Here is a 144,179-nt window from a genome sequence, read left to right on the forward strand (position 1 = left end):
AGGAGTCCAAAGTTATGGACCCTCAAAAGGGTAGCTCCATCTACTAATAGCTCCCATTGAAAACAATGGGGAATGGGGGCACCTCCTTTGGGGGTCCATAACTTTGGACCCCCTGAACCAAACTTTACCAAACTTGGCTGGTATCATCAGGAGAGCCTTCTGAGGGTACCCTGAAATTCTGGTGCCCCTAGCCTAAAAGCTGCACCCCCTGCTGGCTGGCAAAGTAAAAACAAAAAATTTTTAATGACCCGCATATAAGTCGAGGGGAGCTTTTTCAGCATTAAAAATGTGCTGAAAAATTCGACTTATACATGAGTATATACGGTATTTTAAAAAGAATAAACTGACGTTCTCACCATTGTTTTTAGTAGCACATGCTGTAAAGCTGGCATTTGTTGTTTCAGAGTTCCAGTAAAAAGTTAATTCAAGCAGCTCTCTCGAATTTCAATGTAGCCCTGAAGCAAGACCTCATTATTTTACAGAACAAAATATTATTAGTTCAAGTTGTTTTCAGCAAGTGGATGACAAAAGCCATAATTATGCAAACATTTAATAAAATTCAGCTATGTGACAACCCATCAACATAATGACAAGCATCTGGAGTGTGTCCAGCAACTTAATGTGCCAAGCAATGTCCATTGCAATTTGTGCCTTGGACTTGTTAAGAATTACAGGCTGAACTAGCTAACGTGCCAGAAGTTCCATTCAGTTCCACAGATTTGGGAGCTGTGACTGGCCAAAATATTCAGCTGCTAAAAAGTTTTTTGTATGTGTCCTCAAAAGTACTAATACTGCTGGCACGAGATGACTCTCTTTGCTTCATATTCATTCATTTATCTGTTTACTGGAATACCAACAAATGCTAGCTTGGCAGCCTTTGAAAACAAGGAGAGAACCTCAATGTACTCTGCTAAAGTGTGGGAGAGGGAGTATTCTTATCAGCCTTATCGTATGGATTGACACCAGAGCAGTTATGTGGAATCCTTTGCTGGAGAAAGTTTATACAAATTAAAGTGTTAGGCAATGTGAAAGACCTTGACTTGAAACCATAGAGAGCCATCCCCAGTTAGTACTGGCCTTGATTGATAAATAGTCAGATTCTGTATAAAGCAGCCTCATGTATGTTCTGGGGGAGGCAGAGGAAGTGACTCCTGCTCCCAGCAACAAAATATCAGCAAATGATAGGTTTGCCAAGTTGCGTATCAGGGCCGAGGCTAGCATGGAGCACACAAACCAAGGAGGCTGCCTCCATCTCATGTTTTTGTGTTACCTTTGAGATTATCAAGAATGCTGTCCTCTGTAGACCATACATGTACCATTGGGGCATTCTTCGCTGTTCCTTGGCTTTGAAATTTTTTTCTCTTGGAGACTTGAGTTTGTACAAATTTCAAAAGAAGTATAAGCAGTCTTTACTTAAATTTTGTTTTGGTGGCCAAGTACAGGAAGTGTTGGGGTAAAACAAGAGAGCACACAAACACATAAGAACATAAGAACAAGCCAGCTGGATCAGACCCAGGAGGTCCATCTCTTAGGGGTCCAGCTCTCCTGCTTTACTCGCATGAGTGGGCTTCTACCTCAGGTGCTATCATTGGGAGTTTTCACATGCAGGATGTGAAAGCAATGGCCTCCTGCGGCTGTTGCTCCCGTGCACCTGGACTGTTATTATTATTATTATTATTTAAATTTGATAAACCGCCCACCCCCGAAGGGCTCTGGGCGGTGTACAACAAAATCACAACTAAAACAATGTGCACAATAAATAAGTGATAAATAGTTAAAATACATAACTCAAAATAAGCAGCATTCTAAAACCCAGAAAAACAATATTAATAATACTAATGATGGCTCCCAGTCCCAAGGCATTTGCAATCTCAGATCAAAGAGGATCAAGATTGGTAGCCATAAATCGACTTCTCCTCCATAAAGCTGTCCAAGCCCCTTTTAAAGCTATCCAGGTTAGTGGCCATCACCACCTCCTGTGGCAGCATATTCCAAACACCAATCAAGCGTTGCGTGAAGAAATGTTTCCTTTTATTAGTCCTAATTCTTCTCCCCAAAGGCAGCCATACTGTATGAGACCAATAGTCCATGTAGTCCAACATCCTGTTTCACACAATGGCCAACTAGATACCCATGGAAGGCAGCATATGGAAGCCAAGGCCCAGTGCTGGACAAGGGAACATACAGAAGCCAAGGCCCGATGCTTGACACCAGCACTAGTGGTCAAAAGGTGACCATGGAATTTCCATTTAGTTACCATAACTAAAAGCCACTGATGGACTTATCTTACCAGAACTTCTGTAAATAGCCAACTATATTTTAAAAGACAACTATATTAGTGGTGGTAATTCCACAAATTAACCACTCTGAGTGGAAACATATTTGGTTTTATCCATCCTGAATCTACTCCCCATCAGTTTGGTTGGGCGCCTGCAAATTATCTTGTTACCCTGTTTGTCCCTTATTTGGATTAGACTGTGTTATGTGCCATCAAATCTGAGCTGACTTATAGCAGCCCCTCTTGGGGTCTTCCAGGCAAGACACGTCAGAGGTGGTTTGCCATTGCCTTCCTCTACATAATGACTCTGGACTTCCTTGGTGGTCTCCCATCTAAGGTGGAAACATATTTGATAAGGTGATATCCTCACTGGCGATTAATCCTGGGATACGTCACCTGAAATATCCAGGTTCCCTAGAGATCTCCTCACAGCTGAACCGTGGAACACAAATCAGTCCTGTTTCTGGCACTCCCCCCCCCCCCATCACGGGATTTTCCTGGACCTGCTTGTATATGCATCTTTTGGGGGGGGACACTCCAATGGGAGCTAATAGGAGATGGGGGCTACACATTTGAGGGTCCATAACTTTGGCCCCATGAACCAAACTTCACCAAACCTGAGTGGTATCATCAGGAGGGTCTCCTAAAGATACTCTGAAATTTTGGTGCTGCTAGCTTAACAACTGCATCCCTGGCAGGAGGCACACCCCTCCCCCCAAGGGGCAGGCCTAGATGTCTTCTTTGGAAACATGGTGCAGTGAGGATGTTGGAACCTGGATGAAAAGGTGCCGATTCTTTTGAAACTTGGTTGTATCTAGATTAAATATTCAGTGGGAATTCGGCCTAAGCACCAATCAGGGCCAGCCCTGCTTAGCTTCCAAAATCTGATGAGATCAGTAGCTGACTCCATCCAGGTCAGGATGAACTGCATTATATTAACTAAAAAAAACTTTTAAAAAACTATTCCGATTAGTATTGCAGTATTTTCTGATCATCTGACTCAATCTCCTCTGAGAAAGATAACCTAAAATGTTCTGAAGCTCTGAATTTCATTAAGACCCAGCTACCAGGACTTCCAATCTGTAGAAGCTTTCTCATTCTAGTTGTGGAAAAGCTTTGCGTTGAGTAAGTGATGATGTAATTACAATTAGATTGCATCTCCAGTTAGTGGCACTAGGTGTCAGAAAACCATCATGATGCCTTGTGATTCATTACTCTAGGTTTCGCCTTTCAGAGAGGATTAAGACAATATAGTCATATGCAGGAAAGTGCACAGAAGTGATATTTTCTGACAATCATGTAGTAATCTGGGCTATGATGGGAGTCCTCTGACTTTCAGTGCATCTTGAGCAGAGTTACACTGTTCTAACTGTGGAATTCAATGGGCTCAGAAGGGTTTAATTCTGCTTAGCTTGGCCATTTTTCACAGCCAAGTTGAACCAAACATACTTTATTTTGCACGGTAAATAAATTAGTAGAATCAGCAGTGAACCAATAACACGTGCAATTCTATTATTGACTATAACAGTTCTGAAGCTAGAAAATAATTCATTCCACATTTCTGATTAAAAGCTACAGTACTGGTTCTACATTTCTAAAATTGCATGCAAGGACTCAATCCTGCCCTGAAGTACTAGATAATCAAAACATAATTACATAGTTGTAATTAACCAGTAGTGAGAGGGAAGCAGTCTGCAGATACTTCCAAGGAATTTTCTTCTTCCTGATGACTTCATGAAAAACAGGACAGGACTTGGTACCTTGCATAGTTTTCCAAAAGATGGATTTTTTTGTATACAGTTTTATTCACCCCTAGATATTAATTAGTATCTGCCAAAATTCTGTTTTTTAATTGAAAGCTATCATCAAGTTCCAGCAATTTGCTAATTGGTCCTTGGTCATTTTAACTTGGAAAATAATTTCCAGAGACCTGGATACTCTCTATTATAATACCTCTGGTACTGTTAGGGACAGTTCTATAAACACACAAACTAATATTCCTCTAATAAGTACAACAGTGGAGTGGTGGATCTTTTCTAGGATAGTGACCTAAGACCTTCAACCAATGAATTGAGACCTTCAGTTGGGTTGTAGAGCACCAGCTGTGTCATGAGCCCCTACAGAGCTATTTTGGAGGGCATCTTTTGGAAGGACTTTCTGCCAATTCACATGCATAGAAAACACAGATGTCATGCTAAATGGAGTAAGCAGTGGAATGAAGTGGTAATGATTCCTGTATATCTGTGATCTTTGGGACATTCTGTTACACCTTTTGGAACTCATCTTGTGTCTCCCAACACTTCCTTTGAAGTCCCACAACCACCTCAGCAATGTTGGGTGGAGACTCAGTAGATTCCTGGCTCCCCATTTTTCCCACCTGTCAGGTTTATGACTCCAAAAAATGAGCATAAATCAGGACTTCCTGTCATGTACTGGGGTCATTGGACCCCATGTTTAGCGGGTTCTTGGTCTGGAAAGATTGAAGATTGACGGCTCGGGTACATTCCCAGATCACACAGAGTGGTTAGGAAGTTAACAGGCCTGACTTGCACCATGAATGGAATCACAGCCCAGCCTCACTCCCCATGTCAAAATCTATAAACATGCAGCCTAGTTCTCCCCCTGAGAATTCTGAAAGAACCTTCTCAGAGACATGTAATGAAAAGCCAAAGTCAGATATGGAAACTGCTGGCCACTTTCCTCCATCCAGTATTAATCTCAGCTTGTCTTGCTTCTTACTGGCTAATTTTCTATTTCTATCTTTTGTATCACATTTTTCCCACTCTTGGAAAAATGAACAAAGAAATAATAAGCAGGCAGGGTTAGGGGAACCAGAGGCTTCTGCTTTCCTTGTTTTGCTTGTGAGCTCTTCTAGCTTTTTGTGCATGTCTCTGAAGGAAGTTTCCAAAATCCTGTACAGGTAGCAGTACTATAGCTACCATACTTTTCACATGCTTTATAGCCAGGTTCTTGACAGGTACTGTAAAACATTTCCTAAAATCTTCTGCAACTCTCAGGAGCTCCATGGCATATACTTAATTTCTAGAAAGAGAGGTATTGGTCTTTCTGGAAAAACTGTTCTCTGGTAATGAAGCTATTTCTCCCCCAACTCTGCAACTGTGGGAACCTTCTATAGCTACATGGTGAGAGAACTGTTCCAGGGTATTTTCATTGCTTTGTTCTTCATAAAGTCTCAGGTTGGAACCTAACACTGAACAGAAATGCTAGGGCAGGGATTCCCAAGAAGGTGCTCATGGGGACCATGGAACCTGCCAACACATTTTCTGGTGCCTGCCAAATATTTTGAGGAAGTTGGCAAGGCCAAGTAGGGCTTTGGCTCAGCAGGTGTTCTGAATGACTATTGGAGATTTGTTTGGATATGCAGATTTTTTTTACAAAAAGTTTGCTTTGTCAGCAGCTACCACTACAGCACAACAATCTTCACTGTGTGACTTAAGTTGCACCAATCATTTTGTGTATGGTTCTGCCTCCAGCAGGAGCCATTTTATTGCTGTGCCCACCACACCATGTTAGAATTCCAAACGTGCCCACAGGCTCAAAATGGTTGTGGACCCCTGTGCTGGCAAACTCTGGACAAAGAAAGGTCTGCAGGCAGATGACACAGAACAGGTTCCTTGAAACTAGATCATATAAGTAGATTTTTATAATCATGGACAGTTTGAAAACCGCTGAACTAAAGTTTAAAAAAAACAGTAGGAAAAAGGAGTTCCTTTACTAAATGACTCCAGGCCGTTTTTTCTGGCCTTGGATCTCTGGAACTTGAAGCGGAAAGAAGAGTATGGGCTCCACTGGAATACAGTGAAAGAGAGACCCACAGGTAGAAAAAAGAGAAGCCGCCCTTTTCTACTTTTCTTCCATCAGCTGTTTTGCAGTGTTTGTTTTGTTCTCTTCCGAGGAACAAACTAGAGACTGAACTGACATGACCCACATGTCAGAATCAGGTCACTACTCATTTCCTGCAATGCTTGGGGGGGGGGGGGGGGAGGAAAAAAATTGACGTATAGGCCTTTTCTGCACAAGTAGTTTACTACATACCTTGCCAACAAATGCTGGTTTTTTCTTTTAATTCAGCATTTTTTTCTTCTGTTTGATTCTGGACATATTTCCCCTTCATTATTTCTCTGTTGTTTTCTTAAGTACTTTTACTACAATGTTTTTTTCCAGTTCATTTCCATCATGCAATCATGGTGAAATGGTTTTTATTTCTCCATCCTGCCCCAAACCTGGTCATTATTCGTGGTGCATGCTCATCACTCCAAATATCCAGGTTTCCAGCAGAACTCCCAATCACTAAGCGCTTCAGAGCAATAACAATCATCCCATTTCCTTTGGTGCTGCCCCCATGTGTTATTTTAGAACCTGGTAGAAAGTAGACCTTTTCAAAAAACACATGGGCAATCTGGAGCAGTGGGGAAGTTGGAGAGGAGGGGGTGAATCTGGATTCGAACTACCTGTCCTTGTGAGTGACATGGAGCCTCTCATCCAATCAGGACACAGTGGGCTGTGCGCGATGAGTGCGCAGCCCTTTAAAAAAATTTGCTGACCAGAGATCCACGTGGACCTGAGGCAACGTGGGGCTGGTTTTCTGACTAAAGACATACACAGCAACACAAGGCAGCAGTAAACCTTGCATTCACTTAAAGACAAATACACAAGGGCAAGTTTCCCTGTTTCTACTTGTGTAGGGAGACTTATGTTGCATTTCCCCCAGCTTTAAGCCATTAGTGTCTCTATGGTACAGTTGATTGAGCATTGGACTGCTGGGCAAGAGGTTGCTAGTTCAAGCCCAACAAGGGACAAGTTGTTTCCATTTTATTTTAGCCCCCTTAAAATGCTGGAGCAAGTTCCAGTCCCAGCTTCTGCTTCTGCCATATTCATTGATTTCCCAGGCATAAAATATCCACCTCTGGCAATTTCACTGTAACCTTTTTTTTGTAGTTATAGCGGAGGGTGGGGAAGTGTGTTGTGTGTCTACCTTTGGCGTTCCAATTTTAAAGAAACTGAAACATCAATACACAAAGGCACGTGGAAGCGGGGCTTTGTTTTAATCGCTTATTTCCCCGTTCCCACGTAGAGTCATTCTGTGCATGCTCGCAGAGACGTGGATCTGTCAGTTTGAAAGTAAAAAAGAATTCCCGCCCCAGCACAACACAGCAGCCAATCAGGATAGCCCCTGAGGGATCGCGCATTTGATCCGCCGACAGTGGGGACTCCTGCGTAGCTGCTGCGTTTCTGGGAACAAGAAGGCAGAAGCTGCAGTGGGGACCATGAAACCGTGCTCAAAAGGTCCCAAATCTTACCAAACCGGTTTGTATCTAGTTTCATTTTTGAAGTGGGGAATTGACCGTAGTTGCCCAACCTCACTTTCAACCATTTCCTCCTCTCCCTTGTCCTCCATTTTTGAAAGGGATTTTTAAAAAAATCTTTGTCATATTGAATTAGTGATATAACTTTCAGGCAGAGACACACACAAGTATGGTTGATTGGATCATCTTTGACAATTTTCATATAGATGTAATGGAACGTTCAGGCAAAGATACAGAGATTTTTTTGTGTCAAAGGATACATTGCGATGTAATGTTAGAGGAAAGACACAAGCCAGGTCCATTGTGTCAGCTTTGTCAATTTCATCTCAAATGAGTGATGTAACATTAAATGTGCACAGTTAAAAGCTAGTGACATTGACAAAGCTTTTGCAGTAGAAAATTGACAAGGGACTACTACAGTAATTATCATATGTTACTGCGGGTCTAATTGGGCTGGAAATGTGGTTCTTGGTGTGGGGGAATGTTTCTGTTTCTTCACATAACGGCACCTACTTCAACAGCTGTTATTTTTGTGCTTCTATTTTGTACAGACACCTGGTCATTATCCATGCTCCATGTAGTTGCTCAGCCTCATCATCAGCCATTTTGCCCCCCCCCTTCTGTTTTCAAAAGGATTTTTTAAAAAATCTCTTTGACATATCAAACTAGCAATGTAACATTGAGGCAGAGATACCAACTAGTGTTGATTGGCTCAGTTTTGTCAATTTTACATCTAATTACTGATGTAACATTAAGGCAGAGAGAGATTTTGAAGCTTGGGGTGATTGAAAAGAGTACTAGGAGTAATTGCTGCATGAAACCGAGGACTGCTGCAGTAACAATCATGATTTGCAGCAGATCAGAAAATGTGGTTCTTGTAGGGCAGGGGGAGCTACGCAGAATGATTTCTACATTTTCTGTCTCTGTTCCTTCAAGTAATGATGCCTGCTGTAGGAGTTGTTTTGGCTTCCATTTTGGATTGGTGGTTCTCAGTAGTCAAAATGGAAGCTGAGAAATTTTTGAATTGTTGCTTCAAAATGTAGCTGTTCAGTAATGCTAGAGCGCCTTCACAAAAGAGGGGGGGAAAGGAGGGTTATTCTTCTGCATAACAAATGACATCCCACCACCATCAGGAATAATACATTTTCAGTAGTATCATATGGAATAAATACAACTGAAGAGACAAGGAGAAAAATACCCAAAATGCGGGGTGGGGTGGGAGAGTAGGCAGAATAATTTCACTGAAAATGTTTCGGAGACAAAAAAAAGTTTGACTACAGGGAAAATCTGTGGTAAAATGTGCATGTGGAGAAGGCCATAGCATAGGCAGAAAGGGCAGGGATGTTCAGTGCCTTTGTTTCTACCTCCAGTTTCCATTTCCCCACGTGGGTGTGTTCTCCCCATGAGGATGGGGGGAGGAAAATTGGGAAAGACCACTTTTGTGGGAAGGGAGCAAATGGGGGAAGGTTTAGTACACACATTTCACCTGACTAGGCTGGCTTTAAATTTCTGTCAAACCTCACTTTACAGAGAATTGGCAGAGGCACAGTTCTTAGATTTGAGACTGCTGGTGTCATATCCAGTTTACTCATCAGTTACTCCAGGCACGCGCCTTTTCTCAGTGGCTGATTGCTTGCAGATGTTAGAAACTCAAGAGTAAAAGAGATGCTGAAACCTCTGCCAGTACAGCAACTTGTGCTCTGAACTCAACAAGCATTCTTCAGAGTCAAAGGCATCTGGGAACAATTTGCTAGTCGCCCTCTCCCCCTTATTTCTAACTGAAACTTTACGTCTGGAATATTGTACATGTCTGAGTATATTTAGAGCTTGTCTTTTAAGCTGGTTGTCATGGATATTTTTAAATCTGACCAATTATACAGGACTGTTGCAAAGCTACTTAAAGAAACCTTTAAAAAATTAATCAAATATATCTGATCCCAGTGTGTTTAGTGACAAAACATTCTTAATAAAACAATGCTAAGGACAAATATACACTAGGCCAATTATACACTAGTGCTGTGCCCTGTGGCATGGGTACATTTCCTCCGCATCACAGTTTTCATTGCAGACAAGTTCATGCTTACACTGCTGCAGATCCCAGAAACCCTGTTGTTTCTGAGAGCGAGCAACCCCTGATGTTTTTCTTGCTTTGGGGTTTCTGCTTCTTCCAGTCCCACTACACACACACACTCCCTTCAGGCGTTTCTGGGGGATCAATGGCCAGCTTACAAAAAAATAATACTGAGCCATTGAAATAGCGGTGAATAATATTGATATAGTTGGTTCGTGCCCTCACACCTCTTCTTCCCTACCCCCTTTCCCACCCTTCAGGTGCCTACTGCTTTTGGGGGGGTGGGGATGAGGGAGCAAAGGTATGCCTGACTCCAGCATTCTCCCCCATCCACCTACCCTCCTGAGCTCTCCAGCACTGCAGCAGAGGGAGAGAGGAAGCTGTGCCGTGGAAGAATATTAATATAAAATTTATAGGGGTTTTTTTTGAAGGGCATGAGCCTTGTGATTGAAGAAGAAGAGTCTGGATTTATGCCCCACCTTTCTCTCCTGTAAAGAGTCTCAAAGGTGCTTACAAATTCCTTTCTTTTTCTCTCCCCACAACAGACACCTTGTGAGGTAGGTGGGGCTGAGAGTGTTCCAAAGAACTGTGACTAACCCAGTGGTGTAGTGCCAATGGGATGGGGGTGCAACGCCCCAGGCGGCACCATGGTGGGGGCGTTCCGGGGCAGGGTGGGTGGTGCCATGGCAGGGCATGCGCGTATCTTGGGCGCAGTTTTCCCTTGCTCCACTCTTGGACTAACCCAAAGTCACCCAGCAGGAATATAGGAGTAGGGAAACAAATCCAGTTCACCAGATAAGACTCCACTACTCATGTGGAGGAGCAGGGAATCAAACTTCTTCAGATTAGAATCCACCTGCTCTTAACCACTACACCATGCTGGCAACAGGAAGTGAACCAGAAGTGAGGGCAGGCAAGTTGCTCAGGGGCATCTCCTTGTGTGTAAAAAAGGAAACATAAGCAGACCCCACTGCGACCTCACTGTGGAGCAAAGAGCGTCACAGAAAACACGCCATGCATAATGGTCCATTAGTCTCTTCAGCCCTCGCAGCTGGGTGTAGCCTGATGAGATTTGTGCAGATTCATGCAAGGCAATTTTTCATATAGTTCTCTAGTGAACAAGGGTTTTTAAAATAAAGTTTGGACTTCTTAATAGTGATAGCCTATATATGGTAATATTAGGGTATTTTGGAAGGTAGAATTTAGTTCTAGCAGCAGAACTATGTGTTACATTTAGTTCCATGATGGTTTGGAGGGATGTTTTTCCTAGTTTACAGTGCATTCACCTGACATTTACCACAGGGAAGTGGTGTTCCTAACCATTTGCCCTTGTGTTTTTTTCTCCTGACCTGACCCCCCACCCCACCCCACACCCCACAGCTACTTTAACCCCTGGTCAAAGTTACATGCAGAGGTTTTCTTTTTTAAAAAAAATTACATCTTTAAGCCAGCAAGATGACACCCTTCCCTCGTGACCACGCAATTATCTTATTTCGAATAAGTCTGAATCCAAGACCTGACAGGGGCTACCTCTACATCAGACTAGAGAAGTGTCAGAGTTCAGTTAAAGCTGAAATCTTGTATTTTTTACAAGACAGTATGCACTATTAATGCAGTGGGACTGACTTCCAGGTAAATATGAACACTCTAAAAATACAAACCCTACATGCCAGAAGTCTGAAAGGAATTGAGAAAAGATTAAGCTTATTATAATTTGCCCCTGATACTAACCATAACATTGTTATCCACATCAAGAGCCATTTGGGCAAAAATAAACAGGAGTTCTGCAGCACGTCAATGCCTAAAACAATTTTACTCTTTCATAAATTTTAATGAAAAATTTTGCAAAACTGTATTATTCCAGGGGGGTTTTCTGTGCAGGTAATAGGGTAGAACTGCGCAGAACACTTCACAAAGTTACTTGGATAACTGACTGTTGTGAGTTTTCTGGGCTGTGTGGTAGTTTTTGCTCCTAACACTTTGCCCACATTTACGGCTGCTGCCTTCAGAGGCATGTCATGGTAAGAAAATGCATATTACCATAAATAAATGACATAAATAAATAAAACTTATTTGCATGTGGTGACTGTATTTGACAAAGTGGGTGCTAGTCCATGAACGTTTATGCTGCAATGCTCTTAAGTGTTGTAAGACTCCTATTTCTTTGTGCTACAGCACACTGACAGGATTACTACTCTAGTATCAGTGTGGTGCCAGTGTGGTGTAGTGGTTAAGAACCAGTATGGTGAAGTGGTTAAGAGTGGCAGACTCTAGCCCAGAGAACCAGGTTTGATTATCCCCTCCTTCATATGAGTGGCAGTCTCTAATCTGGAGAGCTGGCTTTGATTCCCCACTCCTCCACATGAAGCCTGCTGGGTAACCTTGGGCCAAGCCAGAACCCTCTCAGCCCCATCTACCTCACAAGGGCCCTTTCCGCACACGCAAAATAATGCGTTTTCAAACCACTTTCACAACTGTTTGCAAGTGGATTTTGCCATTCCGCACAGCTTCAAAGAGCACTGAAAGCAGTTTGAAAGTGCATTATTCTGCATGTGCGGAATGAGCAGGTGTCTTTGGTGGGGAGAGGAAGGGACAGTGACTGTAAGTCACTTTGAGGCTGTGTAAAAAGATAGAGAAAAATGGGTGCAAAAACCAACTCTTTCTTCACCCCCACTTCATCATCATTTGAGCAGTGTTTCTTAGAATCTTGCTTTTTAAAAAAAAAGAAAAGAAAAAAAAGGGTAGTGGGAGCTATAGTGTGATGTAGCGGTTAAGAATGTCTACCTAGCACCTAGAAGTCCCTGGTTCGAATCCTCATGGGTGCCAGGGAAGTTCCCTGGGTGACCCGGGGTCAGCCGCACTCTCTCAGCCTAATCTGTCTCCCAGGGTTGTTTTGAGGATCAAAGGTAGGGCAGGAGAACGATGTAAGCTGCTTTGGGTCCTCATGCGGGAGAAAGGTCTGAATCAAGCAAACAAACAAACTCTTGGCGTTTCTGCAAGCTATGCGATCTGAACTAGGTCTAGCCGTTTTTGCTGATGCGGTTGTAGGTAAAATCCGGGAGTCCGACGGAATGGTATAGAGTTGAACAATTGCAAGGACCTGGGTAAAGGGGAACCCTCGAAGGATGGGGGGAAAGTCTGGTCTACATTTGGAAGAATCTCCCCCTACAGGAATATGAGCCCCTTGAATCTCCCCCCTACCCCCACCTCCGATTCCAGGCACAGAGAAGCACCTCCTCCTCCGAGTCCGCCCCCCCCCCCTCCGCCCTCAATACACATTCCCATCAGGGTTGGAGGCGGAACCTTCCGCAGCCTCGTCCCTCGTCCCGCCTCTTCCAAAGTTTCTCGAGTACTTTTGTTTTGGGCCAGTCTCCGGGCCGGAGAGAAGTGTCGTGGCGGCGGCTGAGCACCGCAGGGGTCCCCGGGCTGCCAGGCGGCGGTGTCAGGAGGAGTTACCGCTGCCAGGGGAAAGGGCGACCCTGGCATCGTCCAGTGGCCAGATCGGACTCTTTCCAAACCTGCCCACCATGGGAATGCTTTTCTGGCTGCCGCTGCTGCTGCTGCTGCTGCTGCTAATGCTGCCCGGATCGGTCTCCTCTGCACAAGGTAAACGTGGGCTTTGTCGACCCTTTGGCTTCCGGAGGGCCAGATTGCGAATGCGCCCTTTCTCTTGGGGCAGCAGCAGAGATCGCAGGAGCGCGGTGCCAAAGAGGTGCAGCAGGGATCGTGCGGGCACCGGGGGGCATTACGGATTCCTCCAACGCTTCTGGTCGTTTTAATAGGAGAAGAGCCGGCCCTGGCCTCCTCCACCACAGGCTCCTGGAAAGTGCTGAAGAAGAAGGGGAGGGCTTTGCACGAAGGGGCTCTACAAGAGGGGGAAAGCGTTTGTATCTCTCTCCTCCTTCACTTGAAGCGTGACGATGATCCCAGGGGTTCAGTGACAGTTGTGCGTGGTAGGGCTCAGATCTGATGGAAGAAGGTGGCTTTCCCTGTAAATGAATAGCAGCCAGAGTACCCCTGAGAAAGCCCAGCATCTGTTTCCTAACAATAAGGAAATAACAAGGGACTGGATCAGTGAATGACCGTAACTTTTAGACAGGATTTCAAAATCACATTATTTAGCGTTTTAAACGCTGCTGCTTCAGCCCCTCCTTCCCCCCATTTTAAATACTGAAGTTGCCATATTCACTGCAAACCAGCCATCATTCAGCTTCCCTGGAGAAAGGGGGGGGGGGGTACACCGAGATTCACAAAGCTGCCTGGCGCCTGTTCCTTCCTTTTGGCCTTGGCTGGTGGGCTCAGCTCAGCCTGTTTGCTCAGGCTGGAAGACTGTATCTGCTGGGCAAACCTCAGAGGCACGCAGGCAGCTGGTAGCTTTTGCACACACATTGAGAGCTGTGGCCAAGCAATAACTGTGTAGAGCAAGTACCTCAAATCAGTCTGGGGGGTCATCACACAGTACCCTTCTAGCCAATATGGTGTGTACAGTCGGTTGTATTGCTGGGTTTAGCTGTAGGAAAGAGTTACAAATTCCTGATCAGCTTTTGAGCTCACTGGGTAGCCCGGCTGTTGGAAGCCCTGGTACCTCAGATCATCCTACCTCGCAGGAGTAATTTGGATGGAGGAGTGGCTTAGCAGTAGAGCATCTGCCTGGCATGCAAAAGGTCCCAGACTCAATCCCCAGCATCTCCAGTTAAACAGACCAGGAAACAGGCAACATGGAAGACCTTTACCTCAGACCCTGGAGAGCTGCTGTCAGTCTGAATAGACAGTACCACTGGTTGGATTCAGTATTCAGTACATTTTAAAATGGATATTTACCCTTCACTTTTCTCCCCTATGGGAACCCAAGCGCAGATTGCAATATAATTCTAACCTTCTCCATTTTTATCCTCACAACGACCCTGTGAAGAGGACTGAGAGGAAGTAGCTAGCCCAGGGTCTCACAACCAGTTTCCATGAGAGCGTGGGGATTTGAACACCAGTCTCCAAGATCCTAGCCAAGTGCTGTAACCACTACATTGTACTAAGTGTGAAACATTTTAAGTGTAAAATACAAATGAAATATATGCCTGAAACAAGCCCATATTTAACAATATATGTATGCTACAGGTATACATGCCAGGCATTCAAGACACCAGGCCCTTATTTATGTATAATCGAAAATGCATGTTGGCCATTTATGCATATTTTGAAATTAGTGGCAACTGGAGAGAAAGTAAACAATGGTAAAGGACTAACTATAACCTCATAAGATCTGGAGACAAATGAGAATATATCCTTGTGGCTGCTAACCATGGGTTAGGGAAGCCTGGTCAAGCCTGAATCAGGTACTTCTTCACTTCTTGGATGCTTCCTAGATTTTCAGGGTTGTTTTTTTCCTTTTCTTTTCTGTTAACACTGTGCAAGTGTTAGCCTGATTCAGAGCTCTTGCTAATTTAATCTAATTTGCCTTGAAACTCTAGGCAGAGTCTTGAGAGTTTCAACTCCAGAAGCTCCATAGTAGAGGAATGGCATGGTAGAGGAGCATTGTGGTAATGAAGAGAGACATGTTCACTTACCATCAAACCAGGGTCAAGAAGAGCATTATGACAGATCACATCAGAAAGGGTTGGGCAGCAGTGTTTATGGTAGTCCAGAGTGGCACTAAGAACCAAAAGGATGTGGCTCTATGTGTCATGATTTGGGAGAGATGTTTTGTTCAGAGTACAAAACTCAGGAATTCCCTCCCCAGGGAGATTCCTGTGTCTCCCTCTATTGATGTCTTCCGCCAGCAGGGGAAGAGTTTGGTATTTCCTTTGGCATACCTCCAATCATGGTTGTTGGTCATCCTCCCTGGTTCTGGTGTTGTTTGTTTATGTGGTTATAGTGAATTATTTTTATAATTTTAAATGCTGTTTTTAATTGTACAAGTGCTTTAATGTTTGTATGTTCTGGCCTTGGGGCTCCTGATTAGATAGAAAGGCAGCATAAAAATGTTTTAAATACCGTAAATAAAATAGATTTTCAGGAGAATTTTCAGCCAGTGAGTAGCGTCAATATCAGAGGATGTAGAAACATTCCACACAGTCACCTGTTTGCCACTTCAGTGGAAGAAGCAGAGAGGCAAATGCATGAAGATCCGTTTAGATACAAAAAACACATATTTTATCAAACCATTAAGGAAATGACTTAAAAGTTATACATTGGAAGGTTGTGAAATGTTTATTTTGTAGATAGTTTGAATCCATAGCAGGATTGGATCCTGACTAAAATTTTAATCCGTGGAATAGATCATCCCTTTGCACTGCAGATTGCTGATCAACACAAAATGCAATCCCTGTGGGTCAGGGGACCCTGGGGAATGGTATGAAGGTGGTCTGCAATGGGAGGGAAAAATTGGTGGAAATTGCTGATTTAGTCTGGATCCAACCTGAGATCTGTACAAACATGTAACATTGATCTGAACAGTCTTGCTGAACAGAGTGGGATAAAGGTCTTGCCTTTATAATCCTATAGGATTCCAAGAGGCACGTGTTTGGATATGCCAAGTAATTCTCATGAAACAGTGGGGAAACCTATGGTGTTTAAGAGTTTATTTTTATAAGATAATAATAGGGAGTCAGCATGATGATACTTGAAAACTTTTTTTGTCTGTTGTTGTTCTGTCCTCAGCTTTGAAAGTCTGGGAAATCAGCCTTGGTTAGGAAGCAAACACTGCAGCCCTAAGCCAGACAAGCTTCTTTTATATGTACAGTAGAAAGAAACCTCTGAATGAGAGAAAGGGAGGGGCTGTTAAATGGAGGTCTCTTACCACCCTAGGTAAAGGTCAGAAAGGGTCACCCTGTAATGGTCAATAATAGTTTGGAAGGAGAAAGTCCTTAGGCATATGGGTGTGTATTATCTTGTTACTGACCAAAATTAAAATCACATACATCAAGCTCGATCATCCATTCACATTTTAAACAAATCTTTTTTAGAGTGTGAATCCATGCATGTAGTGAGCACGTCTAAACTCTGTTGCTTCAATAGAAACTTATTGTCAACTGTTTCCCATTGAAATCAGTGGAACATAATAACTTTTAACTTTGGCTCAATCATGCCCTACACCTCCCAGAAAGAGCTAAGATACATGGGGAGGGAGGGGGGGAGATGTGGAAAGCTGCTGAAATCTCTCTTTCTGTCTCTGTCCCACCCCCCATCACTCACTCACTCACACACACACACACACACACACACACACACACACGGACTAGAAACTTTCTCATTTGAAAACGAATGCTCGGGTAACGGGTTACCACATCTTCTAACATACTTTATTGGTATCCCTCCCACATCTTCTAAAGTACTTTACTGGTATCCCTTCAGGCAAGGGTTGGGAGGAAAAGTGTAATTTAGTCCTTTTCTTTAAGGTGTTTTCTCAACTTCTGTCCCCTGGAGCTGCTATTGACTAAAGTGGGGAGAAAATGCACTGGTCAGGTTGCCTGTATGCAAATAGCAAATTGCAGAAGGGGAGGGAAGGAGAGAATGGATTAAACTCCTCATGTCATATCCCAGATCTCAACACACACACCCTACCAGGTAATTCACTCATGGATATCCTTGTGTCTCTTCTAGTTTGGCTCTGAAACATTATAAAATATGAGATAAGTGATACAGACTTAATGAGGATAAGTCATGTTAGATTCAGTGCAGTTACTAAGTTGCGCTAAGACTGCTGGTCAGAGCCAGGGCAACTCTCCCTTTAAGGAGAGTTTAAAAACATACAAACCATTCAGGTCTTTCTCCAGTGCTAAGCAGAACACATCCACCTCTTGGAGGGCAGAGAACAAAAGTAAAGTAGCTACACGCCACTGAATTCTTTTAAAATCTGCTGACAAAGAAATTTTGCCAGCCCGTGCAACAGGTTTTTTTTCCTCTCTCCTTTGCCTTATCTTTTTTTTCAACATTTAGCTTGTTGAAGAACTCTGGTGGACTTGAAAGCTTGCTGGCTGTGTCAACATTTAACTTGGTCTTAACGAAATATCTTTATTTTGCAGTTCTTAGTTTATTGATTGGGAGAAGACCTTTAAGCTAGGATTGCCAGCCTCCAAGAAGAAGCAGCACAACAAAGGGATGGGTGCCAGATGAGATAATATAAACCAGAAAGTGCATCCCACGAAGTAGAGTTACAGCCAAATAAATATAATCAGTTGCATTTAAAGCATAGAAGATCGATATTTAGGATACATAATAAGAAAATACAGAAATACAGATGAAAATTGACAATTAAGTATGTGTGGTATCTCCCACTGTTAATGAAAGCCTTGATGTTAGATAGTTACTTAATCAAGCAGGAAACATAGGTGAGCAAATGAGACACACAGTAGCATCACCAGTCCACAGAAATCTCATCTTGAGCCCAGTTAAAGGATGCTAGACAAGTCAGAATCTAAAGTGGCTGTATAGGCTTGAGTTTATTTTGAAACACTATTTAAGATAATGTGGACTGCATAACAACATTCATAACAAATCCTTGAAAGCTTTGCTTCATTTTCTATTGAATTGGAATTTTCTTGTTTAAATAATGCTTCGGGAAAGGAATTTAACATTGTGTGTCTAACATCCACCATCATTTATTTTTGAACTCACTTTAAACTGAACTCACCACAAGGCTTTCATTAATAGTGGGAGTTACCATGCAGACTTAATTGCCAATTTTCATTTGTATTTCTGCATTTTGTGTATTTTCTTGTTATGCACCCTAAAATTGATCTTCTATGCTCTTTAAATTTTATTTATTTATTTATTTATTCATTGTTTAAACTTTTATACCGCCCCATCCCCAAAGGGCTCTGGGCGGTATACAACATAAAATATAAATATAAATAAATTACTAAAACCTTAAAAACAGCGATAACAATAATAATAGTAATAATAGAGGCATCCGACCAACCCCAATTTAAAAATTCTTCCCCAGGAGAGGGGGGGGGAAGGCGGCGAGTCACATTGGATGAGAGGCCCAGGTGAAAGGGCCAGGTGGGGGGCACCATTTCAGCGGCTGGTCCCTCCAAAGGCCCGGCGGAAACTGATGAAATGAAACTGATGATATTTATTTGGGTATAATTTTACTTTGTGGGGTGTGCTTTCTTGTTTATACAGCCTCCAGGTCGAGCCTAAAGATCACCCAGAAGTACAACTGAACTCCAAACTGCAGAGATCAATTCTCTTGGAGGAAATAGCAGCTTTTGAGAGCAGATTCTGTGGTATTCTACCCAGTTGAGTTCCTTCCCCTCCTCAAACCCCACCCTCCTTAAGCTCCACCCCCAAAATCACTAGGGATTTTCCAACTTGGACCTGGCACCCCTACCTTCAGCTAATAAACATGCTGTGGCATTAAGATTATGTTTAGATTTAATTTGTTTTTACAGTGCAGTCCCAAGCAGAGTTACACCCTTCCTTCTGCATACACTGAAGTCAGTTAACTTCAAAGACTATAACTTTGTGTCTTGGACTGTACCACCAGTGAAGGAGAATTACCAGTGCCAGTTGCACTTTATGTTAGCCAAGGTTTTCTGATTACTTTACAGAAGGGGGCTCCAGAAGGCAGTGTTCTGTCTGCCTGCTCATTCACTGCAAAATAGTCTATGAGTAAATATAAGGATGAGTTCTTGGCAAAGTTGGGTATAGTATCAGACTCTCAACTGAGGCTTTCTAAGTCGAAGGTGGATCCTCTGGTTTACTGAAGTACCATTTATATAGTAGATGATGGTTCTGAAAATCAACTTCCTTGAAGTCAGTATTATAAAAGATATTATCAATGCAACCCTATGCAGAGTTACTTCAGTCTCAGCTTATTGATTTTACTGGGCTTAAACTGGAGTAACTCTGTACAGGATGGTAATATCAATGTTCTATTATATATTCAGAACCTTTTTTCAAATAGAGGGAAGTTTTCTGAGCCAGATATACTGTCCCTGCCCTGTTTCCTGAGCCTGACATACTGTCCCTGCTGTAAGTTAATTTTTCCACTGATGTAATTTTTAAAAATATGTTTCCTCCTCATTGCTTTCCTGTACTAGCTTATGACACCCATGTGCATTATTATGAGCACTGGCTACCCATTTTGGGTTGTATATGAAAAAATGGGGCCTTTGTGTTCCTTCATTAATTTGTAAGCTTTTTGCTGTTCAACCTCAGTCAATTAATTCTTGTGGTTCTGGTGGGTTTTCCGGGCTGTGTGGCCATGGTCTGGTGGGTTTTGTTCCTAATGTTTCACCTGCATCCGTGGATACAGACAAAACGTTAGGAACAAAATCCACCAGACCACGGCCACACAACCCGGAAAACCCACCAGAACCAGTTGAATCCGGCCATGAAAGCCTTCGACACTAAATTAATTCTTGCTTAACGTGCTTTTCTGTTTATTGCAAGGCAACAGAACTATTTACATATGAGGATATACCACACAGTGGCTAAAAAGAATAAGCTACACCAGGCTTTTCCTGTCTCAAACCTCACTATGAGCATACCAGATTTTTGGGAAAGACCTGCCCTCTCACCAGTGGCTCAGCTAGCATTAGTGTGAGGATAACAATACTGAACTGCCTTGTTGGGTTGTTATTAGTATTACAAGATAGGGGATGTGAATCTTTTTGAATGCCTGAAAGTGCTTTAAAATGCTGTGTGCTATTGTTATGACAATAACAGAGAAAAAGAAAACCTGGTTTGGAACATCTTTCCCTGCAACTGTGCAGGAAACAAACGTTCAAAGAAGGCTTTCGCAGCCAGAATCAGCTGGCTGTTGTAGGTTTTCCAGCTGTATGGCCATGATTTGGTAGTTTTTGCTGCTAACATTTTGCCCACGGCTGCCATCTTCAGAAGCACATCATAATAAGATGTGTTTCACGTCACACTGTGCCATAGAGTGAAACACTTCTTACCATGACAAGCCTCTGAAGATGCCAGCTGTAGATGCAGGTGAAATGTTAGGAGCAAAAAAAAAAAAAAATAGCCATACAGCCTAGAAAACTCACAACAACGAAACTTCCAATTTCTTTGGAAAAACTGAGAGCAAATAACATCTCTACCCCAAATATGGCTACCAATGTACAGGTGGGATCTGGAGTTCTCCTAGTATTACGACTGACCTCCAGACTATAATGATCAGTTTCCCTAGAGGAAACTTCAGCTTCAGAGGCTCTATGGCAGTGGTGGCGAACCTATGGCATGTGTGCCAGAGGTGGCCCTCAGAGCCCTCTCTGTGGGAACTCGTGCACGCAGCGGGTGCACGCAGGACTTCCTGGAGGCTGGAGCAGGCTGACTGCTGCTGCTCTAGGGGTTGAACAAACAAAAAGTGTTCCTTTCCAAACACCAGGGAAACGCTCAGACCCAAGTTTTTTTTGCCGATCGCCTGGGCAGCTGAAGCCTAGGGTGGAGGAACCAAGATGCATTTAGGATTTTTTAAAAAACACACCAAGGTCTTAGCTAGAACTGCTTTTATTTTTCTGTTCCTGTTGCATTTTTGTGGGAAGTCAAGATCCTTTACCTGGGAGTAAGCTCAGTTGCTTCTGAGTAAACCCTCCTAGGCTTGTGAGTCACCCGTTTGAAGTGTTGCAAGGTTGCTTCACCAAGCTTACTCTCAAGTAACATGCGCCTCGGAGCCAAACGTTTTTTCTAAACTAAAACCTCAGTATTCAGGTTAAATTGCCGTATTGGCACTTTGCGATAAATAAGTGGGTTTTGGGTTGCAATTTGGGCACTTGGTCTCAAAAAGGTTCGCTATCACTGCTCTATGGCATCACATCCTCTCATTCCCAAACCCTGCCCCTTTTAGGCACCACCGCCAAATCTTCAGGGATTTCCCAAGCCAGAGTTGGCAACCCTCTCCCTCAAGCAGAGAGCCAATCCCGCTCCCATGGCAGCCATTTTGTGACTGACCTTGTCTGCCATTTTGTGACAGCCCTATTACTTTTCAAAATTCAAAAAATACATGCACACCTACGGGTTGCCAACTCTGATTAGGAAACCCCTGAAGATTTGGGAAGATGTTTGAGGAATGCAGAATTTGGTGAGGTCAAGGAACTTAGTGGAGAAGTGATGCCACACAGTCTGATTCCAAAGCTAACTTTTCCTTCAGCGGAACAGATCTTTGTAGTTTGGAGATCAGTCGTAGCTCTGGGAGAACTCCAGGCTCCACCTTGAAGTTGGTTACAGTGATACTGAACAAAGTAGGGATTCTTGCTGTAATGACAAGGTAATGGTTACGGATTAGGAATCTGACTATTGCTGGTGAGGAAATAGATGGTTCAGGCTTCCAGAGTAATATCTGGAATGAAGTGACCTTGCCACTGAGAATGTAAAAATTGACTTTCCCTGTTCTAGAATAATCTTATAAAATACATGGGAATGCTGTGGAGTAAATGGATGGCAGGGTGCAAACCACATACTCTGTTCATCCCAAACTGGCCAATCTTTTTCAATATAAATTAATGAGAGCACAGGTTAAGCGCACATTACAACAGGATTTATGACATTCCTTCATGTGACTGTTTCTGATTTTGTTTCTGTATTCGTCAACTATTATTTAATATGTGCCACAAAGTCTGTTATTATTGGAAGAGTTTGCCTGGACCTGTCTCATTTTTATTACTGTTGCTTCACAGTAAACATGGAGAGGATGTAACCCTCAGTCAGGTCTGTGTACATTAAACTATTCCATATAGACATAAAGTAGGCACAAAATATGGCATCAAATACAACTTCTGAGAACCTCAGTCATAAAAAAAGAAAGTAAGCTTCTATTTGTAGTCGACCCACGCGGTCAGCGTAAGAACGAGACGAGACGCGGAGATAACATCTGGTGGAGATCGCCAGCAGCGGGAGACCGGAGGTCCGTGTTCCTAGCGAATCTCCTGGCCTGCCGGGTTCCTGGCACCTTTATTGTTACTCTATGGTATGCAGGAGGAGGACTGGGGAGTTCCGAGAGCGGGAGGCTCTGGAGATCATCAGGCGATGCATGATCTCATCTGGCTACGTCGCGGAGAAGAGCTGCATCGCCTGGGAGCTTCCGTCCTCACCTGGGGTGATCATTGTCCCCATACCGGGTGTGATTGAGCCAGACAGTTCACCACCTGTGACTCATGGGGGGGGATGAGGAGTGGGTGCGATGCGTAACCGGCAAGGCGTCGCAGGTCCGTTATGCGTGCCAACGTTTCTACTACTGACACTGCCGGTCGGGTGAGTGCACTACTACATCTCCTCCTTTTACATTTTAGAAAAAACGTAAATAAATGCTAAAGGCATGCATTTAAAGGGACGCTTGTCTCCTCCGGTCAGATGGTCAAGCTGACCAAAAGCTGCTTGTGCAACATTAGAACTTGGTTTGGCGGGTAAAGGGGAAATCGCGAGGGGTTTCCTACATCGCTACAGGCAATATTAGACAATTCGCATTGAAATCCAAACCAAGATCCGGATAACAAAGGGCATACAACTAAACCAATGCAGAGCTGTACAATAGCACTCTCAACTATCCTCCACGGCAGCCAGCTCCAGAGGGCTGACCACCAATGGGGCAAAACATCATACCTTCAGATTAGATACAACTTCTTGCAGCTCACGCGACTTTCTCAAGGGATCATCAACTGGGAATTATCAGAAAGATTTCAAAACAACACATATTATGTACATTCTCACAACCTTGCGATGCAACAACAACAAATAATCAATAGCTGACACGATTGTTCAGGGTCATTGACGAAACTCCCAAAGCTGCTCTTTCGGAGGCCAGGGGCATCCAGAGCGGTGGAGGTAGAGTTGATGGACTCTCAAGCAAGGTAACAGGCCAGCCGACCAATAGTCTTTGAAGCATTGCAGGAAGCTGAACCGGGGACTCCCACTAGGAAGCCATGCAGGGAGACTAACTCCGCTTGGAGAGGGCTTAACGCTACGTCGCTCGGCTGGTGAGGGTCGAAGCTGCATGAGCCGTCATGCCGGGCGTCCGGGCTCCCCGGGTGGAGCCTGGGGTAGGACAACGGTGAGAGGCTTAATTGAGGCAGCAAAAGAGTTCCGCAGGGAGTCGAAGCTGGGATGTGGTTAAACGCCCCTTCCCTATAGTCCAGAACCAGCCCCTGGGGGGAGCAGGATGTTTCCAACATCGGGGAATGTCCTCCATGTGAAGTTCCAACTGGTCGAGTGCCGACGCATCGGCCCGGTCAGTTCCCCTTGGAAACTCGCTGGCGCTCGCGATGCGGGCGCAGGTGTTGGACTTCGATGGTTAGCGAATCACCGCCTTGGTGACAAAGGGAAAGAGCGCTCAGCCGGAGGGTTTGGACTACTGGTCCCCAGTCGGCGCGCATAGAGAGGCATCTGATGGATGAAGGCATTCCGCGAAGGGGATTCCAGTTCCAGAACTCGCTTGGTGAAGTTCCTCGGGCGCTTTACAGGCGACGGAGCAGGTAGGAGCGAAGCAGGCTCCCGAATTCTGTGGTACCCGGGCTCCAGGCAGAAAGATGAGACGCTGGCAGCGGTAGCAAACTGCTCCCAGATGTTGGTCTGGTTAAAGCTTCAGGCAGGGCTGGCGATGCGCCATCGGCAGGAGGCAGCGAGAGCAGGCAAAGGATGGTGGTTGCTGAGTTGGTGAGTGATGATGCGCAAAGGCAGAGCGTACAGAGGTTCTGCCGAGGTGTCTAGGGGTGGAGTCTTGCTGGCGCTGGCAGCAGCGCTAGGGTTCGGCTGGTGAAATCGCCTTTGACGCCTCCCCAGGTCATCCGGTCTTTAGCGCTATTAACGGCAGCGTTCCACTGTCGTAGATCGCTACGGATCCTCTAGAGATCGCTCCATCTCTTGGATGGGGTTGGTTTCCTCCTGGCTTCATTCCCATGTGGTGGAGCCCTGTGCGTACGTAATCGAGGAGTCCCACGGGAACCTGTAGGAAGAGGGACTGCAACACACCCCTTCACCAGGCTACTGGCTGGGGGGCAGTCCCGCCAGGCTCAGTTCTAGAGCCGGATGGCGAGAGGTTGGGATCGAAGTTAGTGTTTATATTTAGTAAGGAAGGAAGAAGGTTTGTTTTGCAGCCTGTGAAGGTTGTTTTAATGCAATCCTCTCCTGGGGCCGCCTACCACCTCTTTCTTTAGTTGTTTGACAGGGAGGGCAGGAGGTAGAAGGCGGCCCTGGTGGGAATTGGCTTCAGAGCCGCCATCAGGGTGCTGCGTCAAGGCGCAGGGTCCCAGCCTCCAGAGGAGGAACAAGTGTTCGCCAGGAGTCCTGCGGGAGTTGTGGGTATGCATGCTTAATCCAGCAACACAAAGGGGCTTTGGAAGCCACCTTCGGGGACATGGGTGCATCCAGGGAATGAAGCAATCCAGTACATTAGAGGCGTACCCTTGCACACCACAAAGGAGAAAGGAAGGGGTTTCTTTGCAAAGGGAGTTACGCACTTACCGCGGACCTTGGTGGCCAAATACAGGAAGCTGGATGGTGCTAAATTTTGTGATCAATTATCTGGGGGGGAATTCGTCACCGAGAGACCGCTCCTATAGAGGAAGCCGGCTGAGTCACTCGGCCTAAACGCTTAACGGTACTGATAAAGTTGCTGGCTGAGATGCTCATGCTTACACCCAAACGGTTTGGGCATTAGACGCGATAATAGGCGTAAACCTGCTTACTAAACTGGGGCCTCGTCCCGACAGTGCAAGTGGTGGATTGTGATCGGCCCAGATTTTAATCCAGGAGGAGGCCAGTCAAGCCAGTTAACTGGCCTCCCGCCTTTTACTGGTCGAGAAAAACTAAGAAGGAAAAGGGGAGGGGAGGGGGAAACAGATTTCCTGGGGAAATTAGGGGAGGCAACTTCGAAGGCACGATTGGAATCAACGATCCGCGGGACGGCTTTACCTATCCTAAGACCAGAAGTCGCTCTTAACCTGACTCATGAGGTCTCTTCCCAGAGATTGACATGGATGTCTAGAACGATGGGCGGACTGTGAGCTGCCGCCGAAAGTCCTGGCTGTTGACCGCGGATGAAGCGGATACCCGTCTTCGCTGTTTGTCTCCCCCACCCCCCAGATGTGCGGCAAGCCTCGGGTCGGCAGGCCACTGGTCGGGCCACTCGCCTTGCCTGATGACGGTAACATCAGCTGCCGTGGCCACTCAGGCCCTGAACTTACATCCTATGGCGGTGCTCCAGATATGGACGGAGCTCCCGATAGGGCGCCTCCCACCGCTGCGCACGGTGGCGTAGGGCTGCGCCATGTTGGCTGCTGGGGCTCAGAGGCCTGCCAATGGCAGCGGCAGCGATGGGGCAAGAGAATCAGCTGAGCGCCAGCTGGCTCCGGCAGCTCCTGTGGGATGTTTGTCCAGACCTGGAGGTGGATGGGTCCCTTGGTGCGGAGTCGATCACTTGGACGATGAACAGTCCCTGCTCAGCGGCAGAGGCCTTTGGCAGCACTCCAGCCCAATTGTCCCGGTAGGGATGGGCTCGCCATACTGGTTAGCGACAAGAACCTCGTGGGGAACTTAGTGAGATCGGCTGAGTGCATGTGAGCCGAGATGCCACTTAGAGGGGTGGTTTTGGCAGGGGCCTTGGCATTTGAGTTTGCTCTAGTACTCTCCTCCTTGGTCCTGGGTTGGGAGACGCCAAGGAGTTTCCCGGACGGCAGTCGCTCTCCAGTGGAAGCCCTTCTGGCAACGTGGGCACCGGTTTTGGTGGCCTCTCCTCCTGGGAGGACCTCCCTCCATCGGGTAGGCCCCCCCCTGGCTGCCTACACTCCCTTCGGAAGTCCCGGTCTGCCGCAGTTAAAAGCAGTCATCCTGAGACCGCCTCCCCGCCGGGTGGAGAGTGCTGCGCGCAGGAGGCTAGCTTGGCGGGCTGAGGATCCACGTCCTGGCAAGCTTTAAGCATGTCGCCAGTCTGTGGATTTTGCTCTAGGTTCAAGATTGCCCTGGCGGCACTCCATGGAAGGCTCTCCTATGTATATGCATGAGGAGCTCGCCGCTTTGGGCCTCCCTCGCCATCTACCTGCCTCTTGAGCGCCTCCTGAGCCTGTTCACAAATTCAGCATAAGGGCTCTTGGGGTTTCTGGCCGGATGGGAGGAGAAACTCTGGGCGGTTACTGGGTCGGGCATTAGGGGACTTTGATAAATGCCTTATAGAAGAGCACTCCAAGGCGATAATTGCAGGGTGGCCTCTGTACAGAGGTACTAACCTGGACGCTAGGGTTGGCAAAAGCATCGGGCCGTGAAAAGCTGAGCTATGGCGGTGTAAGGCGCTCACGAGGTGGGCGGCTTTCTGTTGAAGCTTATTGCCGAAGGAACTCACTTTCCCAGACCACAAAATTGGCGAGGGCTCAGGAGCATGCTTAGGAAGGTGGTTTTCTCAGATCATCTGGAACCATTAGGTGGTTCCTTTGCGATGGCTCTTCCAGCATGCCTCTCATCGTGAAGCTGAAGTGACTCCTACGCCCCGCATTGCCTTCGCGGAGCTTCGGTAAGGAATATTATAGCTCAGGGCGGTACTGCGACAACCAGCCAACTATGCCATCCCTCTTCGGTATTCGTGAAGTGGATGGGGCACAATGGCAAGAATATTCCGGCATCTTCCTTCCGCCAGGGTTTCCTTCTTCTGCAGATGCGTGGCTAACACGCTTCATGCAGAGTTTTGAAACCCAGCATGCGACGCATTAGCTGACGGATGTGCAGCGGGCTTCGGAAAAATGAAGGTGAACAAGGGAGCAGGAGGCCGGTTTCTCAAAGGAGTTTGGAATTGGGTGAAGGAGGCGAGGGGGTGAAGGAGGACAGGCGTCCAATTTAGTGGATAGAGAAAGTACCCGGGTTGAAATTGAAGGAGAAAGATCAGCGAGGGCGGCCTACAGCAAGGGGAGAGCCGTAGGGTCTGTGCAGGCTGATGATGGCAAAACATTGTCTCCCCCACGCCAGTAGCAGCTTACATCGGGCGCTACGGAGGCTCCAGCGTAAGAGGCGCCCGATGTTTTCCCAGTCTCCATGATTCAGTGTCCCCCCCCTCTGGGCACCATGGACACTGGGCTTCAATCTCCTCAACCAATTGGCGCAGCTCCCTTCCCTTTACGGGGACTCCTGCCGCATTTCGTTAACGCTTTCAGCTTCGCCAACGTGCTTGTCATAAGCCCTGCTTTTGCAAGCTCCCATACTCACCGTGTCTGGCCGGACGAGAAGAGTCCTAGGACTGGCGATGTCTCTGGATGCGCTTGATCCAGAGGGACAGGGCGACACCAAACGGGGGGGGTCCCTGGATGGCGCCATCCAGCTGGACTTCTCGGTCAAGGCCCTTCCCCAGGCGACGGTGAGCAGGGTGGAGGTTCGAGGATTCGGGTTTTCCGACACCAGCTTGTAGAAGTACGACCGCACGCTGGCAGCGCAGAACGAGACGAGACGCTGGAGATAACATCTGAGAGTGGAAGATCGCCAGCAGCGGGAGACCGGCGGTCCGCGGCTCCTAGCGAACCTCCCGCCTGCCGGGTTCCTGGCACCTTTATTGTTACTCTATCCGGGGCGCAGGAGGGAGGACTGGGGGGAGTCTGGGAGAGCTGGAGGTCGGGAGAGATCATCCAGGTGATGCATGATCTCATCTGCTACGCAAGGAGAAGAGCGCATCAGGCCTGAGCTTCCACCCCCACCTGGGGGCAAGATCATTGTCCACTGGGCGCTCGATGATTGAGCCTGCCAGACAGTTCACGAACACTGTGACTCATGGAGAGGATGAGGGAGTGGGGGAAGCATGCAACCGCAAGGCACTTGCAGGTCCACATGCAAGCTATACGTAGCGTTCTACTACGGCACTGCCGGGTCGGCAGTGCACTACTACATCTATTCTATTTATAGTACATTTTACCCCACTTTCAGTTTTTCATTTTATCCTCACAGCAACTCTATGAAGTAGTTTATGAGGTAGGTTGAATGTGAGTCACTGCCCTGAGATCTTGTACCATGGGCTGGAAGTCCAGGCCTCTCAGATAGTCCAACACCCTACCCACTGCATCAGAATAGCTCTTCTATAATTTGTAGGTATGAAGACAGTGCCTAAATACTGTTTGGCAAACTCTCAAGAGGTAGAGAAGGGTCTGGCCAAAGAGTAGGGCTCCCACAAACTATGCAAGTCAAATGTTTTTAGCTCTTTACTTGGCCCCTGTTTTGCTGACACACACCCCTTTCCTATGGGTGGAGAGATTTGTTTGTACGGAAGGCTGCTCATGAGCTGGTTGCGCGTGGGGCATAAATAGGATTGTGTCTACAGTGTGTCTGATTTATGCAGACTGCAGAATCCAGCCCTTCTTGGCACAGAATTTGGGTTATCTTAGCCCCATAAAATCCCCTTGTGGCTCTGCTGGAAAAAGCCTTGTAAAAATGGTCCATGTGAATTGACCCGGAATGTTCAGATGTTTTCACTGCTTCGTAACAAGGAGATGCTGCTTCAAGCTCTGCCTTGTTCTCCAGCAGCATGTCCCTCTCCTCCTCTTTCTGCTGACGTATTATAGCCACAGTAGGAACCAGAGCCGTTGTGCATGGCTGGCCCCATTCCTAGGTGACAGAGCAAGGCTATGTAAGATGAAGAAGGACTGTTTTCACAGCAGTGAGAGCAGCAACAAAAAGTGGTCTTCAGGGTGCTTAGAATGAAGGAATGAGCATGAGCCATAAGGGAGACATATGTAATATTATTCCGCCTTCCAGGGGAGTAAGTTGCATCAGGCAAACACATGTGTTTCCCCTACAGTTGCAAGCTCAGTCTTAGAAACCCAAGGACTTGGATTCAGCTCCTGGTAAGGTAAAGTGTGCCGCTGAGTTGCAACTCACTCATAGTTTTCAAGGCAAGAGATAAGCAGAGGTGGTTTGCCTCTGTCTTCCTCTGCACAGCAGCACCGACCTTCCTTGGTGGTTTCCCGTTCAAGTACTGACCCTGCATAGCTTTCAAACTCTGACAAGATTGGGCTAGTCCAGGCTATTAGGGTTGTTCCAGAAATGTGCATACTTAGGAAAGTGTGGTCAGTTCAGTTGCCTTTCATAAGATATTCATAGGCTGTGTTGGTGAGGAGTTAATGGGAATGTTTATCACAAATAATCAAATCTGCCACAAATAAGATCTGAGTCCGTTTAGTGGAATCTAAGAAGTAAATCATTGGGTCAATCCAGAAAATGGTAAGCAAAAATAAAAGGAAAAAACCCCAGTTGTTAATTATAAAGTGGTTTACATCAATAAAAGTGGCTATTCTACTAGCAGGAGTCTTAAGCATATGAGAGAGCCAAAGTTATTATCTGAAGATGTGAAATGAAAAATGTATAACAATATGAAAAACAGCATTTGTTGAAACAACATCATTCTTAATCTGCAGGTCCCGTTGAACGGAGACAAGAAAGGAAGAGATCTGATTTCTTATCCACAAAATCAAATCTCCTTTTGAAAGACTCTAAGGATACTCGCCGTGCACCTCGTTCCTTGAACAATATTTCTGTAATCTCTGCATCAATACATCCTGGGGATTCCAGTACTATGAGGACAAATAAGGCCCCCTCTGGTGAAGGTTATACAGCTCACTCTCTTCAGTCAATTAAATTTAATCCTACAGTAGGGACTATTGTAATTGCTGAACATAAGGAAATTAAGTTTAATTGCTCCATCAGTGTTCCTAATTCACTAATCAACCCAGACTCTGCATTTATTTCCTTGTGGAAAAATGGGAAGGAATTGCTTGATGCTGATCGACTAGCCATCCAGTATTATCTATTTGATGACAATGAAATAAGCACAATGATATCTGCTTTCAGGTAAATAATTTATAACGTTTTAAAGTTTACATATTTTTTTAATGTGTGGAAACCTGCATGCTAGAATCTTAAGGTTACAAAAGCTTTAGTACCATTGCATACAGTATAAAGAAACTAACATAAGAAGACACGTCGGGAGACTTACGGCTCCTCTTTTCCCTCTGTAACATGGGAACTTGATCTTACTTCGATCTCCTGAGGTGACATCATGCAGGAGCCACTTAATACCTCACCAAGACACTTCGCTGAAAGAGGTCTGCATTCCTCCCAGCAATTTCAGATGGGTAGTTATGTGTAGCCTGTAGCGGCAGGAGTCCAGTAAAACGTGGAGTTATGACAAGCATATAGCAATGATGCATTTATTGTATTTGAAAAGAAATTGAGAGTCAATCACTGTAATCTCAGCAGTTGCCTCTCCCACCCAAGGAAGCTGTGATCACCATCCAGAGCAGGCAACACTAAGGCAGATGAATTCATCTTAAATTTGGTTCACAATAACAAGATTACATAATTCATTAAAACATTAAAATATAAATATAAATTATCCAATGGCAACTAATTAGGTATCCACGATGGACCCCAGCACAGCCTAAAGATTGTCTACCCCTGTCCCATCAGAAATCAAGATGCTGTATAGTTGGGGAAGGGAGGGGAGTTTAAAGGTCAGGGGGCCAGCAAGATGGAATGGGCTGATTGCTGCCTCAACCAAACGCCTGGCGGAACATTTCTGTTTTGCAGGCCTTCAGAACAGATTAAGATCCCACAGGGCCCTAGTGTCTGTGGGCAAGGAGTTCTACCACGCCAGAGTTGGCCAAATGTCTTTGGGGCCAGGAACCATCAGGAGATTACTACCAGAGGAATGAAGTGTCCTCCGTGGGCAGTATGAAGAGATGCAGTCCCGAAGATACAACAGTCCCAGATGACGCAAGGCCTTAAAAGTTAATGCTACAATCCTTGAATCTGATCCAGAATTTAACCAGTGCAGTTGGCAGAGCACAGGCATAATGTGCACTCTCACTGCCTCATGCTGGACCAATTGTAACTTCCAGAGCAGTCTCAAAGGCAGGCCATTGTAGAGCGAGTTGCAGTAATCCAGCCTAGAGGTGACCCTTGCATGGATCCCTATGGCAAGATCCAAGTGGGACAGATAGGTGGCCAGCTGTCTGGACTGGCAAAGATTATATAATATACTTCTTGTATTTCCTCAGGTTTGGTTGACTGATATGATCCAGGAGTGCTGTGTTTCCCAGGATTATGGGAGCACAATGTGAATTGTGGCTGCAGCATGCAAGACGAGGGAGGGCTTAACATTTTCCTGACCTGAAATGGCTGTGAGGAACTTAAATTATAGCCATCAGTACATTAGGCTTCCACAGCACAGCAAATAGCAATTCTCTTGGACAGTTTCCAATCAGGGAAATGGTTTAGGAGGGAAGGCTTAAGCTCCCTCACATTGCATGGCATGGACCCACTCTGAATTGGGTCCATGTGAGCTTGGTGAATAGGGAACTCCCAGACAAGATGTGTTCCCCAGGCTCAGGGGAGGCCTGGGAAAAATGTATCATGTATTTTCTAGGTCAACAGATTAAAACTAACTAGGAGCACTTCCAAGCCCTTGAGAATTCTGTTCAAAACTAGATTATTCCCAGGTTACTTTTTTAAATGTATTCAGCAGTTCCCATCACTGCCTACATAACATATTTATTTTAGAAGTTTTAAAGTACCACAGCATTTAAAAAAAATATGCACTGGAAATTCTAGCTTCTTGACTAAGTCACCAAGTAAATATTGAAGTCTTTCTAAGCTTTTTTCCTTTCCCTCCTGCAGTATAATCAACGTCCAGCGCTCTGATAATGGATCTTACCGTTGCAAATTGAAAGTCAATAGTGATGAAATAGTATCAGATCCTATCCTGGTCGTGTTGGAAGGTAAGCCTAGATTTGAAAGAATTATGTATCTTCAACAGACAGCTATTAAAATATTGAATTGAGATCTGCTTTTGGCTAAGGAGATTTTGCACACCTTCATGTGTGGAAATGAGCAATGAAGGTAAATAACATCAACCTGGAAGTAAATAACACCAACCTGGAAAATAACATTGTGTTAAGCCTCACTTAAAGGACCAAGACATTGTTGGCAACCCTACAATACAGTAGGAGTGACTTTTCCAGGAGTACTGGAGAGAAACTGAATTAGTCGCAGAACCAGTTTTAGAAAAGGGAAGCAGAGAGCCATTTGCAGTATTTCCCAAGCATGCCATTCCCCGCACCCCCAAATTAAAATCAGAGGGACACCTCTGATACATTAAAAAGACACATAATTATTTCCTCAGTCAGCTCCCCAAACCCTTTTCAACTGCATAGTTGGTCAATTACTCATGGTCCCATAAAACTTGTACTATAAAACTTTCAGCCTTCCAGCCATGCATATGGACTTTTGACTGTTTGTTGTCATGAAGATCAGCTCCTGAGAAGAAATTGGTGTTGCAATGACACACATGTATCAATAGCATTCAGACTTTTTTTTTTTTTGAGAAAATCAGTTGAGAGCCAATGTGGTGTGGTGGTTAAGAATATCGGCCTGCTATCTGGAAGACCCAGGTTCAAATCTTCACTTTTGCCATGGAAGCTTCCTGGGTGATCTTGGGCCAGTCACATTTTCCTAAGCTAACAGGGTTGTTGGAAGGATAAAATGGAAGACAGGAGAATGATTTAAGTCACCTTCAGTCTTCATTGGGAAGAGAGGTAGTTCTGTTCTGCTGACAAAAGTACCTTCTGTTAGTGGAAATTTCAGTCCAAATTGAATCTATTATCACACATATTTGCTAAAGGTGCCTTTTGGGTGAGTATAAAGTGCAGGTACAGGTAACATGCAGATGGCAATTTATTGAGGAAAGGTACTATAAGTGACAGAGGCAGCAGGAGATTGTGACCTACTTGGACTGAAGAAGGAAAACGGGAGTTTGGATTTATATCTCACCTTTCTGTCCTGTGAGGAGTCTCAAAGTGGCTTACAGACTCCCTCCCTTCCTCTCCTCACAACAGACACCTTGTGAGGTGCCTCACCAAAAATCCTGGAACAGAAAAGCAAGCGGGTTCAGCTGCAATACAGAAATCAAATCTGCATTTTCCATTTCTGCCTCTGATGTTCCATTGTTCATAAGTAGATTAGATAGAAAAACAACCCCAAGACCAAGGGAATGAGTAGGGAATATACAGTGATGTGCACTAGAGTGACAATATAAAATACTTTCAGTTTCACTTCTATCACACCTTCCAAAGAAACTGGCCACCACAGGGAAAGTGGGTTCACAGACATCCTGGGTACATAGGGATATGTGTTGCATTAGATCCTAGGTTATTTTCTCCACAAGGAAGTTAGGGTAGGGAGAAAAAGCTGGGCCAAGGTAATCTGCATCCACGCAGGGAGCAGCAACTCCTCCCTATCAATAACAGGGAGTGTCCAGATGACATTGTGCACAATCTGTGTGTGAATTCCCTGTTGTGGGGTTTTCAGGCTGAGTGGTCATGGTTTGGTAGTTTTAGCTCTTAGTGTTTCACTTGCATCTATGACTAGCATCTTCAGAGGCATGTCACAGGAAGTTATTCTTCTCTCTATGGCACAGAGTGGTGTGTTTTGTGTAGCTGGATATCAGTTTTGCCTACCTTTCAGGTGGGAGGGAAATGAGGCAAATTTGCACGTGTCCAAGGGGAGTTCATTTGCAGTTGCATTTTATGTGTCCTGATGGTTCGAATGTGTGTGACATCTCAGAACCAGAGACTGAAGTGAGGTGGTGGGGAAGGGGGAAGGGAAGTAGTCTGTAGCATATGTTGGATTGTTGAATGGTGTTTGAAAAGTCCCCTCATTTTTGGTCTTGGTGTTTTTTAGTACTGGTAGCCAGGCTTTGTTGATTTCCAGATTCTCTTACTTTTCGCTGAAACTGTCTTAGTATTTGTGAATCAGTGGCTTCCCTCCATTGTCTGCCATAGTAGCTGTGAAAATTGTCAAGAGTTTCTGTGTCATCAAATAAGATCCTGTGTCCAGCTTGGGTTAGAGCAGGGGTAGGGAACCTTTAACACTCAAAGAGCCATTTGGACCCGTTTTCCATGGGAAAAGAAAACTTGAGCCGCCAAATAATTTTTGACATTTGTGAAAGATAACGCTGTATATATTGGGTTTTGCCTTTTACTCGCTCATTCTGAAGAAGCGCATGGATCGCGTCCACTGCTGCAGGAGGCAGGATAAGGACCATTGAAACTGGCTTCGCCAACCACCGAGAAAGTCACCGCCCGCTCAGGCGAAGAAGCCGATGGCGCAGCCAGCCGACTTTCGCGAGGGCAGTTGGTCGCCAGCCCGCCTTGCAGAGGCGGCAGGATGAAGACCAGCGGCAGCTCGTGGAGCCGCAATGCAAGGGCAGAAGCATGCGGCTCTCGAGCCGCAGGTTCCCTACCCCTGGGTTAGAGCATGTTCACCTACTGCTGTTCTCTAGGTTGGTTTGGTCTGCAGTGTCTTTCATATTCTTTTATTCTCGTCAAATGCTGCATTTTGGAGTCCCTATGTGTACTTGTCCACAGTTGCATAGTATACAATAGACTCCTGTGGAGGTAAGGGAGGTTGTCTTGTCCTTTGCTGACCATAGCATTTCTTGTATTTTTCTGATGGGTCTGAAAATTGTTTGAAGGTTATGTTTTTTCATCAATTTTCCCATTTGGGTGGTGATTCTTTTGATGTATGGCAGAAATACCTTCGGGGGGGGGGGCTGTTTTTCCTTAGACCTGTATTTTTCTCTTCGTTTCATAGCTTGCTTGCTTGCTTGCTTGCTTGCTTGCTTGCTTGCTTGCTTATTTATTAATCAATCAATCAATCAATCAATCAATCAATCAATCAATCAATCAATCAATTAATTAATTATGAGATTTATAAGCCGCCTCACCCCCAAAGGGCTCGAGGCATCTCACAAAATGGCTGCACTTTAAACAACAATCAGCAAAACATTTCAAATACAAGAATGCAGCTTAATTCATTAAAAACTTAAAACTTTAAAAACTTAAATAACAATTACAATTTTAATTTCTGTTGTGGAGTAGTCATTTGCTTGCAAAGCCCAAGATAGGTGATTTAGTTCATCAGTCAGTGCGAAGGTGAGGTTTGCGGATCTGCTTTGTATATGAATTGTTTGTTTTATCCCTTGTATTCTGGAGAAAGATTTCTCTGAGATAAAGGAGAAACTGTGGGGTGGTGATGGATGCTCCCTGTAGCCACTATTGATAGGAGGGTGGAACTAACCTCCACCTCCAAAATGACAGAACTGAACTCTGTATCCCCTACCCCTTCAGTCCTTTAAAGAGCTAGTTTTCTTTCCCTGACAAGGCATGCTGCCGCATTATAGTGGGGAAGGGGTCACAGTAAAAGTACTGAAATGTGTTTTCATGGGCACAGTGGGGGGAAAGGAGCAGAGATGGGGGTGGGGTAGGATCAGCAGGAAACTGCTCAGGAATGATATGTGTAGTGATGCTAATGCTGTTCATGCCTTTTCCTTTGCCCCTTGCTGCTGCATCCTATTGCTTTGTGAATGCTGTCTTACCAAGATCTGCATGTCTCTCTTGCCAGGCATAAGAATGTTTGTCTGAATGGAGGTGTGTATTGCAGTTGGTACCAACTGAATTATGAGATTGATATAGCAGGACACTACCTACTTTGGCATCCTAACAGAGTATATAAGTGAACTTCTTCCTCACACTGTAAACTGGTGAAAATTAATATATCCTTCATAAATGCACAACATGGGTATGATCCATATGTGGAAAAATACAAACTTGTTGCATTTTTGAAGCACAAAGGGTGAACTCCTCCCTTCTCTCCTCCAGATTTGGAGTTTTCCATTTAAACATAATTATTCTTGATCTCTATTATTTAATCAATCTAAAACATCTGCTGTTTTGCTTTATACTGTGTGGACTCCTTTGTCTTTCTAATAGTTCTCTCTTCTTGGCTGCATACAGGGCTGCCGTACTTTATTAAAGAGCCTCAGGAGCTGAACGTTACCCAAAATAAGCCGTTCAACCTCACGTGCCATGCTGTGGGGCCTCCTGAACCTGTTGTCATTCACTGGTTTTGGAACAGCAGCAAAGTTCATGAGAAACCTGACATCTCTCCATCCGTCTTGATGATGCCAGGCAAGTTGGATAATATATTGGTTGCCAGATGTGTGTGTGTGTGAACACTTGCCACTCTACATTCACCCAGGAATGTGTTAACGTCCCCTGGGTAGATTGTTGACCATCTGATTTTCAAATATTTGAATACTTGAGTGGTCTAGTTTTCTGGCTAGCCATGTGCTATGTGAGGAGAAGACTGATGATGTCATGATTTTATCAAATTGGGATGGGTCTCACTAGTGTGGAATGTTCCACTCAGTCCACCCTAGGGCAGTAGCTACTCAAGTGTGGCTCCTTCTGATAATGAAACACAGAAGAAACAACTGGAAAGTGACAGTAAAAAGTGGAAGAGGTGAACCACAAGACCAATAGGCGCAAGAAATCTAGCTCCTAAAACTACACTGGGAAGTGAAAAACCTCAAAACCAGAAATCATAATAACCAGACTATGTGCTCTACAGTTTTATGGGTTTTCAATTATGGATTTTAATTCAAACTGAACCAACTAGAGAGATCTCCTGGAATTCCAACTAATCTTCAGGCTGTACAAATCAGTTCACCTATTAAAAATGGCTGCTTTGGAGAGTGAACTTTAGGCCTTATGCCCTGCTGAGATCCCTTCCCAAACTCTGCCCTCATGTCTGAGTGAAGATTAGTCCTGGGGTTTTTATTTACTTACTTTATTGATTCACTTTATTTATAGTCTGCCATTTGTACTGAGACTCGAAGCAGAATAAAAGTGTAAATCAATGGAATTAATAAAATGAAATAAGCAGTGTAATAGGACTAGGATTACAGAAGTCTGAAACAGCTGCAAACCACACTGACTTTCTTTGGTCAGATTCCTTTAAGGAACTTGAGGTATGTAAAACAATATGAAAGAGCCACTGTTTCCTAGCTTTTGAGGAATTGTGGTGAATGAGTTTTGCTTCTAAAAGAGGCTTACCTGGTTTTTACCACAAAATAATTCTAGTATTGCAGAATATTTTAAATGTTTCCTTTTTCAATTCTTGAAGAATTAAATCACTCTATGTTAGCTAATCTACGTAGTTAAAAAATAAATTGCAAGATTTAATGATTTGATAATAGGAAAGAATGAGATTATGAATTCTATTTAAAAAACTTCCCTTGACTTAGAATGTAATGCTTTTTCAACAGTTCCTTCTATTCTGGTTTGAAATCTTGAGTTTTTAAAAAGATGTTGCATTTGTTTGTTCATTTTAGAAATGACCCGTATATTTTGCTATGGCTTAAGCCAGGGGTGGGGTTTCAGCTATGTAGTGGGGAGCCCAAAATTCAGTGGGAGCTTACCAGAGGTGCCTCAGCAAGAAGCAGAGTTGTTGAAAGCTAGCATGGGCCCCTTCACAAAAAGTCCCTCAAGGCTCCTCACTCCACTACCCAGATCCAACATTATATGAAAAGCAAACATTATATGAAAGCAAAGCACATGACTTGTTTTGCTGCATGGGACCAGGTGACCTGGAGTTCTGTCTCCCTTGTTTCCCATCTTGGTAGTCCTGATGTAATGATCAAGGTACATTTTCATGAAAGCCTGATTCCCCAACACAGGCAGTTTTCCTCATTAGACAGCTGCAGTAGGAACTATGTATATCTAATCTTCCAGACAGGAAAATTCCAGTATTCAACCCTTTACCTGCAAAGAAATTAGCAGTTGCCTTTTGGGTTCCCCACAGAGCCCTCTTAGGAATGGTGGGGTGGGGCAACTGTGCCACCACATCCGAACACCCAGCCTTTTGGGTAGGGCTACCCACCTTCTCTCTCCTGCTGCAGGTCAGACTGACTGAGGGGTAGAGTTTTTGCAGTGGGTAATATAGGAGTGACTTTACTCCCTGCTCATGATCTGTGACCTTTTGCTTCCTTGGCCCTTTATGCTAAGCCCTTTTAATAAAAATAAAATAACATGTTAAAAAGAAAATGACTGATAACTCCAGTCACTTCAGTAGTCTACACCAACCAGAAAACAGTAACTCTGTGCAGAGGGCTGGTCTATGCCTTGACTGCTGTGCAAGGAGGGAAAGTGAACACAGCACTTCCTCTGTTCATTCGCATTGTGCAGACAGTTTGCCCACTCACACAGGGGCAGTGCCAACCAGCTCATGGCCACTCTCCCTCCCCATACAGCTAGTCAACATGCGAATGGGTTGTTTGCACCCAGCTACTGTTACAATTACAGATCATATTCCATCAAATTTTGCTAATATGGAATGATTTGCACATGTCCCAAGTGACTGATGAGTACAAAGCAACAATTCTTGGAGGCTAACTCCTGTTGGAAGAGTTGTTTACATGAATTTAGACAACACTGAGGAAACCTGCTGCCCTTTTTTTTACTTTTGTTGTTGCTGCTTCTTTGGAAGTGAATTTTGCTGCCTGCACACAAACACTGCTCTTTCATCATCCACAGGTTGAGGATCTCTTAGGAAGGAAAGCAAAGGGCTTGATGTACTTGACAGGGGGAAAAATGGACAAGAGATCTTACGAATAGCAGAAAGACAAAGGCAAGTCTGCCGTGCCCAGAACTAGATTTTGAGAGTGAGCAGCAACTATCATATAAATGTAGAGAATTGCTCTGGCAGCTCAGATAAAAGGTCCATTAGATTCTCAGTGTTGACATCAGAGAAGATTCCTGAATGCTGCTGGTGCAATTTATTTAATTTTATCATAAACTTGGAAGCCAACAAGCTTTTCTATAGGCTGTTTGAAAACAAAAAGCAGATGGAGAAGCTGAAACTTAGTGTGTGGGGGCAGGGAGAAATGGAAAAGTACTAACGATAGGGGAAAATAAGCTTCCTAAGAAGGATGAGTAAAAGAAACCAGAAAGAAAGCTGCTGAGAAAGTAAAAAAGTGATGGAAGAGAAACGGTTGCCAACTTCCTCTAACCCAAAATCTCCAGGTATTCCCCAACTTGAATTGGGCAACTCTAGAAAATGTGGATGACAAAAGGGAAAATTTGTATGGGAAAAAAATGCAAGGGATAGAAATGCTAAAAGGATAACTGAAGGAGAAAGAAAGGGAGAAAGAACAAAATGTAAATGAAGGCAGAGGTGGAGCGAGGGAAAACTGCCGTAACCACTGGGCAGCGGGCGCACCCTGTAATGCCCTGCTGGGTGGGCGAAGCGTCCACCCCCGCCTTCCGAACACCCCTTGCTATGCCCCCCCAACGCACCTAGCCATGTGGCTCCCACCACTTCATTCCTCAGCCTGGGGCATCACACTGCTTAACAATAATCTCTAGTCCCCAAAGGGTGCTACGCCACTGAAGGAAGGAGTAAAAAAAACCCTGAAGGCGCAGAAGAAGAAAGAAATACAAGAGAACCATACAGAAGGGTATATTTATTTCCTTTATAGAGTCATCAGTAAATCTCTTTATAGAGTCACCAATAGATGTGACCAGAGGCGGAGCGAGTGGAAACTCTGCCTGGGGCGTCGCGCCCCAACCCGCCCCGTTGGCACTACGCCTCTGGATCTGACTGCTTCTCTTAACAAAAGCAACAACCAAAACTAATATTGGAATTTCCCCCAATTATAAATAAAAATGAGGGTTGATGGATGTAAAGTCAGAAATAGGAGAGACATCTTGGAGGCCTTGCAAACAGCAGCACACAGGAAGCAGGAAGAGAGATTCTTTAGCAACACACTTGCTGACAAGTTTTTACCCATTCCTGCCTTTCTGGGATAATTCTAGATTGTTGAATTGAAAGTGCAAGAGGGAACTTTGCAAGTGCACCTTAATCCATGGCACAGGGTGAAATGAGAGTGGTACCACTGTGACATGCCTGTGCTTAAGCGCTCAGAGACTTTAAAACCGCAGAATTGGCATGCTTCCTCTTGAATTATCGGCCTCCTACTTGCTGCTGGCTTGCTAAACTTTTCCATTCTATGGCTCCCCCCTCCCGCCAGCTTGGTCTGAGCTGCAGCATGAGGCACCAGCAGGTTTTAAATAGCTATGTCAAAAAGTTCAGTCACATTTGTGGCACAGGAAAAGTAGCTTTAAAAAGGATAACAAAAGAAGTCAGTTTTTTCCCATGAAGTGTCTCCCTTTGTGGTCAGAGAAGTTCTGTACTTGAAGACATGTTTATCCAAACTATAAAACAACACTGGGAGTTGGTTTCTTTTTGCGATCTATGTTTTGAAAAAAGAACTAAGAAGAGAAATGGGCTACTTGTTTCCCTTTTATCACAATCACATTTCCTGCTTCATTGTTTCATTTTCACTTTGCAATACTTATTTTAATCTGACTCCAGGTCTTAATGAAACTGCTATTTTCCACTGCGAAGCTCATAATGAGAAGGGACTGGCTACTTCAACGGAAGGAAGAGTCAACATAAAAGGTCAGTAATAGTCTCAAGCAGTCTAGCTTGTTCGAGCTCATTGCTCTTAATGTAATGGGTTTGTATACACAAGAGTACCCACCTGATTGCTAGCATTTTACAGACAAAAAATAGGGACACGCTTGGAATAAACGAGTTCTCATATCAGGGCCCGTTGCTCAGCAGCTCTCCACAACACATTGTTGCATATTGGTGAAGACTGTATTCTGCCTTCTATAGGTAGCATTCATTTATTTTGTGGCTGTGATTTAAAAAGCCAAGAGTGTGTTTGTTCTTTTGGTTAAACATATAACTAGAACAACATTGCCCTAAAACAGTTGAATAACACTGCAACATTTACCTCAGAACTGGCTGTGAAATGGTAGGCTGTGCACTGCGTCCATTCCTATGCCTTGAGAATTAACTTCTAGAGCATAAAAAAAATGAATATATTGGCAACCCATCCTGAAAGTAGTGGTAAAGGGCAGGTAATAAGTGTAAATGAAAATGGAAACTTAAAATAACAAAATTTGATCAGGTATTCCCTAAAAGAAAAAAAATGCACAAATGATTGACCCGGAACGAATACCAGAAATATATAGGTATATTTGTGGTATATGGGGTCAGCATAGGGAGTTATGACATGGCTTGTGGTAGGTTGCATCACTGGAAGTACAACTTCAGCTTAAAAATAACTGGGAGAGAAAGAAATGGGCAAAAAGGGGAGGTAAGAAAGATGGAGTGAATTGAGTGGGCCTCAAGCACAGTGTTAAGGATCTAGCCTTTGCTTCCTATCATATTGTCTGCATATTACATTTCACAACAATGGTAACAAGAAATGGGGAGAGTTTCAGGAATATCTCAGTTGGCTTTCAGTGGAAGAGCTAGTTTCGAGACCGGCAGCACTTTAGAGAGCAGCAAGATTGTCAAGGTACAAACTTTCAAAAGACAGAACTCTCATTGCCGGGTATCTGATAAAGAGAGCTTTGACTCATGAGCTTATACCTTCCAAATTTTGTTGGTCTTAAATGATGATGGACTCAAATCTAGAAGTGGAGTCAGCAAAGGAGGGCGGGGGAGGGATCCAATAAGATTTCATGGATGTGGTGTTTTACCATGTAAATTCTCTTGGTGTTTTATGTTAGTGTTTGAATGGGTAGTTTAAAATGTATGTTGCAGTGATCTAAAATGTTGGACTGTAGGGAAAGAAAGATTGGATGGGTGAGTGAAATGTGTTATGACTAGATGGCACCTATACTGGAGGGGCGGGGTTGCCTGACAGTCCAATCCAGATTGGGGGTTGGGAGGGGGCAAACAAGCATAGGGAGCAGAAGAGAATCTGTAAAGGATTCAATGGTGTTGATGGTGAAGTAACCTTGAGTGCATTCCACAGCCCGGGCGATGGGCCAGATGCATCGGCGAAGACTTTATCTTTGGCGCCGGATGATGTTTTTCCTCTGATGTCTCCCCATGGGAAGCAGCTAGGAATGTGATGGTGCTCTGGTATTATAACCTGAAAGCTTCTGGCCGGAAGTGTCATTCCTGCCACCGCGCGGTGTGCAGACTTTCTAAGATGTCTTAAATAAAATGGACTTTTACCGCTACCAAAGCCTTTTATTTCCTTAAGCGCCTATGGAATTCTTTTACATTGTGGCAAAATTCCTTTAATTCATCTATATTCCTGTGCAGTGGACCTCGGTCTTGGCGCATGGAGAGGTTGAATTTTACTGGCGGAGATGCTGCGCATTCCCTGGGGGCAAAGAGGGTCTCGACCTTTCCCCTTCTGTGGATCTCGAAGGAACTCCAGCAGGGAGAATCCGGAGCCTCGTAATGCGGCTCTTTCCGTCCCCTCGTGATCAGCAAGCATCGAAGTCTTCCCTTTTAATCCACGCTGGAACGCAGGGACGTGGATTACATCGACCATAGGAGACTTCCGGTGAGTCGCTTAGGGGCTGCCAGTTCATGGATCGGTTTCTGTGGATCGGATTTCCTACCCGTTCTACCGTGTCGGTCAAGCAAACCTCAGAGGCAAACTCCTGTCATGGAGGAGGACGGGCTTGACCACCTTTCATCGCGGGCAACCCAGAGGAATCCATTGAACGATTCCTGGACTCAGATTTTTTGGTGATGTTCCCCAAAGAACCACCGCGTGGCATTGCAGCACTGGGGCCCGGCCCAAAGCGACACCGGGACTCAACCTGGAATTGGGAGAGGGTATCCGGTGACCGGGCTTCCCAATCGGACCCCTTATCCCGCCAACCGGGCGACCGCACCTGAGGTGTCGCCTCGGGAGCCACCCGGTGGCTACCTGGCGGCTACAGTGTCTCCGAGGGCTGGCCTTTCCTGATGACGGCGAAGCGTCTGGAAGAAAAGCCTGCATTCCTGTGCAACGGACCGGGTTTCCTCTCCTGCCAGCAGAAGACTGGGATGAGGGAAGTAGGGCTACTTTGTGATGCCCAAGCCGCATGGAACTCATGAACGCCAGCTATGGGAGTGAGGAACGGGTACAGTTGCAGCAAAGGCGTATTTTTTAACCACCCTGCAGAGGGACCGGAACAGTGCAACGCAAAAGAAGTCTGCAGCCCCGAAGTTGGACTGCGCCAAAGATCGCCATTTCCAACGGCGGCAATATGCCCAGAATCTGTCAGTCCATGATAAAGTCCTGGAACAGTCCAGACTGGATTTACAACGGCAACGCGAAAAAATACGGGACATCGGCTCAGTCCTAGATGGGGCGGCAGCCGACTGGTTCGTGGACTTTGTTTTACAGATTTGCAGGATGAGGACTCTCGCATTGCCCGCCTGCGATTCCTCCAAGCTTTGAGAGTACCGCCAAGATCCAGGCGAGAATGAAGCTTCTATCCGGCATACTATCAAAACCATCCAGCAAGGCAACCGCATACGCTTGCAGAAGAATTTGTCCGTAGAATTTACCGTATGGGCGCTGCTAAGCTCGAAGGCTTCCTCCTGAGTGGCCTGAACATGGCATGAAATGCTAATACTTCCTCGGAGTGCTGTGGATATGCAAGCTACGTTGAAGCGGTAAGCTTTTAATTCGGGTTCCCTCTCGCATCATTGCAGATTGGATCCAGTTGGGAATTCTCAAAAGTGGCGCCTCGCATTTGGAATACGGCTTCCACAAGGGGAGGCTTCACGCTACCGAAAACCACTCACTGTGTCCACCTGTCGAAGCCTTCCAGCCGCTCCTACCGGAAACCACCTCTGAACGCATTCGCCGCCGAATTTAAGTTGTGTCTTCCTACCTGCGGGAGGGCCAGCGCTCATCCCTAGCAACCCAGCGCTGTCCCAAGAAGCAAAACCAACCGGCCTCCAGCTCACAGATTCGCTTTTCCGTCTGCCAAACTAACACCACGCAGGAAGTCAGGGTCAGCTTCCCCACTGGCTCGCTCTAAAGCGGTGACCGGCTGCCACCCAGAGGAGGGGAAGCAGCTGTCTGTCTTTTCTTCAGTTCCCCATGGACATATACCCGACTCCTGACGCGGTGGTGAAGGCAAGCTCCCATTTACTGTTCAAGCATTTCTGGCCAACCCCGCTTAAACAATGAGATTATAGCCCCGAAGCCCTGTGGACTTCCGGCTGCTCCCCACTGCTTAATAAAACGTTTGCCCCAGGTGGCAGAGGAGCTAGGTCTGGACCCGAATTCCCTGGCTAAGCTTCCATACTCATTCAATCTAAATGGACGGGCAGCCCCTTCGAAACTTGAAGCGACCGGCCCAAAACATTACACAGCCCGGTTCTCTCCGCGCCGGTAGCCGATTCATTGGGAGAAAATTAGATTTCATTTTACGCCAGCGGCCAAACACTCCATAGTTTTGGGCATGCCACCCACAGAGACACTGGACTGTAAAATTGTCAATATGCAACCAGGTGCGCTAGCTGTCTCCAAGGGTAGAATTCCTACCGCATGAGTCCCTAATGAGGAGAAGGAACTTCGTATTTCTTGGACAAGAACCTTTGCTCAGCGGTTTCATAATGGGCGGGCTACCAAACACACACCTATGCCAATTGCTCCCGCTTTTGTTTGTCAAAGAAAGATGGGTTCCTACGGCTTTGCAACAGATTATCCCGTAGGTCTCAATGCGGTCTCCCCTGGTCCAATAAATATCCTTTGCCTTTGATCAAGGACCTTTTAGATGCACTTTCGGCAAAGTGCCGACGATTTTTACTAAATTAGACTTGAGAGAAGCATTACTATAGAGTCAAATTCCGTTGAAGGATATGAACACCTGACTGCGCTTTAATACAAAAGTTTGGACAGTTTGAATATTCTAATAATGCCATTCGGGTTAAATGGCAGGGCCCCCCGGAGTCTTCATGGCCCTTTATCCAACGAAGTTCTCCCATGATTTACTGTACAAGGGAGTTGTTGTATATTTAGATGACGCTTTAATTTACTTTCGCTAAAACTATAGAAGAGCATGAAGATATTGGTCGAGAGGTATTGGAAAGCGCTTTGCTTGACAACTCTCTCTTTGCCAAACTCTCCAAATGCTGTTTTCATCAGACCTCCATTGACTATTTTGGCTTACCGGATTCTCGCCCGAGGGCTTAAAATGGATCCTGCTAAAATTGACCCTTGCAGTCCTCCAATGGCCTGCCGCCCCACCCAACCGCAAAGAACTCCAGTCGCTTTCTTGGTTTTGCAGGTTAATTTCTATCATGGATTTTATACCCCAATTTGCTGAACTGACTCTCCTCTCACAGACCTCTTACGACTGATTGCGGTAAAGATTCACCTTTTAATCCGGCCAAGCCCGGGCCCCCACTTGTCTGGTCTTGAGGAATGTCAAACAGCCTTTCAACTGTTAAAATCTCACGTGCTACTCACCTAACCTATCCTAAAGCACCCCCAACCCAGATTCCCCCGCTTAGTGGTTCCACGTGGGCCTCGGACAAAGCGACTTTCGGAAGGGCAGCCCCATTTGCAGAAAATAAAGATGGTAGACTGGTTCCGTGGTAGCTTATTTGTCCTAAAAAAAAATTCCTTTCTGGTGCGAACTCAACTGGACTGTAGGAGACAAAGGGAGGCTATAATTCTGGCGCCATCAAAGCAGTAGCACTCTCCACCTTGCATTTTTTCGCCCATGGCTGGAGGGGCTAAGCCAAGCACCCCTTTTTCAAGTTTGAATTCGATCAGCAAAAACCTGGCAGCTCTTTCCAACTTCCTCAAGATAAATCCCCAAAACAACTTCGCTGGGCCGATTTTTTCTTTTCAGTTTCTCTTTACAGTCCATATTTTTTCCTGGGAAAAAACCAACAAACCTTGGTTGACGCCAGCTCAAATGGCCTCTCGCCACCGAGGGAGGGGTGGGGTGAGCTGTCTTGGCGCCATTCCTTGCGATGACATCTAATGACTGTTCTTCCAGCTCAGCCGGGTTGGCTGTCCACCGGATCTCAAAGATCGCCCGGGGCCCCTCCACCCCCCGTTCGCAATCCTACGTCTCCGGGCTCTCCTTCCCAGCGGGGAATCTGGATGGAGGCGGGGCTGCATGAGTTTCCCAGCTAATTGAAGGGGACTCCCAACTGGCGCTTTGGAGAATGGAGCTTCATGGAGGGGGGAATGTTGGTATCGCGTGCCTCCTCCCCTCATAAGCAAAGTTCTTGAAGCTTGCTGACGATGCCCGGCTCTGGTCGGCTGGACATTTTTTGGCTTTTTTGAAAAACTCTGCACTTAGTCTCCCGCCCGGCAGTTCTGGTGGCGCCAGCGCAATGTAAAGCAGCATTACTGAGGCTTACATTTAAAGGCTGCCTCGGTTTGTGCAGAAGCCAAAACCATCCCGGAAAGCCCATGGACTGTTGAAACTCTCCTCTCCCGGTAGCTTCCTCAGCCTCTTAGGGGAAGCTTCATCTCCATGGATTTCATATTACAGATTTGCCCGAAAAGTCATGGGCAACCACGGTTTGCCTATGCGGTGGTAGACTTATTCTCTAAGCAAGCCCATTTTATTTACCATGTTAGCTTCCATCCCTCCCGGCTCCTAAGCTGGGCACGGGCTGTTTTATTCAACATGTTTACCGCTCCATTCCGCCCCCCCGTTCAAGGTGGTCTCCGACCGCCGCCCCCCAATTCATCCTCAAAGTTCTGGAAAGCTGCGTTTTGGGGTTGGTTGGGAGTCGCCCGACGTCAGTCACGCCTCTCACCTACACGCGTTCAAAGTGAGGACGGCGTAGACGGAGAGAACTTAACAAGAACCCTAGAGCAGTATTTCACGTACTCTACACTACCACTCAAGACAATTGGTGCGCTGTTTCTATTCCGTTGGCGGAGTACTTTACAAACAATGCGGTAAGCTCATAGTAAGCACAAAAGAAAACCCCTTTGAAATTGTGTTCGGTCGCCTCCTTCCCGCCAAGCAAGCCACAACTACCAAGCAGCAGCTTTGGACCCCTCTAGAATTTCAACAATGGATTTCATCCCTGAAGCCGGTGGGATGGAAGTCGGTCCAGACACCGCATTTCATAGCAAGCAAAGGACTCCCAAAACTGCAAGCGGATAAACACCGGGCTCAGATTTCCCTCTCGCGTAGGGCTCCCCTTGGGTGTATTTATCTACAAAAAAATCTCGCAGACGCGTGCATAGCACCTTCCAAACTCGGGTAAGAGATTTGTCAGGGACCTTTTCAGCAGATTACTAAAGTGATTAATGATGTCACTCGCCCGCTTTTAGATTTTGCTCTAACTCTCTTAGTAACTTATCCATCCTGTTCTCTGCTTTCCGAAAAACGCTCCAAGCAGGCTCCCCGCCTGACATGCCTGGGCACGACGACCTACCGGAGGAGGCCTCTCATCAGCTATTGGATGGGCTACAAGCACCTCACTTAAATTGGACGCTTATCCCTGGACTCTGCATTAATCGCGAACCGCTATGCAATATTTAGTTTCTTGGGTGGGATATTCCCTCTGGGTATAATCACTGGGTTTGGTTCGAAAGTGCCTGACAGGCCCTTAAATTCTTATTGTTGCTTTTCCACCGGCATGCTTTCTCCAAGACAAACCTGGGGAAGGGTTTTCTTTAGGGGAGGGCAGAGTGTAAAGGATCCAATGGTGCTGGACAAGAAGTAACCTTGAGTGCATTCCACAGTTCGGGCGATGGTACTGATGCACTAGGCGAAGATTTTATCTTTCGCTGGAGATGGACAGCCTCTGCCCCATAGGAAGCAGGAAGGGGAGAAAAATGTACTATAACCTGTGCTCTGGCGCTGGAAGTGTCATTCCCATATCATGGTACTCTGAGCTTCTAAGATGTCTTACAAAACGACTTTACTAACAAAGTTTTATTTCAAGGCTCATGGAATTCCTTACAGAATCACGCCAATGTATTTGCCCCCTCTGCTATTACAAGGGGCACCCCTGCCGGCGGAGGGGGCAAATGTGCTGGTGGCCAACCGCCTCTCAATCCTGAAGTGGCAAAACCTGAGCAGCACAGGCATCCACTCAAATTCCAGTGTGGGGGTTGGGCCGGGGCATTCTTGGGGGTGGAGCCAACGTCAGTCAGTTTTCACTGGCATTCCAGCCCCTAGACCTGCAGGCTTACATTGTAAGATGTAAGTGTGGCATAAGCCTGTGTAGCCTATGGGGCAATTTGGGCTGTGGAAGGGTTTTTTGTGGCCACAGCGCTCCCCCTCAACTGGGTTGCACTGTGAGTTGTTCAGAGAGAGGCTTTGTGTGAAAGTTAGTGCGGAGCCGCGTGTATGTGGAAGAAGGAGCTTGAGTGAGGTGCTGTAGAGAGCTATGAGAGAAATCTGTCTTCTGAGTGGAAGTTCTCTTTCTCGTTTTCTGTTTGTTGTGCTGTTATGTGCTCTTTTGTAATCTTGTTCCTTGGCGGATTTTTAATGTTACACATCATAGGAAAGCTTGGGAAGACATTGCAAGCATCTGCAGTATGAAATTCTGTAATTTGGTTAAACAGATTTTGCAGAATCTCCTTTCTTGCCCTTCAGCTCTTTGAATTTCTTTTTAATCAATACAGAACTGATTTGAAAATAGACTCCAAATGCTTCAAAAGAAGAAAAGGAATGGATAGTTAGATTTCAGGGAGAAATTGGATAAAATCAGAATTAATATATTTTTTCTTAACAATGCCAATCCTAACTGAATTTCTCTTTTGTTTTCTATTTCACATCTGGGTCTCAGATAGGGATAAAACACACACACACACACACACACACACACACACACACACACACACACACACACCATAATTTCCTTGTAGCTGAAGCAATTAAAAAGTTTTACATTTTGTATTGAATATAACACATAGCTTGCATGCAGATATCACTTTAAACTCTCATTATGTCATTGTGTATACAAACTCATCTTATTTTCATGCTTCTACATGCACCTTCCTCCTCTCTTTTTCCTCGTCATGAAGAATCTCTATTAGAATTCCAGTTAATTATTAAATTTGTATGCAGGCATGCAGGTTAGCTGGTACATTTACTGAAAATTAACATGTTGAGAGACCAGTCTGTAAGTATTATTCCAGTAATTTACTTCAGCATTTACAATGTTTTGGCTGAAAAAGCATTTATTTTTCCCATTGCTGCAGCCAGCAAGTTCACTTTTTTTTCTTTTACACTTATCACATTTATTAAAACCTCATAAGATCACTTCCTGAATCTATAAACTCTGGTATCATGAAATGCCATCAAGTCACAGCTGACATACGGTGACCCTATTTTCAAGGCAAAAAAATTCAGAAGTGGTTTGTTATTGTCTGCTTCCGTCTGGGCTGAGAAAGTTCTTAGAGAACTGTGACTTACCCAAGGCCACCCAGAAGACTTCATGTGGAGGAGTTGGGAATCAAACCCAGTTCTCCAGATCAGCCCTCCACTTTCAACCACTACACTCTGCTGCTTGTGTTATCATAGGTTACTTTAATAATTTTACCCTCATATGTGCTAGTTTTTCAGAAGAACTACCCTAACCATATTAAGTCAGTATCAAGATACATGTGATAGCTGTTTACTTTATAGATCCTTTTCAATTTACCATGTATATGCAAGCAAGTGTATAAGTCGACCCGCATATAAGTCGAGGCACCTAATTTTACCACAAAAAACTGGGAAAACTTATTGACTCGCATATAGAGCTTCCAGGGTGGGAAATGCAGCATCAATTGAGGTGCATCAGTAGGTTAAACAAGTTTTTGAATATTCATTTCAAAGAAAAAAACAGTAAACTGGGCTCTGTGGGTGAAAAGAGGGTCAACAAAGAACAATATGGGTATCAACAATAACTTTAAAAAGGCCAAAAGCCTTAGGCTCAACCAGCAACCAAGCTTAAAACACAAGAGTTAAAAACTCTTCAAAAACTGGATTCCCTCATCATCAATCTGTATAGTCCAAATGTAACCCAACTTAGATTTTAAAGATGGGATGTAATCCAAATGAAAATCTACCTATTAGCTTCTATTGCTTGTAAACAATGGGGATGGGGCACTTTGGGGTCCATAACTTTGGGATCCCCTGACCCAAACTTCCACCAACCTGGTTGGTATCATAAAGTGACTCTTCCTGATGAGACTCAGCCAGGCTCTGGGTGAGTTTGGTTCAGAGGGAATCCCAAAGTTTGGTGGACTCCTCAAAAAAGGTAGCCCTCATCTACTAATAGCTCCTACTGTTCAGAATGGGGAATAAAGCACCTCACTTTGTGTGGGTCCATAGCTTTGGGACCCCTGAGACCAAACCTACTAAACGTGGCTGGTATCATCAGGAGTGTCTTCTGAGGGTACTCTGAAATTTTGGTGCCTCTAGCATAAAAACTGCACCCCCTGCTGGCCGGCAAAGTAAAAACACACAAAAAAATTTAATGACCCGCATATAAGTCGAGGGGAGCTTTTTCAACATTAAAAATGTGCTGAAAAATTCGACTTATACATGAGTATATACGGTATATTATTTTTGTACAAGCCCACAAAGTCACCAGTCTGTCAAACCCCCACCAGCATCACAAGTGTGATAAATGTCACTTGTGGGGGAAACTATAGAGTTTCTTGCAATTTCTAGAGCTGCTGCTGTCACTTTTGGGTTTTACCTAGAAGTGATGTCATCACATTAACGATGCCTACCCATCTACCATGTCCTTGTCCCAAATGTTCCTGCTAGTTGCCTATTTTGGTATCTAAACAAAAAATACCCATATGTTTGGATCCTGCAGAGGAGAGAGGGGGAAATATCTCTATTAACCAAAACTGATCTACATGATCCAGTCTACCAGCTGTGCATTTCTTGGTCTCATACCATATACTACATAAGCAGTAAATAACTTTGTAATTCTTGAAACAGTCCACCCTAATGGTTTTTCCATTTCAGTGTTTTTCTCACAGTGATGCAGTAATGCCATGTAGAAAGCTATAAAAATATCTTGTTGAACTTATCAAAATTAAACTGGTTGAAGTCTTTGTGCCAAGCTAGTAAAAAGACCATTTTATTTCAGAGTGCACAAAGGGTGACCATTTTTGGCTTGCATTGCCCTTTTAATCAGTTTTTTTCTTTGAGTTTCTAGGCTATGTCTTCCCAAAAGTTAACAGGAATTTAAAAACAATACTGTATTAGGTCATGTTCAGTGCAATCAAACTGTTACAACACAGGACTGTTGATGGTTGGGTGAACTCCCAGAATGTACTTTCAGATCCTTGCCATAGCATAGAACCTTCACATACTCACTTTTTCATATGCTACCTATTATATTGCTACAGGTTTGGATCCTGTGTATCTATTGCTTTATTTGTCATAAACATTTTTCTTTCTATCCACAAACGTATGGAAAAAGCCCAAGTCCCAAGAGGGAAAACATTCTCATTAAGTTCTGCTACCTCAGCATACTAGATAGCTCAGCCATGTGCTACTCCAGTCATTCTGCTGTGAGTTGAGTCGATGTTCCCCCTAATTCATTTGTATTCCCTGCAGCCAGACAGAAGCTGCTCTGAACTTAACAGCCCAAATGCCACATTGCCCAATTCAGATTGGAACCATAGCACAGGGGAAGGTGAGAGGTAGCTTTAGCCTCTTTTACACTGTGTCTCATGTTGTCTGGTCCTATCCTCCCCTCTGTCACTCCTGTGGTCTCTGTCCTCTTTCTCTTTATTAAATAAATCCCCTCTTTTACTGAGTGATTCCTGCCTTCTGGCCATCAGAGTGAACCTGTCTGTCTTCTTTCCTCCCCGCATCCCTGTGTTCTTCCTTTTCCAATCTATCTCATCTCTGGGCCAGTGGATGTCATAAGCTGCCTTGAGCAATTGTGGAAAGATGTGATGTAAGTGTTTTACACAAGTAGGAAAGCAGTGTTGTGATTAGAGGCTATATGTAAATGCGGAGCCTTTCTGTCTCATCCAGCAGGTGCCCTCTGTAAATGCAGCGTTTGCATAGGAGAATCTACTTGCATAAAATCCAATGTGTAGGTCTCAAATGTATGGTTGTTTTGCAGAATGTATTGAGGGCATGGATCACATGATTTGGGCCAGAGTTGCCAAAAGGGGAGACAGAATTCTGTGGGGCTTGGTGATCCTGGGGAGTCTGGGCAACTCATTCCTGGTGATGTAAATTCTGCAGCCCTCTTCTTGAAGGAATGGGAAGGTAGAAGTGTGAATCTGAGCCAGGTATTATCTCAATATAACTTGTTACCAAACAGAACAGGCCTACTCTGAAGATAAAGTGGGAGCACTGTGGTCTGTATACTGTGCTGAAACTTGGGATGCCAGCTTTAGTGATGGGGTAGTTGGGGATGAAATGCTGTTGTGCAATGTGTGATATTATATATCTCCACCCAAACCTCCAATATGATGATCTGTCCCTGAAAACTTCATGGTACCATGGAGTTTTCAGGGATAGCTAGAGTGACATGCTTATATCATATCCAGGTTTTGGGTAAGATGGAATGTTGCATTTTGCACATTGTCATTTCCACCCCCAGATTTCACTCCTGTTGGTCCAGGGAGCAAGGGTGGGAGGGTAGATCCACATCAGGTGGGGAGATCAGGTGGCTGGCTGGGAAAAATAAACTGGTCCTGCTCCCAATTGGTGTTTGTACTGTAGCAGGCTCTAGCAGGCTCACCCTGGGATTTTTAAAAAGAACTTCCAATTTGACAGTTTTTGAATACCCTGGGATGAGGGAAATATCACGATGCAAAACCGCTTTAGGACCAGGAACTGTGCAGAATTGCTGTACGGAACGGGGCATTTCTCTTGCTCAACCTAGGATATTTTGACTGTGCGGAATTGGCCAGAATTAGAGTAAGTGATGTTTTTCTGACTTCCACTAGCTGCATCCCATGTTTCTTCTCTGTCTCCATATCATCTCCTCCCATGTGGCTACTTACCTGCCTGTAGCCCTAGGATATTTTGACCGTGCGGAAACGGCCAGAGTTAGAGTAAGGCTGTAATACTGGGGTGGCGAATTCTGGCCATCCAGAAGTTCACGGACTATGATTCCCATCACCCCCTGTCAGCATACACCCTTACTATGCTGTATGAAGAAGTTCGTTGGACACAAATTTATCAGACAAAATTGCAGTGATGTTTGTCTGACTTCCGCTAGCTGCATCCCATGGTTCTTCTCCCTCTCCATATCCTCTCCTCCCATGTGGCTACTTATCTGCCTGTAGCCCTATCTTTTCCTACCACATTCAAGACATTTCAGTGGGTTTGTGTTGTGACCAAATTGTCCTTCAGTTGCGTCTATTTTGCGTTGTATACTGTGTACAAGCATAACTGTTGAAGATGTTGCTGTTTCTAATGCAGGAATCCCATCCCCACTAGTGGATGTCCAGATTCAAAATAGAACCTCTCACACAGTAGTTGTATCCTGGGTCCCAGGGTTTGATGGTTATTCTCCTTTGAGCAGCTGCAGAGTTCAGGTAAGTCTTTGTAACTGCATTCCATAATACTTGATGTTACCCAAAGTGGTAAGAGTCTGTCCCTTTTAGAGTAGGGAATTAGTGAAAGCAGACTCTTGGCTTAGCAAAAGTTCAGGCAAGCTCAGAATCTTTGTGGCCTATGTATATAGAAGTCAACTTTTGCAAGAAATCCGCAGGAGTGTGAAATAAGTATAACACATTTATTAAAGGGAAAATAGTAAATGTACAAGCACGCAATAATCAGAGCAGTAGAACACACACACACAGTCCTTGGATATAAGCAGTGTTGAGGGGAAAGATTTGGAACAGATGGAGGGAACTGGGGAATATGGGTTATAGTCACCTGATCTTGGAGCAGAACAGTCTGATTAACAGAGCTGAGCAACCCGTGTTAGCTCTGGTAGAAGAACAATGTGTTGGGGACAATATCAACAGACAAAGAGGTGTCCAAAAATATTGAACACAAACTACTGGGAGAAGGGGCTTTTTATAGCAAAAAAGAGACCCTCGCGGTTATGCAGAGTGACCCTTAATCTCCCAGAACAAAGGGGAACTTTGCCTTTCAACTTGGGTTTCCGGTTCCGGTGATGAGCGTAAGCCCGTATGCTCTTTTACTCCTACATGCTTTTATCTTTTAATGTGTAAAAATATTTCTTACTGGATTTGGCTTTCAACCCCTTTGGAGTTTCAGTTCGGTGATGGCCAGTAAGCCAGTATACTCTTACTCCTACATGCTTTTATCTTTTAATGTGTAAAAATATTTCTTACTTCGGATTTTAAGCCTTTCAACTTGAGTGGTGATAACCCAAGTTGATGGGTAAAGTACTCAAAGTTAATGTTTACCACTTAGCGTTAACGGGCTAGGACAGAAAGTGGCTTAATCATGGCTATAAAGCACTAAGAATGTAAATAAGGTGGTTATTAGAGAGAAATTAGTCAGAAGGAAGAGTTGTGAGTTACTGCAAAGTTCTCCTTTGTTGCAGTAGTGCGGGTGGTCCAGGGCTGGAGATGGGAATGCTTTCCAAGATAGAGGCATTGTTTTCTCTTAATCTCTTTAGGAAAAGTGTTTTACATAGTGGATATGGGTGAGTGCAAGTCCTGACAAGAATCTTTCTGTTCTTGTAGGTACACTAGCCAATGCAGAGAATGGGCTCCCCATTTTGCCAAGGCACTGCTAGGTAACCGAAGGGTTGGCAGGTTAGGTAGAGGTACTGTTGTATTAAAAACAGAGCCCCCACCCACCATGGGTCACTGATATCTCATATGTTACCTGATGCATTTTTGCAATGAAAACATGCTGATCCTCAATCTATGTGTATTGGTGAAAGTTTCAGGCTTCTCTGTGGGAATTTAAATAGGAAACTTGTATGTCTGAGGGCTACATTTTCTTTAAGGCTTAAAAAGAGAGCATTGATTAAAATTGGGTATGTTAATTAAAATCCATTACAATTAATTGATTAAAGTTTTTTTTAATCAGATGGTTTCCCTAATGGCTATAGTTTCAGATGGGTAGTCATGTTGGTCTGGTGTAGAAGAGTTAGATTCAAGCCCAGTAGCACCTGAGATACCAATAGGATTTTCAAGGTGTAAGCTTTCAAGAGTCAGAGCTCTGTTCATCATATAACTATTGTGTTATGTGGAAAGAAAATAAAAGCCAACTCTATTCCTTTTCCACATGGGTTTCTGCCTGAATTCGTTATCCAGATAAAAAAGGGCAGGTTACAAAGTGTATTTTGCCCAACAGCAAAAGTGAAGGAATAATTAGCTTCCTTGTGGTTAGGAGCTGGCAGTTTTGATTCCCTCTCAGAAAGAGCCCCGGGTGTCATATCTAGACGGAAGTACTTTAAATAAAACAAGGCAGGTTGACTCATTCTTGCCAAAGGGCCAAAGTTGCAAGAATTAAGTCTGTCTGTCAAATAAGCAATCCTATGGAGAACTCTTCAGGCCTCTTTGTGGAAAAGGGTCTGGCAACAGCTATTGATCTCCTGAGAGGTAAAGTGGCAATGCTCCCACTCATCATAATAATGGCAACATTACCAGCAATCCCAGTGCATTACCAGCAATCCCAGTGCATTAAAAGCCACCTGCTTCCTATTGAACAAGCCCATAGGTCAGCTCAAATTGTGCTTTTTTCCAGATTTGATGGGGTACACATGCTACTTGGTTTTGAGTCTAAGAATAGACCTTCCATAATGAATAAAAAACTATTTTAACTAAATATGGAATTTTTGTACAAAGGGTATTTGTGGAGCAATCTATTAAATTTCTACTACCATTTTCAAAAGTCTCAAAGAGACAGATAACCAAAAAAAAAGGCAATCCCACCCATGAGCTTGGCACCTGGCTGCAGTGGCACACCTGCATCCAGCCACTGCTCCTAAAGAGGCTTCCTGGTGGCATAGAGAGGTGCACAAAGTGCAACAGCCTCCCCACTGCCAAGAAACCTCTATGGGCCACAGTGAACTTATGCCAACCAAAAGGCTAACTTAAGTCCAGACTCCGGACTGCTGGTGCAATGCCAGCAAAGACTGAAAGGAAGTCTACAAATGTCAGCTCCTTCCCCAGCCCACCCCTGCTACACTGGCAACGCACTGGGATGCTGGCTCCATATTCCAGCACCAGGAGGGCACACCGACAGGCTCGCCACTCCACCAGAATAAGTGCCCTGTGGAGGGCAAATGCATTGGTGTGGCTGGCACGCTGCTGCCAGAAGCGGATTAATCCCCTTCGCTTTGGATGAGGCCCTACGACTTTCAAACATTGAATTCCACATCAACATCCCCCTTTCCAGATCAGCAACTAAATTTTCATGTGAAGATTTATTTATTTATTTATTATTTAAATTTACTATCCCGCCCACTCGCCAATGACCTCCTTTACTAAGCTACCTCATGCAGAACAATTGGCAGTTACAGAAAGGTTAGGAAAGAACCCCAAAATTATTTAACTACAGTACTGAAATCCCAAAAATGTGACTATAACACAGAGAAGCTGATGAAAAACAGTCTATCTTTAAGGCCCACCAAAGAACAGGACATTGGTCCTCAGAAAACAGCAAACTCGAAAGTAAATCAAGTGACAAAAACTCCCTTTAGAACCTAATGTAGTAATATCAAATATTTCTACTAACTCTTGTGTCTTTCTTGATTAGGAAAAAAGAACTAGAAAAGCTCTCTGAAAGTCAACAATTGTGACATTTATTATAAGAAAAGACAAGACAGGCTCTATTAAGATTATGTCACTTAATGTTAATGAACTTTAAGAACCCTGTAAACGCTACAGATTCTTCCACAAACTTGCTAAAGAGAAAGCAGAAGTTATCTTTTTACAAGAAACACATATGCTAGATAACTATTCTCATCTCATTGAGAAATCAACTTTAGACAAATTATATGTTGCCTGTTCAAAACAAAAAATCAAAAGATGTAGCTATGTTCAAAATTCAACTTTTAAGATTAGTCTAAATCTATGTGATAAATATGGTAGATTCATCTTAATTAAGGAAGAATTTCTTGGGAAATTCTTGGGATAAAAATCATCCTTAGAGATGTGTGTGTGTGTGTGTATACACACATACATACATATATATGTACATATATATATATGTATGTGTGTGTGTATACACACACACACAAACACACACATATATATATATATACACATATATATATACATATATACACACACACAGTAAACAAAAGCAGTAAACAAAACACGAGATCCGGATGGAATTACTCCAGAGTTCTATAAAAATTCATATATTTAATAAGAGAGCCCTTATTATTAGCCACAAACAAGATGTTTAGAAAGGGGTGTTTCCTAACATCTTGGACAGAAGGCAAGATTATACTTATTTTAAAACCAGCAAAAGATCCTACTCTTAGAAACTCTTAGAAACTCAGACGCGTAGCGGCAGTGGGGACATTCGGGGCGGCTTGTCCCTGGCACTGCCATTGCCAGCACGTACCTTAGATGACCAGAAATGGAAATTCAAATTTACGCAAGGTACCAATTTTTACCATAAGCCTTTTGTAAGTGAAAATATATTGAAAATGGTATATAAGTGGCATCTCTCAAGTATTTTCTCCCATAGGGAAACTTAATATGCCAGTCAGGGGTCCCAACTTGGTGCCAGTGGACCAACACCTTTTCTAATGTCCTTCTAGTATTTTTAGGAAGTGGGTGGGGCCAAGTAAGGCTTGTGCCTAGCAAGGCTTCTTATTAGCTATTGGACATTTGGTTGGCTGAGCTCTGGCTTTTAATGTTGCTTTAGCAGCAGCTGCCACCGCTGTACAAGGATCTAGACCGTGTAACTGAAGTTAAGCTGTGGCAATCATTTTGTGGCTGACACCACATCCTTCAGCAGCCATTTTGCTTCTGTCAGAATTCCAGATGTGCATGTAGGCTTAAAAAGGCTGGAGACTTCTGCTGTTTGTAAGTTTCCATAGTGGAGCAAATAGTGGCTCCCTACGGCTGTTTCAGGTCTGAAAAACAATATTGGGCGGTGTTGGGAGGGAGGAGGCTTAAGCCTCCTTTCCAAGTGCACTGTGTCCCTGAATCGAATCAATCTCCCACACGCCTGAGAACAAAGTTCTGACCACAGTACTCTGAGACCTGCCAACCAGACCCGAGCATGGCCCCAGGAAAAAGAGGCTACCTAGTTAGGCCCTGAGAACAGATATGCATTTCTTCATTTTTGGATACACATAAGTGAATGGTATCAATCACATTTGGATTACTATCCCCCTTCAGTATTTATTGTGGATCTGACATCTCCAGTGTTTCCAGAAATTATCTGCAATTGCCAACCTTTACTTGAGAATATCAGCAATAAACAAATTTCAAGCACACATTGGACCACGTGCAAATAAACATCTGGAAGAGGTGATTTTGTAAACAGAGGCTCAAACCACTTATTTCTTTTATGTTAATTAAAACACACTGTGTTTTTAAGGAAAAGAATGGAGTGGAAGGGGGGACTCCTTTTTCTTACTGCCAAGCTGGTTGTGCCTCTAATGTGAAAACTTGTCTACCAGTTTTCCCCAGTAGAGGCAAAAGCAGTTTAAGGGTCTCTTATTTTCAGAGAGAAAATGGCGAAGAGTTAGTGAGTTCCTATGTCCCCATACCATTTGCCTTGAAAAAACAGTCCCACTAGCTGAAAAGAATGTCTTTTCCATTTGACACTCACACTTTGGAAATCCAGCTTGGTATCTCCTTTTACAGCTCTTGCTGGCTGCTGCAAACTTATTTACAGCGGTGTTTTCCAGAATCTGTTGCCAGTTTATGTGGAGGGGTGGGATGGAGGTAGAAGAACTTTTACTATGTTGGTTTTTGCTTTTATTGTATGCAAATCATATTGAGTCATTGTTTTCTGCCATGCTTTACAATACATCAAAAGTATTTAAACAAGATGTTACTGTGTGCTGCCATGAATACCCTGTAGCTGAAAATATAAATGAAAAATCAGTTTTAAAGAAATAAGCAACTCTGATCTCCTGACCACCTTTCCTGGGAGCTTTCAATTTAGATCCCCTCCTCCATGAATTCTTTGTATTTTTTAAATTACATTGTTCTGCATTAGAGTGTTGTTTGACAAAGAGCTTATTGTATGCTGCATCCACCCATGCTCTGTAGTGAGAAAATAGAGGTTATTCAATGGTATGTGAGCTGCTTAAGAAATTTCACCATCATCTATGAAGTGTGCTTTGCTTTCACTTGCTCCTGTGCTCAAGATATGTGAAATGGGCAGAACTATGTGACATAAGTGTACTATAAATCCTGAAGGGGAGTAAATACTTCTAGTTGCTGAAATGGGAGGTCTTTATCCCCTTTCTTCATGCTGACTATAAAAATTCTTGAAGAAGTAGGCTGCCATTGAGCTGTTCGAATACCGTTAACTTTTGGAAGGTTTAGACGGTTTCACTCTGAGCAGGATGACAGCCAGAATAATTTTTCTGGTGAATGTTAGAGTGGAGACACTTGCTTGGATATGTGGGCACAAGCAGAGCTATCAAATTATACATGGATGCTTAAAATTATTTATTACATGTTTGGTTCATCTTTCTTCCAAGTGCTCAGGACAGTTGGGTTGCCAACCTTCAGGTGGGGGCTAAAAATCTCCCAGAATTACTAGTGATCTCCAGACCAGAGATAAGTTCCCCCACAGAAAATGCTTCAGAGGATGGACCTGATGGCATTATATCCCACTTTGTTGGGGGTGGGAAGAATCAGTGGGGTTTAATTACATATGTGTATATAATGTGCGTATGCCATTAACTGCCACTGCATTTTTCTATGCACTGGGCTATCCTTCCATTCTGGAGACTTACTAGCCCCCCCTCCCCCTCCCCCCCTTGCCAAGGTCTCAGGTGCATAATGCCAAAAGTTGCCTCTCTTGTGTTGCTTCTGCCCACTCAAATGTAGTCAACACAAGATAAAAAGTTGGAGAGGCATCCTCAAATGGAAGGGTTATCTGTGCCAATGAAGATTTTAGGTTTGCATTGTAACGGTTGAAAATGCAAAATTTGCATTTGATGAAAAACAAAGATGAAAAACAAAGCAAGCTGTAACATAAGAGAGCATCATTTTTAATATGTATTGTTAATGTCAAAACGTATGCTACTGCTGTTGCTTACTGTTAATAGCTGTGAGGTGCTTGGTGCTGTACAGAAAGGAGAAAACTTCAGCCAGAGGGCTTGGCTGGAAGGCTACAGCAGCACACCAGCCAATAACTTGCAAAGGAGTGAAGTCATGTCCACACAGCAGCTTTGTGACTGGTGCCTTTTGTTACTGTGCTATTCCCCCCTCCTCTGCTTAAGAATTGTTGTATACAATAGAGGGAAAACCCTTGCTTGTAGATAGCTGGACATAATCAGGATTTCCTGGGGCTGGTACTCATTCACAAGATAGGTTGGGGAAAGTTTTAGTGCATCACACTTCACACACATGAATCACCGCCTTCTTAGCACCTGAACCATAGAACGAATTCTGAAAAACAGAAATAATTTAAGCCCATTGAGTCTACCCATATCCATTTCCTGTCTGCAGCTTCCTGTGGCAGTTTGAAATAAACTCTTATAAACTCCAGTGGGTGGACAAAGAATGGATATGGATAAATATGTTCTTCCTTTTCAAATGCTGTCATGTTGATGGTATTTGATGCTGCATTCTTATTGAACTCCCATAAATAGGCTGAGAGTCCGAAATGTTTCCTATGGTTTCATATTCTGTATTGGTTGCTGCACAGTTATTGTAATGCATACAGAAGTAGATTTTCTTAGTTAGAAAGTATTCAAAATCTGCAAGAATGGTGAGTGTTCTAATTACAGAACACATGCAAACTGGAAAAAGCAGGCCAGAATTACTATAATGTTGATGTTGTGAAATATTGTGTGGTTTGGTTACTGTGTGTGGAACAAATAACATCGGCAACTACTGTTTTGTCTCTTAGGAATACAAGAGCCAGAAAATTGATTTCTTTCATACAAATGAAATGTACCCAAAATAGAAACATCTGGTTGTGATTACTCTCCCAATAGTTGCTTGCCAGAGCATCTGGTAGCATAAAAGAATGTTTCATTTTGCTTTTCTTTCTACCTTGTAGAGCACTGAAGGGATTCTCTTAGACTGAGATTAAACCCAGTTTCAATAGTTCAGCCCTTGGTTCAGCTCTGTTTTGTTTTGTTTTGTTTTGAACAGCAACCATAACTTGAGTTGAGCATGGGCTGAAAGATCATTGGATCGTTTCTGTGTCCACTGATTCTCCCACACAAGCCAGGGCGCAGACAAAGGGCTCTTTAAGCCCATCCTTTCCAGTGCAAACGGCAACAATGGGGTTGGCACAGACATCCCGATTGTGTTCACTGATGTTCATACCCATTTGTTTACCCATGTTTCAGCTTGGGACAAAACATATGAACACTAACAAACGGAAGTGGAGTCCTTGGGGTTTGAGACTATGGGGTGGGGGGTGGGGTGGCTGATTTGGAGCACCCTAAGACTCTTTTTGGCCTATTTTAGTGTTTCCCTGTCATCACTTCTATGAATGCAGAAGCATTCACAGTAATGGGTATCAATTAGGGGCAGAAAGGTACTGGCTGGCTATTAGGATTTTATTTTTTACAGCGAGAGTAGATCAGCAGTGGAATCAGCTGCCTGTGAAGGTAGTGAACTCCCACTCAATGACAGTCTTCAAGCAACAGTTGGATGTCAGGCTGATCCTGCATTGATGTGGGCGTTGAATTAGATGGCTGGCATGGCTGTGATTCACACTAGCCATGGAGCCTCTTCACAGACATTTTGTGTCCACTTTCCTTTGTCAGCCACCATTCCGCCTGCATCAGCAAAGCTAATGCTGCAAAGTTAGGCAGTTCATGAGAAAGCAGGCAGGAAGGGGTGAGTCAATGCTCAGCTCCTGTGGCCCTTTCTTGCCTACCCAGGGTAATGCTGACTGCAACTTTGAGGTCAGGAAGTAATTTTCTTCCAGGCCAGATTGGCCCTGATTCCTGGAGGTATTTTACCTTCTTCTGGGTCTAGAACAGGGATCATTGGGGAAAAGGGGGGGGGTAGTTGTGAATGTCCTGTGTTGTGCAGAGAATTGGACTAGATGACCCTTGAGGTTCCTTCCAGCGCTAAGTATCTTTCTTTCTTTCTGTTTTTCATCTGCTATACCACCAGAGGATTTTTTAAAAACGTTGCAAAGAATTAGTAATTGGGACATTAGCTAGATGCTCCGTCCCCAAATCCCATCCAGTTGGATGTCAGACCTGAGCAAAACCTCCATGTCAGATGGAAGCAACACAAGCACATCTGTATGTATCTGTGGTTGGCAGTTATGACCTCTTAGAGGCCGAATTGAGATGGCAGTTCTTGCCTTGAATTCATATGTATTCCTTCCTGTGAATCTGGGAAAACCGCAAGGCTTCCTATCCATCTTGAGTCTTCTTATCTTTCAAATTAGGTATGGTTATTTACAGATATTTACAAGAGCTACCATGGTGTAATGGCCAGGAACATCTGGAGAACTGGATTCAATTCCCCTTTCCTCCACATGGAGCCTGCTTAGTGTCCTTGGGCCACTCACAGAACTGTCAGAACTCTCTTAACTCACACAGAGGCAGGCAATGGCATACCACCTGACACACACATTCACAGATATGTTGTCTAAGTTCTTGGTAGTATTGAGGCTCTTTAATAATGTTTGCTGATGAACTTAAATTTTCATTTTAGGTGGAGAATGTTGTTTCACTGGGTAATGCTTATGTTACGGATTTTAATACTTCCACACCACCTTATTGGTACAACATTCAAAATCTGAAGCCTATAAAGGATTATAACATCCGTGTTTCTTGTATGAATGAAGTAGGCTGGACTGGTTTCAGCCCTTGGATTATAGCCAGTACAACAGAAGGAGGTAAGAAAAAATAATACAATTAAAGTAATTTTAATTCATTATATTAGGCTGAGGAGAAGAGGGAGGCTGAGCGAAGAGTGCGCCTCCAACCCAGGAAGGAAGGATAGAATGAAATAATACACCTGGCCAAGATCATATGGGGAGTTTCATGGCTAAACAGAGTTCTGAATACATATTTCTCCCATCCAGATCTATCTGCTAGGAAACACTGTCTCTCTAGAATGTCTAGGAATATCCCCCTTCTTGTCATGGGCACCTATTAGATAGTGACAGTGACATTGTAATGAACAATGTAGCTCCTCTAGTCCCTTATCTTGTGCCATTTTGTGAGCAGCAATTAAGTGTTATTAATTATATCAGTGAAGTTTAGATGGTGAGCTGTATGTCTGCTAAAACACAATCTTTGATTTAAAAAGCAGAGATCGTTAGCAAAAAAAAATGGTTATCTTTCCTGTTCCTCACCATGTTCTAAACTGGTTTTTATTTATTTGTGTATTTGTTTTATGCATATTACATATTTTTCCTTTTACAATGTTGAGGAATACATCTTCTATTATTATAAAAATGTGGATGTTGAATGCAAGCTGAAGAAAAATGTCCTATCTCTTTAGCAGGGGCTCAGTGAGCAGAAATGGCTCACTGAAACCTTTAAAGGACTGGAGGTAAAGAGGAAATAATATTCCCATACAATTTCTATTGAAGGAACAGGACTTTTTTTTTCTCCAGGCTGTTGGCAACCATAAATGCAACCTTTTTCTCTGTTGTTCATAGGCAATTGGACCCCTGGGAGTAGAGAGGATTAGGTCAGAGGAATGCTTTAGATTTAGGGCATTTTCCTCTTATTTGATGCTTTTATTATGCTATATTGTTTTTTAGAAATCAACACATGGAGCAAAAAAGATTGATCAACCTTTCCTCTTTTTCTATTTTTCAGCTCCATCTGCTCCACCAACAAATGTTACTCTCTCAATTAATGAGTCCACCTCTTTGGTGGTAGTCTCATGGACAAAACCGCCTGCTTCACAGATGAATGGTGAACTTCAGAGCTACAGAATATCCCACATATGGCAGAATTCTGATTTGTTTGTAAGTATGGAGAGATGGATAACTGTAGGGGGAAATGATCCAAAGGAAATGGCTAGCTGGTCGTGGTTCCATGTTTCTTGTTTAAAAAATTTAGCATGTTGTATGTTGTTCACAATAGAAACATTTGCAACATTAAGGGTTTTCACGAATAGCTTAGAAAAGGTGTTTCCTACTAATGGGAGCTTTCCCATTCAAAAGATAACAGGTGCAAAAATGGATGAGGAGGTGTGGGAAGCAGAGTCCTCCTCCTATCAGCCGCTTAGCTGCTAAATTGGACAGTGGAAAAAGCACAAAGGAGGGCAACCAAGATGACCTTTCCTATGAGGAAAGGTTGGGGACTTTGCAGTCAAGAAAATGGCAGCTAAGGGAAACAAGATAGATGTTTATAAATTGTGCGTTCAGCCAGCTCTTCTTATGATCTTATCTTCCCTCTCCCCAAACACTTATCTCCTATCTGAGATCTCCTGAGAGACATTGCTGGTGAGACAGGGTGCTGATCTCATGACCTGCACAGTTCTAGAGCATTTAAAATTGCCCCCACCAGCAGCTTATGTGTAATTGAGGCAGTTCTGGCTATTAAAGCCACAAGAACTGCTACTGCTGTATTTACTTTTATTTCAAATGTCTCTTTTTAATATACTTGTCTAAAATAGGTAGCAGCAGAGAAAAAAATTATCCCTGGGGTCTATTTTCCATCTTGAAAAGCCTGGTGGGACAGTGCAAATGTAATCATTTTGAGCATTGCGTGGCACTGCATGCTTCCTTTTATCACAAAAACAAATTCCTGCCCTCCTCTACTTTAGCCAAAGTTAAGGAATACATTCTGCTCCAAAACGTCACCATTTTTTTAACCAGTGTTGAATCTTGCTTTGAAGTCTTATTTAAGGGGAAAACCAGGTTGGTTCCGCTGACATGTGACTTAACCATTGTTATGGCAAGAGGGGGCAAGAAGACAGTAATTTGGTCTGATGGGAGTAGATATCACTCTGAGGATGAAGTAGGTGTCCCTCTGACCAGCTTCTGATTACTTCACCTTGGTAAAGGAATTGGGGCTGTTAGGTTTGCACTAGCCCACATACTACATGTTGCTCTATAGATTCACCCTTATATTTTGAAGGAGAATTTAGTCTAGATTTTTAATTTGAAGAGAACATTTGCAACAATTTAATGCTGTAATATTCTGAAAGATCCTGTTTACTCAGATATATCTAATCCAAAAATATACCGCAAAAGAAACTTACTGATATTTTTCAGGTATATCCAGATTTGAACACATAAGAAAATCAGTGCCAAAGCTGGTAAATCTAATCTTTAATATATCCAGATTCATTCAGGTATATTTAGAGCCAGCAATTTAGACTTTAAAGCTATCAAAGGCAGCATGTTTTTCCCCTTTGCAGGTTTCCCAGGAATCAACAGGGGGGAAGGCAGTTGTCATAGGCAAGTAGACATGCATCTTGGGGAAACTGATATTAGTGTGTGTGTGTTTGCGTGTGTGTATCAGTGTTGTATAGGTCTGCCTGGCTGTTCTGGTTCTGCTGGGCTTCTCTGGATTGCTGTTTTTTCTGTTCAGCTTGCAAAAGTGCTTCCCTCCTTGCTTAAGTTTGTTCTGCTGGACTTCTGTGGATTGTTGTTGTTTCTATTGGACTTGCATTGCCATGTTGGCCCTGGGTTCTGCTGGCCTTCTCTGGATTACCATTGGTTCTGTTGGGCTTGCAAAGTACCATTTTTTACGTAAGTTATTCTAGGATTCTCTGAATTGACATTGCTTCTGTTGGGCTTGCCACATAGTCTTGTGGTTCTGCTGGGATTTCCTGGTTTTGCATTGGTTCTGTTGGACTTATTATGTCTGGGAAGCTGTTTGCTTGGGAGACATTTGGCCAGTGGTTATTGCAGAATGCACAAATGTATTGTTGCTTCTGCCCTGGTGGAAACAACGGATAGCTGGGAACACCTTGTTAAGGGGGCAATAAAATTGAACCTTTGATCCAATGTATTTTAAACTTGGGGGTTCTTCAGAGGGCATTGTTCCAGTTCCAGAGCACTTATTCTCTTCCTAGGGGTTGTCATTCCACTCTGGCTCTTGTCATCCAAGTTGCAGAATATTTCACTATCCTAAGGAGCATCCTTCCACTCTGGGGGACAAAACTAGCATGGGACAGTAAACATTAGTGAACCAGTCACTCTATACTGCTACTAAGACAACATAGGTAAAAACTTCAAATAACTAATTAGATTTCCCACCCAAATCCCACTGTCAAAATTATCCCATATATAGTAATTTTTTCATTAATGTCAAAACCACAAAGCTTTTTTTAAAAAGTGGACTTCTTGGTCTCATTTATATAAAATTTTGTGGTTGTTTAAAGAACAAGCACCAGCAGTATTGTTACAATTTGACCAAAAAACAGTCTCTCAAGCCCTCTGGAAAGATTTCCCCACAGGGAATAATGGAGCCAAATAGTATCAGAATGACCTCCTACCCCCACCCCCCACACCAAAAAACCCTCATATCTGTTTGGAACTTTGAAAGCTGGAAATATTTTTCAGTTGCCTGATATCAGGATCCAAAAATGCCAATTTTTTCCAGGTATACATCCCTACCTGTGTTTATTTTTGTGACTGTGCTTTTCAGAGCCAGTTGAACTATTGAACTGGCAGTCTGGCTTAAAGCAAGATTAACTTATTGCTCCCAGACTTCAAGTCAGCAGTTGTTGAAGAACAGTCCTGTTGTAAGAAATGCCTTCTGCATCATAACATTCTGAGTTACATAACATTTTTAAACAAACAGTCTCCTGGGGAAACAAAAACAGAAGCTTGCACTTGTGATAAGATCATGTTTCTTAGACAAATCCCACTTCCGCACATGTATGAGTTGCTATGATTTGGTTCCCTAACTGATTTTATTTATTTAGAGTGATTTTTGACGCTCCATAGTGTGAAATGTTAAATAAAATTGCACACTTAAATGTTTTAAATGTCCTACAAGGGGGGGAAAGTGATTCATGGGGTTTTTGTTGTTGTTGTTATTCTGTAACACACTGAGTTTTCTGTTCCCTTTTTACTTAAATGGTTTTGGCTTTTAGAAATCTCATGGCCCAGACATCTGAAGTCACTAAAACAAAGTGTTAAGATCTTGTGACTCTGGGATAAATGCTTACTCATCAACTTAATACTGCAGAGGAGGTCAAGGGGCTTCACTTCCTTTCCCTGGTCCTTGGAAAAATAAAATAAATTATGTGTCTGACTTGCTTTGATGACAGTTTATGTTTCACATATACTGTAATTACTCAGATGTAATAAAATGTCTTCATTATTTAGTTGATATTCCCCAGTAAATGGAAAAGCAATTTTCAGCTTGAAAGTTCCTCACAAAATCTTGAGAATATGGCTTCTTTCATTAAGAAGGATTTATTGTGCAGCAGGACTCTAAGAGACTTCAGTCAGTGTGTGGAGTACAGACGTAGTGTTTAACCATGGTTCTTAGCCATGATTTACAGATTAGGAGTAGAAATATGCTAATCCTGCTGCTCTTAGCTGTGTTTAAATATTGTTTTGAGATGAATATTTTACTAGGGTTCTCACTGACCAGATTCCATCTTAATCTGTGGGAAGTTTTTATAGTTTCCAGCCTCCAACCCGATTTTCCAGACAGAATGCTGATTGACATCAGTGTTGGTGAACATCCATCCTGATGTAGTTCTTAACCACAATCCAAGTTGGTGAGGGAAGTTGAGGGAACATTCATTCCTAACAGAAGAGCAAAAGGACCAGCCTCATCACGATCCCTTTATTATCATTAACAGAGGAAGAGAGAGCCATTGTGGCATAACGATTAGGGTGGCGGTCTAAGAAGTTGAATGCCAGGTTCAAATCCCCACCCTGGCATAAAACTTGCTAGGTAATCTCAACCAGTCACTAGGTTGGATCAATTGATATGCAGACACAAAGACTGTGGATTTTTCCTAACATTCTTCTCCCTCTATCAATTGTTTCCAACCCCAGGAAATTTTATTTTTGAGGTGGTGGAATACATTATAAGAGCCCTGCTGGATCAGACCAGTTGTCTATCTAGTCCAGTACCCAGTTTCATACAGCATCAAATCAGTTGCCCTGGGTGGTCAACAAACAAACAGGGCACAGATGCACAGGGTCTCAGATATTTACTTCCTCTGAAGATAGAGGTTCCCTTTACTAACCATAGCTAGTAGCCATTGACAGACCTGTCTTTCATGAATCTGTCTAACCCCTTTGAAAGCCATCTACACTCATGACCATTACTACCTTCATTGGCAATGAATCTCAAATATAATTGTCTTTTGTCTTTCCCATGCATATTATTCATCAACTTCACTGGGTATCCCTGAGTTCTAGTATTATTGCAAGGGAGTAAAAGCTCCTTCTATCAACTTTCCACTTTTTGCAACCCATCAATAATTTTGTAACCCTCTATTAAGTCCCCCGTAGCCTTCTCTTTTCTAAACTAAAAGGGCTCATGGTTTTCATGGCATCCCTGGGACTGGCCAGAAGTTTGAGATAAAGCTGAGCATCATTTGCACATTTGGAGACAATTGAGCCCAAATCTCCAGATGACCACACTCAGTGGTTTCTTCTGGATGTTGAGAAGCGCAGGGGACAAGATGGAGCTGTGCCAGACCTCACAGGCCCAAGGGACTGAGCAGCAGTGTTCCAGTATCACCTTCTAAAACCTACCCTCTCAGGTGGGACCAGAACCACTGCGAAATAGTGCTTCCCAGTGTACCATCCTGGAAAGGTGGTCCAGAAGGATACCACAATCCATTGACAGCTGATGGAAGAGGCTGAAAGAGCATTATGTTCCCTTCTATCTCTTTGATGCATCCTCCCAACCCATGTGGCTATTAGTCCACGTGGATCTTGCACTAGTGTAAGGAACCTCAAAAGACTCGAAACAAAGTAACTGAGTTCAGTTCGTTTATTTCATAAGCTTCAATGATCGCAATACACGGAATGCGGATTCTGACTTTCCCGGGCTTAAGGTGTCACTTTTACGGACCCTTCAGCCCCCTCCCCCAAACGTCCCAGCAGAATTCCCACGACAGGATAGAAAAAAGCTTCAAACACACAAGATAACCACAGCAAGGTTAAGGCCACAACCACCCCGGGCACGAAGCCCAGAACGAGGAATGCGCCAAGGACAGGCAGAAGGAGCAGAAACTAACCCCACCCCAGGGTTGTTGTTAGGATAAAATGAGAAAAAGGAGAATGATGAACACCACCCTGACTTCTTTGAGGGAAGTGTGGGATTAAAATGCACTTGAGAACTAAATAACAGATCAAGACTCTGGTTTATTGTTATACCTATGCAGTTTCAGGGCAGCCATAAATAGCAGCTGAGTTAATCATTGATAGAAACATGTCCCTGCAATTAAAGTTTCTATCCACTGCTTTATCTTGAAGGACTCCTTGCTCTTTCTAAGGGGAATGCAAAGGGGAGTGCAGAGTATTTTGTATATATATATATATATTTAACATTCACCCTCTGGGAGACCTCTAAGGAATTCCAAGGGCATAATGTAGAGGCAGGAAATGGCAAAACCACCCGTGAATATATCTCACCTTGAAAACCCTACAGGGTCGCTATAAGTCAGTTAGGTCACAATGGCAAAACATACAGATACAACATAAGTTTTTATGGGACCCTTGTACAGGCAGAAGATTGGGACTAATTGATATTGTTGTCATAAAACTAATCCATTAGGGAATGGGCAAAGAAGGATTCTTTCAAATTATGGACAGAAAGACTGGAAAACTGCATGGTTATAAAACTGTTTTCTTTTGTATGATCTATTATTGTGTTGTTTATCTTGGTGAAGGAGGCAACACAAGGCAGGATTCTTAATACCTGGTGTTATTCTTCTGTCCTCCTTACAGCTCTTTATCTACACTTCTTTCTCCATCTTTCATTCTCCCTCCGCTACTCTGCTTCTACCTAATGGGACACATTTTTCAACATCAACAATAAAACAAACTACAGTTGTTAAAACACAACAGATTGCTTTATACTTCTCTGCTTTATTGTCAGTGGGGGGTCACTTGGGGAATTTTGACTTTGACAGTTTCAGCTCCCTCTGAGAATACCACAGAGCCGCTAAAATAGTTAGACCTTGCCAAAACTGCATGAGGGAAGTGTAGCTTTTCAGTGTCATGGAATATTATTAATATTGTTTTAAATTCTGACTGAGGCAGTATGGAAATATTTTTTGTGCTGTAAAGTCACATGGCAACAGCATAGTGTTTACAAGCCAAGTGACGTTCAGAGGTGGTTTGCCTCTGCCTTTCTCCACCTCATGCCCCTGGTATTCCTTGGATGCTGCCCATCCAAACACTAACCACGGCCAACCCTGTTCAATTTTGAGATCTGATGAGATCAGGCTAGCCTAGGGCTATGCAGGCTAGGGCAGTCAAGGGATCCCACAGTGTTAAAAGCCCTCAGTCCTGTGTGTCTTGAGCCATTTTGCCCATTTTAATCAATAGCCAATGTTTTCTTTGTCCATTTTTTGCCACACTCTCCCCCATCTTGATGTGTTGGCACATTAAAAAAATCAATCAGCCATCTAATAGTTTTATAATTGCACTCAGTGATTTGTTCCTATTTATCTTGAATTTTTATAGTGGGTTAGTAAGCTCTTGCTGTAATACATTATGATACATTATGATTTTGTTATGAAGGTTGCATGCCAACCTGCCAGCTGCATTGTGTGTCATTGGACAGTTGTGTGCATGTGTGTTTTTAGTAGCAGTTTTCTAGGAAGCATAGCCTATTGCTCTTTCAGCTGTTCAGCTGACTCACTGGGAATCCAGGAAATAACAGTAACTTTACAGGAAAGGGAATCTCTTGTTTCCTCAAAGTGTGAAGGGAACTCTATGAGGCAGAACACAGAAATGTATTTGCATGGGGCCATGTGTATTAGTTGAGCCTGTTAAACAATCTGCATTGCTATTTGATATTGAATGTGTAAGACCAGCCCAATCAATAACAGTCCAATAACAGCCCAGTCCAGAGCCCCTGGTGGTGGGATGCAGCACTGCTTCAGCGCTGTCCCACCACCTTCGAGAGGGCTTTTTGGTGGTGCGGAGAAGTAAAAACCAAGAAAAAACTACCCACTGTCCCAAAACCCTCCATTAGGCTCTATGGGGTTGTGCCACGCAAAAGGGTGCTGTAAGCCCAAGCCCCCAGAATTCTGGCTGGTGAAAGCCAGGTCGAAGCTACCTCACATTGGCTGTACCCCCAGTCACTCCTCCAGTACGCCCCCACTACACCAGCAGAGGTGGTGGGGTGCAGAAGCACTGAGCATTGATTGCCATGAAGGGCCACGGCAGCTGCCCAAAGATAGATTTGCCCCTACGTTAGAACAAGTGCCCCGGTAGATCAAATCTGCCAGCACAGCCCCACATTGCCTCCATGGGCGGATTCAGCACACGCCCCCTTCGAATTGGGGTAAATTTCCACATGCTCATCACTGGAGGAATTCTAGCTACAAAGATGGCAACTAGACTGGAAAGGACACAATGCACATGCCCATGAAAACAAATTTATTGATGCTTGTGACAGTGACTATATGAAAAGTTTCTTGGGAGAACTTTTTAGTACATGATAGGAAGATATTGGAGTACTTAAAACACTCCCCCGCAGACCTTGAAATGGTTATCTTTTCACATCTAGTCATTGTCCCTTATAGCTGCTGCTATAGCACCATATTTTAAAGCCTCATCTTCTTATTCCAGCTAGTCAGGAATCACATAGCCACATTACAAAACAAATTCACACTGAGGGCAGTGTTTTTTGCTCTTATTCTGGGCCAGTATCATCATGCTTTATATCCAACCTATTTGTCTATGTACCAACATCTCTAAGAAAGTTTGGACTCTGAATGTGCAGATTCTTTTGTTGCTATTTGTGACACACACACACACACACACACACACACACACACACACACACACACACACACACACACACACACCCCAAAACTGCAGAAAGAGTTTGATTTTTCAAGGGGAGAAAGTATCTCCCTCATCCTTACTTATTGTTACAATATTTATAATGCGCTGCAGTGGTCATGTTTAAGATTCAGAATTCAATCAATCAGCACCTCACAGAACTGAGTCATTTGACAACAGCAACAACAGTAATTATAGTTTGGATTTATACCCCACTTTTCTCAACTGTAAAGAGTCTCAAAGTGGCTTACAAACTTCTTCCCTTCCTCTCCCCGCAAAAGACAATTGTGAAATAGGTGGACATGAGAGCGGTCTGAGAGAATTGTACTGGCCCAAGGTCCCCCAGCAGATTTCATATGCACGAGTGGGGAAGCAAACTTGGTCCACCACCCAGATGGAGGAGTGGGGAATCAAACCCTGTTCTCCAGATTAGTGTCCACTTCTCTTAACCACTATACCACACTAGTCTAGCAGCAAACTTTGGCTCACCACAGATTTAGCGGGAAATCATGATTCAGTTAAACCAACTATTGTTAGTGCTAATGTCTGAACACGGGACACTTTACTAACTTTTGGTGGGCAGGGTCCATCAGATTCAATGTCAGCCTTAATTATGGCTTTGCAAAATGTCGAAAATGAATAACTGAGCTATCTCCAATCCCCAATTCATGAAATAATTATTATCTACATTCCCATCTTCTTAACTCCTGAGAAGCATTTCACATTTTACAAGACAGTAAAATCAGAATATGCTTCCAAATACACCTTTAGTACACTTACAGTACAATCCTATACAGAGTTATTCCAGGCTGTGCCCATTGAAATGAATGGGCTTATATTGGAGTAACTCTCCTTAGGATTGCGCTGTTAGTATACCCAAATTAAGTATTTGCATGTTCAGTTGGTTTCAACAGGAGTATTAACTGTATTGTTAAATTTTCCTCCATGGTATCAGTAGGATATATGCACATAACTTTGCCTCGATTCTGCCTGCGATGTGAAGTGAACTTTAGGAAGCTCAGAAAGAAATAGGGGAGTACCACCATCACTGTTAATGCAGTAAAATTTGAAGATAAAGTAATCATATCTACAAAACCGTACCAATAAATATGATTGCAAATGAAAGCTCAGAGAAATATCTTTTTTTTAAGATCTGGAACAATTCCGGTGGTTTTCAAAAGTCAAAAACTGAAAAACAAGGCTGAGCATAGAAAAATAAACGGAGCTGGCAAATTGTTCTCCTCTACCTTTTTCCCCAGATAACTCTGCTTTTTGTTGGTCATTTTATTTTGGTTTTGCCAGCTGGGCAGATTTGTGATGACTAGGTCTAATGATCAACAGCCAACAGCTTGTACAACTGTAAAAGTTATACTGAGTTGTGGCTTCTACAGTAAGAGGGTTTATAAAGAAATGCTTGTTAGCTCCTTCATTGTTCCCATCCAGTTGCTGAAGAACGATCTTTTATAAACTATTTTACCACTATCTATTTATAGATTGCTGTTGTCATGTGCCTTTTATTGATGCTTGCTAATTACTGTGGATAAACAAGCATGAAATGTAATCTGGAAATGTGTCAAACAGGGATTAATCTTGGGTTTTCAGGTAATTGGAAAATCAATGTTTTCCTGCTAATGTCCTAGAGTTAGGTTTTTATTTCTTTACTTTTCTTTCAGAGGAATCTATCTTCCCATGCCAGCAAAGATACCAGTGCCATCCATATTCCTATTGTGGCCACTAATGCCACCTGCATTGTTCAAGTAGCAGCAGTCACAAAAGGTGGAGTTGGGCCATTCAGTGATCCGGTAGAAGTTTTTATTCCAGGGAATGGTGAGTCAGAATACAAAAGATCCTAGATGCAATCTCTGGTTGTCTAGTTTGAGGGTCTCAAGACACCTGAGATTTTGGAGTGATGGTCTACAAAAGGTTTTCCAGAAGGTTCCCTTTGAGATGGAGAGGGAGGATAGTCTAGGCCAGGGGTAGGGAACCTGCGGCTCTCCAGATGTTCAGGAACTACAATTCCCATCAGCCCCTACCAGCATGGCCAATTGGCCATGCTGACAGAGGCTGATGGGAATTGTAGTTCCTGAACATCTGGAGAGCCGCAGGTTCCCTACCCCTGGTCTAGGCGGTTCCCAACCTGTAGTGTAGACTGCCAGCAAGGCCTGTTGCTGATATACTGCCCATACTGCTCTTGCTCTGAATTTGCGAAGGGTGGGATCCAGTGTGCCAGATTTGAAGAAGTAGAAGAACAATTGGATGTATAGCCCCTCTTTCTCTCCTGTAAGGAGACTCAAAGGGGCTGACAATCTCCTTACCCTTCCCCCGTCCCCCCACAACAAACACCCTGTGTTTGTTGGTCAGGTGGGGCTGAGAGAGCTCAGAAGAACTGTGATTAGCCCAAGGTCACCCAGCTGACGTGTGTTCGAGTGCACAGGCTAATCTGAATTCTCCACAGCTCAAGCAGCAGAGTGGGGAATCAAACCCGGTTCCTCCAGATTAGCATGCACCTGCTTTTAACCACTATGCCACTGCTGCTCCTTTTTTGGCTCATTACCTTAGAGAGCTGCTCCAGAGTAGATAGTATTGTCGACCGGATTCAACTGGTTGTGGTGGGTTTCCCAAGAACAAGATCTACCAGACCATGGTCACACAGCCCAGAAAACCCACCACAACCAGAGTAGATAGTGTTTGTTATTTATTGAAATATTTATGTCCCACCTTTCCTCTTTGCTCAGGCAGCTTAAGTGTGAAATGGTTTGACTTGGTAAGATGGAGTTCCTTATAGGGTACTACATTCCTAAAGCATATCTGCAGGATACTTGCTCAACCTTTTCTCTAAGCAGAGAGATTCCACAAGCTAAATTGCTTTAAAACAGCATCTTCCAGCTAGAATCTTAGGCCCTTTCCGCACAGCAGAAAGGGCGCCTCTCCACCGGCAGAAATTATGCCGGTGGAGGGGAGGGGGCCGTTCGCACAGGAGCGTGCGAGTGGCCCCCGCAGAGGCCAGCACAGAAGAGGCAGCTCCGCACGGAGTCGCCTCTTCTGCATCCCCCCCTCACCTCGACCTCCAGCGTTGGTCTGGAGGGCTGCAGGGACCCTCTGACCTTCAGGGAAGGACAGTGTGGGTGGGGCTCAGCAGCCCTCCAGACCGACGCTGGAGGATGAGGTGAGTGGGGGGGGGAGCGGCGCCTTCGGCGTGGTGCAGTTCGCACCGCGCCAATGGGAAGGCGGCACTTTCCAAAAACCTCCCTCGGGAAGGGAGGTGGAAAGTGGCGCCTTCACGCTGCTCAGGGCCGCACAGGACGCCGCACAGGATTGCAGCAGCGCCGCCTGTGCAAATAGCTGCCCAGGGACGGCATTTTTGCCATCCCTGGGCCGCTGAAAATGGCCCATGCAGAAAGGGCCTTAGTTTAGTCCATGCCCTCAACATAGTTAAAGTTGGATAAATTTCTTCTGTTCTGTTTTGTACGTTTTGTACATTGGCTATGTCTGGTGTTCTGCTCTGTCTCCCGATTGTGTATAGCAAATTTCCATAATTAGTTTCAGAACTGCCACAGTTTGCCCTTGCTGCAAGCTTTCTGTTCTCTTCATTTGCATGCATGGATTATTTCTTTCCTTCAAGTAAACCATGCACACAAGCAAATTGTGCATATTGAAACCATAACTATTTTCTTGAGCATATATGTGCATATATAACTGCATCAAGATTCCTGCCTTTCTGTCAGATATACATCTGAATACATTCGAATGTGGATCTTAGTCGTTCCTGATTACTGCTGCTTATTCAAATAGACATTCTCATCCATTTTCTGATGTGTCTAACCACCAAAAACCAGCATATTAAGCGTAATAAGATCAATGTATAAGGATATACACTTCCCTTGATGTTAGCCCATTGAGATTTTATTCTGAGAATAGGATCAGGCTGCATGGTTTCAGTTTTTCCACATCAAAGTATTGTATGTATACTAGTGGTATATGCAGCATGTATTTTAATTCAAAAGCAATACAAATCTCAACTAGAGCAAATGCATGTTGCTTGAAATTGACAGGTTTTTCCCCTCTTATGCTGTAACTAGAAGGAAGTCCTTCTAGTTAAAGCATGATCAATAACAATGAGGTGAAATGGACAAATCTCATTGTAACTTTCATCTCATTTTTCTCTTCTTTGCCCTTTTCTGCACACACTTCCTTGGAAGATTTCAAAGAACTTGAAAAAAAACCCCACACATTCATAGTGCTGTTGCAGGAGCCTTTACAAATTCCTGAAATCCAAGTCAAAAGTAAATGCTTCAGCACTGCTCAACAACCATGACAAAATATATCTGAACTGCTAAATCTGAGGAGGAAAGTTTGGAAAGAAGGGACCGTGAAACCATCTTAAATTGTGCAAATTGGTTATGCTGTGAATGAAGTTACTCTCTCTTACCAAAAGTGCTTGATGTGTGGGTTGTGGTGAGTCAGTACCTCTAAACAAAATTGGTTTGTCATATGTTACACTGTGTTTCATGGATAAAAATGAATTAATCCTTGTGCTTAGTAACCTCCTTCCTTACGCAGCTAAATCATGACTTTCTGCTTCAGTTAAAATGTTGCTTCTTGCACAGAATGCTTTTCAAACTCTCTCCAGCTCATAGCCTAGGATCTATTCATTCAGCTTTTGCAGAGATAGGGTTCATAAAATCTTTCAAATAATTGCTTCAAATAACAGCTTGTTCTCATTGCTTTATTTGTGTGAACAGTGTGACTTCTGATAAGAATCCTAACAGAAGTTGAAGCAGTTCCTTGATTGCTGGTTCCTTTCTCCCTAGCATGTGCTGTTACAGGAAGCAGTCTATCCTTGGACAATATCCTCCATATTATGGAGCTTGCTTTCAATTTAGGTGGATTTTTCACAGCCTGAAGCTCCTTAGGCTAGTAGGAGGGTTCAAAGTTTGCTTAGGCCATTGAGGTTGTTGAGTTGTAAGCTACTGTCACACACTTCACGCAAGCAGACTGTTTATGAGCCGACTTTCAGGTGATAAGCTGTATGATCTGTGAGTGATAAATTGTATGACCTGTTTCAGAGGAATGGCTGATCCAGGAATTATTGGTTTTCAGCCTGGTCATACCTTGAGCCAAGAGCAGTGTAGACTTAGTAAAAACATGCATGCCAAAATTGTTGACATGAAGCATTCTGTAAGCTACCTCCCCTCCCAACAAACTGTATGAGGATGAACCGCCTCTTTTCCCTGTAACGTCTCTTATTGTCCTAGGTTGGATATCCACTGCACCTTCATCAGTACCCACATCTGGAAATTCAGACTCATCCATAATTGTCCTGGGATTTATATGTGGAATTGCTACTGTTGGACTAATCCTGTATCTGTCAGTTATTATCAGGAAAAAAATTGTAGAGGAAACCAAGTTTGGGTAAGTTAAATAAGGAAACACAAAATATAGCTAAACTAAGCTGGAAAACAGGTTCCTAGAGACTCATTCATATGCAGCATTTACAGTTCAATCCTAAACATCCTCCTCAGCCCTCTGACTTCAGTGGATGCAACTCTGCTTAAGACTGCACTGCTAGCCACGATTCAGTTTTTTCTGTTGGTAGCAGAGTTCATTGCTCCCCAAAATGAATGTGCAAGAGCTGGAATTAATATTTACCTACCTTGTTTAAGTAGAGTAATTGCATTATTCTAGGATATGCTCAATCCTGGTGGCCACACACACACACACACACTTTTTTGAAACCTATAGCTAATATAGTGGTGGCCCCAACGTGGTGCCCATGGGCATCAGGGCGCCCATCAACACCTTTTCTGGCAGGTCCAAATGCCAGATGTAAAATGCACAGTTCTACCACAAACATGGAACAACTGTGCTTTTACATGGCCCCTGGCAGCCCTTTACAATGAGAGCATCATGCTCCTGCTCACCATGGTGTGAGAAGGGGGCATGTACCAGGGATAGAAATTTTTAAACAGCCTGCAGAAGTCAATATCTTTTGCAGTTCTAAAGGTCCATCTGCCAATAGCAATCATCTCACCAATGAGACGAGTGGCCCTTCTCTCTGCAGCCTGCTTCTCACGTCATGACATCATGGTGCCACCCTCAGAAGGCTTGCTGGGCTTTGGAGGAATCAAAGAAGGAGATCATGTTTGCAGCCCCTCTTTTAGCTCCTCCAGCATCTTCTTGATCCCTGGGGTGAACTTCAGAGCCCATTTTCTCCTCTGAACCCCCCCCCCCCTCATCTCTGTAGCAACTGTGTATTGGTGGATCATTTAAGCTGCCATGCTTCTTTTGCTTGGAACTTGTTTCCCCCCAAGAGAGTACAATGGTAAGTGCAGGTAGACACCTCATTATCAAATACATTGTTTTTATTTTGGACAAATGAATAAATAATGCTTGGGAAGAATTCGTACTAATTTTTAAAGATGGGGAAAGAAGGGACAGTAGAGAAAACCACATTAATGCATATTAACCTATGCATGTGAGTGGTCCCCCCACAAATAAATTGTTATTTAAATAATATCATAGAAAGTCTAGTCTTAGGGCTATGAATGGGTACAAAGCATGAGGGTTGTTTTATATTCTGGAAAGACGTCATCATTAATGATAGCATGGTGATTAAATCTGTGGGTTTAGGACTCCTGGTGCAACGCTCATCTCACTATGTGACCATGGGAAGGCATTTCTCCCAGTCCTTAACCCTTCCCTGTGGGGATGTGAAGTTAATAATAATCCTTGTATATATTCCATTGCTGTTGTGATTGCTGTGCTGAGAAACAGTACCTTGAAGCTTGGAGATGAGCTACACAAATGCTAAGTATTATTATGACTTTATCTGGAGGATACTGAAAGGGGAATTCACACACTCAAAAGATTAAGATAACAGAAGTTCTGCTGAGTATCCTTGTGAAGCATGACTCATTAGACATGTGATTGTAAGCAGCATTTTAAATGCTAAATGTTTTGAGTGCCTGTTTTTTGTGGGGGGAGGGGGCAGGCAAAGCATACCAGTAAAGTCCTTCCTAGCTTCAGGCTTTTCTAGTCTGTATCTGATGCCTTTGCTCCCCCTGCTGCAGTATATCAATGTACTTTACCAGCTTCCTGTCCTGCCAGGTTTCCACTGGGATTCTGCCCTGTGTTCTTTTATTTAGGGAGCTAGTGTGGTGCAGTGGTTAGACTAGAATCTCAGAGTCCTGGGTTCCAATCCCTGCTGTATTATGGAAGCTCACATGGTGACCTTGGGTTAGTTGCTTTAACACATTTAACACAATTTTATATGGTTTGCTCTATCATGTGCATTTTACTCAATGAATTCAATGATTCAACATCTATTACATTTGTGATGAATCCATAAATGTAAGGGTGGGTGGTTTTCTATGTCCTTGTACCACAGACAGCCTCTATAACAATACATTGTTTTCTTTCAGCTAAGGCAGAACCATAGAACTGGATCTGTGCAAAGAAAGTGAAATTATTTTTGCACATATCTTTCTTTATGATCCTGATAATTTTGCAGACCTGGATGGCCGAGGCTTGTCTGATCTTGTTGGAATCTGAGAAGCTAAACAAGTTTGGCCCTGCTTAGTACTTGCATAGGAGACCACCTAGAAAGTCCAGGGTCACTACACAGTGCCAGGCAATGGCAAACCACCTTTGTCTCTGATATTGAAACCCTTAAAGAGTCACATAAATTGGATGCCGTTTGATGGCACTTTCTTCCACCAATTTTACAGAAATCAGCATTGCAGATATATAACCATAAATAAGACGGAGGAGTCTAGAGATTTTCAGAAACAACTGTTGCCTAACTTTCAGTGTTTTATCTGATCATTTTTGAAAGGGAGGAACAGAAAGGATCAAACATTTAAAATAAATACAATACTTCTACAGGTCAAATCTTAAAAACAACAGTAACTGCAAGACAGGGGTGATGATTTCTCATTTAATGAAGTGCTGAAGTTTTTATCTCTCCCCTGCTTCCAATAGTTCACATTTTAAGATTTGCCCCCTTAGTTTTGGAAGTCATGCGTAGAACAGCAACAACAGAGAAACTCAGGGTAGGAGGGGTTCCTTAAATATTCTGGGAAGAGGAACAAAGCAAATCCTTGTTCTCTCTGTTTAGAAGCAACTCACTTGAATTGCATCGAGCTGGCTATTTGAAGTAGACATCAGTTGTACATGCAGAAGGTTCTGGCGGACTTTAGGCAGCAGGCAAATATGCTATGGTGCATGCTGCAATCTCACAGAATGCTAGCCAAGCCTGTTGACCGGTTGCCTTGTGTGAACTTAGTGCATGACCATCCTAGTCCACCCCAATGCTCCCTTGTGGCAGCTTATGGCAGGCCGAGTTGTCACTTGTTTGCCATTACTGATCTTTTCATTGCAGAACATAAGAGCAGCTGTGCTGGATCAGACCACTGGCCTATCTAGTTCAGCATCTTGTTTCACACAGTGGCCAATGAGATGTCCCCAGAAGACCTACAAGCAGGCATGAAGGCCAAATTCTAAGGTGATAAAAGGGGGATACAAATATTTTAAAGACAGTTTCCCCTTTGTTGTTCCCTAGTACTGTCATTCAGGTTACTGCCTCAAGACTCTTAGTCATTGTGGCTAATAGCCATTGAATTACTATCCTTCATGAATTTGGCTGATCCCCCTTTCAAGCTAAATGATTGTCACTGCACCCTATGGCAATCAATTCCACAAGTTAATTTGTCTTGCATGAAGAAGTACATATTTTTGTCTGTCTTTAATTTGCTAATCGCTAATTTAACTAGCTGCCTGGAAGTTGTAATATTATGGGAGTTGGAGAAAATAACATTCTCTATTATCCGTTCATTCATTCATTAGGATATTCATTAGGATAGGCAGCTTGCAAGTAAAAACAATACGATTATAAATCAATATAAATTATCAGCATTAAAAATCCATTAGAAGCATGGCACGGGCAGGGCATAAAAACTTTCAGCTTCTTCAGATATGTGAGGAACAAATGCAAGATAAAAGAGTCAATAGGCCCACTGTTGGATGAAAATGGAGGAGCTGTGACAGAGAACAGAAGTCACAGATGCAAATATCCAGGTTACTGCCATCTCCTGTACATTATTCTATTACATAACAAAATTTCACCCAAAGGAATCCAATGATTTATGGAAGAGAACAGCCTGTTTCCTTCAAACCTGAACTACAAAAAAAAGATGAAAATGCTGTCACATAACAAAAAAAACCTTATACAAATCCATATATGTACATACATTGGTTAATGTAGAAAATGTATATTCTACCTCTCTAGATAGCCTACTTGAGGCAATTTACAAAGTTAAAGAGGATTAAAATAATAAAACATAAAAATGGCTAAGATTAACAAACTCTTGAAATCTCACCAAGAACATAAAACCAGCACAAAACGTTTAGCAGCATGAAATAGTCCTCTCCAAATAGGCCTCAGGATAGACACAGACTATCTCGATCATTTGAAAAAATCAACAAACTATGGTATATGCTTCAATTAAGTTGGCTGGAGTATTCTAAGCATCTGAGGGCTGATTTTTTAAATTAAAATTTCAACAAATGTACTTGATGATGAAAATGGGCCTACTGGATAAACTTTCTGAAGGAAATTTTTCATTGGCTTCTATTTAGCGTGGTATTTTCTTAGACAGAATGATCTTTACCTACAGATTGTGTCTTTCCTGCCTTCCACTGTTGTTTGAAATGCCTCTGAAATCAGGGGCGTAACGAGGCAGCCCTGGGCAAACTGTAGCCCTGGGCAAAACCTGAGTTGGATGCCCCACCCCCCCACCCCATGGGTGGCCACTCCACCATGACCAATTTTTTTTGGCACCAGGACATTGGTGCCGGCAGGGGGTGTATTTTTAGACATATCAGCACCAAAATTTCAGCATATCATCAGGATACTGTCCTTATGCTACTCTCCAAGTTTGGTGAGGTTTGGTTCAAGGAGTCCAAAGTTATGGACTCCCAAAAGGGGTACCCCATCCCCCATTGTTTCCAATGGGAGCTAATAGGAGATGGGGGCTACAGTTTCGAGGGTCCATAACTTTGGCCCCCCTGAACCAAACTGCACCAAACCTGGGGGGTATCATCAGGGCAGTCTCCTGTTGAGACCCTGAAAGTTTTGAGACTGTGCCTTCAGAAATGTCCCCCCGAGCCTGCAACCCCTAGGAACAGCAATACAGAAAACTCAATGCAGAACAAAGATTCTTAGGCAAATTTCTGGAATGTTCCTTCAGGGGGCGCATTTTTGGATGTATCGGCACCAAAATTTCAGGGTACCATCTAGAAACTGTCCTTATGGTACCCCCAAAGTTTGGTGCAGTTTGGTGCAGGGGGTTTAAAGTTATGGACCTTCAAAGGGGGTACCCCATCCCACATTCTTTGCTAAGGAGATGGGGGCTACCCTTTTGAGGGTCCATAACTTTAAACCCCCTGAACCAAACAGCACCAAACCTTGGGGGTGCCATCATGACCGTCTTCAGATGATACCCTGAAACTTTGGTGCTGATACGTCCAAGAATGCCCTCCCTGCAAGAACATCCTGAAATTTGCCCAAGAATCTTTGTTCTGCATTGAGTTTTCTCCATTGCAGTCAATGGGGGTTGCAGGCTGGAGGGGCCCCATTTTTGAAGGCACAGTCTCAAAACTTTCTGGGTATCATCAGGAGACTGCCCTAATGATTCCCCACAAGTTTGGTGCAGTTTGGTTCAGGGGGGCCAAAGTTATGGACCCTCAAAACTGTAGCCCCCATCTCCTATTAGCTCCCATTGGAAACAATGGGGGATAGGGGCACCCCCTTTGGGAGTCCATAACTTTGGACTCCTTGAACCAAACCTCACCAAACTTGGGGGGTCGCATAAGGACAGTCTCTTGATGAAACGCTGAAAATTTGGTGCTGCTAGCAGCTAGCCTAAAACCTGCACCCCCTGCAGGCCAAAAATGGAAAACCACTAAAAATACGCAAAAACGAACCCAGCATTTTGATGCCCCCCACAAGGTGATGCCCTGGGCAGCTGCCCACCTTGCCCAATGGGCATTACGCCAGTGTCTGAAATGCTGTTTCTGGAGTACCCTAAGAGCAGCGTTTGACAGGTTTTTTGGACCACAGCAGGGTGTGTGTGCAAAAGAAGTCACACTGTAGGTAGAAATTCTTCTGCTTGCAAAAAGCTCTGCAGTGGTTCCATGACATGGTTTATTGTTAAAATTGGGAGTGATACTGTTAGTGTGGATTGAGTCTACAGCGCGTCATTCGACACAGCTCACTGGAAGTGGCACAGCTTTAGCTGTGTGATAGTTAGTCCTTCGTCTATAACACACACTAGTTCTAATCTTTAATGTTTTCCACAATGAGTACCCCACTTTCTGCCCTATTATGTAATACGGTGAATTGTTTTATACTGCCAAGTTCCATTGTAATCCTGGGTCACAGAACTCATTACCTTGTGACTTCTTACAATGAAGCTCCAAACAGAACTGTACTTGCCCTTTAGTTAACAAAGCCTTTTGAAACAACCAGCCATTATGATGGTACAGAAACTATTTTTTTCATAACACACTTCGGGGAATTCGGCACTGCTGAAACCTGACTGTAATGTCATTCTTTTTATTTTCTCTTCACACTTATGTAACAGTTTATAGGTTTGTTCCTGTTTTAAAATGGTTACACCCTTGTAGATTGAATACCAACATGAGTCCTTGAGAAAAAAAATAACTATGTAGTCCAAACTGTACTGAAGTGCCAGCTAAATTGTGCAGAGTTTGCAGGGAGAGGGTTGCTGGAGCTCCAGCAATCAATGCTGCCTCGAAAAATTTCTGAAGCTTAAAAATGCAGGAATATTTCCATGCCTTGTAATTCAAACCTATGCAGAATTATTCCTTGATTTCCATGGGTTTAGACGGGAGTAGTTCTGCATAGGATTTCATGGCCAGATCCCCAGACTCCAACTGTTGTTTGTCCTTGGCAGTACCTGTAGCTATATATTTCCATGCAAATAGGAAACTAATATATCTTGGACTCATTTTTATTGGTGTATTTTACATGTAGAATGTGTTTCTGTTGGAGGCATTTAGAAATGACACCAGCACGTCGCACACTCAGCATGAAGTGAAGCTGTCCACAGTAGTAGATGAAATTTGAGACCCTCTTGTAATATTCTTCACAAAGGGTCAAATCCTCAGTGACTTCCCAGCAGCCCGTCGCAATTAACCACCTAATTATTGCTGGAGTCACTTTACCTGCTATGTTCTTTTGCTTTACAATAATCTGCCCTGTGCTACTTTACAAACAGGAGTATTATTTCCTTTTGGTTAAAAGAACTATTAGGAAAAGGATATTCCTATATTGTGTAATCAGCAGTTCGTTAGCTGCAGGATGTGAAATGGTAAGCTGTGTATTATATGGCAACTTAATGTTTACGTTTGCTTGCATGTGCACTGGAGGCAGGATGCATCCCTTCCCTCTCCACACACACCCCACCAAGATTTAACCTGAAGAATAACAGCAGGCAGCTCAACATAACAAAGGCCCCTTCCGCACAAGCAGAATAATGCACTTTCAATCCATTTTCACAATTGTTCGCAAGTGGATTTGGCTATTCTGCACAGCTGCAAAGTGCATTGAAAGTGCATTATCCTGCATGTGTGGAAGGGGCCAAAAACATTCAAAAGCAAACTTTCAGCCCAGAATGGAAACAGATGCCAGAAAATTGGGACTGCTGCAGAGCTGGCATTTATGCTTTACAACCATCTCTGGATTGTACCGACTCATTTTTCTTCTTCTTCTACAGACCAGGCCACAATAATAGACTTCTTCATATAGAAGTCTGTGTGAAGTGTCAGGATTTGGCGTCAGCATGGTGTAGGGTCGGGATTTGAGAGCCAGCATGGTGTGATGGTTAAGAGCAGGTGCACTCTAATCTGGAGAACTGGGTTTGATTTCCCGCTCTGCCACTTGAGCAGTGGAGGCTTATCTGGTGAACCAGATTAGCTTATGCACTCCAATCACATGCCAGCTGGGTGATCTTGGGCTAGTCACAGTTCTTCAGCGCTCGCTCAACCTCACCTACCTCACTGGGTGTTTGTTATGAGGGGGGAAGGGAAAGGAAATTGTAAGCCCCTTTGAGTCTCCTTACAGCATTGGCCCCCACTTTGTTTAATATATTCCTTAGTGATCTAGTGCCAACCCTCCAGAAGGCCAATGGGCATGTTCCCAAACTAAGCACTAAACACGTGCCCGCGTTACTGTATGCTGACGACACCGTTCTTCTTTCCCACACTAAAGTTGGTCTCACTCGTCTCTTAAATTGCTGTGCTGAATATTGTAAGAGGAACGAACTGGTAATTAACTATGAAAAAACCAAAATAATGGTCTTCGCTAGAAGACCCCCTAGTCATACATGGACCATCAATAACAGACCCATAGAACAAGTTAACCAGTTCAAATATTTGGGCATAACTCTTACTAGCAACCTTAATTGGGCAGTACATAGGAAATTAGCACTCGCTGCAGCTAACAACAGTGCCCTAGCAATTCAGCGTTTCTTTTTCACTGTGGGCCACCAGTATATACCATCCGCATTGAAGGTGTTCAATGCTAAATGCGGCTCTCAGCTCCTCTATGGAGCACCTATTTGGATCGGAGCTATAAACAAAAATATAAACACAGCCCAGTCCCGTTTCTTCCACAAAATTATGGGCTTACCAAATTGTGCTTCATATGCGCCCTATGTTTTAGAACTCGGGCAATTAATTCCCCCGTGGGCCTGGCTGAGAACTGTCAGATACTGGCTATGTATCCACTATTTGCAGGATCACTCCAGTTTGTTACACCTCATGCTTTCCGACTATGCAAATTCTAGGTGGCTGAAACTAGTTGAGGGAAAAATCAACACTCTTGGCTTTTCATTAGAGTCGTTAGTCCCTCTTTCCCTATCAGAAGCATATAGCTGCTTGAAAACTAAGCTATTAGAACAAGAGTATCGGGATATGATAACAGCTGCGAGGAAAACGTGTTCCCCCCTGACCCTGCTTATTCCAATTGAACAAGGACACATGGCCAATTATTTACAGTGGATCACCAACCCTAAATTAAGAAGAGCTTTAACACTGGCCAGATTCAATCTAATGCCTTCTATGCTGCTCTATGGCAGATATCAACAAATTGATAAACAGAGGAGGCTATGTCCATGCAATATGGGTCAGGTGGAGACACTCGATCATACCCTCTTTCATTGTGTAAGGTTTGCAAAAATCAGAATGTCACAATCTGCACTTATCCCATTTCTGTATAACAATCTAACTGATGCTCTTAAGATACCTATGCTTTTGAACAACATGGATCCCACAGTGTGTGAGAATGTAGCAAAATTTCTGCTAACAATAATAGACGTAAGTCTAGATGAATACCAACCAATGTCTATGTATTATGACCACATATAGCCAGCAGTACTTTTTCTAGCTTCTGTCAGTATCCGATGACGTTTAAGTGAGTTAACTTAGCTGAAGGAATGTCCTATAGTTACAGAAGGACCATGTATATATTTTAGTATTTAGTATTTTAGTACCAGTGTCTATAATTGTGAGCAATAATGGGCAAATTTTGTATGCTGATTTTGTATGTTTATTTTATGCCAATAAAGGCTTGTGATGATGATGAGTCTCCTTACAGGAAAGAAAGGGGGGATATAAATCCAAACTCTTCTTCTTCTTCAACTCTGCAGGGTTTAACCTGTTTCTTGGAATCTCTGGAGTAAATAAATTCAATGTCAGAAAGAGAAAGTAATGTTTGATATTTTGAAATGGAGGAAAGATTGTGTTCATTTTGTTCCTGCAGAGAAATTTTTCCTATCAGAGGAAATAAAGGAGCTGACTGGCTAAATTGAAATCTTGGGGTTTTTTTCAGGCCTTGGACTGATTAAGTCATGTAGGGAAAACAATAAATGGAAGTGAAAGTTCATTGGTTTTACATTGCCACAGATGAACATTTATAGGAGTAGGAAATGAATAACTAGTGTAGGTGGAACAGTATGTCCCCATAACCCCAACCCAAGGTTTGAGTGACTCAACAGTTTTTTGCAGGCAGGCAAAGTTTACAAAGTGTATATTATGATAAAATGCTGGAAACAGGTGTAAAATTTAACACAGAGGGAAGAAAAACGGAGCATGACTAACTGGGAATGTGTTATTTCAGTTGCATTGTTTTTATTCATTACAAGCCAACCACCTGTCTGTGACAGCTCTCTGCCAAGACAGTCAATTGCTTTTTGTACAGCTGCCTGAGGAATTCAAGACAATGGGAAGAAATTGTGATGGCATTAAGATGTATTTTTGTTTTCCCCTGCCCATTAGGTATGCTTTCAGCAGTGATGAGTCAGAGCTGGCAGTCAGTTATAAAGCAAAGAAGTCCTACAGCCGAAGAGCTGTTGAATTGACATGTAAGTTTTAGGATTTGTCATTCCAGATGCATGCAAAAAAACCAAAACCCTCTAACAATGCCACTGGGTAACTCAATGATTTATAAAACAATAAATCTAATTATGGAATCAACAGGAACTTCTGTATTTAAAAAAAAACTGACTAGCAACTGATTGATACCTCATTTCCTGGCCCTTTCTTTTGGCTTTGTTGTGTTGACCATTTTCCAAAATGAAGTTAGATTGATTTGCTGTCAGAAAATGGCAATTTGTGCAGGCTGATATGCCTCGTGATAGGTTAGTCCTCCCCCATGTGCAGTATGGCACTAACCTAAATATTAATGAGAACTAGTTTTCTTCCATACCAGCTGGTGGGTGACCTTTTGGTGTCTCCAGCATGGGAAACCAGAATCTATCCTGTCTCACTCGAAGTTGCTCTCTTACAGTGGGTAGCCTTGGTGTCAGTGAAGAACTGCAGAAGAAACTCCAGGATGTTGTGATTGTCAGGAACAACCTGGCTTTGGGGAAGATCCTGGGAGAGGGTAAGGACCCCAGACTCCTTTAAAATTCTTACCTCAGTCCATTGTTCTGTAATATTGCCGTGTATCACCTCCCCGCCCATCAGGTGCCCGGTGCAGGTGTCAGTTTGGCCTGTTAATTCATTAAATATTTTTTACTCCGTCTTTTTGAGGGAGATGTTATGGGACAACAGATTTGTTGGCTTTTAATTTAATTTGTTTAATTTATTTGATATAACAACTCTGACTTGGCTTGTTCGGTGATTTCGTTTTGGCAGACTGGTTTTGAGAACACACACAGGTTGATAACATGACCCACTGTTCTGTAATCATGTGAATAAGTCCCTGGCCTGTATTGTTGCTACTTTTGAGGTTACAATTAGACTTTGGAAGAGAAACATGGAGTTTCCCTTGTAATACTAATGTAAGGCCGATGTGGGCACTTGCTAGGGAGAATTTGTATTGTTTAACTCTTTTCTTACCCTAAAATTCTTCCCTGCAAATGTCCTGCCCTACCAGTTTTTAACTTTTTTTTCCTCCAGATGGAATTGGAAATGAGTCCAGTTTGGGGAAACTGGACTCAAGAAGCGGGATGGCATTTGCAGGCAAACATTGGTGAGATGTTTGCAAGGTTCATTACCTGTCATCAGCCTGTATATGTCTTCCCGGATTTTATTTATTTAAAACGTTTATTAGCTGCCTTTCTTCCTTATGGAGCACAAGGGTGGCTTATGAACAAAGATAAAACACATACAATAAAATATATTGAAAACATAAAACCAAAATTTGAAGTCACTACTCAAGACTGCTACTAAACTTGAAGCAATGCAAGAAACCCAGCTTCAGCTGCCCATGGAGAGATTCAGGGACACTTCTCTGAAGAGGCTGTTCCATAATCATGGGGCTGCCTTTGAAAAGGCTCTATCTCATATACCCATCAAACAAGCTTCTTTAATTGATGAGACAGTAAGAAGACCCTCTCCCTGTGATCTTAATTCCCAGGCAGGAACACAGGGGAAAAGATGGTCTTTCCTATTATCTCAGCCAATGCAGGGGTGGGGCCATGGGTTTGTCTGGTTCTGCCCTGAAATGGAGCAGATGCTCCAGAAGTCTGACTTAGTGCCATGTTAGTACGGTTCAAATAGCAGCTATGTCTGCCTCTAGTAACATCTTCAAAATGTCATAGACCTGAAGAATCTTTAGAACAGCCATGGGGCTATCACTCTTTTTTACAAGGAAACTGTTCATTGCATTGGATGGTGTGATTATTTTTTTCATTCATGCAGGGGAGTTTGGATCAGTGATGGAAGGCAATCTCAGTAATCCTGATGGATCCACTCAGAAAGTAGCTGTGAAAACCATGAAGTGTAAGTAGCATCCGAACTTGACAGGCCTGGAGTTGTTTATTTTTAAAAATTCAGATTCCTTGAAGGATGGTGTTCCAAATAGCTGGGCAGTAGTACAGAGATTATCACTGAAAATTTGCTACATTGTAGTCAGAGTCGAGTGACCAGTGAATTCCTTCAGTCCAATTCAAAGGTCATTGACTAATAAGTGATATCAGTGTGCACAGAACTTTACCCAGTGACAATGAAGGCCAAGGTCCCTGACCTGAGGAGTTTATACTCTAAAAGTTAAGAGGGAGAGGCTATAGAACAGGGGTCTGCAACCTGTGGCTCTCCAGATGTTCATGGACTACAATTCCCATCAGTTTCTGCCAGCATGGCCATGCTGGTAGGGGCTAATGAGAATTGTAGTCCACGAACATCTGGAGAGCTGCAGGTTGCAGACCCCTGCTATAGAATGAAGAAGACAGGAGAGAAGACTGATTGGGGAAGAATACATATTCGGTTCAATCCAACAAAAACTCCATATTTTAAGAAGGGGATGAGGACTACAGTTCTTCATTACTATTCAATAGTGTCTCTGGCTTTGGGGACTAATTTTTTTTAAAGAAATGCATGTTGTTCTTGTATCAGAATATATGGCAATTCTTTACTTGAGGCCATGTATACAGGTTAGGTTTTGTCAGTTCAGAAAAGAGAATGAAATGAATAGTGCAATTTTAAAAACAATACATGGGTTCTACATAGGCTTAAAGATAGAGATTTAGACTTAGAAGAACTTAGCCAAAATCCAGTAGCGATGGATCAAATGGATAGCTTTAGTTTACAATTTCAGCCTTGCTGAAACATAGCAAGCCTGGATCTTATCAATGCTCAGACTGGAGATGTCCTGAGTACTCCCCCCTGAGCGCTGATAAGACCCAGGCCTGACTTCAGCTCCGTGGAAGAAAGATGAGATGCAAATAAAATATTTTTTCCAAAAACTGAATCCAAAAAATTGTCTCAAAAACCCATCCAAAATATCCCCATACTTGCTCTAAAAATGTTGCTGAAGAAACAACTCTGGAGAAATTCGCCCTCGCTGACCTGCATGAACTTGAGAAAAAATGTGTTTTCTTTCATTTCTTCCAAAATAACCTCCTTACATCAATTCCCAAGAGACGGTCTGTTCTTTTCATCTGTTTAGGGCTTGTTGCTGCTTCCAGTGTACAGATAAGGACATGGAAGGCAAAAGGATCTGTTGCAATTAAAAAGAAACTTTTAGATTATTAATGCAACCTTTTTCTTATTTTCAGTGGACAGTTTTTCCCAACGAGAAATTGAAGAATTCCTTCGGGAAGCAGCATGTATGAAAGACTTTGACCATCCCAATGTCATCAAACTTCTTGGTGGGTCAATTAATACCTAGTACCAGTAGTTGTGGGCTAGTAGCTTTTTATTCATAGCAAAATCAGTGGTTATTATCTCTGGCCATCCAACAGGCCATCTCTGTTATTATCTCTGGCCATCAGTAAAGTATGTTCACCCAATAGTTTTAAATATGGACCTTAGAAACAGGAGGAAGTGGCAGAGAAAATTATAGGCACAAAGGCACAACAAAGTTCAGGTGGAATATAAAATATTTCTGGGGGTCTGGAACAGGTATTTTAGAGTAAATGGCACCAAAATTGCTAGGTACCAAGTCCACCCTCTCCGAAAGATTCTTCAAGTTTGAAGGGGGTTGGACAATGAATTTGTAGAACCTCGAACAAGGTGTTCCCAGCCATCCTGGTCTCCACTATTTCCAGTGTGATAGCTTGGTTGCAGGTGGAAGACACTGTCATTTGTAACTATTCTCCCAAATCTCTGCTTACAATAAAGGTTTTATCCCAGCTTGCTCCCTCTTGAACTAGTTTTCTACTTGAAGGAGTACGGGAACATAAATAAATGTGATCCACACTGTCTGAGGTATAATCTTATACTTGATGACTCAGTCCCTCTTCATCCTGTTCCCTGCACAGATCTTGCTTCTGTTCTGCATAACATAATAGAAAGTTATGAATGTGGGTCTTTTCCACAGAACTGCCCTGTTAATAGGTTTGATTCACAAAGAAATATATAGAGTGAAAAGGATTTACCCAGTAAGCCTCTGGAATTAATGAGCACACAACATGCAATATCCTGTTCCCGCCTCTGCTTTTATATCTGGGTCTCTCTTTATTGACGGGACCTGCAGTCTTCCCGTTTGGGGAGGGTTTTAAATTTGGGTCTCGCTAGGCGCCTTTGACTTATAAATTTTGTATTAATTGCTGTTTTTAAAAGGGATTTAGTAGTATATTTGAATTGAAATTTATTTGTTTAGCTTTGATTTGTTGTTTAGCTGATTTATGATTTAATTTTGTTGTACACCGCCTAGAGCCCTTCGGGGATAGGGCGGTATAGAAAACCAAACAATAAATAAAATAAAAAAATAATATGGTGATTTGTTTCACTTCTGCCATCTTGCCATTTTATTTTTAGAGACATATCTTTTCCTATTTTGTATGTATTTGTATCTGACTTTATGGCCTCTATGGTAAGCTACTGCTTTTCAACTGATAGCACCATTCATTATTTATTGCCCCCAATTACTAAATAAAAGTGATTTGCCAATTTCTTTGCATTCTTTCCAGGAGTGTGTATAGAACCAAGTTCTCAGCAGGTTCCAAAGCCCATGGTGATTCTTCCATTCATGAAATACGGAGACTTGCACAGCTTCCTTCTTCGTTCAAGGCTTGGAATGGGCCCACAGGTAAATACCAACTAACCCAGTGAAAACTGGTTCTGCAGTAGAGGCCTGGGAGGGATGTTGTAGGGCTTTCAGCAGGCCTAGAAAAAAATGACATCTCCCTTTAATAAAGACTTAAGGCGTGGAAATGGCAGTTGAAGCTTTCCATGGAGGTGAATAACCTCGTAAATAATATCCCATTGTGCCTCTATTAAAGGGACTGGACATTTTTTCACCAGGCCTATTGGCAGCCCTAGGATGCTGTGACCTGGAATTGCACGTAAACAGCACTCTCTCCAACCAAAATAGGTATTAGGATTCATCTGCTTTGTCACTTGGGTTCAGATGAAGTGGGATTGCTTTCTTCTCTGCTTAGACTGCACTGCCATTTCCTGGCTTAGTTGTGCTGTTTAGTTGTGTGACATTATCAAAGAGATGCAAAGGCCACTGTTTTCCTGCCAGACACGCTAAACAGAGGGGAAATTAGTGACTGTTCAAAAGCTCATTGATGTCAGATTATGAGGTATATGACATTTTGTCCTGGGCACTTTTTTCCTATATTTGAGCAGCCTCTAGGCTTTTTGTTATTTTTGTATATTTTCATGCTTATACTAGGTCAGCGGGAAAAAATATTTTAGTTGTTTCAGAAACAATACCTATGGGAGAGAAGGCTTTTCTGTATTTTATAACGGAAGTCGTTCTTTCTCAATTGCTTTCTCGCACAGAGTAGCATTATTAAAATGAGACAACACACTGTAAGTTTTAGCAGCAAGAAAGCAAATGTATTGATTTTGTGATATGACTCAACTGGTTAATTTTATCATCTCCCATAATTTATTTCAGTTAAAAGAAACATAAAACCCTTCTGATAAATCAACAGTGATTATGTTGAACTGTGTAAACAATGAAGTTGTTCAGGGCTTGTCATATGAATTTGCGCAAGCTGCAAACAAGTGGAAAATTAAATGATGTCTTTTCATGTAAATGGGAATGATCAAAGACAGCCTTTGTAAGAGTGGAAAATAGACTGGCGGATGCAATTATTTTCTTATTCTGTAGGACACAGCTAAATACAGTGTCTCCATAGAATTAGTTGAGGAAGAAAATTGTAGTTATATAAGAAATCATGAAAACCATTTACTTTGTGGGGAAGAAATTGAGGTAAATTAACTGGCTATTCAGTTGCCCCAAATATGTTTTTCCCTTTTTTTAAAAAAAGCCTCCAGTTTTCTTAAGCCTCTTCTTCCATTAGTAAAATGATCTAACAGGATGTTATTACAAATATATACCACAAAGTAACCACCCTGTAATATGAAATCTCTATTTCACTGGTAATAGTGACCGCATATGTCTCTTTCTGTCACTTGCCGCTCCTGCTCATTGTACTCTCCTGAATGGTGTCCACACCTCCTCAGCCTAGGTGTAGACTTTTTCTTTTGTCACCCAGTCTTTATCAAAAATGGCATGCCTGAGGAAGTCGGAATGATGCCATCACTATTAGTTTTCAGAAAAAGACTTTTGTTTCAGAGGCATTCTGGAACACGTTTAGGGTGTTTCACTATACTGATTCTGGATTTGCTCTGGGTCACATCAAGCAGATAAGCACTGGAAGTTTCTTACTGAAATTTATTTTTTGTGTGGAAGGGCCCATTTTTCTGACCTGAGGCAGCCCTTCAGAGCTATTTTCCCTCTAGTCCGTCCTCAGTGCTGATTGAGGTGTTTGCTGTCTATGTAGATTGGTGGGTGAATTTTTAGTGATACTGATTTGTAGTTTTAATATTGATTAGTTAAATATAGGAACTGACTGGTCACTGTGTGAGACAGGATTCTGGACTAGATGAACCACTGGTCTGATCTAGCAGAGCTCTTCTTATGTTCTTATTTATTCATACCTGCTGGCATATTTGTTGTAAGTTGAGTTGAAGCCTCTCTGGGAAACTGACTTTTAAGTTGAAATAACCCTTTCCCCTAATGAGAGCAAGTCCCCACATTCAACAACATGGGTTGGAATCTCCAATACACTTAATTGTACGCATGGAAGGCTGAGAAAAGGGCCATTGCATGTAGTTGAAGAGGGTGAATAGAGGGAAACATACTTCTGTTGCTGTTCTTTTACCACCTTGTAAAGGGGGTGAGGTATCTGACATGGCTTGCTATTCTTCAGGTACACCTTTGTTTATAAATAAATATCCACCTAACATGCAGGGAAGCTGTGTTGAGCCTAGGGGGGTGTCATATAAAGCATTACAAATAATTTTTTTTGTTAAGTGATCTTACAGCGAGAGGGATATGTAAGGGCAGTTGTTTGTCACCTAGCTTTCTCTCTCTGTGGAATTATTGGTAAAATAAATTTTGGTTACTGCTTTCTTAATATTAAGTATTATATCATTGCAGTGTTCCCCATTCAGTTGAGTTTCCAGAGGTTTTAAATCAAATTGACACCTAACCCAAAATGTGTGAGGTTTATTATTTTAATATAATATAATCATCATTTCTTGCATTCTTTTCCTCAGTATGTATCACTACAGACTTTATTGAAGTTTATGATCGATATAGCTTTGGGAATGGAATACCTCAGTAACAAGCATTTCCTCCATAGAGACTTGGCTGCTCGAAACTGCATGTAAGTTTCTAAATTCCTTTCTCCTCCTCAGAATAAAGTAGTCCAACTTTATCTGTGTTTGTAACCCCAGATGGGGAAATTAAATATTTTTAATGTTTTCTGGTGGTTCAGTGTACCAGAATCTGGGGCAGTTAGAACCCATGTTTTTCCAATTGCTTAACATCTCTTTGTGTAAATTGGTCTTGTCCTTGCCAGGCCACAAAGAAAAAAAATTGTAGGCTTCAGTCACCAAATTTCAGTTTGCTCTGGACAGATTTTAATAAAATACATCCATTCTGCCTTATGAGCAGCAGTGGCATAGTGGTTAAGAGCAAGTGTAATTTGGAGGAACTGGGTTTGATTCCCAGCTCTGCCCCCTGAGCTGTGGAGGCTTATCTGGGGAATTCAGATTAGCCTGTACACTCCAGCACACGCCAGCTGGGTGACCTTGGGCTAGTCACAGCTCTATGGAGCTCTCTCAGCCCCACCTACCTCATAGGGTGTTTGTTGTGAGGGAGGAAGAATAAGGAGTTTGTAAGCCCCTTTGAGTCTCCTATAGGAGAGAAAGGGGATATATAAATCCAATTCTTCTTCTTTCTTCTTTCTTCTTCTTCTTCTTCTTTCTTCTTCTTCTTCTTCTTCTTCTTCTTCTTCTTCTTCTTCTTCTTCTTCTTCTTCTTCTTCTTCTTCTTCTTCTTCTTCTTCTTCTTCTTCTTCTTCTTCTTCTTCTTCTTCTTCTTCTTCTTCTTGGGTCCATACAGTAATCCATATCAACATCTTCCTGCATCTATGAAGCTATGCTGTGTTTTGCATAGCTTCTGTTCATTGAAACATGGCAGGAGATTCCAAAATAACATTTTGCATAATATTTTGGAACTGTCCAAGAATCAGTAATGATGTTTACAAGTTATAAAATTTAAGTGGTTTAGAACCCATTTTAACTGACATAACTTTCACAAGTTAACTAAGGACTTCTGGTTTTCTGAAGATGCCAAATTAGAAATCTATCATTTCTTAACAAATTTGCATGTACAGAGGAAAACCATTCAGATTCACAGCCTTATATTCCACTTTTGCCTTTTTGTGAAACATGTGCACAATATAATTTTATGTCTTCATGTAGTCCTTATTATTTGTAAATTGATTCATATTAATAGTGAGCCTTAACCAACAGGTTACGGGATGACATGACTGTGTGTGTAGCAGACTTTGGTTTGTCCAAGAGGATCTATAGCGGAGATTATTATCGTCAAGGACGCATTGCAAAGATGCCTGTTAAGTGGATCGCAATAGAAAGCCTCGCTGACAGAGTCTACACAACAAAAAGTGATGTGGTATGTAAATAGGGAGATGGTTCTTCACAAAATGGGCTGCATCTTGACGAACAGGCAGAGCAGGATTGACAGACAGTAATTCAACAGGAGGAAATCAGGTGAAATTATTTGTAACTCAGGACGAGTTATCTGCTAAATACATTGCTAAATACATCAAGATTCTGTTAAGAAAACAGCAAACTGTACTATTTTCCCCTGAAAGATAACAGGAGATTTGTGAATTAATGTGGTATCAAACATTTTTTCCCATCAATAAACAAACTGAATATTGGGGACAAGGTTGTCAAAACTGCATGAGGGAACAGATCAGATATTTAGCATAATTCAGTCTTTCCGAAATGACATCTGAGTATGCTTTGTCTTTGTTCCTTCTCTGTAGTGGGCATTTGGTGTCACAGTGTGGGAGATTGCCACCCGAGGGATGACTCCGTACCCGGGAGTGCAGAACCATGAAATCTATGACTATCTTTTTCATGGACACAGGCTGAAGCAGCCAGAAGGCTGCTTGGATGAACTGTAAGTAGTCATATTTATTTGCTGCATTTATATTATCTGTTTTACAGTTTGTCTCTCACAGTTCTAAAACAATCCTAACCTTCAAAACACACATTGGCTTGAGGCAGAATGTTGCCTTTGTATAGAGCCACCCCTCGCTTTTTACACACTGAATAACTCACATTAGTAAGATTCCTTTGGAAAGCTATGAAGGAGGGACAAGAAAAACTATGGTTTGAGCCCTTAAGACATTATATAACTAACATAAATGTTTGTGAATTCTGAAGGAAAACATTCTTAATTAATAATTTCTAATGTTTTTGATACTTTGGACATTTTTCTACTTCACAAATCTCCCTCTTTCTGGTGAAGTGAATGTTCCTCAGACTATAGCTTTCTAGAGCACTTAAAATGTTTCCTTGGATCAGTTTTCTGAATGAATTCTTGGTTTTTCTTACCCCAATCTATTAAAAGGATTTGGGTTGGAAAACTGCGCCAATGGCAAAATGAATAGGTTTCTGGATGGGGTTTTTTTTTTTTAGCCCAGGTGCTTTTTCATTTTTCTTTACAGAAATAAATTATTTAGCATATTCCTTTTTTCCCCAGGTATGAAATAATGTATTCATGTTGGAGAGCAGATCCTGTGGATCGACCCACCTTCTCAGAACTCAAATTACGCCTGCAGAAGCTGTCTGAAAGTTTACCTGCACAGAGTGAACCGAACAGTGTTATTTATATTAATACAAGTCTGCTGGAGGAGAGTGCGGATGAGCCAATGGAAGATTCTGAGTTTCCTCAGATAGATATAGACCTTGATCCTAATGACATCATAGAGTCCTGTTCCCAAAGACCAGAGACCACAGTGGTCACTGTTGATGTCCATGAGAGCAATGGGATGGGGGACAGGTACATTTTACGTGGAGTAAGTGAAGAACAAATAGCAAGTCTGGTGAGAACAGAAGAGGAAGATACTCCTCTATTTCATCATGCCCTTACTCAAAATGGAAGGCTGTGGTCTCAAGCTAGCACACTTCCCGTAGGAAGCACACTGACAGATGAGCTACTGTATGCAGATGACTCCTTGGAGGACGCTACAATTCTGTTGTGAAAACAAAAATAGGCCCTTTTGTGGGCTGAAGATCGGAACTCCTTCACCAGAAATAGTTTTGTCAGACATTGTTCAAGCCCTGTGAAGCCAGTTGTATAGTTCATCTCTCTGAATCTTGTACAGCAAGTAACTATAGAAGTAATGTTTGGTCTCTCTATTTGTATAATATGGTATCTTTATAGAGATTATATTTTAATAAACACTCCATTATGATGGTCTGTTTTATTCCTATTTATCTTGGTTTTCAGTCTGAAGGTCTTTTCCCCTTTCCACCTAATGGTTCCCCAAAGTACAGTTCTACACACACAAGATTCATCTTCTGTTCTCTTCGCAGCTTTTCAGAGTTTCTGGTACCCTCAGAACATTTCAGCAAGACTTGGGATTTGTTAACAAGAACAAATAGAGTGTAGTGGCTATTATTTATTTGATTAAAATAGTTGTATGTGGCTTTTTCATTTTGCTCAAAGGGATGTCCACAAGTGAGCCATGAAACGACCAGTACACGAAACATCCTTATTATTATTTTACAATAATTATAAAAAATAGTCGGTGCCAATCCCAGTGCGTTTAGAAAGGTGTGACTCTGTTTAGGATAGTACTGTCAGGCCCTCTTTCCTTGTCTCTTAAAAAAACTCTTCTTCCAGATTAAGGATTTCACATCTGGCCTGGCTACCGGCTATACTCACCTTGGATGTAAGGGAAGCCTTGTTAACAGTAATTCAGATGTAGGCACAGCACCTTGTTTTTACACCTTGGTAAACATGAGCCAAATCAGTCTTTAATGTGGGTATAGACATATCTCCAAAACATCAATTTTTTAAAAAAATTCACTTATATTTGCTTTCATTGGTCACTAAAAGAAGCATGGAGTAAAATAAATAATTATCTAACAACAACTGAGCAAAGGAAAAAATAAAACTAACAATAAATACAATCTGCCCCCTTCCTCCCAGTCTAAAATGTAACCCTCTATGGTGGCAACAGAAGGCTGCCAGCTCCAATTTGGGAAATTCTTAGTAATTTAGGGGCAGTTACTTGTGAAGAAGGGACAAGTTTGGAGAGGGAAGAGAGCTCACAGTGGGGATAAGATATCACATGCTGTGATGTTGTGCCCAGGTCAAGATCAGCTCCTCCAACCTCTCCCCTTCTGTTATGCCTGCACCCTAATAATCATCTAGGGCTTCCGGCAACCCCACAGAAAGAAAAAGAGGCTGCTAACATCTCCTCTTGCCTTCATACCCAGAGAAGAGATGCCAAAAAGGCCAAGGGAATGAAACAGCTTGATAAGACTCAGAGGACATAATTGCTAAAATTCATTAAAATGCAAAACAAGCTTCCTAGATATCCTTTGCAACAAAGCTCATCCTAAAAGCAAACAATCCCAACTTACTGTGATCATTTTACATTCCAGTCACAAGAATGGTCAGTGTTTGTGACAACAAAGGACAAATATTACAGAAGACACGAAAGGATTTTCTTAAGCTAACACATACAAGAGAGCAATCTAATCTCTGTTCCAAGCTGATTACAAGGACAAAAACTCATCTCCTAAGTCCTAACATATCAACAAACAAATATTCAGTCATTGTTTCTGAGTTAGTCAGGATATAGACACAATCTCAGGTCACAGTTAGCTTTGTCTCAAACAAATATTGGCAAAGGAAACAAGTACCTTGAGTCTTGCAATTAGCAGACAAGACAATTTGACTCCACTATTAAAAAGTGCCCCTCCCACCCCACCTGTCCCCCTTCCCTGCAATGATGGGAAATGAAGTATGTAATAACTGGGATTCAGCCATACACTCCAGGTCAGGTTTTTCCAGAAAACCAACCTCTGTCACCAGTGGCGTTCCTGCCTAGGGACAGGGGGTACCCTATGTCCCCGGGTGCCCCCATTTGGTCACGTGGGGGGGCGCCAACATTTCAGGGTCGTTTGGGTGTTTTTAAATGTTTTAAGGGTTTTTTCACGTTTTGGCCTGCAGGGGGCGCATTTTTAAGGCTAGCGGCACCAATATTTCTGGGTACCATCCAGAGTCTGTTCTGATGATACCACCCAAATTTGGTGATGTTTGGTTCAGGGGCAGCAAAGTTATGGACCCCCAAAGGGGGTGCCCCCATCCCCATTGTTTTCAATGGGAGCTAACCTGAGATGAGGGAGGCTACCACCATTTGAGGGGACCATAATCCTGAATTGGTCCCCCTGAACATAACCTCACCAAACTTGGGTGGAATCATAAGAATAGTTAACAGATGATACCACTTGAAATTTTGGTGTCAGCTAGCTTTAAAAATACGCCCCTTCCAGGCACCCTCCCAAGAAATTTGCCCAAGATTCTTTGTTTTGGTAGTGACTTTGCTCCATTGTAGCCAATGGGGGAATGTCTGAGTGTGTGAGGGCAGGCTGCACATTTTTTAGAAGGAATAGAGGCACCAGACTTTCAGGGTGGCTCCAGGAGGGGCCCTCCTGAGGTAATAGCATCCAGGTTTGGAGACGTTTGCTTCTGGGGGGTTCAAATTTTGCTTGGGCCCCCCAAAAGTGCTTATTTTGTTTCCCCGCCCTGCTTATGGCTTTATGAAAGCCTGTGGGCTGAGTTTGCTCCAATCTCTCTCAACTCCCCCCCCCCCCACTCCAGAAGCAAAGCCCCCCAAGCTTGGGTGCTATTACTCAAGGCCTCTTGGAGCCACCTTGGAAAATTCTGGGCAGTACCTCTATCTTCAAAAAAATGTGCAACCTGCCTCAGAAATTCCCTCATTAGCTACCATGGAGCAAAGTCACTGCAAAACAAAGAAATCTTGGGCAATTTCTTGGGGTGCCTGGAAGGGATATTTTTAAAAGCTAGTGACACTTTCAAAATTTCAGGGTATCATCTGTTAACTATTCTTATGATAAGTCACCCAAGTTTGGTAGAAGTTATGTTCAGGGGGACCACAAAGTTATGGTCCCTCAAATGGGTAGCCCCCCATCTCAGGTTAGCTCCCCATTGACAAAGCACAATGGGGATGGGGCATTCCATTTGGGCGTCCATAACTTTGCTGCCCCTGAACCAAACATCGCCAAACTCGGGTGGTCTCTGGATGATGCCCTGAAATCATGGTGCCGCTAGCTTTAAAAATGCGCTCCCTGCAGGCTGAAAAAACACCAAAAATACCCCCCCAAAACCCAAATACCTTGCATTCGCATTTGTTCATATTTGGGCAGGACATAATTGGACAATTTTTGTCCAAATTTGCCCAAATTTGCCCAGATTCCAGCCGAATCTGCTATTTGTTTCATCTGAATCTCCAACCCTCAAAAGTGATGCTGTTTCAGGGTGGGGGAGAATCCACCTCAACAGCATCACTCTTCAATTATAGCGAACCGGGGACCCCAGATTCCCTCCCCTTTAAAAGCGGCAGATTTAAAAGAAGAATCTGAGCTCCCTAGTTTAAACACCATTGAAAGTGATGCTGTTTGGGGGTGGATTCCACGGGAGGTGTTTTGTGAGAGATGATGCTGACATTTGTTTGGCAAATGTTTTGCTGGGGGTGATTTGTGAGAGATTTACATGCTTAATACCCACTTGCACTGGCTTGGAGTATTTTCTCAGGCTAACAACCTACCTCATAGGGTTGTTGTGATTAGGAAATTAGGAAAAGAGTTGGTGGGGGGAGAGAGCCATGTATGTTTTGATGGGAGTGGGAGGTGTTTTGTGAGCTGGTACAAAAATCATTGTTTGGTCATGGTGGGGGAGGGTGGCTGCCCATACGCCGGGCGGGGTGGGGGTGGGGGCGGCAAACTCAGGTTTTGTCCCCCGGCACCAGTTTGCCTAGGTAGGCCCCTGTCTGTCACTTAGGAAACAGGACTCACTCTTCAAGACTGGTAGCAGTTATCTAATGTCCCTCTTTGTCAATGTTCCCCTTGTTCTCTCACTATGGCACATTGCTCTGATACTGCTCCTTGTTCACGTCATGGAGCCTCACAACAGCCCTCTTCAGGTCCCCTGGATCTGTGGCTCCTGTCAGCTCCCCTTTTTGTTCAGCTCTCGGGCATAATTCTCTCTCATCCCTTCTTCTGCATTACCTTTTATACTCTTTCCCTCTAATTTAATCTTCCTTCTTTCATGTTCTTCAGAGACATCCACACTTCCATGAAATTCTCTCCTGGACTAGCCATGAGTGAGACCTAACTGGGCATTTAAATCATCGCTGATGGTAGTACCGGTAATCATTGAATTATGACTTATCCAAGTATGCAGTATTATTTTTGTCTTGCAAAGTACTTTAATTGCCAAAACACTTTTAAATTTTCCTTTATGCCTTGCCTTTAGTCTATTCATGTGCAGTTATAGAAGTCAACCTTTCTAGAACAATTGTTTCTTATTGGAAAACGCTGCACCAAGCTGCAATCTGTGTATAAAAGGCTCCAGTTTTAAGAAGGCCAGAGTTGAAGGGTGTATGTGGGGATGTGGCCATGAGAGAATTGGGTGGATGTGTGTGTGTCTCAATATCCTCTTCAGGTTTTTCTCAGTGTTAAGGAGGAAAAAATTGCTCTGAAGACCTCTAGGATAGCAGCCAACTGATGTCTTAGCCCTCTTTCAATTGCCAATTGGCCTTTTGAGTCTCTACAGGCAACAGTTTCTATGGTGTATGAAGTGGAAGTCCTGGAGAATTCAGCTTCTGTGGCAATTCTAGTACTGCTATTTCTGTCAGACTGGAATACCAAAAAGTCACTGTCCAAGGCTGCCTTTTCTTCAGAGGATCTGATCTCTTTATTGTAGAAAAATAAATCAGCTGTGACTTGATGGCAAAAAAAGTGTGGGGAGATCAGTTATTATTTTAGAAGAACTCCAGGTCCTGCCATGAGGTGAGTGGGGATAGGCATCCTAAAGCTACCAGATTTCTGTTTCATTGCAAATCTACACCTCCCAAAACCAAACCCATGTCAGGAGTGGTATTCAGACTCCTGCCACCAGAGTGAAACAGACCTTAAAGCATCACTCTGGACCACTTGGCCAACCTGGTGGCAGCCAGGTTAGATACGTATGTGGGGCTCATGGACCAAGGCAAAGATGAAAGGATATGGTTAGCAAAGCTTGAGATCACACATAATTCCATACAGTCCACCCTCCAGAGCAGCCATTTTCTTTAGGGGAACTGATCTTGGTCATCTGGAGATCACTTGTAATAGTGGAAGATCTCCAGGTAATACTTGAAGGTTGGCAACACTATGTGGGAGCAAGGCAGGGCAAGCTAGGAGGCTAAGATCCCTCATTGCCAATGCTGAGGAAAAATAGCACTGGAGTGGGATTTGAACTTATGTCTCTTGAAATGTCCCTGTAGCCTCTCTGTGGGACTCTCCGCAACTCTACCCCCTCTTAGTTACTTGGAGGAAAATAACTCAGTACTGCTGAGCAGAGGCGTAGCTCCAAGGGGACGGGGGGTGGGGTAGAGGCGGGGCGGGGGCGGGGTGGGGGCATTCCAGGGCAGGGCAGGGGCGGAGGACACACCGCTTTCCCCCCTTGCTATGCCTCTGCTGCTGAGGGAAGTCTAGGGACACTGGCAAAAAATGCCAGTAAATCTGTACCCTCAGAGCCTCAAAAGCAAGTCAGGAATGGGATTTGAATACATACTTCCAGAACAAGGCTGCAAATAGCATTATAGGGTGCTGTGTCTCCCTAACTGGCTGAAGGGAAATAGTCACAGGTAGCAAATAATGTCAATACATTAACATGAACATATGTGTCAAGAAAGACTCACAGGCCAATTATACACTGGCACTCTTTCCAGCCACAAGGCAGGGTACGGTTTCTGCAGGGCAGAGATTTCTGTACTGACGCCATCCAAGTTGCAGCACTAAAGTGCAGCAAGACAATGTAATCTACTATTAAGTTGTACAATATTGCATGCAGTAGTGCTGTCATTTTAATTAATATCAGATCTGCCTTTTGCTATATTGTCACAGATCTTTAGTATTTCTGGGCGTCATCGTCTTTAAAATTGGGTCCAGCAGGTGGTGCTAAAACTCAGGATATTAAACTCTCCTCGGGGTTTTGAAAGAGCATAAATGCTTTTGTCCAACTTGAGATGTAAATCTGGACAATGTGATCTAGTGTCTGGAGGATTAGGTATACATTTTAGGTAGGCCATTGGCTCTCAGATTCATGGCTGTGATTTTAAAATTAAATTCTCAGTGCCTGAGAAAGATTGTTAGACTTCAGAGTTTGTACATGTGAATTCTGGTTGAATAAAGGGATGGAATTTTGTGCTCTGCACTGTTAATTGTTTCCCGTTTCCATCTTCCTGTCTTTTTTGGGGGGCTTTTATGGTTGTTTCAGAAAAACACCTTCCTAGAATGATGCAGGGAGGTTACTATGCAGCCCTGTAACAGAATGACATGCATAGTCTGTAGGAAAAAACAACAATAACAAATAATAATAACCAATAATAATAATAATAACCAATAATAATAACCAATAATAATAACTAATAACTAATAATAAAAAATATTCACTACAGGAAATACAACTCTGCAATTACCACTGATACCAATCAAACAAGTTATGTTAAAGTTTCTGAGGTGTATCATGGATCCTGTTGCTTCTGATCATGGAGAGAGTGATGAGCTGATGTGGATACAAGCCATTTTTTTTTGGCACTAATCCTTTCACTAGGATTTGCCCATCAACACAATAGGCCCCATCTGTATGACTTCAGTGGTCCTCAGACCCACCTTGGAGCATGACATTTGCCATTTGTTGCACTCTCAGAGTGCATCTGCAGATGTAAGCTAAGCAGGACAGCTGAAACCACAGTGAACCTCTGCAAGTGAGGAAAGTGGTACATTCCCAACTATCATGCAGACGAGTTTCTGCTTCTGTGTTCCAACAGCCACTGATGCATCTGGAGATCTGCTTTTCACCCAGCACAGCACAATCCAGTTCAGCCTACAACATATCCTGTAGTCCATCTGAAGAGCTGGCAATAAATTCTGATGAATTAAATGGGACTTCCACCAGGATTAAAGTACATAGGATCCCTCCTTCATGATCAGAAACATATTTCTGATGATCTACTCAACATTGACTATGAAAAAAATTTAAAGAATTCAAAAGCTGTTTTGTGTCGTTTTTGATTGCAGAGATTGTTACAAGCTAACGACCATATAGTTAAAAAAGATGTTACACACGACGACTGTTATTTTTTTTTGGAGATCCCTCCTCCCCAGCTTAACAGTGTACGAACTTATTTTTATAGAGCAATGGGGAATTACTCGGCTTGGCAATGCAAAAGAAGGTAAGACTCAGGGAGAGGATCTTTTTAGACTATGTAATATACAAGAAACGCTTGGCTTCGACAGAAACCATATCTTACAGAGAATTCACAAAAGACCAAATTGCAGTTTAAATATTTTTTTTTTTTTTCTATCACTGGTTTTGGTTGCAAAAACAATCCACACAGGGAGAGGTTAAGGCACAGACACACTGTTCCCTAAATATATAAAGCAGGAGAGAAGATAAGGTTGGATGAGTAGAATGGGAGTTGGAGAAGCTTGGGGGAACCTTATATGTTACCTAAATCCACTTGCAGAGAAAGTTCCAGAAGAAGGCAAAAGGATCTCTATGCCGGCACAGGACCCAAGTGAAAGGGATGAGTATATCGATGTCTCACACCAACCTCTGACCTCAAGGAGGTTCAGGTTCGAGAAATGAGCACTGAGCTTAAGGTGAGCAGGACTTTTATAGGGTGAATGATCGCTAGTTTGGCAGGAAAAGAGACCCTTTGCATTAGGTTTCATTTCTTGCCTCTGTGCTGGGTTGCAGGGCTGAGTTAATTAGCAGCTTTATCTATTGTCTCTACTCCCCGGGACAATGGTGCCAATTGGTCCTAGATTATATTAGTGAAACCTTGAATGGTTTATGCAGAGGTGCTTCCTAAAATCTCTGCCTTAAGTATTCAAATTTGGCTGAGGCTTGAGTGAATCAAGAAGTTATCTTGTTGTTACGGAGATAGTACCTGGGGTTGAGGAAATGCATGGAAGAGGCAATTGTTTGGAGATGTTTTCTCAAAAGCACAGTATCAGGGAGTTTCCAAAAACAGCTTAGCGAGGTGGGGTGCTCAGGAGTTCTACAGATTCCATCATGTTAAAGGAGTATTCTGGCAGGGTGGGATAATCAAAGATTCATGTCCTTGTTATGAGGCATCCAGATAGTATTGCCTGGAGTAACTCATAGATATCTGCAAACAGATTGTTTTGCCTTAGGCTTGCTTTCAGTTTGGACACTCTGCTATCTACCCATACAAACATGAAAACTGGCATTTTATAGCACACAGTATGAGAAACAATATGAAATCCAATATTTCATAAGGCAGGATATACAGGGCAGGGTTACATCCCTCTAAACTGTATCAGCAATTGTTTAAAGCACAATGTAAAGCATAGTATAAAGCATGGGATATTCCCTGTTGATGGACTGGTGTGTTTCAGGCTAAGTACAGACAGCATTTTGCTGGCAGCTATATCTTCCAAGTACTTAACTTTACAGCACAGAATCAGATTAACCAGATCCAGAGCTGCTCCATAGACAGAGACAAAAAAGTCCGATCATAGATGATTCTAAGGATCTGTGATCCAATCCACAGATGTATAACTGAAGCAATGGGAGTATGGATAAGGGTCGTAGCACTGACTGGGGAGAGGGAAATAAATTTAGATTTTACCCCTGTCATAACACAGCCTTGTGCTACTTCGTGGACTGAAAGCTGCTTTAAGTCCTAGGAAGCCAAATAAGTCAGGCACTCATGTTGTAAACCCCACCCCCCTACCCCGTTTTTTCTCTCAAGGATTATAATAGCTGGGGAATGCCTAGAATCCAGCAAAGAAGGGGGAATTTAACACCACTTTCTCCACCACAATGGCTGCACCCCATGTTACCACCACCACCACCACTGTTTTTTCTTCGAAACTACACATTTGGGGATCCACTGATAAACATCTAGAGAACCTGCATGATTTGACTCTGATTTGGTAGACTGAAGTGACAGAATTCTGGATTGTACCACTATGGATGGCAATAGGATGCCATCTTTTTGAATGCTCCCTCTATCCTTGTGACAAGCAAGCTCTCTGCAGGTATTAAGCCCCAATCAACGTGGGGGGAGCAGCTAATAAACTGAATAATTAAACTGGCTCTTCAAGGAAAGGGATGTGTCAAAATGTTCTCTGTGGGACACTAGCTCAATACATGCCTGCAGCATTTTAAACAAAGAAGCACTCAAAGAATAAGAAGATGCCCCCTTACAGAGAAAAGACAGTTATAACTAAAATATGACCTACCCCTTCCATGTGCTGTTTGAAAGGATACCATTCAGAATACTTCCCCTCCATATCTTTCACTTTATTGCATTCTCTATATCAGTGACAAGCTTCAACTTTCTTTAAGAGCAATCTGGCCTCAAAGACGACGAAGACAGCCACAGCTAAAAGTCAGAATAGTGACATGAGATGGACAGAAAGCCTTACAATGACATTTCCACAGGGTTGTAATTATGTTTAAATCAGATTGCCATCTTCTCAAACAGCACATCAAACATCCATGGCCAGATGCTAACATGATAGTTAGTTTCTGACCTGCTTTAAATATGGTGCAGGCTTCGTAGAGCCATGCTCAGGTAAAACAAAAAGTAAAAATAACATTGTAAAGAAAGTGTATTTTAACAGACATTTTTATGTTAGCTTAGCACAAGAGTAGCCATTTTGTTCAGGATTTAATCAAAGCAAATTTGGTATCTGTGTGCTTTATTTCAATAGCTGCAGCTTGAAGAGGACTGTTTTTAAGCTCCCCAAGGTCACTAAGACCCTGGCAGAGATAATTGGGACTGCATTCCTATTGTAGTTTGTAACTAGTTGCACCTGCAAGCAGTTGAAATAACATTTAGCAGTTAGTTTAATTAGTAGAAATAATGCTTTAGAATGTTTTGAGGGAGACATCTTTGCTTATTAGCTTACACAGTGTTACCTGTATTATTCCTTGCTTTCTGATTTTGGTTAACATTCCTGGCTTGGGAAGATTATTCTGCTTGCTTATATGAAATGAATGCTACGCAATCATGAACATTGCTGGCTGGACTATTCTTAAGGACTTTCTATCCTTATGCTGGCGTGGGCCACATTTCAAATATTTTTCTGCCCATTTTGCGAAAGCAGTTATTGATGCTATTGAACTTAATTTTTTTTAAATAAATCAAAAATATGTTAGTTCAATCTGAGTGCGCTGTGTTGTTTTTTTATTCAGAGAGAACTCATGCATTTATAGGTCCTGAGAGAGTAACCCAGATCCTTGACAAACATTCTCATATGTCCCTCAAATTTATTTATTTCCAGTGAGAAAAGAACAGAGATTGGAACAGCAGCAATCATGTTATGTTCCATTGAAGGAATGTGTTTAGGACAAGCAACTGAGAGTGGAATAGAATCAATGGCTCATGGAGTTAGGGATGCAGAGGGCAGATCGAAATGTAACTTGGAAAATAATGTTTATATGCAGCTGGAAAATGTTCCTCCAGTTTTAACCACATGGTGGCCTAGTTGTCATAAACAATGCATGGAGCCATTAGTAGAATCACCACTTACCAGGCAATGGTGACCATTGTTCCACTTCTGCCTACAACCTTCGTGCTGCTTTCCCCTAGGAAGCTAAAGGAAACTGGGGGGAGCACTATTTGCATGTCACTTCCCCCCAAAATCTGAATATGATTTCAAGGCCACCCAGTGATGCTCTAGGACTCCCCCTCCCAGTTCTCTATGGTTTTATCACAAAGATTTGAGAATTCTTAAAGTGTTTCAGCCATCAGTTTCAGGTTTTCACTGGAAGAGATGTGATGATAATACATAATGCTCTGCCCCGAAAGCTCCTGATAGTTGCAGAAGCTAGAGTGGCAAGCAATCCTAGTCATAAATCTGTTCCTGGACTGTAGGACTTTAGAGTACAGAGGAGACTTAAACAACTGACTGTTTTTACACAGAACCATTCTCTGTACACTGAAAATCCCCAAGAATTTTTGAGGGGCAGAATCTGGGAGGAAGACCACCTAAAAGTGACACCACTCTCTTCCCTTCATGACATTCTAGGAAGTTCCCTAATCAATATGATAAATTTATTTATTAAAATATGTATATCCCTCTTTTCCTCATGGTTCCAGGTGGCTTGCAGTAATATCTCCATTAAAATAAAAAATTAAATAGCAAACCTTACATTTCTCTTCCTTCCTACCCTTAAAAAATGCCTGCCATTCAAAACCTAGTATACAGGCAGGTCTTGCAGCACCTGCTGGAGATCTCCAAGAAGAAGGGGCCCCTCACTTCAGGGAGTCTATTCCACTGAGTTGGAATCACAACAGAAAAGACTCGGGCTTTGGTTGATGTCAGAAGGGCCTCCGTAAAAGGAGAAGGAGGAGTTTGGATTTATATTCCCCCTTTCTCTCCTGTAAGGAGACTCAAGGCAGCCTACAGGCTCCTTTACCTTCCTCTCCCCACAATAGACACCTTGTGAGGTAGGTGGGGCTAGGAGAGTTCCAAAGAAGTGTCACCCAGCAGGAATGTAGGAGTGCGGAAATGCATCTGGTTCACCAGATAAGCCTCTGCCGCTCAGGTGGAGGAGTGGGGAATAAAACCCAGTTCTTCAGATTAGAATCCACCTGCTCTTAACCACTACATCACACTGGTGTGTAGTCCACAAATGACTGTCTGACTATAGTTTGGCACTCAGGTACATATATAAGGTACATCAGGTACATATATCAGGTATATCAGGTACATATATAAGAAGATGTCACTTTAAATTCCTAGAGCATTTTGAGGGGCTGTGACGTCATCTTCTATTTTTTCTTGCTGTTCACTGGATTGAAAACTGGCAATGGAGAACAGGAGGAAGAGTTCAGATAACGCAGGTAGGCATTTAGCAACGTTCTCTGTTTATCCCACTTTTATGCTGTTCTTCCCTCCAAAAATTCAGGTTTCTGACGTCCATTTCATTATCGCAATAATTATTTGATGAACACTAATCCATAAATAGCAGCTATTCTGAAGTTACCTAGTGAGTCTTAGAGGTAGTCCAACACTAACCACTCTACCATTCCAACTCTCAAGCATGTTAGAAAGATTGCACTAGAACACTTCTTCCTAACATCTAATTTCTATGTGTAAGGATTTTTTGTTTGTAAGTCAAAGATTCACTCATGTGAATACCACTGCACTCTGGAAGAGTTCAGCACAAGAGCAGGTTGACCACTTCCTATACTGTTTGTGAGACCGAGAACACCATCAAATTATACCAGTTTGGTCCTACACAGAGATATTTCTTGGTACAACATGGACATTAGAATATATGTTCACATAACTGGTGCAAAACACACAATTGCTTTAACATGTTCTCCAGAGCAAGTCTAATTTCAAAATGTGGCTGTGGAAAGGACCATCAAGTCTCAGCTGATTTATGGCAACCCCATAAGGTTTTCAAGGCAAGAGACATTAAGGGGGAGTTTGCCATTGCCTGCCTCTATGTGAGTGGAGAGAGTTCTGAGAGAACTATGACTGGCCCAAGGTCACCCAGCAGGTTTCATGTGGAAAGTGAGGAATTGAACCCAGTTTGCCAGATTAGAGTCTGCTACTCTTAAACCATTACACAATGCTGGCTCAGTTTCAAAATGGATCTTATCAATAGGGGGATTCTCAGTCCCTGACTCCCTCAGCTAATGTATATGAAGTGCTTTGAACCCACTCAGGTGGTACACTGATTCTTGACTAGCCAAAAACAAATATATGGGAGACTCAAACATAAGAAATAATTATCTAGCAGTTGTGATTCTGGTAAGCTGTTTGGTTGAAACAGGCTCTAAATCAAAATTAATATATTTAGGTATTGGCTACTCTGCATCAGGAAATAATCATATTTTTTCCACTCAACATGCTGCTTCTTAAAGTGGAAACAAACCCAACATTGGCAGAAACTAAACATCATTTGCTCACTAGGAGCCAAAACTCTTAGGTGTAACTGTAAGTAAACTGTAACTGTGTAAAATCTCAAGGGGTGGAAGGGGGAGCTCCTGTGTGGGAGCACACTTGCAGCAAAGGAAGTCCACCAATAAGGAGTTGAAGCCAAGTATTTTACTCTACGGAAAACCCTTCTGGGGGATGCTGCAGTCACTCCTGAGCTCAGGAAGGGAAGCTTGGCAACGTCACCCCACACCACCACCTGTGATCTGCAGTCTGAAAACCTGACTGTTGAACCAACTGCTCAGCAAAGCACTTCAAAGCAATCCGAGGAGGCATTTCTATCTGGAAATAACAGGACCATGATTTCTGCATTCCAATACAGCCTTTTCCTCTCCTTCTGCCTAGCGGTATGTCAGGAATCTCAGGCTTCCCAGGTAAGCTCTCATCTGGCACTGATCTCTCCAGATCAACAAGTGGTCTTATTTCATTTGCATAAAATTTCCCCCCCTGAACATTAAACATGAGCATGCATGTTTCAGTTACTTGCTTTGGGGAAAACATATATTACAGTAGCTGCAGTAAAGTGAAAGAGAGGTCTTTCAGATTACCACAGATTGCTAGTAGACTTTTCCTCAGTTCAGTCATTTGCAAAACTGAACTCCTTCACTAATGAAGGGTTCATTGCTTCTGAACTGACAAGCTATACTTACACTGGAAAATATACATGTATCTCCAGTCAAAATTTGCTCTTTTCTTGTCCTTCATTTTGCTCTCTTCTGTCTCTCTTGCAAATGCAGTGGAATAGAATGTTGGTGCCCTCTGGCTTTTATAGACATTCTTTTAATAAACTCTTCAAAGCAACAGTCAAAAGTCAAGCTGTATATAGGGAAATCAAAAAGATAAACAGTGTGAGCAAGGTATTAAGAAGGCAGCAATTTCAACTGATAGACGGAAATTTGTTTTTGGAGTGGGACCTCCCTGCCCCCCATCTCACAGATCAAAATCCCTCTTGAAATGATGCTCCAGGGGGAAGAGCCCCCCCCCCCTTCTAGGAACAGCATGGAGGAGGAGGTTTGCAACAGGAAGGGAAATCAGTAAAAATCTTCCCTGCCCCCCATCCACAGAAATCCTCTGCTAGATCAAAGCCATTAGGATGTGCAAACTTTGTTCATCTTTGTTTCTAGTTAATATATCGCTCTTGAATATAAGCCTTGTATTAGGAATTCCCAAAGCTTCTGACTGCTAGAACATATTTTTTATGAATAAAAAAGCGAAGTACATTTCTATTAGAATGTCTAAAAGTTCAATTCTTCATAAAACCTTGACAGTTTTTCTTGTCAATTTGAGCCTGTCACATAAACTCCACATGAAGATGGGTGCAATTCTGCCGAATTCCAGAAACCTCTGCTGTAAAGCAGCTAAGTTTTAGATATTTTAAAAGACTGACTTGATCTTAAAACTTCACAGGTTTGTGATCAGTTTTCATACACCCCAAATATACTTTTAACCTTTTCTTTTAACACTTCAAAATCTGCCACAGATTAAAAAATATTTCAGGGGCTGCATCTTAACTGTTTAGTCAAACTAAGTTGGATATTAATGAAATTAAGAGGTTGCAGATCTTCCAGTTAAAACTACAATTGAAGTAAGGGCAAGGAGCAGCCATGGCATAGTGGTTAACAGCAGGTGCATTCTAATCTGGAGGAACCAGGTTTGATTCCCCGCTCTGCCGCTTGAGCTGTGGAGGCTTATCTGGGGAATTCAGTTTAGCCTGTGCACTCCCACACATGCCAGCTGGGTGACCTTGGGCTAGTCACAGCTCTACAGAGTTCTCTCAGCCCCACCCACCTCACAGGGTGCTTGTTGTGAGGGGGGAAGGGCAGGAAGATTGTAAGCCCCTTTGAGTCTCCTACAGGAGAGAAAGGGGGGTATAAATCCAAACTCTTCTTCTTCTCTTCTATAAATGGTTGATGAAGTAAGCATTTCTCTGAAGAATGTCCTCTCAGAGAAAAATGCTTGCAGCCTAAAATATAGAGGAATCGGCCTGACCTGCAACAGCAGTGCTGGTTAGAGGTCCCAACCTCTTGGTAGCATCTGGTGATCCTCAGAGCAGTGGCAAGAGAAAAACAAAAGGTTAACAAATGGTTGGCTGCCAACAACATGACATTATTTCCAGGAAAACCAAGAAGTGACATCATGCCACTCAACAAATTGGTTGAAACTCTGGTAAAACTCTGCAAAGTTTTTGGCAATCCCTAGAAAAGACTGCTATCATTTCCAGGAACACCTGGAGGTGACATCATGTCATCAGCTGACAGCAACCCCACCATGTCTCTATCCCCTGGTCTCTCACTGGTTGTCAGACTGGGCCTGGCAACTCTAGTACCAGCTTAGTTGGTGATGGGAATTGAAAAGGGAGTTGAGGCTATAGAAAATAATAAGCTAACCTTATTGTTTCTTTATTTTATTCTCCTCTCCTCTGTTTTATCCTCACAATAACCCTGTGAGGTAATTTAGGCTGAGTCCGTATGACTGACCCAAGATCACCTACTGAGCTTCTACTGCAGAGCAAGAATTCAAATCAGGGTTTTCCAGATCCTAGTCTGAAACTCTAACCTCTACATTGCACTGGCTTTCATGCTGTTCAGAGTAGCAAACAGCCAGTCCTGAGTGAGTCATGCAAGTCAGGTATCAAGTTGCCTGGTGGGCTGGGGGGCCAGACCCCCATGAGTCTTCCTTCAAAGGCCAAAATAGCTTTAGAAAAGGCCCCACCTGACTGTTACTAATAGGAACCAAGGCTTGAATTCTGGCAATATGATTTGTGTTTGCTTAGCAAAAGTCACTGAGGGTATTCATTTCTTCAAGCTACAGCTGTTGTTTCTATTATTTGTTGGGGTTTCAACCCGCTAATGCACTTTTATTTTTAGATTTCGGCTTTCCCTCTTTCATGCCCCTGGAAACCCCTGTTCAGGAAAACAATGGCTGAGATGTACAGTGCAGATCACTGGGATCAGTTGTGCAATGGGACAACACACTTTCCCCTGAATCACCTTCCCTACAGTATTTCCTTTTCTGACAGCCCCCATATCTTCACGTTTCCCATCTTCCTCCTCTCCTTCCTATGCATTACTTTTGCATTACACTATTGTGTGATTGTGCTCTTTCAGAAGTAAATCTACAGTAGCATTATTGCATTATTGCAAAGCAACAAGATTAATGATGGATTTCTGCTTTCATTGGTTTAAATGGGAAACATATGCATTTGTAGCATGTTTATCTCTACATAATTTAGATGAAATACTCAGTAGTTATGTCCCTTCTCCAAGGGATCAAGCCTGCCAAGTTTTAGACAGGAGAAAGGGACCCAATTAAAGGCAGAACACATACCAGGAATAAAATATCTCTTTGATGAATGATTGAATATTTCTATGTCCATTTCACATCTCTTGATCTCTGCTATTCTCTCTCCTCTTCCTTTTGACCATACATGCCAGTAATAAAAGATTTGTACTACTTTGATGTTTGATATAATACTTCATGTTCACTTCGATTATTGTTCATGTGAGAATCTCCTTGGGGTACAAACATTTTCTCACATAAAGTGATTCCAGCCGTGAAAGCTTTCGACAATACATTGTTTTCTCGCATTCATCATAATTTAAAAGTAGCCTTCTAGATAATTTGTAAAGTAGCCAACATCCATTTTTTCTGGGTTAATAGGTATTCATTCTAATTGTCTATAAAACTGAAACCCTTTTCTTTTTTTTCTGGTATGAAAATTGTATTAAGGTTTTAAAATAATTTTAAAATAAAAAACAGTAACATTAACATAACAAATAAATCCAACATTTAAAGTTTTTGTCTAAATAACACATAATCACTGATACATACAACACTTCTGTATTAATTACAACTCATCTTTACATTCTTTCTATCTAAAACTTAGAACATATCTGTATAATATACATATTCTATGTGATTACTTGTCATCTATTTCTAGTCTATTATAACCTTTTTATTTCTGTTACTAAATCCTTTTCTTGAATGTCTGCTGTTTGGTGGCACTGACCCCTTGGATGAGGAGTACAGTTCCTGAAAATTTCATCTGAATTATATAAAATATAAAAAACTACAGCTGATGTTTCTGGCTGAACTCAACAGAAACGAAAATGTTTTGGTGCAGTCTTGCCAATGTTACAGGAATACTACTGAATATTTGTTATATTGGGGTGCTGTGTGGTTTCCGGGAGGCTGTATGTGTTCTAGCAGCATTCTGTCCTGACGTTTTGCCTGCATCTGTGGCTGGCATCTTCACTATCAGATCCTCTGAAGATGCCAGCCACAGATGCAGGCAAAACGTCAGGACAGAATGCTGCTAGAACACATACAGCCTCCCGGAAACCACACAGCACCCCAGTGATTCCAGCTGTGAAAGCCTTCGACAATACATTTGTTATATTGTAAAACAGCATGAACACTAGACTGACATGGTAGCACAAGTCCACAGCAATGAGACAGAGAAGAACCCCTCCCCAAATCCCCTTCACAGTGGGAACACAGAATGGCTTTTCTGCATAAGGCCTCTTGGGTAGTAGCATGATTGCAAATCCCTACAAATTGCACCCAATGGAAAACAAAGGCAAAAAATGTGCTACAAATTGTGTCACAGTGACCATCTTAACCACCATAGCGTGGGAGTGGAACAGATATTGTGAAGTCTGTCATTTTGAGGCAAACTTTACATTTTCTCCAAAAGGGCAAGTAGCAGCTCTAAATGGTGTGTGTGTGTGTAGGGGGGGGGGGGGATGCTGTTTGAGACCTGGAAAGCAGGACAGTGGGAAGAGTCTTTCCTGTGCCCCTGTCCTTCTCTGAACCAAGGCCCACATGGCTGTTAAATCTGAAATAAAAACCCATCAGCAATGTGTTTATTGACCTTCTAGCATCTTTTCTGGTTCTTTAGAGAAAATGGTTGATGCAAGTCCAGTGAAGAAGACTTTGGAACAATTGCTTTCTATTTATACTTAACAAATCATACAGATGTACCTTTGATGGGTGCAGATGTTTAAGGAAACACATACAAATTCCTGGAAGTCCTTGATTCTGATTTGAGCTCATTATTGGTTTGTGGGTGAAGAGTCACTTTGTGGGGTTGTTTTGGAGACTGCTTGTTCTTCTGTAGCTGTAAGCTCTGCGCTTACATGTCTCCCAGTTGCCCCCACCCAACCTCTGCCTTTGCAGGCGGGAGAGTTTGTGCAGTAGCTTGAGCTAGGTTGATGCACAACAGTAGAGGTAGTGAAGGCCTCAGCACCACGACAGGTGTTTAAGGTAATTGATGAAGTAGCTTTTTTCGTTCCTCCCTCCCCAGAACTGCATGAATAAACAGCAACTTCTGGCTGCCATCCGCCAAATGCAGCAATTGCTGAAGGGACAGGAAACACGATTTACAGAGGGAATCCGCATCATGAAGCACCGACTGACAACTCTCCAAAATGCAGTGACCAAAGCCGCTCCAGAGCTGCAAACTGGTAAAAACAACTCACTCTGTGTGTTAAATCTAATATTTGAAGAGGGTGAGCCTAAAAGCCTATTTGGATTTCCATAAGCTCTACTACTACAGTGTAATTTTTTTAAAGAAAAGATCCACCATGCCTGTAAGGGTTTTGTGCCATAACAACTCTCCCAAGGACCAGTTCCATACCCATGGAAGAGAAAAAGCTACTCAGTCTTCCTGAATCCTCTGCCCAGCCTGGCATCCTCTCTTTCCCTGCTTCCCCTTTTCCATTCTTTCTGGATTGCTGCCCTAAAGCAGCATTTCCTGCTAAATGGCTTAGCATTCTCCTGCTTTGCCACTGCCACACTTAGCTCTAGTACAAGAACAACGCATTGTGGAACAATATCACAGACAGAGAGGTATCCAGAGATATTGAACAATGGCTACTGGGAGAGGGGAGTTCTTATAGGGAAAAAGGGACCCTCAGTTATGCAGAGTGGCCCTTAACCTCCCAGGACTGAGGACACTTTCGCACATGCAGAGTAATGCACTTTCAATCTACTTTCAATGCACTTTGCAGCTGGATTTTACTGTGTGAAAAAGCAAAATCAGCTTCCAAATAATTGTTAAAATGGATTGAAAGTGCATTATTCTGCATGTGCAAAAGTGCCCAAAGAGGAGTTCTGCCTTTCTGGGGAGAGACAAGAGAAAGACATAAGCATAAGCATAAGCATTTATTGTCATTGTGCACGCACAACGAAAATTTACAGCAGCATTCCTCAATGCACACAATTCCAGAACATATCCTCACTTTCCCCTTCCTCCACCCATCACTACACAGCCCCAAACACATCAACACGAAGCCGCGGAGTTTAGCATAGCCACAGCTCTAGAGTAGAAGCTGTCTCTAAGCCTCTTTGTCCTAGTTTTGATAGACCTGTATCTTCTGCCGGATGGTAACAGTTCAAAAAGAGAGTGTGCTGGATGAGACAGATCTCTCAGAATATTTTGGGCTTTCTTTAGGCTTCGGGAATTATAGAGTTCTTCCAAGGAGGGGAGAGGGCAGCCGATAATCCTCTGTGCAGTAGTGATCACCCTTTGGAGCGTCTTCCTATCCGCCACTGTGCAACTGGAGAACCATACACAGATGCAGTAGGTTAAGTAGGTTAAGACACTCTCCATAGCACAGCGGTAAAAGGACATCAGGAGTTTTCCATTCAGTTGATGTTTCCTTAACAGTCTAAGATAGAACAGTCTTTGCTTAATGGTTGTGTCATTATTCTAATTGTTGAGGCATTAGCTTGATGGGCCAAATTTGGGAATTCCTGAAAGGGAGGAGGAAGCTGATGGAATTACAGCTATAGAACAATGACAATGCAAGTAAGGCGGTTGTTAGAGAGATTAGTCAGAGGAAGAAGCATTGGACTCAAGGATGTAGGTAAGGGGGGGGGGTTCTCGGGTTCAAACCTCCCCATTCATGTCCGAAGCTCCGCCCACCCGTTTGTGGGTTTTCAAAACATTTTTACTGTTTTTCGGGTTTTGGCCTGCAGGGGGTGATTGTTTAGGCTAGCAGCACCAAACTTTCAGGGATTGTTTGGGGAAATCTCCTGATAATATTATCCAGGTTTGGTGGGGTTTGGTTCAGGGGGTCCAAAGTTATGGACTCCCAAAGGGGGTGACCCCATCCTCCATAGTTTCCAATGGGAGCTAATAGAAGATGGGGGCTACACCTTTGAGGGTCCATAACTTTGGACACCCCTAAGCAAACTTCACCAAATCTGGAAGGTATCATCAGGAGAGCCTCTTACTGATACCACCCAGGTTTTGTGAAGTTTGGTCCAGGGGGTCCAAAGCTATGGACTCCCAAAGGGGGTGACCCCATCCTCCATTGTTTCCAATGGGAGCTAATAGAAGATGGGGGTTATACCTTTAAGGGTCCATAACTTTGGACATCCTGAACTAAATTTCACCAAACCTGGGAGGTATCATCAGGAGATTATCTTACTGATACCACCCAGGCTTTGTGAAGTTTGGTCCCGGGGGGCCAAAGCTATGGACTTCCAAAGGGGGTGCCCCCATCCCCCATTGTTTCCAATGGGAGGTAATAGGAGGTGGGGCTGCACCTTTGAGGGTCCATAACTTTGGACCCCCTGAACCAAACTTCACCAAACCTGGGTGATATCATTAGGAGAGTCTCCTAAAGATACCCTAAAAGTTTGGTGTTGCTAGCTTAACAATTGCACCCCCGACAGCAGGCACCCCCCAAATTTCCCCAGATTCTCCTTTTAAATCCACCCCTTTGGGCATGAATTTAAAGGGAGAACATGAGGTCCTCAGTTTAGAAGAAGAGTTTGGATTTATATCCTCCCTTTCTCTCCTGTAGGAGACTCAAAGGAGCTTGCAATCTCCTTCACCTTCCCCCCTCACAACAAACACCCTGTGAGGTGGGTGGGGCTGAGGGCAAAACTCAGATTTTGCACCGGGCTCCATTTTCCCCCTCTATGCCTCTGCCCAGAGGGGAGGGCAGAAGGAACTGCCAGCTGACGGCTAGGAGCCCAGCTGGTGGGGGGCAGGGGAGGGCAGGGCGGGGGAGTCTGCCATCCTCAGCCTTGGAGCTGCTTTTATGAGCGCTAGGCCGGGGCGGGGCTTGGGGAGGTGTGGCCATGCCCTTGGGGTGGGTGGGTGTGCCCCCCCAACCCTCCCCCATAAAAATCTATACCTACGTCCCTAATTGGGCTAATACAACACTGGGCAGAAACACTCCGGGCTAACACATTAACAAATCCTTTGTCTCTGCAGAGGTGTATAGTCCCAGGGTGGAGATGGAAATGCTCTCCAAGGCAAGGTCACTGTGCTCTCTTAATCCCTTCAGGAAGGCTGTGAGATAGGTGCTTTGCATGGCAGATACAGGTGAGGGTATGTCCAGTCAGGTTTTTCTGAGTTCTTATGGGTACATTGAGCCAGTGTAGAGAATGGCCTCCCCATTTTGGCACTGTACTGCTAGACACCCCAAGCATTGGCAGAATGAGTAGAGACACTGCTGTCTTAAAATCAGGGTTCCCTCAACCCACCATGGGTCAGTCTGGTAACAACAGGATGCAGCTGATAACAAGCCTTGGATTCCCGGATTTGTGCTAGTCAATATTTGGAACTGCCTGCCCAACGCACATGCTTTTCAAATCCAAGAACTAGTGGATTGGGGAAAGAAAATTGTCATATTTGGGATTCAATAAATTATCTCAAGTTCTAGATCAATTTCCTGATCTCCTCATGAGTCATCAGTATAAAGAAATCATGCACCTCTAGAAATTGCGAGTTGTGCTTCATGTTACCATAACTGGGTGCTGGTATTGGTAAAAGTTCTCATGGTACAGGCAACAGTCTGGGGAATCAAATATAAACAGGATATATTTGGAGTAGTTGCTAAGAAAACAGATTTTGTACATGCTAATGTGGTTTGTTTTCAGAAAGTTTGTTTTGAATTGGCCTTTGATATCAACTTCTTGCACTTTCACACATGCTAAATAATGAACTTTGAATCCACTTTCAATGTACTTTAGCAATAGTTTGCAAGTGATTTCACCATTTCACACAGTAAAATCCAACTGCAAGGTACACTGAAAATAGATTGAAAGTCCATTATTCAGCATATGTGAAAGTGTCCCAAGAGTCATGGTTGTTTCCTGGTAAGGCAAAAAAATGACATTTTCAGCATGAATTCAGTTAGCAGTCACTATGGACATAGTAATCTTTATCACAGTACACTAGAATAGTGAGTGAATTTTAGCCTGGAAGCTGCTAACCTCTGTGTACCCAACTATATTTGTAGTGTTCTGCCCTCCTCAAGAAGTCCCTCCAAATGGCAAAAGGTTTGGCAGTAAGAACATGGTAGACCATGAAGTACATTTCACCTGTGATCCTGGATTTCAGCTTATGGGTTCCAGCTCTCGAGTGTGTCAGCTAAATGGCAGCTGGACTGGAGAATATCCTCAATGCAAAGGTAATTTGTCTTTGTGGTTCTTTGTCCTAGATGTTTTCTACCAGATTATCAAACAAGCCTGTACATGGTATGGTTAGAAAAACATCAGCAAAGCTGCAATGCTTATGTAAAATGTTATTTCTGTTTAATGTGTACTGTCGTTTACTGTGAAAAATGAATAATCAAAACTGTACCATCCCCCCACCCACCCACACACACACACACACACAGTTTGTTTCCTGTTCATTATCAGGCAAATTCTTGCCTCTTCTTTGACTTACAAAACTAGTTAATAGCACAAAAATGACAGCTTTCTTCAGAGGATACATGAAGAGTTCTTGAACTTTGTGAGTTCAGGCATAGTGGAGGCAAGGTCAACTCAATCTTGCTGGAATAATAGGCAGCACAATACATAGGGCATCAAATTTCAGAAGAAACCAGGCTGTTATGAAAACCCTTAGAGGAGAACATAGTTGTCCCACTTGCCTCAATATTTTGGAAAACAGAGGGAAGGTATCCTACCTTCAATAATTTCCCAGTTACAGCCCTTTTCCATCCATCTGGTCACTCTAAGGTCTAATAGTCCTGCACAAACAAAACTTCATCCCCCTTTCTCCCTTCACACTCAGAACTACAGGCTCTGGTATTTTTCCTGGATAGAGTAAAGGGAGGGTAGAGTGACTATGGGGGGGGAGGGGGTAGATTCTGAGGCCACTAAAGAATGTCCAGTCTCCCATTCTGACCTCTCCTATGGATTCTTTGAACCCCAACTGCCCACAATCAGATAAAAAGTATGACATATGTCTTGATTAAAGGGTTGTTAGCATGTAAGCTGTATGCTCCCTAAATGGTCTCTTATCTGGAAAACTGTGAGACCAGGGCTGTAATTATTTATTAGGTAAATAAAAATAACTGTTTATTGATCTTCTCCAGAAATTGGCCATGCAATGCTTTGTTGTGCCAGCTTTGAGTCCTCATTTTAATCATGGTTTAATTTCTGTACTCCTGTTTGATGCACTGGGCTGTTGGTAAATTTCTGTTCTTCCCTTCAGCCAATGCCTGTTCTTGACTTTCAACATTAAGTGAGGAATTTTCCAAGGTGATTCACTATCGCCCTTACTGTTTGTCACTGCCATGATCGCACTAACAATAATTTTAAAGAAAACAAAGTTGGTATACCAAATGGCCTGAGACTCGGAAAAAATCTCACATTTGCTGAACATTTGGAACTGTACAGCAAGTCAGACAAAGAAATCCAGTCACTAGTAAACACAGTTCGATTATTCAGCACAGATGATTGCCATCATGGCAATAGTTTATCAGGATGAGTGGAATTTCTAGGAGCTTTTGGATGCACCACCATTCACAGATAGACTTGATGACTATCCAGATAGCAGTTTCACATTATAGAAAAGCCATCAAGAGTGCCTCTGTATGTGTGCCTATCTCACATAGATATGGGTTTGTCAAGACGAAATGGGAAGCAAAAGGGTGCTTGTTCATGCAAAGGTGATATTCATCAATGCAAGTGGTGGCGAACCTTTGGCACTCCAGATGTTACGGACTACAATTCCCATCAGCCCTTGCCAGCATGGAGTGCCAAAGGTTCGCCACCATGGCGATAGGTTAATATCAATTATTCCAAATTAGTTAGGCCTAGCACCTCAAATACTGCTAATTATTTCAGACCCAGGCAACTGTTACTTATTGTGGTTAAGCTGAAGAGCCAGGCACAAATTACATCTTGCAACTGCTTACTTCTAATAGCATATGCCAGCATCTGAAAATGATACTGGCATGACACAAACACAGTAATTACTCTAACATGCTTATTTGGAAACATGCCCTTTTGTCAATGTATAATTGATCCAGATTGGCAAACAAGGAAATTATACATAATTACCCTATTAAAAATTATTTACCAGGCAAAAATCTGTTCCATGATGATGAACAGGCATTTGGATTCACAGATGCATTTTAAAGCTACAAAACAGCCATTGTGTTAGTCCGTGGCAGCACAAAAATGAGTGATGGGGCAGGAAACAGTAAAGCCTAGTCAGGGTACATTACAGGATACATTCCCCAAGAGTATTGTGGGTTAGCTTCATTATCATGAATGGGTTGATCATGAGAGAGGCCTCAAGAGATATCTTATGGGAGTCACAGCCTTTGATGAAAAAATAATGTTTCTTGATGGCCGTGGATGTTTAACAAGGGTTAATCATTTGGCATTAGTATCTGAAAAATTCTAAAAGTACTGTACTGAGGTAGAGACACAGGGCTACCACCCTTCAGGAGATGGAAGTTTCTAAACAGATTAGGTTACATCAACCCAGCCAAACAGACAGCCTTGATTCCAGACAACAGACAATGATCCATATAATCTACCAAGGTTTTTTTTCGCAATGTCTCCATTGAGCTAGAAAAAATTTGGGATCTGGCCTCAGGCAGGAAAAATAGCACTTGTTCCCTTTAGAACACCTGGGCAGTGATTTGTTGTTGTGACTTGCATTCCAGCTTCCATGTGTATTTACCTCCTCCCATTGCCTAGTCCAGGTGTCTGCAAGGTCCAATGAACCTGGCTCTCCACACAGAGCCAGATCAGTATCTCTTCTCAATGGATAGTATGGGGTGGGGGTGGGAGGTGGAGAGCTCCTTGGCTGCTAGTTCAATCTTTTCATGGTCTGGTGACATCCAGTTATTTAGAATATTCTATTGATGAGCAAGAGCGCTTGGCTTCTGACAGATGCCGTCGCAACACACAAGGTATTCACCACCTGCTTCTTCAAGGATATTCTGCCAAACTAATTATTTTGGCTCAAAATATGCCAGGGAAAGGTGGAAGTCTTGACTGCCTTTAGATGGACCACTGCTGCAATTCACCTGTTGTGGTTTAAATTTATTTTGATTCATAAGCATTGTTTTAAAAGACTGTTTTAATCAAAATCAGGATTGTCAATATTTTAATAATTACATTAGTGGAAAATGAATTGAAGACCAATCTCCCCTTTCCTTGCTAAAAATGAATTCAGCAAGATTTCTGCTTTCTGTTCAGTTTCTTTTCATTCTTTGACATGACCAAAGCCTGAGCAAACTGCCTGACTTTATGGGAAGTTTCCATACAACAAATACATTCCTGGGAGTGAAGGCAGCATGGCATAGCCTAATCTCACCAGATCTCAGAAACTAAGCAGGATCAGCGTATGGATGAAGACCTCCAAGGAAGACTCTGTAGAGGCAGCAATGGCCAAACTACCATTGCTTCTCATTTGCCTTGGAAGCCCCCTACTAGGATCACCGTAAGTTGGTTGTCACTTGTTGGCACATATGTATCTTAATACATTCCTGGTAGTTCACACAGGGAACCCTCCTTGAATCAGTACTGGAGAGTATCGTTCCATAAAATGGTGTACAGTTGAAACAAATACATTGTACTGGTTCTGGTGGGTTTTCCGGGCTGTGTGGCCATGGTCTGGTGGATCTTGTTCCTAACGTTTCGCCTGCATCTGTGGCTGGCATCTTCAGAGGTGTATCACAGAGAAAAGTCTGTTTCACACTGTGTCTAGTGAGAAGGTAAAGTTTAATGTGATATATTGTGGTATAAACTTTCCCTTCTCACTAGACACAGTGTGAAACAGACTTTTCTCTGTGATACACCTCTGAAGATGCCAGCCACAGATGCAGGCGAAACGTTAGGAACAAGATCCACTAGACCACGGCCACACAGCCCGGAAAACCCACCAGAACCAGTTGAATCTGGCCATGAAAGCCTTCGAAAATACATTGTACACTGTCCTGAACTTCATGAAAGGAAAGCAGGTTAAAAAGTGAAAGATGACTCCAGTGTCATCATATTCAGTTTTAAAGTTTCCTGAGTCAGAGGCCACTTCCTCAGATATAAAAGTATCCCAGCATAAACTGTCATGAATCAAACCTGAAGTGAGCTCTGATTTATGAATGCTTATGCTGGAATTCCTTGGTTGATGCCCTTCAACTCATGTTTAGTTTTTCTGCAAACAACTAACATAGCTACCCTTTCAGAATAAAACTGGAATCGATAAATAAATATAGAGCTCTACACATTACAGTCAGAAAGACTTCTGGCAAAAATGTCAAAGGCTCTTCCCATGGATTTTTTAGAGGATGAAGATCATAATGATTTGTATTTTAATTGCTTTTTCTTAGGTATCAGTGCATGCACAAGTCATCCATGCCAAAATGGTGCGACGTGTGTAGATGGAGTTGACCAGTACAAATGCATTTGTCCACAAGAGTGGACTGGTACCAATTGCCAGTATCAAACACAGACAGGTATGTTATTTGCTTAGGGAGCTATTGGAGAAGATTGAAGCCTCACCTCACATTCAAACAAATGGAAGAAGCTAATTGTGTATCTGCACTGCATATATAATTACCAGATGCTATTTGTCATTTAAATAAGCTACAAAGGATTCCTGTTTTACCTGGCACACACCTCATTTGGCCATCAATTGCACTGGTTCTGAGAAATCCAAGGGTAATTTCTTCTCCTTGCCTGTCCCAGCCTTTAATCTTCTTCCATTTCGTCTCAGCACATTCGCTACTCTTGTGTACTGCTAAACTCCCTTCCCTTTCTATCCCCTTGTTCTTGCAAATGGGGGTTAGTATACAAAGTGGATTTAAAAATTTTTCTAGGGTTGCCTTAGCTCAAAAGTTGCATTACACACCTGAGCAGTTAACTGGTATTGTCATGTTTCGGCTTACCCTTCCTTCCAGAAAGCTGCTCAGCATAAGAGGGCATCTCTGTTGCTGGTTTTTTTAATGGTTTCTATTTTTTTTTCATTATCTGTCAGGGCCACCAGAATGGAGTGTAACAAACGATCCAGCTTTTAGCCGCAAGCCGCGTTGTGCCAAATTTGACCGGATGCAACATTGCAGCTGTGAAGCAGGGTTCCACATGAGTGGTACTGCAGAAAACAGCATCTGCCAAGGTAAGCAATTGATCGAATGCTACATCTCAAGAATTAGCCTTCAGTTTGCAAGACATGAACAAGGCTGTTAACTATAGGATGCCCCATGGGTTGAAAGTGAACTGGGCAGCACTTCACACCCCATCTGTTCATCTGGTGCTCTCTGCTGAATTTTTGTTGGCAGGTTAAGACTTTATCTTTTTCTCAGGCATTTGATTCATGGTTTCTGCTTTCTGCTGTGGATCCTGAATTGATTGTGCATAGTAAGGATTTGTGTAATAAGTATGGGCGTGTGTGCATATTGAGATTATTTTATAATTTATGCCTTAAAGTTATTTATGTTTTTTAGTTTTCTGTTGCATTATTGTTCATTTTATTGTAAATTATTGTCCAGAGAATCAAGTTTGGTTAAAAGTGAAGGGCACAGTGGCCTAAAATAAATAGCAGAGATATGGACAGATGAGAGGGAAGAAAGAGAGGAGAATAACTAAGGATGGATGTGAGACAGTGTCTTATACTTATGCACATTTAGGGTTACAACTGTGTGTCAGATCTGAAGGGTGTACCAGTGTGTCCAATGAGATTTTCTCCCAAATTTCATGAACATAATATTGCAGCCTTTGTAGAGGATTAGGACTAAGGAATTGAGCCATAGCCTTCTCATGAAGCTAGATTTTGAAGACATTATCTGGATTCAATTATTGTTACCCCACAAAGCTACATTTGTTTGTTTGTTTGTTTGTTTGTTTGTTTGTTTTGTTTATTTGGATTTAATAAACCACCCACCCCCGAAGGGCTTTGGGCAGTTTACAATGCACTTTAAAAAACAATATAAATAACAGTCTACAATACATATATAGATTAAAACCAATATTCCAATTTACATAAAATACAATATTCCAATATACATAAAATACAATATTCCAATATGGTACATAAAATATATGAAGAGAGCCAACCATGTTGAACTAATGGATAATTCCAGGGTGTTTCAATGGCTTCTTGGGCCATTCTCAGAGGACTGTGTTTCATGGAACTTCAGCCACAAATCCATGGTTACTTACAGAATTATTTACCCACAGATGAAAGAAAACAGAGAAACCTTGATCTTGCCAGAAAAATTAAACAGAGGTCCAGAGACACTCTCGGGACTAACTATGTTTATTTCAGCATGACCTTTTGTGAGTCACAACTCACTTCATCAGAGGTCCAGAATGTGCTTCCTTAAGAGGTATATATTTATACTCAAAGTTACAGTGACAGAAGGGAGTTCTCAGCAGGAGTGTTTAGTTTTGTTTTAGCCTGCTGCAGCATTTTATTTATTCCTTAATTGTATAAACCAATATGAGGTTCAGTTCCCAAAGAGACTGATCACTAACATTTTTGTTGAGAAAATGTCATTTAACATAAGATCACCTTGGCACTGCAGAACACTGAGCTCCCTTCAGCTTTGAACTGGAAGAGCTGAAATTCCACAGAGTATAAGGGCGTCTAGAGAAAAGCCTTGAATTAGCCCAGAACACACTGAAATCAAGTAGAGACTGAAGCCTCCTTGTTAAACCCAACTTGGAAGGTTGTTGTAGATTAGCAACTCAAAAAGGTCACTGAGCCTGGTCCTCTGAAGCTCCACTGCTGCCGCTGCCCCCACAAAGGAAGACAGATGCAGCAGCGTGCTGGCAGCACTGATTGTTTAAGTCAGTGCACCAGGGCCTTTCTGGATATTTGCTGGTGTTTCTGTAGAGTCTAAGAACTGCCTTAGCCCAAAGAGAATCAGATTAATTTTAGGGTCCAGAAACCTTTTCTAATCCCTCCTCTCTGCATCCAAAATTGGTGCTGTAGCCTCTGCTGTCCATCTGCCTCACTAGGCATTCAAGATGGAGCTTGTGTGGCTAGAGTGGTCACTTTGTTTCCTCTATGGCAGCACCCTCTTTTTCAAGAAGGCAATACCCTAGGGCAATGGTGTAGCATGGGTTGCCAAAGTATTGTGCCCCCTAACCTGTGGACTGTTAGCACTCCCTGAGTCCCTTCCACCAGTCCAGTATTGGGGAGCAATAAATATACTGTTCTAGATGCCCCATGGCTTTGTCTCTTGCCCTTCATTCCAAGGAGGGATTCACAGAGGAGTGAGGGGTTGCACTGAGGTTTAACTACAAACAGCCCCTGAGCAGATTTGCCTTGCCTATCCCTGTCTAGAGGAAGCAAAGTTGCCATATAAGTACTACCATTATCCATTTGCATTTCCTCCCACCGGACAAACTGGCAGGGAAGGTGGCAATAGTGTGAAAGCAAGTTCCATTCTTCAAGTCCTACCATATGAAGACACTGTAGGTCAATAGTTTAAGATGCTTTTTGAGTGGCTACAGATCAGATGTGGAAATGTCTGATTAAATATTAATTCTCAAAAACAAGACTTCTAGATATGATACTAATTTGAATCTTCTGCATCAGGGATCTGACTGCTTCAACTATTTAACATCTGGGTCGTGCTGCTCCAGCTTTTAAAAGAAATGTCAAAGGAACATGGCTTTCAAAACTAGTACATTATAATGTACCAGCATGGTGTTGTGGTTAAGAATGGTGGACTTTTATCTGGAGAACTGGGTTTGGTTCCCCACTCCTCTATCTAGTGATTCCCCACTTCTACACACTATGCCTGCTGGGTGACCTTGGACTAGTCACAGTTGTCTTCAAGCTCCCTCAACCCCACCGACCTCACAAGGCGTCTTCTGTGCAGAGGGGAGGGAAAGGCAAATTGTAAGCCACTTTAAGACTTCTTAAAGGTAAAGAAAAATGAGGTAGAAAAACTAACTCTTTTTCTGACATATTACATTCCAATAGATGAGTACCAAAGAAGTGTGATAAAATGACATATGCTTCATAGATCTGGAACACAGACTCCGAAATGCCAACAGGAATGGGGATAGCCCAGATATGTATTTCCATCCATGAAATGAACTATTTGTCCAGGGTCTACAGCATAATGGGATGCTGTTGCTTTTTTCTCTTTGCAGATGTGAATGAGTGTGAAGTTTACAAGTCAGAGGGCGCCCCTCGTCTCTGTATGCACACCTGCATCAACATTCCTGGCTCATACCACTGTTCCTGCCCCAGTGGGTACAAGGTCTTCAGTGATGGGAAAAGCTGTGAAGGTGATACATTGCTTTGCAATTGCTAAGTGTATAACAGATGGTTTGGGGTTTTTTTGCAGAAACAGAAGAAGCCAGTCATGACAGTGTTGCTATTTTCAGGTTTCCTTCAGAGCTTTTAGGTGATAAGGAACTGCTAGAGGTGTAAGACTTGCAGAGCATCTATCCGCCGTCAGGGCTTGATTTTGCTTCAAGTCCACTTTTCATTTTATTTTATTTAGGAAATGTATAACCTGCTTTTTTGTCATAAAATAACAAAGTGGGATACAACAACAAAAACACAATAAAAGGTGAGGATATGGGGACTGCCATGTGGATGTGCCAGTCTCCCGGTGGGTTCTGAGGTCCCCCCCAGAATTACAGCTCATCTCCAGACTGCAGAGATCAGTTTCCCTGGAAAAATTGGATGCTGTAGAGTCTATGGCATTGTACCCTACTGAGATCCAATTGGCCATGCTGGCCAGGGGGTGATGGGAATTGTAGTTCATGAACATCTGGAGTGCCATAGGTTCACCACCACTGGTCTATGGCATTGTACCCTACTGAGATCCTGTCCTCCATAGGCTCCATCCTCAAATAGTCAGGGGCTTCTCAACATGGATCTGGCAACCCTACCCCTATCCCTTGCCAGTTGCCAAGGAACTGGGCAACCCTACTGCCAGGTCAACTGGCACTGTTCAACTTGCCCAGAGTTTTCACATGCAGAGGCTGCCAGGGGGAAGAAAGGAGAGAAAACTGAAGAAAGAGGGGCAGATAAAGGTAGGTTGACTGGCAGGTGGGGAAGAGAGAAGGAAGCAGAAAAAGAGAAAAGGCTATGGGGCCTTCCAGGGAAGGGAAATAAGAAATCATGCGGGAGGGGAAATAAGATGCCTCCCACAAGTCTTTGTGAGTCCCTCACTGGTGCTGTATAATGACAGTTTTTTGTTGCAATCCCATACTCTGCCCATACCCCACCCAGGTTATCAGGAATTGGCAAAGCTCCCATAAAGACACCTAGGTTGGCCCACTGTAATATCTAGTTTGCCTCAAGCACATGCAGATTGCTGGTTCCTCCCTTCTCAGTTGCCTCCACAATGTTCACAGGTTTGACTGTTGCTCCTGCATGTTACATCAAATACATCTTACAAATGCAGTTTTTAAAAAAATACAGAATAAGAATTGGACTTCCAAAATCCCACGCAGGGTTTTGTGGCACTTTGTAATGCACTGTTAAAAATACTAGCTGTGAATACTAAAGAGAGGAAGAACCCAGACAAGGTATGCTTTGTGATATAGTTGAGATATGTGGCTAGGTCTGAAGGTGAAGTGCCAAGAACTGCTGGGAACTGAATAGCAATATTGTATCCATGAAGCGGGCACTCTGTGCTCTTGGGCTGCTTTAGAAAATCTCCTCAAATTTTCATGGAACAGAGCTAACTGCCAGGACTTGCCTTGATGAAGCAAATTCAAGTTACACGGGATGTTGTGTGGTTTCCGGGTTGTATGGCTGTGTTCTAGTAGCATTTTCTCCTGACGTTTCATCTGCATCTGCTGCTGGCATCTTCAGAGGATCTGATGGTAGTAAAGCAAGTAGAGCATATATACCTGTAGAAGGTCCAGGGTGGGAAAAAGAACCATTTGCCTGTTAACAAGTGTAAAGGGTGCAATTAGCAAGCTTGATTTGCAAGTGTTGGGTGGGATCCACCTATTTAGCATGTGAGTAACCATGAAGATAACATAATCAATTAGTGAGGGCATCTGCATTTAGGAACCTGGCCTTTTGATCCCTTTGATTGCTTAGTGCCTAGAATTACATGGCTTAAAATTTTTATTCCCTACTTCTTAAGCCAGGTAATCTATAGTATTTCAGTGTATTGCCAGAATTCTGCTGAGGAAAAGGTGCCGGTTATAATCAAACAAACAATTAAATATATAACAGTGTTGTGAAGTGGATTAGGCTGAGACAGGATGATTGGTTCAGATGCACCTTTTTATTTATTTATTTATTCTTTCAATTTCTAATCCACCCTTTCTTGACCAAGTCAGGTTCAGGGTGGCTCACAACAGTTTCCATCAACTAGTCTGGGATGTAAAAAGCCACATTGGTTACATTTGTGGCCTGAGGCTGTAATGAGAGGGAGACATCCAGAGTCACACCCAAATTCCTGATGGTCAATGCTGATGTTAATTGCATGCCATCAAGAGCTGAGAGCAGGTATCTCAACCCTTGGTCTTTTCTGCCCAAACACAGAACCTATGTCTTCAATGGATTCAGTTTCAGCTGACTCTGCTTCAATCACTTCACCACAGCCTCAAGACATTTGGCATTTGAACAGCCACCTATCAACAGATACCCCTGGGTGTCATCTGCATACTGATGACAGCCCAGCCCAAAACACCAGACTAGCTGGGTGAGGGGTACGTATAGATGTTAAATAATATTGAGGAAAGGATTGCACCCTTACCGATGTTACATACCAAAGGGTATCATGGTGATACCCTCTCCGCTTGCACTACCTTCTATCCCCAGTTTTAGAGAAAAGAGACTAGCCATTGCAGGGCTGTCCCACGTATACCAGTATTGGTAAGGCAGTGTGTTAATAGTTCATGACTGACTGTGTCAAATGCTGCCTTCAGATCAAGTAATAACAGCAGCACTGACATACCTTGATCCAGCTATCAACAGAGATCATCTATTGAGGGCAACCCACACAATCTCCATCCCATGACCAGGTTAGAAGCCAGACTGAAATAGGTCCAGAACTGAAGCTCTTCTGCTGCTGCTGCTGTTTTAACTACCTCATCAAGGAACAGAAAATTTGACACTGAGCTATAGTTGGATGGATCAGTAGAATCCAGAGATGGCTTCTTCAAAAGTGGTCTTACCACTACCTCTTTCAATCTCCCCAAGAAGACCCTCAAGCTCAGGACAAATCATGTCCACAAGGGGACCCATCCCCCACCCCTATCCATGACAGGCATGGGTCTAAGAGGCAGGAAGTAGGCTTCATAGCACCCCAAGATCTTTTCAACATCAGCCTTCACCATCATCTCATAAACATCCTATGAGATGGTCTTGCAGCTTTGTCACAAGTACGCTGCCAAACCAGCTCTACTTGTCTAAATTCCCATTTTCTCCTCTGTAGCTCCATGGCATACCATGGGGCTAATTTGGAATGAGGGCAAAGACAGCATCAGGGAGCAATCTCTTCAATGGCTTCAGAAAGACAGCTATGCCAGTCATCTACCAGCACATCTAATAAGTTGTTGGAAGGCATTGGATCTCACAGAGCATTCTAGAAGCAGTAGGACCCATTAGTGTTAATAGGCAAACACAAATCATCAGGGAGGAACTGGGATACCTAATTGAGCCTTCAAGGCAAAGTGGTCTGAACACTGTCAGTGGAGCCCAGACCCACATCAAATCAGTGTGCAGCCTGCTTGATGTGAAGGGCCTCAAACAACCTGAGAGAGTCCTGGTGTCACCTTGGTACTGAGCTTAATGACCAAGGAGGAATTTGAACACATATCTTCTCAATCTCTTATTTTGTCCATTACCCCTGCTGGGTCTCCTCAAGTCCTCTCAAATCAGCAAAGCAGACTGGCCAGTCTTCTGTGCCTGTTTTAGCAGCAGCACAAACCAACAGTGACGAAGGTCTTTCCCCAACAATAGTACCACAGATGCCATTGTAAGGCATTTGTTGTTTGGGATCCACCTGTTCCTCCAAGGAACTTCTGTTGTAGGAGTGTCATATCTTCCTGTCATTTAAAGTATACATTTGTTTTGAAAATGCAGCTTTTCCCCCAATGTGTTTTTTAACTGATAACTAACAATGGCAGGGGGCTCCCAGTGGCAGTCTCCCAGCACTGTCTTCTATTTTAGTTCACCAGAACTTGTACCTCCAGAGCATGTTATTCCCAATTCCCATCTCATTCAACTATATCAGAAGAATACTATGTCTAATGGCATCAAAAACCAGTGAGGAGTCCAAGAGCATCATCAGTTGCACCTGTCTTCTAGTGAAGATCATCAGAGTGACCAGAGCAGTTTCATCTATAGCTGCTAATCTGTTGCCTTCAAGAAAGGCCAGTGTCATACAAACAAAAATGTCAGAGTATCTTGCCCATAAAGGGAATATTTGTCACCAGCTGGCAGTGTAGACTGTGATCCTGTGTAACTCTAGTCTAAATCTATTTTAAATCTAAATGGAGTAACACCATATACTGGAGCAATCCCAAGAATATTTCCTGGGTGTAAAACTCTAGCAAAGTGGGGCTAACTTCTGAGCGGAACTCCTTAGGATCGCTCCCAAGATTACTCATGCTTGGAGATGACTCCTTCTCGAGAAGCCTTCTAACTGCCTACCACAACACAGTTTAGGGCCATCCTCCTCCTTACGGAAGATTTATCTACTCCCTGTACTCTCTGACCGGATGAAATTAACCATGACTGGCAAGAATTGAGGAGTGATATGGGGAATTTGCTCAGTGGCAATCACATTAGTTGGACATAGAAGGTCCCACGTTCAATCCTTGGCACCTCCAGTAGAAGACTCTCAAATAAATGGAAAGACCCATCATATGAACTAGCTGCTCTGCACCTTAGTCTTCCCCTCCAAGGGCCTCAGACAGATGTAGGGCAGTTCAGTTTGGTAGGAGGGTATGAGTTCACCTCACCCCTCAAGGGCCTCCCCCTTGGGTCCGTTTCTGGAATGTTGCCCTCACAAGCACTGAGTCCAAACACAGCTTCTGTAGAGTAGTCAAAGTTTATTCCTCATCCAATAGAAACAAGGATTAAAAACACATCAAAGACACAAAAGGATTAAAAACACATCAAAGATACAAAATCCAACAAGGCCTTGAAAAAGGAGAAGTGACAGGAGCAGAGAAAAAAACAATTTCAGAGTAAACACAACCTCCCTTCCTTGTGCTGTTTAATAAAACCCAGTTGTTCTTCAGATTTCCCTCTACTGCCAAGCAACAGCCTCACCAATCAGTGTTAGTAGCTAGTTAATGTTCACAGCTATAATTGTTAAACAGAGAAAGAATGCTGAGTCAACACACATTGGCTCTCAGGCACTAACCCAACAGATAGAGACAACCAATACCTTCATACAGTTCCTTCATTCTGGAGAACCACTGCCAGGCACAATAGACAATACTGAGCCAGATGGACCAATGGTCTGATTTAATACAAGGCAGCTTCACCTGTGGTATGATATACTTCTGTAGAACTGTAATTGCAACTAGTGTGGACTGTGAACATCCTTAAAAGACTGGCAGCAATAGTGATGTCCAGTGACAGATAAAATGACGCATTCCATGAAATGCCTAGAAAATATGTCACAGTGGAGTTCTCTGAATTTATGTCGTTGGGAGCCTGATGTGAGGGCCTCCTCACAACTTTGGATAATTCTGCATAGACACGGTGGTAGTGGGAAATGATTCACATTCTGTGAGTTTTACACATGCTCAAGTCTTTTGCCAAACCGCTGAGGATAAACACGGGCTCTGCAGGCAAGCAGTGAATTTCTAAGAATAACTGTGTCAAATGCCCAAACTCATCTCCTAATTCCAGAAGATAATCGGGGCTTTGACAGGAGTGCCAGCAAGATCAGCAAGAAACTCCCTCAGGGTAGTCAGTAAACCATCCGGATCTGAGACTGGATGACGTTAATTAATATACCTGGGAGGGATGGTTCTGATTTAAAACCTACATGTTCATTGGTAATGAAGTAATATATAAGTTAATTACACCAATAAATCAGAGCTTGCAGCCTTACTTCAACTACTTCTGTCACATGTGAAAGCATCAGATGAAACAGTTTGGGTGTTTTTTTCAAACTGATATAGAGAAGACGATTTGGTTTTAATTAGATTTTCCATACACTGCGCTTCTTTTAAAAAGGGGGATTTTTTTGGTAGAAATGACTCTCTAACTAAGGATAGAGAACAAACTAGAAATAAAAGAAGCTTTTTTGACATGAGAATGAATACTGTGTACTCAGGACTGACTTGTACTGCAGTGTGAAATCTCTGCAGACCATGACGATGAAAAACAACCCAGACCTCCAAGTTGCTGACCTGCTTCGTGAGGGTCTCACAGGAACTTGAAACTAAAGTATTCACCCAGCTATATCATGAGTTTTTGATGTCAATTTACCATTCATTACATCTTTATCTCATCTTCCACTTATTTATTTATATCTGTTTTTATCCCCAGTGGGGACCCAAAACAATTTAGAACATCATTCTTCCTGCCTCCGTTTTATCTTCACAATATCCATACTGTGAAGTAGGTTAGGCTGAGACTGGTCCAAGGTCACCCAGCAAGCTTCCCTATTGCAGGGTAGGGGATTTTACGCAGTTTGAATAATAGCCTGATACGATGCATGACGCATCGTGACGACAATGATCGAGCGTCATCGCTGGCAGAGCCAGAAAAGTGTACACTGGGCAATGGCCACAACATACATAGGACTCCAGGGGGCAGCACAACATACACATCCTCTCCAGGATGTTGCATCACATACCTTCAGATAACATCCTGTTAGGTCTTGTCTCGAGAGTGCACTTGAGGGAAAGGCGCCCTGGTTAGGCTTCAGGCTTGCACAATTTATGACACAATGAGCTGAGCAAAGCTGATTTCCTGGGAAATCGGCTAAGGTATGTTTTTGAAAACAGATGGAAACCCTTGGTTTTGTAATAAGCAAAAAACACACCTTTCTATCATATATGGTAAAAGTGTATTCCTGCCCAAAAGGTTTGGAAATTGATTTCCAAAGTAATATCAGCAAGGTTGGGTATATGCCTTCCTTTAAAAAAAATTATTGTATAGCCGGAATAATTTCATACATACATATACAATACTTTATGTTATATCCAAACCATACATTTTCCCCTCCCCCCCCCAAAAAAAATTAAATTCTTCTTCTTTTCTTAACTAAGCAGCAGGAGGTTCATTCTTTCCAGTCTCTTCACCCATCTTCCTTGGTATATGCCTTCCTTACCTTCCAGAAAGATGACTGCTTAATTACGTGCTAATGGTTCTAAGGGAAATATAGGTATTTGCTAGGAATATAATGTTGCACCATTAGTTTTGGCTAGACCTGAAAACAATGAGGTGTGCCCCTCAAAGAGAGAATGGATAGGTAAAGTAAGAGAGTTGCTTAAATTAAGTATTGTTGGAATATCAGCAATCTACAAATGTGAAATAACTAGATGCATTCGGTGTGACTTGGTGTATATAATGCAGTAATATGGAGCAGTGACATTTTAGCTACTTGCTGTTTAGTTCATTCAATGAGTTCACAATTGTAGGGGTGTGTTTTGTTATTTATTTATTAAATAATCTATATCCTACCTTGCCTCATGGTTCAAGGAGGTTTACAATAATAGTTATTCGTGGTTGCAACAATGCCAGGAAAGGGGCTAACTCTTCCCTTCCCATTAGAGCCACTCTCCCATTTCCATTGCCCTGTGCTGTTAACTAGTTTTGCAACAGAAAAAAGGGGGTGACTGTCTTTTTTTCCTCCCAAAGAAAATAGTAGCAGAGATGGCAGAATTAAACCTCTTTCTTCCCCCAAACCCCATGTAGCCCTAATCCACACCATACTGCTGTCTTTAAAAAAGGCTGGGAATATCCAGTAACAGAATTCCCACTGGGCTGGAGTGAGCTCATTTGGTAAAATGCATAAGGTAATGTTGGGTATAATGTACCTAGGGCAGGGGAGAATAATGGATGTGACCCTCAGCTTCTGGCAAGGACGGAGCGAGGGGGAAGTTGCCCTGGTGCATGCGCACCCCGCGCTCCCCTCCAAGCCCCCAGAACACCACGCCCCCAGAACACCTCCACAGGGGCGCCCACCCAGTGCGTTGCATGCCCCCCCGTCCCCTTGGCGCTACACCTCTGGCTCCTGGAATGAATGGGCAGAATAACAAATGGAAAGGAAGAAATCTATGTGGAAGCTTTTCTACCCAGCAATGGTGACATGAAAACTGTAACCTGCCCTAACAGGGAGTGAGTGGAGATCATGTGCAGGGCTCTTCTTTCACTCTGTTCTGCTGAGTGAGAATCCAAAACCGGATGCCATTGTCTTTACATTCCCCTTTGTTTTACAGATATAGATGAATGTGGTCTCTTGCTGCACAACTGCACAAGAGGAACTATGTGCATTAACACAGGAGGGGGCTTTCAGTGTGTTAGTCCAGACTGCCCCAAGTCCAGCGGAAATGTCAGCTACGTGAAAACATCACCATTGTAAGTCAAACAGGAAATTCTTGCAAACTCCAGGCATTCTAAATACATGCCTAGAAAATTTAGTCATATTATTTTAAAAGATTAATTCCCAGGAATTGCAGCAATATGAAAAGATCTTCAAGTCTTTTCCAGTTTGCTCGGCCAGCTGAATGAATTACCATTTTGAAAGCACAGAACCAAAAATGCTACCAACCAACCTGACAGTAGGAGAGGTTCTGTGCTAGATTATGTTTGATCTGTTGACACAGCAGAAAGGCTCTAAAAGGCTTCAGAGAAGTGACTACATCAGAGCTATAATAACTCACTGGCTCAGTTGCACTCTCTGTGTCAAAGAATATACAGAAGTCCTATACAGTTAATAAAGAAGTAATTCATCCCTGAGGAAGAACCAGAGCTAGATGTTACGGTGGCTGATGGAGTAGCTGCCGTTAGGGCCTCTACACCCAAGTTGCTTGATTTGTAAAATAAACACTAAGGATTTGGGATTGGTTTCTTGAGAAATCTGGAGGATATTTTAAAACCCTATTATGATAAACAGCATAGACTTTTTTAATGGCATGGAGTGGCTAAAGAGTCCAGTAAATTTTCTATGTCCACCAGACCCTAAGGGAGAATGAATTCACAAAGCTGACAATCCCAGCACTCTCCTCATACGATCCATCAGAATTGTTTCAGTCTTGGTGGGACTGGAACATTGTCCCATCAAAACGCAGCCATCTTACAGTGACGCCATAGGGTTTTCAATGCAAGGAATGGTTTGCCATTGCCTGTTTATGCACAGCAACCCTGGATTTCCATGACCGTCTCCTGGTCAAGTACAAAGCAGAACCAACCCTTGCTTGGCTTCTGAAATCTAATGAGATGGGACTAGCCTGGGCTCATTCAGATAAGGGCATTTCAGTCTTACCGGAGCTAATTTTTAGAATTACTTGTAGTGAAATATGGCAATAGCCTCTAGAGAAGAGTTTCCTAAAAATTAGAAGGAAAAGTCTACTAGTGGTTAGGGGAGGGGCTGTGTCTCAGTGGATCAGCCTCTGTTTTAGATGCTGGAGGTCCTGGGTTCTATCCCTGGCAACTCCAGTTGAAAGGCAGTAGGTGATGTGAAAGATTGCTATGGGACATCCAGGAGAGCTGCTGCCAATCTGAATAGACAAAACTGCCCTAGGTGGACTGATGGTATGATTTAGCATCAAGCAGCTTTGTGTGTGTTATTAGCCCCAAATAACTGGATGCTGTAGTAAGACTCCTGGAGAAGAGAACCTTCTTGTCCTATTGGCAAGCCACCAGAGACATCTGGTCAGCTGCTTTTCAGAGCTAAGTACTAGACTAAAAGGACCTGTAAACTGATTCACAGGAAAAGCACTTGTGTATACCTTCTCCTGCTCATTAGTGTAATATAGGTAAGTGAGTGGGTTTAGGGAAGAGAAGCAATTCAAGTTTAAATAACATTAATGCAAACTGCTGATCCTGTGGGCTGTGTCAGACCAGGACAAAGACTTTTCACTGCCACATTCCCCTCTCGAAGGACTACACCGGCTGCCAGTGATGGAATTTTTAAACCCCTGAGCTGTAGGGCCCAGCTCAGCTAGATGTTTGGGTCGACCGTTTTGAGTGTGCTTAGGATTAGCATCTGGCATTTTTCCATCTTCACAAGATCAGGCAACTGGCACCCTACTTGTCTCACCCTGACCTAGCCACAGTGATCTGTGCAATGGTCCACCTCCAGGTTGGATTACTTAACTCACTTACACAGAGTTATTGTTGGGCTTGATCCAGAAACTCCCGCTGTTGCAAAATGCGGCTGTATGGGTCCTCATGGGGACGCTATGGAGAGCCCACATTAGACCAGTGCTCTACCAGCTGTATTGGCTCCAGGTGGAGAACTGGGTCAAGTTTAAGTACCGACATTTAAAGCCCTAAGCTGTCTGGGAGTATTGTACCTGTGGTACCGCCTCTCGATATGTCCCCCAAATAGCATTATGCTCTGCAAACAACAATCTACTGGCAATCCCTAGCCCAAAAAATGTCTAGCTGACCTCAACTAGGGCCAGAGCCTTCTGGGCTCTGGCCCCAGCCTGGTGGAACACTCTGTCAAATGAGACCAAGGCCTACGAGATTATCTCAATTCCGCAGGGCCTGTAAAACAGAACTACCTGAAAAAACCTGGGGAAAAAACAAATAGGTCAAGTACAAAAATTCATTAAAACTTTAGTTATATTTGAAAAAAACCACCCATGAACGCCCTGAGGATGTTTCAGAGGCATCTCCATCCAAAAGGCTGGGCTCCCAGACACAGTCCTGTGACCGTGCTGGCCCACCATACCCAAAGAGGCTTTCCAGAAGCATGGGGAAGCTAAAAACACAAAAAAGTCTCCCCATTGCCAAAAAAACCCATTGGGATTAATGGATTGAAGCTACCACAAAGGTGGTATAAGTTCCACACTCTGGCTGCTGGCACAACAGGGGCAATAGTTGGGTGGAAACCAGATCATGTCAGCTCCTCCCTGGTCATGCCCCCACTACACCAGCAATGGGTATGCAGGGATGCTGGGGCAGCGCTCAGCACTATGTCCCACCACTGTGAAGGGCTGTGGTGACCGCCCACCAGTGGTTTCACACGTTCTCTGGGGCAAATGCCCCAGGGAGGGCAAATTCACAGCGCAATCCCACAATTCTCCCAGTGGTGGATTTGCCTCCCCCCGCCCCCAGATGGGGTTGTAAATCTCTACTTCCCATTAAATCCCCCACCCCCACTCCACTCTAGAAAAATTAAAAATGTAGAACTGCAGTGAGCTGGCCAGGATAATAATTTCTAACTTTAATGTTTGTCACTTCCTTATTTCATTTGCTTATATGCCTGGGCAGCTGATGGCATAAACACAAAGTTATTGATCATGTCCTCTAGAATGCAGAGGAGAAGATCACTCCACAGACTAACTATCCCTGTATGTCTTCTAGTAGGGCAAGCTGTGTGTATAAAATGGAAGCAAATGGCCTGCAAGTTTACTGTTGCCTAGCATGAACCGTATAAGAAGACCGAGCATGGATTAGCTCAGATTGGAAACTACAACAAGGCAAAAGTTAATGAGAGAGGTTTTCTTTACTTCTGCAACATGCATGAACCTTTGGAATTCTGAACGTAAAGGGAGAATTAATTGCTGGTCAGAAAATCCACTGTGTAGATTTCAGAATTGCCCTCCAAAGCTGAGACAAAATCAGTAGATGAATGATTAAGCTACTGGTGTTGTTGGATCATGGGTTAGAAAACAGTAAAATAATCTGACAACATCTCAGAACTTTCAGTATGAATATTTTCCCTCCAGTCAGAAAGATTACATTATGTTTTCTTTGATAGAAAGCCAACATCCTGTGCCTTGATTACTCTCTTAGCAGTGTGAAGGGAAAGCAGCTTTGTTTTGGCATAAGACAACTCTTAGAGTAAGTCCCATGGAATTCAGTAGAAAAATCAACTGTTGGCTGAAATTTCTTCCTCTGAAGTCAGTGGGACTTAAGAGTACCTAACGTTGGTGGGTGGTACCCTTCTTTGCTATTTGATAATCTGCAAATCCATCCAGAAAAAGGCAAACTCTATGCTGAGGATAATTAGGAAAGGAGTTGATAATAAAACTGCAAAGATTGTCATGCCCTTATATAAAGCAGTGGTGCGACCGCACTTGGAGTACTGTGTTCAGTTCTGGTCACCACATCTCAAAAAGGATATCAAAGAGGTAGAAAAAGTGCAGAGAAGGGCAACAAGGATGATTGAAGGATTGGAGCACCTTCCTTATGAGGAGAGGCTGCAGCATTTGGGGCTCTTTAGTTTGGAGAGGAGACATCTGAGGGGGGATATGATTGAAGTCTATAAAATTATGCATGGGGTAGGAAATGTTGACAGAGAGAAATTTTTCTCTCTTTCTCACAATACTAGAACCAGGGGACATTCATTGAAAATGCTGGGGGGGAAGAATTAGGACTAATCAAAGGAAACACTTCTTCACGCAACGTGTGATTGGTGTTTGGAATATGCTGCCACAGGAGGTGGTGATGGCCACTAACCTGGATAGCTTCAAAAAGGGCTTGGACAGATTTATGGAGGAGAAGTCGATCTATGGCTACCAATCTTGATCCTCCTTGATCTGAGATTGCAAATGCCTTAGCAGACCAGGTGCTCAGGAGCAGCAGCAGCAGAAGGCCATTGCTTTCACATCCTTCATGTGAGCTCCCAAAGGCACCTGGTGGGCCACTGCGAGTAGCAGAATTCTGGACTAGATGGACTCTGGTCTGATCCAGCAGGCTAGTTCTTATGTTCTTATGTTCAGATGTCTAAATCTTTTTGTGTTTTCCCTCCTTTCCCTTCCTAGCCAATGTGAACGGAACCCATGCCCAATGGACAGTGGATCTTGCCATCACGCCCCAAAGACCATCTCATTCCATTACCTCCCTCTGCCATCTAACCTCATCACTCCCACTCCTCTCTTCCGCATGGCAACTGCTTCAGCTCCTGGAAGGCCCGGCCCAGATAGCTTGCGTTTTGGAATCGTGGGAGGAAACAGCCAAGGTCATTTTGTGATGCAGCGTTCCGACAGGCAGACTGGAGAACTCATTCTGGTTCAGAGCCTTCTGGGTCCTCAGAATGTGGAAGTGGAAGTGGACATGTCAGAGTACCTTGACCGTACCTTCCAAGCTAAGCATGTCTCAAAGATAACCATCTTTGTCTCACCTTATGCATTTTAAAGGAACTTTTTATGCCAGTGAGGAAACAACTAGGTCACAGACTGTTCTTGCTGAATGTGAACAATATTATAAAAGTCAGGACTCATGTTGAGATTCTGGCTGTTTGTGTACTTGCTCATTTTGCCAGCCACTAATTCCCAGCACTACAATAATAATAGAGGCCCTTGCATTTTTACTTGCGTATTGCTTTATATCAATCTCTCCTAGTTATAGGCTTGTAGCAAAGTGCTGGCAGCTCATGTAGCAGCACCAAGCCTTCATTGGCACATAAGACAATACAGGTAAAATACAGAGAAAAAAAAACAAAAAACAGATTTAAAACAATCCCCAAAGAGAATGATAACAAAGAATCTCTTAATAACAGAATGATACAACAAAGTTAAAAAAACAGAACTATCTTTTAGGGTGTATAATTTCTAGTAAAAACTTGGCCACCAATTCACAAACTACAAAATCAGGGTTATTTAGCAAGTATAAGATCTTTTGAGTATCTGAAATCCTGTCACAGTTCAAGGGAAGAGCATTTGCATATTTTCCCCTAATTCCCTCATATTTAGTGCAATAGAAGAGGGAATGGGTTAAAAATTTCCAGTTGATTAGAGCTACAAGAGCAGAATCTATTCACGCCCTCTATTTTTAAAAATCTAATATATAGCAGTGCTGAAAACAGAACATGGAACCTAGCCGATGATATAGCTCTCCTAAGGTGAGCATTATAAATGGTATCGAGGAGCTAAGAGGTGAACATGTTTTGGATGCCACTTCAAATAAGTTTTGAGATTCTGTATCTAGTAATCTTTCTTTCAAACTGCTATAGGCTTCAGCATGGGACAACATACCGAAGGATTCAATAGAAATGCCAATTTCCTCAATTTTGTCTGTAATTAATGGGAGCCAGTTGGAAAATTTGGATTCTGTTATCATTAGATATAAATAGCTTGAAGGGTCCTGTTGGAAATGGACACATAACCAAAACCTAAAAGTTCTCAACCAGGCTTTTGTTTCTAAGGCCCTTTCCACATGTGCTGAATACAGCGCCCTGGGGACAGCAAAAACGCTGTCCCTAGGGAGCTGTTCGCATGGGGGGCGCAGCTGCTTCACAGCCGCACCACCCTCGCGCCTCCCCAGCAGCGTGAAGTCGCTGTTTCCCAACCTCGCTCCTCGAGCGAGGTTGTTGGGAAACAGTGGCTTCCAACCGCTGCCGTGCGAACAGCAGCGGCTGGAAGGCACCATCCCTCCCCCCTTTCCCAATTGACTTACCACCCTTGCGACCGTCCAGCGTGTTGCCGAGGCTGGGGGACACGCCCCCCTGCCTGTGCGAACGGTCCCAGGGGGGTTGGGTCGGCATCATGTATGCCGACCCAACCCCCACCGTGGCCGTGCGGAAACAGCCTAAGGTTGATTGTCCAGTTTCTAAACACATGGGGCACACAATTTGGCAGCCCCATGATTTTGTGTAGAAATTTAGAGTAGACAGAATTTAAAGAGTAATTTACTGATTTAATCCAAATGGGGGCCCCATACAGTAGTTGAGATTCTATTTTGGCATTAAAAACTTTCAAAGCAGCCAGAATATACTGGTTTTCCCTGCTGTAGAAGAAGTGCAGTATTGCATTTGAGTTGACTGAGGCCATATCGAGGGCTACTTTCCATTGGGTAGTAGACCATGATAGATTATGGCTAAATGTTATCCTGAGATATTTAAATTGCTTTACCTGTTCAATTGGATTATCTTGTATTTTCCACTTGAAGACTTTTAATGTTTTGGCAAATACTAGGACTTTAGATTTCTCAAAATTGATTTTTAATTGATTAGTTTCGCAGTAGATGGCACAAGCATTCATTAGGCATGATAGTCCAATTCTAGAGCGGGACAATAAGACCACATCATCTGCATATAATAGTATGGGAATATGGGAGGGACCTAGTCTGGGACTATGGCCATTAACTTCTGAGAGTGCCAATGGTAGATTGTTGAACAAGAGGAGGGCTACAACACAGCCCTGTTTGACACCTTGTTTGACAGGGATGTTACTTGTGAGGAGGCTCTCTGGTGAACATTTTACTTGGCTTGTTGTGTTGGAATATAGCTGGCAGTTCATGAACTAAACCCTGTCATGGATACCTTCTACTTGGCACTTCCTCCCACCATGTCAGACAATCCGTGATAATTCCTCAGAAGAATCCATATCTCTTGTTCTTTATGAATTAGAAAAAGCACAGTGAATGCTCCTTTAATACTCTTTTGTGGTGATTGTTTTAATCTTTAATACTGCCATGACTCCTGCTCCAAGTGATACCATCACCAAGGAAGAAGTCACTGAGTTAGTCATGCGCAATAACAGTTGCTTCTAAGTGCCTTGTATTGGCTCCAATGCATAATCAATTAAGTACCCATGAAGCCACAGAACTCTGAATCAGGACTCCCTGAAATTGCACCCATTAATCAGTTCCCTTGCCCACAACTATCCTCTTTCACATAACCAAAGGTGAAATCATCCTTAGATTGTCCTTGCAAACAAAGGCAACATGCATAGAACGAGCTGATAGAAAGATGAAGACATGAAAATCCCAAGCCCAAGGCTTACTTAAGACTCTCATCTGAAGGAAAAGAGATGGAGCTGGGGAGGAAAAGCTCAAGCCAGGGTGAGTGAAAGACAGCTCAAAACATATGGGCTAAAGCGGCTTTAACTAGATCAAATCAGGCCACATTGTGAAGATATATTATCATACTGCATCCAATCACATCACCAGACATTTAAGAATGTTGGTGGATTTGACAGCACTTGGTGGACAGCAGTTGAAGCAAATTATATGAAGATCA

General features: G+C 43.0%; 2 protein-coding genes across 3 annotated transcripts; both read left to right on the forward strand.

Annotated features, from left to right (window-relative positions):
• Positions 1-12,978: 12,978 nt before the first annotated feature.
• Positions 12,979-98,072, forward strand: MERTK (MER proto-oncogene, tyrosine kinase). Of its 2 annotated transcripts, none has more exons than XM_048482229.1 (19): positions 12,979-13,282; positions 29,998-30,430; positions 32,258-32,358; positions 36,433-36,606; positions 40,853-40,939; positions 53,680-53,795; positions 63,024-63,207; positions 64,142-64,293; positions 73,950-74,103; positions 77,532-77,688; positions 87,634-87,719; positions 88,145-88,240; positions 89,503-89,583; positions 90,858-90,950; positions 92,214-92,332; positions 94,822-94,931; positions 96,085-96,244; positions 96,624-96,760; positions 97,346-98,072. In XM_048482229.1, the coding sequence occupies exons 1-19, from the start codon at positions 13,204-13,206 to the stop codon at positions 97,845-97,847; spliced, it is 3,021 nt and encodes a 1,006-aa protein (XP_048338186.1). In that variant the 5' UTR covers positions 12,979-13,203; the 3' UTR covers positions 97,848-98,072. The 2 variants fall into 2 exon arrangements, with proteins under 2 accessions (XP_048338186.1, XP_048338192.1); XM_048482235.1 differs by having other exon boundaries at positions 77,559-77,688.
• Positions 98,073-111,009: 12,937 nt separating this feature from the next.
• FBLN7 (fibulin 7) lies at positions 111,010-141,719 on the forward strand. The gene is made up of 8 exons (XM_048508222.1): positions 111,010-111,251; positions 116,183-116,342; positions 120,138-120,308; positions 124,473-124,598; positions 125,120-125,257; positions 128,248-128,385; positions 136,483-136,621; positions 140,983-141,719. The coding sequence occupies exons 1-8, from the start codon at positions 111,177-111,179 to the stop codon at positions 141,353-141,355; spliced, it is 1,320 nt and encodes a 439-aa protein (XP_048364179.1). The 5' UTR covers positions 111,010-111,176; the 3' UTR covers positions 141,356-141,719.
• The last annotated feature ends 2,460 nt before the right edge of the window (positions 141,720-144,179 follow it).

This window comes from Sphaerodactylus townsendi, linkage group LG01, assembly GCF_021028975.2.
Source record: "Sphaerodactylus townsendi isolate TG3544 linkage group LG01, MPM_Stown_v2.3, whole genome shotgun sequence".
NCBI classification, from domain to species: Eukaryota; Metazoa; Chordata; class Lepidosauria; order Squamata; family Sphaerodactylidae; genus Sphaerodactylus; species Sphaerodactylus townsendi.

Coding starts and splice junctions, on each gene's coding strand:
- MERTK (XM_048482229.1), top strand. CDS start 13,204: ATGGGAATGCTTTTCTGGCTGCCGCTGCTGCTGCTGCTGCTGCTGCTA. Junction 40,940..53,679: donor AGGAAGAGTCAACATAAAAG/GTCAGTAATAGT, acceptor TTTCTAATGCAG/GAATCCCATCCCCACTAGTG. Junction 96,245..96,623: donor ACACAACAAAAAGTGATGTG/GTATGTAAATAG, acceptor CCTTCTCTGTAG/TGGGCATTTGGTGTCACAGT.
- FBLN7 (XM_048508222.1), top strand. CDS start 111,177: ATGATTTCTGCATTCCAATACAGCCTTTTCCTCTCCTTCTGCCTAGCG. Junction 120,309..124,472: donor AGAATATCCTCAATGCAAAG/GTAATTTGTCTT, acceptor GCTTTTTCTTAG/GTATCAGTGCATGCACAAGT. Junction 124,599..125,119: donor CCAGTATCAAACACAGACAG/GTATGTTATTTG, acceptor ATTATCTGTCAG/GGCCACCAGAATGGAGTGTA.